At 40.2% G+C, this 118,841-nt stretch overlaps 6 protein-coding genes across 7 annotated transcripts; 2 read left to right on the plus strand and 4 right to left on the minus strand.

Moving 5' to 3' along the window:
- The first annotated feature begins 209 nt into the window (after nt 1-209).
- marchf7 (membrane-associated ring finger (C3HC4) 7) lies at nt 210-8,379 on the plus strand. 2 transcript variants are annotated; one of them, XM_029498932.1, is made up of 11 exons: nt 210-284; nt 2,330-2,529; nt 3,690-3,836; nt 3,984-4,155; nt 4,274-4,450; nt 4,542-5,703; nt 6,388-6,557; nt 6,636-6,739; nt 7,147-7,251; nt 7,446-7,494; nt 7,689-8,379. In XM_029498932.1, the coding sequence occupies exons 2-11, from the start codon at nt 2,344-2,346 to the stop codon at nt 7,778-7,780; spliced, it is 2,364 nt and encodes a 787-aa protein (XP_029354792.1). In that variant the 5' UTR covers nt 210-284; nt 2,330-2,343; the 3' UTR covers nt 7,781-8,379. The 2 variants fall into 2 exon arrangements, with proteins under 2 accessions (XP_029354792.1, XP_029354791.1); XM_029498931.1 differs by having other exon boundaries at nt 244-413.
- Nucleotides 8,380-9,043: 664 nt separating this feature from the next.
- ly75 (lymphocyte antigen 75) lies at nt 9,044-33,022 on the minus strand. Its single transcript, XM_029498929.1, has 35 exons — nt 32,757-33,022; nt 31,438-31,818; nt 30,006-30,179; nt 29,596-29,757; nt 28,207-28,326; nt 27,299-27,433; nt 26,030-26,233; nt 25,582-25,742; nt 25,276-25,383; nt 24,810-24,898; nt 24,410-24,579; nt 22,342-22,541; nt 21,868-22,010; nt 21,343-21,421; nt 20,945-21,016; nt 20,119-20,242; nt 19,774-19,809; nt 18,961-19,130; nt 17,159-17,223; nt 16,978-17,054; nt 16,303-16,439; nt 15,807-15,915; nt 15,452-15,612; nt 15,201-15,330; nt 14,871-15,091; nt 14,628-14,790; nt 13,894-14,058; nt 13,684-13,806; nt 12,959-13,144; nt 12,604-12,827; nt 12,275-12,482; nt 11,896-12,069; nt 11,691-11,807; nt 10,688-10,870; nt 9,044-10,372 (listed from the first exon to the last, which is right to left on the minus strand). Exons 1-35 carry the CDS (start codon nt 32,857-32,859, stop codon nt 10,197-10,199), a joined length of 5,250 nt encoding a protein of 1,749 aa, XP_029354789.1. The 5' UTR covers nt 32,860-33,022; the 3' UTR covers nt 9,044-10,196.
- Nucleotides 33,023-40,496: 7,474 nt separating this feature from the next.
- On the minus strand, nt 40,497-59,853 carry pla2r1 (phospholipase A2 receptor 1). The gene is made up of 30 exons (XM_029498930.1): nt 59,401-59,853; nt 58,100-58,480; nt 57,795-57,968; nt 57,139-57,303; nt 56,668-56,781; nt 55,528-55,677; nt 55,023-55,217; nt 54,736-54,899; nt 54,307-54,417; nt 52,200-52,312; nt 51,917-52,086; nt 51,627-51,835; nt 51,233-51,378; nt 50,755-50,839; nt 50,528-50,663; nt 50,407-50,442; nt 49,809-49,969; nt 49,048-49,112; nt 48,583-48,686; nt 48,362-48,498; nt 47,246-47,363; nt 46,939-47,072; nt 46,602-46,743; nt 45,593-45,828; nt 43,268-43,451; nt 43,028-43,162; nt 42,531-42,653; nt 42,276-42,452; nt 41,889-41,924; nt 40,497-41,588 (listed from the first exon to the last, which is right to left on the minus strand). Exons 1-30 carry the CDS (start codon nt 59,543-59,545, stop codon nt 41,374-41,376), a joined length of 4,461 nt encoding a protein of 1,486 aa, XP_029354790.1. The 5' UTR covers nt 59,546-59,853; the 3' UTR covers nt 40,497-41,373.
- A 1,104-nt stretch (nt 59,854-60,957) lies between these two features.
- Nucleotides 60,958-71,522, minus strand: itgb6 (integrin, beta 6). Its single transcript, XM_029497789.1, has 15 exons — nt 71,322-71,522; nt 70,947-71,026; nt 70,574-70,772; nt 70,223-70,469; nt 69,925-70,090; nt 69,694-69,855; nt 69,505-69,600; nt 69,128-69,217; nt 66,799-66,933; nt 65,141-65,558; nt 64,831-65,053; nt 64,267-64,355; nt 62,461-62,577; nt 62,198-62,364; nt 60,958-61,704 (listed from the first exon to the last, which is right to left on the minus strand). The coding sequence occupies exons 1-15, from the start codon at nt 71,374-71,376 to the stop codon at nt 61,606-61,608; spliced, it is 2,343 nt and encodes a 780-aa protein (XP_029353649.1). The 5' UTR covers nt 71,377-71,522; the 3' UTR covers nt 60,958-61,605.
- Nucleotides 71,523-76,340: 4,818 nt separating this feature from the next.
- On the minus strand, nt 76,341-89,905 carry LOC115040756 (RNA-binding motif, single-stranded-interacting protein 1-like). Its single transcript, XM_029497767.1, has 14 exons — nt 89,824-89,905; nt 87,346-87,488; nt 85,624-85,682; nt 84,542-84,633; nt 83,300-83,457; nt 82,779-82,858; nt 82,566-82,666; nt 82,169-82,218; nt 81,978-82,068; nt 80,740-80,790; nt 79,804-79,905; nt 78,837-78,905; nt 78,519-78,593; nt 76,341-78,382 (listed from the first exon to the last, which is right to left on the minus strand). The coding sequence occupies exons 1-13, from the start codon at nt 89,872-89,874 to the stop codon at nt 78,525-78,527; spliced, it is 1,116 nt and encodes a 371-aa protein (XP_029353627.1). The 5' UTR covers nt 89,875-89,905; the 3' UTR covers nt 76,341-78,382; nt 78,519-78,524.
- An 8,904-nt stretch (nt 89,906-98,809) lies between these two features.
- On the plus strand, nt 98,810-102,589 carry psmd14 (proteasome 26S subunit, non-ATPase 14). The gene is made up of 11 exons (XM_029498205.1): nt 98,810-98,943; nt 99,681-99,736; nt 99,987-100,058; nt 100,144-100,263; nt 100,462-100,532; nt 100,705-100,855; nt 100,978-101,085; nt 101,386-101,460; nt 101,539-101,664; nt 102,021-102,083; nt 102,386-102,589. The coding sequence occupies exons 2-11, from the start codon at nt 99,689-99,691 to the stop codon at nt 102,482-102,484; spliced, it is 933 nt and encodes a 310-aa protein (XP_029354065.1). The 5' UTR covers nt 98,810-98,943; nt 99,681-99,688; the 3' UTR covers nt 102,485-102,589.
- The last annotated feature ends 16,252 nt before the right edge of the window (nt 102,590-118,841 follow it).

The raw sequence follows: 118,841 nt of genomic DNA on the forward strand, positions 1-118,841 counted from the left end.
GGAAGCCAGTTGTTCATTCGTTAGGACGGTGTACTCAGGTTATTTCAGTTTCCCCCCTCATATACGTGTCCATTATTCTCAGGCTCAAAATTTACTCAAAAAAAGAGAGAAAGAAAAACGTGGATCGTCCACGTGCCCGGGCATGCCGTAGCACCTGAAAGCAATCTCCCAGCAAACCACTCCCACAGGCTGGGTGCAGATCAGCTGATCCTCGGTGTCAACAGCAGTCACCACAGCCGCCATAGTTCCTGTTGTGCTAAAAGCAAAGAGGACTCAAATCAAAGGTGAGGAAATGCACTGACAGCGCACGGATGTGCTGCGAGCTTAGATGTACCACTTGCCACAGAAAGAGCCTCAAACAAACAAACAAACAAAAAAAGCAGACGGCGTTTATTTCGGCGCTGCCGATGAAGGTAAGTTTTCAGGATTTCTCTACGTCGGCGTTTGGACGGCGAGCTAACCGCTAGTTAGCGTCGAGCTAGCTGGGTTGCCAGCTCTGCCCAGTTCAGTCGTCGGGAAACAGCAGCTAAACTATTTAATGTTTTACCAGGACAGCTTCTGGAAAAGCAGGTTTAATGACATCTATTAAACCCAACGTATTTGCTGTGCCAAAGCTTTGCGTTACTCTGTTAAATATTAAATGTCCTGCGCTGTTTAATTGGGAGCAGGAGACGTTCACGAACGCTGGGTTATAATCTGACATTTTAGCTTTCTGTGCAGCCTGGTTAAGACCGGGTAGTCTGCAACTGGTCAGCGATACGTGAAGAAGGTAATGTGGACTCATGCAGTAAACTTGAAACCAAGTTTTATTTTTTCCTTCCAAAGTCCGTGACTTCGCATTTCACTCGTAAATGCCCTTGCTGAGACAGTTTTACTGAGCCAAGGTGCTGATTTATCTTCATGGTTTCTTATAGTCGCTGGTGTCTGGCCATTTTCTGAGGTCAGTGAACGACGCGAAGTCACTTCCGCTAGTAAAGGGAAGTGAAAATAACTCTGTGTGTGTGTGTGTGTGTGTGTGTGTGTGTGTGTGTGTGTGTGTGTGTGTGTGGCAGGCATCAACTTTTCTGATTAGATCCATTTGTGGTGTTTGTGACATAACATAAATAAATACCAGTAATTACTAGATTTGACCTTTTTGTGGTTATTGACTATTTTTGGACTTCTTAATTTCCATCAGATATTTACACAGAGAAAGGACAGGGAAATTAATTGCGACTGTATCTACTGTGGATATTAAAATGCCTCACCAACACCACAACTGTTCAAATTTAACATGTGTTAACTTCTATTATAATCTTGATATTTTGATGACTGATAACTGACCTTTTTATAAACTGGGTATCAGGTGGCATGACGTGCAATTTTTTTGCATTGAACAAATAGCAAGTTAGTGTTTTGTTTTTTTTTTTGTTTATTTTGCGACAGAAACCCAGCAAAACAGTGCTTTTGCCATTATATGCAAACTTTATATTTTATCTTCTAAAGACTTTTTTCCATGTAGTGGTGTGCGTTTGTCATTCAGTAATAAGCCCTGTGTGTTAACATCTTGTGTTCTCTTGTGGTTGCTCTAAAGGTTTAAGTGCTATGTTGCAGGTTAGAACATTATTTATTTGTTTATTTTTGATAACTTGTCTTATATAATGCTGTTTGCACACTGACAAGCTGCTGGCTCACTGGGCTATCTCTGAGCACATGTGCTGCAGCTAATTTCCATGGATCCATTTCACTACCAGGGAGTAATTCAAACTGTACTGCCTTATGCCAGAATCTGACCTCTCCCTTTCAGATCGTCTGGCATATTTGATTTTCAGCTGATGCGTCAACAAGCACCTGTATTCACTTTAATGTTAGAAGCTTGGATCAAGTAACTTTACTTAATAGTTGGATGATCTTGATGTCTCATAAGTGGAAAAGTACATCGATGTTGCACATAGTTTTACTGTTTGCTATTTGACAGTGTCAAGTTCATAAGAGTTCATAGTCCCAAAGATAGGCACAGTAACGTGTGGGTTAGGTCCAGGAAGCAGCATGATGAAGATTTTAGTGTATGCAGACACGCTGTCACGTGTGCTCTATCTGTAAATCACAAGTGCAAACACACCAGCGCACCAAGCCTTATTATTTAAGAGAGGTTGCTCTTCATTTCAAATAGTCTGCTGGGCAGGACATGTCCTGTCATGTCATTGGATGTGGAAGAACAGCTGCATTTAAAAGCAAGTACACTTCCTTCACACCCGAACTACAATCAAGCTATGTGTTGCATGAGGCTGAAATCTCAGATAATGTTATATTTTGTTTTGAGATAAATCTTTTCAATTCATCTGTCTAGGTTCAAGGAAATCCATGATGGACTCAAGGTCTCGCAGACTTCCTTTTTGTTTGTCCAGCTCAAGGTCGTCCTACACATCCAGTCCAACAGTCTCCTCCACATCACTGGGCTCCAGTAGGTTGTATAGTCGTGAGACAGTGCTGAATAATGACCGATTCCCAAGGGCATCTCCCGTCTACAAAGCAGACCTAGAGCAACAGGTATGCTGATGGTACACCCTGCTGTTTGAGACACTGCACACTGTTTACACCACCCAACCCTTACACCATATTCATCAGCCCCAAATTCCCCATGGCCTGTTAGGGCGTTTTTTCTTTTCTTTTCCAGGAAGCAGTTATAGTCAGTAACTGCCATTCTGTCTTCTTTTTCTCTACTTCTCTCTTTCTCATTTACCTTTCTACTGTATTCCAGTGATGGCAAGTCAAGAAGGCTCTTTTCTGACAAGTTCCGCAAAGAACATGGCACAGTAGCTAACTATGTGTATCTGTGGTGCAGCAGCAGACACTTTAAAGGTCTTTTTTTAGGCTAGCCTAGATTCCTTGGCACACGTGTGCATTTCAGTCCTGCTGCTCTTCAAGGTCTGTCTGAAAAGATAGTATTACTGTTTGCCTGGGCCCTATTTGGTCTTTCCTGTTCTTTCCAGAAGAATCCAAGGTAGATGGAAAGACCAACCAAAGCATTCACCTTCCTTTATTTTATTTATTGTGGAAAAGATAACCTTCCATTTAAAATTCTGTCAGGGACAAATCTCATGAACAGTTTAAAACCACAAGATCACTTCCATCTTATATCAACAGCAGCTTTGAGGGTCCCACTTACAATGTTCTTAATCACCTCTTGATCAACCAATAATTTATTTGTTCTATGATTAATACTTTTGGCCAAAATCTAAATAATAATATTATAATCAAGGATGTTTGGTTACTATCACGTGTTTCAGGGAAAATCATCAAATAGTAATATTTGAAACAGAAACAGGAAAAATAAAAGGAAAATCAGCAAATTTTTGACATTTTGTTTGCTCAAATAACCTTCATTCATTTACATGTTTTAAGTAAATGCTGATGAATTATAAATACTCAATATACGAATAAATTCAGCTCCAATCAGCCTACAGTCGTCTTCTTCCTTTCCCACTGTTGTGTATTGCTGTATTACAGCTACCAAAGACGGCCAAGAACTATTGGCAGAACATGACGGCATTAACCACATTCTTGTCAGTGTTGGCAGCGCAGAATGGGGAATCACTTGTCAAAACACAGTTCCATAGCGCCACTTGCGAAAGTAAACTTGAACTGCATCTTTCTCCATCTGTATTGTGTATCACTACTGAAAAATCCTATGGTCTCTCTTTTTCAAGAACTCTCGTCTGCTGAGCTCATCCAGAGACTACAGCAGTTCTGACAGTCGCTCCGCCAGCTGGAAGTTACCCACTTCTCTGTCATCCTCTAGGAGATCTTATGATCGGCCGTGGGCTGAATCCTCTCTGAGCAGCAGGAGCAAACTGGTACTAAACCCTTACTCTCTAGGCCCGATGTAACCCAGTCAACAGTATTTTCTAAGGCGTAAAACATTATATCATTGAGGTTAATGGCTCATTCCAGGAACTATGTTATTAATATATATCTATTCAATGTCTGCCTACTTTTTCCAGACTGATACTGAGGGGAGGTTGGGAATGCGCTCAGGTCTGATGAACACCAGTGATGATGGTGATTCTAAAAGGGCCAAACTTTCATACAACAACAGAGGACTATATGCAAGAACAGCCAGCATGCCAGTTACAGGATCTACCTATTCCAGTAGCGGGCTTAGTAGTGGCAGAGGTACATTATATTGGACTAGTAGAGGTCACAAGGAAATCTGTTACTGTTAAAACATGTTTCCTATTAATAGAGCAAAAATTGGTACAGTTTGATCTTAATTATTTTTTCTTTTATACAGGTATAGGTGAAAAACAAAATGATTCGTTTGATTCATGGAAGTCATGCCATTTAGTGTCACCTTCATCATCATCTTCCTCGAAGCTGTTGTCAAGGAGGGAGCAGGAGGCAAAGAATGAGCCGGGTCTCTCAAATATTGGAGAAAGAATCAGGACTCCTGGAGTGGCTTCTTCATTCTGTATGAATATTTTGTGACATTGATACAGGCATAGAGTACATAACCTGACTTAATGTGAAATACCTAAATGCCTTCTTTCCCCTTATTTCAGATCAGACTGACAGGGTGACCTCCACATATGCTCAGGGTGCTCGGCCTAAAGAGACTGCCTACTCCTCCTCTTCCTCCTCCTCAACTGCCAGAGAAAGTTCCCACAATCGCCACCTCTCATCTTCCACCTCCCAACGGTCTTCTCCTTTGATTCATGACTTCAGCAACAGAACCGCAGCCCGTTACGGTTCATCCACCCTCCACTCATCTCAGGAACAAACCACCAACCCTGAATCTTCTTCAGATAGTCTCCCCTCTTACTCCTCTTACACCCCTTGGTACACAAGCTCCCTCATCAGACCACAAGCGAGGCCCCCTCCAAGGGCGGCTCCTGAAAGTGGAGAACCTGAGGGCCGTCGCTCCACACGCCGCCTTTTTTCTCGTCTGTTTTCACGGCGGTCTAGCCAAGACTCTTCTAGTGGATCTTCCAGCGTTCACTCACTTGATGACGATAGTCCATCAACTGGTGGGGAGTCTGTGGACAGTGACGAGGGAACCAGGATGTCTAGTCTGGACCACGATGCTGGAGGATCAGAGACAAACATAGGTAGCCTCAGGAATCGTAGAGCAGACCTCACCCCTATCCAGGAGAACAACAGTGATGGCTATCGTACTGGGCTGGCTCGGTCCAGGATGGCAACATGGAGAGAGCCTGGTATCGCCAATAGTAATGACACCAGTAGTGGCGGGGGAAGTGGCTCCTCCTGGCTTTCCTCCTCCCGTCGCTACCTGCCCCTACTCACTCGCCTCAGAAGACATGCGAGGGATGAGAGCACACAGTCAGGTACAGGCTTAGAGGAAGGTAACAGCCGTCCGCAGCATTTACTGAGACAGTGGGACAATCTTGAGCATAAAACATCACAGGAAGATGACGATGATGATGATGATGATGATGATGATGATAAGGATGAGGAGAATGAAGAAGAGGGAGCAGTTGGTTTAGAGGCCTTTGGAGGAGCTCATCCCTGCAGAATTGAAAATGAAACATTACCTGAACTTGAAGATGCCTCACTTGAATTTCCTTTACGCCGCCGAGTCACACTCTATGAAAACATTTCAGTTTCCAGGGGTCCGTTGAGCGGTGCTGAGAGCCAGCTGGATGGCCAAAGGGATAAACCCATTTCCAGCAGGGATCAAGAGAAACTGCGCAAGATCAAGGAGAGGTAATTAGATTTCTTGCACAATGTGCATTTTCTACCTCTGAACCATCCAGAAAACTAATAATTATTGAAGTTATTTCAGTAATATTTTGATTGCTTTTTAATGCTATCAAATAGAAAACAGGACATTATGGGGCTGCTCCGGTCCAGTTGACAGTAGACAGTATTACATTACCTACTAATTTGTAAAGGAGTCACAGTGAGTGATTAGGTGATTGGTCTTGCTTAAATTACAACAAAACCCCAAAACTGTCTTCATAATCTGTGGCTATTTATTTTTTTTTATATCAAATCTATTAGAATGCATAAAACCTTTTTTTTTTTTTTTTTGGAACTTAAAGAAGTTAAAAAGGGAGGCCAAAATGGATCATTTACATATCCTGCTATATGCCCATCTTGCAGCTGTGGAAATTAAAATCCTATAATCAGTGCTTTCTTAAGATGGACAAATTGCACATAGATGATATGGATGTTGTTTTCTTTGACTGAGGCAGAAAAGACTTTTTTTTTTTTTCTTCTGTAAATCCCTCAAAGCAAAAGTTCCTTTTTATTTTAAGATTTATATATGCAGTCATTAAATTATAATGCATGCACTCCAAGTTAAAGGCTATTTCTCATTGCTTAAACATGAGCAGTAAAAAATACAAGTACTTCAAACCAAAGTCAAACCAAATCTTCTGTCTGTAGACTGCTTCTGGAGGATTCTGACGAGGAAGAAGGTGACCTGTGTCGTATCTGTCAGATGGGTGAGGAGGTGGCTTCTAACCCGTTGATTCAGCCTTGCCGTTGCACTGGCAGTCTCCAATATGTCCACCAGGAATGTATCAAGAGGTGGCTTCGCTCCAAAATTGGTTCAGGTAAATGCATACCTTTGTATGGATTTTCCATCACACACCACCACATCTTTTATTTTTAATCACTGTTTTTCCCCTCAGGCACAAACCTTGAGGCCATCACAACGTGTGAACTCTGCAAGGAGAAGCTGCGCTTAAATATAGACAACTTTGACATTCAGGAGTTATATAGGACACATGTGCAAGTGAGTCATTTCACTTTCTGTTGATCAAGATTAGAAATCAACTTTTCTCTAAACATGCATAGTTAAAACAAAAAGAATGAATCACATACATTTTTGTATGGGGTGATTGTACAAATAACTAATTCAAGTGTGGTGTGTACTGGAGGAATTGGAATGGTGTCTAATTTTGACAGATTAAAACCTCAATCTGAATGTTGCTTTTACCGTATGCAATCGTGAGAGGTGTGAGCATGAACATGATGTGACTCCATGGTGGGTTTTTTTTTTTCTTTCTTTCCCCCTTCCCCTCCTTATTTGGTGAGGACCAGTCTTTTAAAATAAGTGAACCCTTTCCTATAAAGACCTTTAAACATCTTGCTTATCTGTATATCCTGCTGTAAGAGAACTGGGCTTTTCTTGCTCTGCAGTCAGAATACGATGAGTTCATCAGCAGTGGTCTCTATCTGGTGGTGCTGCTGCACTTCTGTGAGCAGAGGTTCTCTGATGTCCTGGGAGCTGTCGATGCAGCGGGGGTGAGGACGCAAACACACACTCACTCACAAGCGCATTCACAAGATCCCACTAGCCATAATGCAAATTCAGCTGTATGGCAAATACTCACAAATTACAAATGCTCAAGTCGGTAATAATTTACATTTTATTATTAACATTGAATTGTGGCAGACTTAACATCTTGAAAACAGACAATTCTTCCCTTTTCACCCAGTTATTCAACCTGGTGAGAATCCTTCATGAACACATGGACAATCTTGAAAGTATGTGGTTCAGCACTTCTCTCCAATTGTTTTGTATTTGTTGAAAAGCAGTCCTGATTTGCTACCAGCAGGCTGTTGTTTTTGAATTACCATGTATAAGGCTGCCACCATTGTGGTGCAGTGTATATTGTGTAGTCTCATAGTTGTATTTACTACCTGATTACAAAATTTTACTTGCCATATCTGGATTGCAGATCCCCATGGAGAAAGCGACGAGTATGGGCGAGACAACAGACCATCAATTGAGTTTTCGGACCTGGATGATGATCTTGAAGACGAATACTAACATTGTGAATGTGGTGGAAGGAAGGAGAGCAAAGTGGGTCAGATTATCTGGAGTTATGGGGCTACACTTCACCATATGGTAGTTCACCCGGTTTCCACACATGCTTTGACATCATCACGTTCATCTGAATTGTCAGTAAGATATACCAAGTGCACAGAACATGTCTTGCCTTTGTTGCAGGTGGTTTTTGCAGATATGCAAACTCGACCTAGTAAGTAAATCATTCTGTCTGACACCACTGTATTTTTGTTTCTATGAGAGTGCACTTTATTCAATTATAATTAAATGAAAATGCAAGTCTTTTTAACCCTTATGCCACAAGTGCTTTAATGTTGAAATAATGCAGAAAAAAATAGGAAGATAAAGCTGACGTATGAATTTATATTTAGTTCAGAGGGTAAGACGGAAGCTTTTGGGAGAGAACGGAAAGAGTGGTGATTATTTACTTTTGTCAGTTTTCCTCTGTTCCCACTGAGAATAAAAAAAGAACTTATCCATCAAAGTTTCTTCATCTATGTTAAAGTGTATGAACTGCTTTATGTATGTACAGATCTAGTTTAATGCTTTTAATTTTGGGAATAAAGATTGCTTGCACACTTTTTTCCTGTTAGTTGTATTCTTATTTAGATTGATACCACGATCTGTTTGATGCTTTAGCACGTACACCATCTGCTTTATTATGTGAGCTGGAAGTAACTTGATATGGACAGGGATCAAAACAACTTGTCATGGTTGGCCCTCTGATGTTACGTAATTATTAATTATCCTGTTTCACGATATGACTTCAGTGTGATTGTTGGGCTACGAAGCATTCAATAAGAATAATTTAAACTTGGAGAGAAAGGCCATTATAAGGCTGAGCGTTTTCTGAGACATCTGACATAATTCTCTACATTATGTTGTACAGCCACTGACCTGTCATGTAGACAGATTTTTGGTGAGCAGTGGAACGTAGCATCAGTCGAGTATTATAAATCCACGCTGTACTCTGTATAGTAATTTCCTGTAAGTTGTGTGTAAAACGGGCTCTACTGTTAAACCTTTGCTGCTTTGGTAGGTCAAGCCTAACTTTTCTATATCAATGAATTAACATTAAACAGCAGTGTAACTTGCGTGCCCAGTGGCTAAGTTTTACAAAGTTCAATGTTAAACAACTTTTGTTCAGGACATTGATTCTTGGTAAATGATGTGGCTCTGTGTGATGTGTAGGCAGACCAGAAATCAACTTGTGTGGAGGCAAGTAAACAAAATAAAGACATTTCTTGAACACAGCTAATTTTATTGGAAAGCTACTGTACCTGATTTGAGCAGAGATATCTGTATAGGAGAAGTGGGCATAAAAAACCCAAAACAAACCCACATCTGTTTAGTTTGCACCTTGGTATGAATGGGTTAATAAGCCCTATTGAGGCCTTTCCTTGTAAGGAAGACTAAGGCTTTTGATATTCAAACTAGTCAGAGCATCTTTGGTTCATTATTGTTATGAAACAATCATCAAATATTTACAGCCAAAAACAGTGCAACTCAAACATCTTCCAAAAAAAAATAAAGATTAAAAAAAAGACAAAAAACCCCTTCAAACCTCATTGTGCTTAAACATTCCAGGAACTGTAGCCCCATGACATTAAAGTGCATTCTTCCTCAGTAGTTAAGTGCATAGTTGAGTAAAATTTAAAGAAAAAAGAAACAGAATTTATACAAACAGTTGTCAGATTCATTTTGACACCAAGACTTCAAGAAATAATCAGGAGTTCTTTCGGCACTTATATATTGACAACTAAAACACATTGTATTGAAAAGTCAATTAATTAAAAAACCCAATTTAGTGGCAGCTTAAAGCCCAAAATGAATTAATGGTATTAATTAATAATAGTCAGCCATAAAAATCGTTCCTGCTTATTTTAAGGTGCAGTAAGCAGTGCATGAGTTTGGAATAGTTTGAATAAAAGCTATATATAGTACAAAATAACTACACAGTCTGCCTCTGATAGTTCGGAGTCATTCATACATCAGTGCAAGTTAACCTGCGAGGGCTGGCAGGGAGTGTAAGACTGATTTTGTCAGGTTGTATATTTATTTAAACCAACTCAAAACCTAAAAGGAAAAAAAAAAAAACCCCTCAACTTTATCCATTACCTGACATCTCATTAATGTCAATGATCAATATTTACCACACAGAATCAGCTTGATTATTTACATTAGTTATAACACAAACATCTATAATAACCAAAATTAAGAAACTCAACTGCCACATATTCACAATATTTACAGTTTCAAACACCATTATGGATTTGCTAGTTTGAGCAGGACAAATAAATTATTTTTAAAAAAGGGGATGGCTGTATCTGCTGCTCAAAAGCACTAAAATGCACACAAAGCAGGCACATACTCCCTGAGGCTGATTACTTAAGCAAGCTCAGTCAGCATCTGTTATAATACTGGTGGTGTCTGACTCATCAAAGGTCCTCTTGTAGCGGACGGTTGAAGAGAAGTGGGCTCTTTTCTTCCTGTAGATGATGAAGCCAATGACTGAGAGAAGAGCGAGGAGGATTATGATGAGGATACCCAGCGCCACGGGAGCCCCTGCTGACTCTGAGGACACAAAAGTAAAACTGACTTTTTAGAGGTTTTTTTTTTTCCCCTCACTACACACAGGATGTTACCATGTTTGACTTCATGCGGCTTTTATCCGAGTTCAGAGGTTCTGCATTAAATAACTGAATAATCATAAGAATAACACCCTTCTGAATCATTACTGGGACTTAAATACGCAAAACCATGGCAGTTTTCAGCTAAGTTGTGCAACATTGCTGGTGGTGAAGTTTTGCTGCTTTTGTATTCTACAGATACACGTTTTGCATCTCTCAGAATGTGAAACTATTCCTTTAAAGCATTTGCGTCACTTACTTGCTTCAGTTTTGCAGACAACACGACTCCGGGCCACCTTGCAGCTAACAAGGTTCCAGATTCCTCCATCCCCCGCCACCATGACAGGACAGTCGGATGCTGACTTCCTCCTGCCGGTCAAGGTCTCAGGCTTCCAGTTCGAGTAGGTCAGATCAGAGCCATCCTGCCAGGACATGGGCTTACCTGAGAGGAAGAATGAGGAGATGCCAAACAACATGTGACACTTCAGATATTCCCATGTTTCTACTTCTAAAATAGGGGAAGAGCATATTAATGAACATTTATAAATAAATATTCCAGATTATAATTATGGGCTAGTTTCCATGTGTCGTCCCATGGCAGGCTAATGTTGCACAATTATATAGAGATAACTAAAAGTGCATATCAATTACCAACTCAATACGACATTGTTTGTGTTTGGTGTTTATCTCGGCATGAGAAACATTAGGTCTCAGTATTTACACTGTTTTTGGTCTCTACCATCCCAGGCTCTTGGCCTGTTAGATCTTTGTTCTCGCTGTTTGTTTGTGCCACTAACTGTTTGCGGATGAAAAAGCCAAAACCAAAGCAATGAACTGAAAGACACGATTTTCTTCACAGAGCTGAGGGGACCAGAGAATCAGGTGATAAATGTGTATGGGTCATTATGAGCAGCATTTGGTCCTTTTCTAATGAAAGAAATATTAACTTGCATGGCTTTAATGTTCTCTGTCAAAGTGTGCAGGCTAATTTAACAAACAATTGATTCTGATGTTTGCAGTCATGAGTATCCTCATGTATAATAGAAAGGCAAAGTTCTGTGGTCTGTTTTTTGCCACAGGCTGAGGGGTAATCATGACTCCTTCCTTATTTTCACCCTATGTAAACAACCTCAGAATCTAAAAACTGACTGGAACTCCCACATTAATTGGCAGGTATGTTAACACCATGTTTTCTCTTTTTTCCAGAGTGCTCAGTGTAATCCAAGTTTTCATGTCATTCCACATAGAGTTACGGGCTTCACCTTGAGCATCAAAGTTGATGCTGAGCCATGTGCGTCCAGTAATGAGATGATCATCAGAAATGTGCTTTGACACAAAGTCATTTTCCTCTTTGGTTTTTATGGTCAGGAGTTGAGCATCTGTCAACAGGCAAAAAAATATGACAGCTGGTGGGCTGCAGTTGCTTCAGATGAATTGTGATTATAACCGTTCATATGCCAAACTCACCCATGTGCTGACAGATGGTCCTTGCTTCCTCTATGCTGTAGACACTGTAGTTATAGAGGCTCATGTCAAAGGCGTAACAGAGATCCCCGTGTTCCACCCACTTGGACATACCATTGGGAGTATCGCTGCTCTGTGGGCAGCGATTGGCCTCCGGGGCAATGTAATATTTGGCTTCTGATACATAACAACACAGAAATGTCTCAATATCACTCAAAAACAAATGTAGTTCAGAAGTTTACCTCAACACAATGTTCCAATTAGAAGGTTTCAGAGATGCTAATTTTCTTTCAATTCTGAATGATTGCAGTATTTTGACTTTTTCTTTCGTGATGAAAGAGGAACAATATGGCTCTCTATATAAAACAGATTGGTGTCGTACTCTGAGAAGAAGTGGAGAAGTTGGCAGTGTAGCAGATGGCTCCGTCTGCCACTGTATTGCAGCTGGTATTCATCCAGAGTCCAGTGGGGGTTACAAGAACACAGCTGGCCTCTTGTTTGCCTGAGCTGGGGCCCTCTTTGAAGTCCTGGATGGTGGCTTTGTAGTCAAACTTTGTTCCATCAGACCATTCGTAGGCCGAGCTGCTGACCTGCATGGATAGAGAGAAAAACTGTCATGATGGCATGGGTTGCCTGCAGCTTCAGTGAAATCATGAGCAGAATTAACGACCAAATATTTTTGCTCAGGTCACAGTTAAGCAAAATTCTTACATCCTGATTGGATAGGCCAATCCAGAGCGGGAAGCCATCTGTCTTGGCAATGAGCTTGATGTGTGCACCATGCTGGATGTCATGGACACTAGCCAGGTGGCCTCCATGCCGACTACACATTTCCAGGGCTTGGTGCCAATTCAACTTTTTGGTGACAACGTCGTAGGTTAAGTTGCCATAGTGTTGGAAATCAGTGGACGACTGATTGTATTCCACTTTTGGTTCTTAGTAAGAGAAGGATTTAAAAACATGCAAGATCATTTGAAACAATATTTCCAGTGAAAATTTGAAGCGATGATAATAACAGAGGTGGAGAGAGAAATCAAAGTTATGGTGTAAAGTGTCATTCACCAACCATTGTCCAGTTTGCAGGTCACAATGCTCCTTTGTTTGAACTCAGAGAAATATTTTTTATTGGAGATGACAATCCAGCTGCCGTCAGTTGTGAGACCAGCCAAGAACGGTCCATCTACAGTTGGTCTGCCTCCTGCCCAACTGGAGTACTGGACATTTGTGCCATCATACCACTTCATCAGATTAACTAAAGTAGAGCAAAGTTTCTATTAGGCCAGATATAATCACACAAACGCACACTCTCATGCTGAAGGACTAGCAGCAATGTTGATGTTCTGCACATGTAGTCGCATAAACATAGAGAACTACATAAGGCAACATTTTTCTTATACTCACATAATTAAAAATTTATAAAATACTTAACCGTTTCACAAACAAAATATTTTTAAATTTAAAAGAGAAACTGTTCACTGTCAATCATTTATTCACCAGTTCACCAACTGGACAAATTTCAAACTGAGAATATAAATTTTAATACAGCCTGGGACGAACCCACCAATTACTGGGCTTCAGGAGCTCGCAGCATCTATACAAATGAAGGTCAATGAGCTATTTGATACTACTGGTGACAGGTGCATTCAATGGCTCATAAACTGTCTAAGAGGCTTTATGGTGAATTAAAACAGAATAAAGATCTCTGACATGGGATCACTAAATGTAGCTAATGGCAACAACATGCAGTGACCACTAAAAAGAGATTTGTAGTCAAAGTAATAAGGTACAAACCGTTTTCATCTTTAAACAGCCCCAGCCATACAAACTGGACCAAGGACCGAAACTGTAGCAGCTGCTGCTTGATAAACTCATTCTCTTCTGCGTTTCGGATAGTTAAGATGTCTGCCTTTGGATCTGAAAAAGAAATGCATCAGCAGCTTTAGCAACATCAGCTTTTCCACCCCCCATGACAATCTGTGCCCCATGTTGTAACATTCTTACCAAGTTTTTTGCAGCTTTCATGAATCTGTCCTTGGTCAAACTGTTCCCATCTGGTGGAGACCAGCTGGAAGGTGTAGCAGTTGTTCTTGAAGGGGATCCAGTTCGGACCATTAATCTTATGTGGGCACTTCACCGCTACATCCTCTGGAGTGGTGATGATCTCATCTGTCATAAACGCATTTAAGTTTTTATCTATATGCTTTCAAAAGGATAATACTTTGAAGCCTAGTGATGCATAACAAAAACGTTAATGAAACCTGTAGTGATTGAACAGTTATTCCTGAATTTATATTTTACAGGCCTGTTTGGCCATCTGGGGTCTAAAGATTCTCTCCAACAGATGTATTTCCTATTAGCAATGAAAGCTAACGAGCAGGCTTATACTTATGAAAATAACAACATATTCTCGCTTATATTCTCTACAAGTCCAAGATAAAATATTTTTTATACACATTTTTTTTCCTATATACAGCTTTTCCTAAGAATTTGAAAAGAGGTTTTCATTGCCTGGAAAGCATTTGTCATGCAACAACTCCAGTGGTACAAGGAACTTGGCAGAGTAAGGAAATAATATTTCTGTATCTCTGTATTTAATCTTCCCACTCAATAGACTGGCAACCTGTCCAGTGTGTACCCCTCCGTCGCCCAGTGTCAGCTAGGATTGGCCCTAGCCCCCATGCCAACCTGACGGATAGCTGGTATAGACAATGAATGTATGGAATATTCCCACTCACTGTGTGGTGTGTGGCAGATTGCGCCTCCTAGCTCTTCCTCACACTCTGTGGTTTTCCAGAACCCATCAGTGTCCAGGTAAACACATGAGCCACTGGTGACCTCAGAAGACCACCTACTGAACACAGTGTGACTGTGGTCAGTCCAGCGGTAGTGAATCCCCTCCTGAACACAAAACAAAACACAGAAGATTATTGTATAACTTGCAGATTTAAATAAAGGTGCCCGTTCTTTGGTGCACTTACATCTTCGCTGAAGAGGCCGATCCACATGGGTGTGCGTGCACGGCTCACATACACAGTGAGGGAAGATTGGAGGAATGTGTCAGCCACACTTGCCAGATCCATATTATTATTTCTGCACTGCTCTAAGGCCTCAAACCAGGTAAGATTTTTGACAAGCAGCTGAAAAGTGTGGTTATTGATGTGGAGAAGCTCCGTGGGGACTTGAGGCTCCTCTACTTTATCTGAAATGAGTAAGAATATTGTGTTGTGATAGCCACACTCTCCTGTTCGGTTTTTTGTATTTATCTGGGCTTTATTAGGGGAAATCAGAAGCATTAAATAAATATTTACCTGCATAGTGTTGGCAAATGGCCAGATTTTGATATTCTGTGCAGGAAGAATAATCCCAGGTACCCAGCATAGCAGAGTTAGGGTTATTGATCAAGAACACACACAAATCCCTACTTTCTGGATCCAAATGCTAACAATAAAGGGAGAAAGTACAAATTAAAAATTACACTGTGACTCAAGTGAAATCATCAGATTTTTTAGTTTTTTCTTTTTTTTATCTTGAATGTGTAAAATGGGTAAGATGATCTTACATTGACATGGATAGCCTTGTGCATTCCCAGAAGCAGGGGGTTAAAGTTGAGGTAGTTAAGTGGGGACTGGTCCACCCACTGTGGGTCATTGTTTTTGATTTTTAGACCAATCCAGATTTTGTCCATGTTCCTCACTCTCGGCAAAAGTGAGGTGATAAAGTCTAAAACATAGTGAAAGATTTTTGTGCTTACTGAAGGCAACAATTTTAACCCTGAGAAACTTTAATAGGTTTTTTGTATTTTGGGTGGCAGAAAGAGCAACTTATTCATAAATTACAAGTGACTCTAGATTGTGTATGTTAACAACTCTTTTTGTGTTAACTCAACTCAGAACAAGAATAAAAACAGTCCTTACCTTGCTCCACCTGATCAGATATAGTGACCAGTGTTCCTTTAACAGACTGGCAATACTCATTTGCATAACTGAATGCCAAAGGTTTCCTGCTTGTCATCACAATGTAGCACTTAAAAAAACAAACAAACAAACAACAACAAAAAAAAAAAAATCATCATTATCACATCACACTGCACTCCACCACTTTGAAGAGGATAGTGTTACAATAGATTGTAATTGTTTCCTAAGTTTTAAGAGGCTTGAGGAAAAAAAATATAGATGCATTATGGGCAGATGTCACCCAAAAATATTTTGAACTTTGCATTTGCAAACTCTTGCAGATAATCCTAATTACTCAGGCAGCAAAAAATTGTTGGTATAAATTAAGAGTTTTTGAAAGGGAACAATAGATCTCAGGTTCTGCTGGGTTAGCACAGAAAATAATACCTCAATGCTTACTATCATACTTAATCACTGTTTTACAGTGTCATGCAGTGTCTTAAATGTAGATAAAGACCTTATTTCTGAAAAACAGAGAGCCATTTTCACACGGCAGTCCACTTGGCTGAGGCTCCAGAGGGTTTATCTCCACTGATGTGATGTTGTGTTTCTCACACACAAAGGATAACCGTTTCTGGCAACTGATTTCCACAGCTAGAAGTAAACAAATGTCAATCAATAAGCTTATTGTGAATCAAATGAAGTAATGTAAAGTAAAACACACCCTTTTTCCTTATTAAATTCATGAAAAGTCACATTGTTACTATTTCTATTTCCTGTTATAATTATGTAAAGAAATTACACAGTCATGTAAAATCCTCGTTATTATCAAGTATTTCTTCTCTATTCTACAGAATTTAATAGTTACGTCTAATGTCAAGTTTAAAAATCCAGAAACTGTTGTTAGGACTAAAACTGGTTTGCTGGCTGAACAAGATTTTATTTAGGTTTATCTTTAATCTTGGCCAAATACACAAGCACAATAAATAAATTAGTGAAGGTTACCTTTAGGGTGCAGAAAATGTCACACAACTGTGTATTAACAGATAACTCCATTTACCTGTTACCTTCTAATTCACATGGATGGTGTGGATGAGTTTACAAAACTAGAGGATATTTTCTGCCCCAATAACAAGTTAAATATATAAAAAAACATTCTTAAACAAATAGAAACATGATGATGCTTACTTACATGGCATGGGACTTTCAGGAGTGAGAGAGAGACATTTGCCAAAGAAAGCTGAATTATAGTAGTACCACTGGGTGTACCTAGAACATACATTATTTCAATCAATACCAAATTTTAAAGGTATAATTATCTGCTTGCATTTATGTTATGTTGTGAATACGTTTCTGAATGCACTGGCACTCACGACAAAGGGAACATCCGCTCAACGTCTTTCATATCGATCCACCAGTTGTGTCCAGGATTTGAGATCTGTTTAAAAAAAATAAATAAATAAATAGAAAAAAATGGTAAATTCAGTACCTTATCATTAAATAGATCATTTTCTGTTATGAGCATTATTACCATAATGCTTCAAATTTCTGAAGTACTTTAAAAAGAGAATAGGTTGTCAGAGAGAAACTCATTAGGCAGGCAAGGGACCGAAAAAAACTTGTATGTGGGATACATAGGATTAGAGATTTAAATAAATGATGCCAGACCTTTCAAAAATCTTTTTATGCAAAATGTTTGACAATACTTGATGCACATAAGAGCTGAATACCCATAAATTTGATGCAGCAGTGGCTGAGATGACCTGTGTTTTACTTTTTCTAAAATAATAATACATTTAATGGAGAGTTTTAATAAGTTGTTAAATCCACACTATTAAGTTTTCATGGCAGAGATGGCTGTACTGATGGTTATCTAGTGATAGGCGACTCAAAAACTATCTTACAATATGTAATACTGCATTTTCTTTTCTAAACTTTGCCTGGTTTCAGTTGTATTCTCAGGAACAAAAGGCTGCAAGCTTTCCATTACCAGAAGATTGTGGAAAGAATTTCCACTGTAATAATACTCCACAAATCAATTACAGATTCCCAAGGAGAAATAAAAATGTAAACAGGGCATAAACTGCATAAAGAGGGACAAACCCCCTTTTTTCTGTCCAAAATTATGTTGATCATTTAGCGATTTTAAAATGCATTCCTAATAATTTGGCATTGTTAAAAAGTAAGGAAAAAAATGTTTATTTCAATTTCTGTCAGCTAACTGGAAGGGCGTGTCAGTGTTTGACAGTGACTGGCAAACTGCTCTTATCCCACTCAGAGATAAACAAACTTCAGCACTATGGCTTCATGACAGATAAACAAGAGCCAGGAAACTGAGATAGGACCACAAGACACATTCAAGGTGCTCACATATTTGAGGGGCAGGACAAGACATGTACTGATGTCTGTAAGTTTGTAGTTTTAGTGCTAAAGCCTTCCTACCAAAATCAGTGGCTCATGTGTTGTGTGAGAGTGGCTGTCTGACTCACTGTCACCACTTGCCCTGCCCAACCCATGATATATCACTGAGATCACTTTATGCCAGAAATATCAAAGTACAGTCTCTTTCTGCTGAGTCAATGCTGGAATGATATTCTGTCCAATAAATGCAAAACTAGCAGTTGCTTCATGAAACAAAAAAAAAAAAAAACAAACAAAAAAAAGGAATCCACTTTTTTTTTTTACATCAATAAAAGCATCAGAGAAAAACTCCTATTGTATTTCAGTTTTATCTACATCTATTTTGACTGAAAATATTCACTAAAAATTCATCCCCAATTGGCAACTATCCAACTGCAGCACAGTAGTATAACTAGGCATAGCAGGCCTGTCGAGCATTGGATTTCTACACAAACGATGACTGAACCATATAGAACCCGACAGTTTTCAGACATCTTGTTGAATCTTTGCAATAAAATAAGCTTTTACTAGGCACTTAGGGCCAAGCAATGGTGTCATATTAGATCATTACAGTTCACAGTTGCAAGATAGAGATGAAAAATCTGTTTTTCTGAACCCATGCAAATTCTGAGTTATGAATCAGCCACTGTTATCAGTTAATTGTTCATTCAGGCTGTCCTTGGACTGAAAAGCTAAACAGGGACAAAGGGGTAGGGCTCATCTAATGGTTATCTGATCTCCAATGCATAGCCTCCTGTAGTCATTTATTACTTACAGTTTGTAGATACTGGTTGATCTTACTGGTAGCACGCGAGCTAGCTGGTGAAGCCAGTTTGCTGTCATTCGAACTGCAGAAGAGCTTTGCCTCCTCAAAAGTTAGCTTTGGCTCCTTGACAAACCAAAACTCTGCTCCATCCACGAAGATAGAGGTCTCGTGGTGCCCACCTAAAAGCACAGTTGCACAATATGCATTTTTGGGAAATATTTCACAGAGCTAGAGGCATGCACAGACAAAATTATACTAATACATGTCATAATAAATTAATGCCAAACTATAGACCTTTATAACAGGAATCCAATTCAACACCTTTTTCACTGGTACACTGGTTGCAGAATGGTAAGGCACTATGCAACAATAAAACCTACAATTATGATATCATTATTGTATTAACAATTATCAATTTATGTAGATATGTATTTATATTTCTAATTACTTTTCATATTTAATATTATATGGCTATTATATAATAGTAATAACTAAAACTAGCCTGCAAAGCACAGGCTCAGGGCCTTGAGCTTCTACATTAAAATGCATTTTTCTTGCTTGCTAGACACTGTATCAAGAGCCAAAAGTCATAATTATTGTTACTGTTAGCGACAGCCAAGAAAAATCTGTAAGACCATAGTAAATACTATGAGGAATCCCTTTTTAGATCTTTTTTGAGGGCATTGATCTCAATTTTTTAAGACTTCCACATATCCAGTGTAAATAGATTATTGTAGTTAAAAAAAAAATAAAAAATCTGCTACAGTTTAAACTCAGATTCAAAAGATAATCAGGAAAGATGTGGAAAGATTAGGTAATTACCGGGGTTGTACCATTCAGGGTTCTTTGGTGTCTTTCCTGTGGAAGTATCAATAAAGAATGAATTAGAGGCTGAATATATAAACACCACCACACAAACAACTAACGTTACATTGTGGTAAATTTATGCATGACAGCATGAGATTTTTAAATCAGATTTATCTTTACTTCATTACTGTGTTATAGAGAACTATAAAAATAACTCAGGTACTGGGTGGTCGCACAATTGCAGCCAAATTACAAAATGCCTAACTAAGCAAGATTAGATGACAGGTCCTCGCTTTTCAGAAACAAATATCAACCTCTGTGCACTCCTACACAACACAATAGATTTGTGTGTGGTCTTACCACGGGGTAGTTGGCAGACCCACTCCAACCTGGCATCACAGTGAAATGGGATGGCGTAGAAAGGTGTAGTTGGTATGTCAAAGTGCATAAACAGAAAATAGTACCTAGAGGGGAACCTTGGTATCTAATGGGGACAGACATTGTTGACACAAATATTGTCATAAACACTCATCATTCATGAAAACCAGTTTTAGAATACACTGCAGATCTTGTTCCTTACCAAAAGTAAGCAAAAGTTTCAAATGAGATTGTTTGTCTTATGGCACAATTACTAATCAAGACATTTGAAACAAGCGCAAACATCCTTTCTTGCAAGATACAAGCTAGTCAGCACTAGCCAATGTAATTTTGTTTCTCTGTGCCATTGTCAAAACAGTAGCACAAAAAACAAACAGCAGTAATGACATCATAATGAAAAAGGCAAAAGAGAAATTAACAGTAAGACCATTAGCTGTAACTATCTTCTTTTTGAAAGACAGGAATCAATTCAGTGAAAGGGAAATTAGCTTCATGGTCAGTTTGTTGAATATTAATTGACAATGTTATGTGGGAAAACAGTCTGTTCTGGCTGACCTTTGTGGTTTTATTACAGCATGAAATCATGCATGAATTAAATTGGATTGGATTTCAACTGTAGCTCTTATGATATATCCCATAAATAGCTTTTTATTAATTTCAGACATTCAGACATGACTGCAAAACTGAAAGATCTGAGACAAAAGTGCACAACCAAAACAAAGTATTTGAAAGATAAGACAGACAATGCAGAACAAAGTCTGATTGTTCTTTATTATTATTACAATGTTGTATAATGTATTCAGCATACCTTGAATGCAGTGCAGTCACGACTGTATGCATCATCCTCATGGAATCCGTTCTGTAAAATGTTCATAGGTACCTGTTGGGAACAGGCTGGATGAATCACACACAGTGAAACTATGCAGTAAGTTTATCTCGAGCAGATATGGTGTGTTTCAAACAAATAAGGATGATCTATCAGCTGCAGATTAATACACAAGGAATTAAAATAAATTAAAAGAATAACTTAACTGAGAAGCAACAGGTTTTTAAATGCACTTTGATTCATTATAAAAAAAAATGTACTGTCTTGAAATATACTAAATGATTTTATACTTAAAATTATACCACAGGATGTCAACTGTCAACAAAATGTGTTATAAGGTGGTTTTGGATTAAATTTACAATACACTACACCATACTCACAGGTCGGCCGTCACTCCACTGCCATGAACTATCTAATGGATTTCTCCTGTTCAGGCCAACCCAGAAGTATCGATTATTACTGCAAAAGGGAGAACACCAGAGCAAACGCACCATTAATGACATTCACCAGAACTGACTGAGATAACAAAAAATAAATAAATAAATCAATCATCTGAGAAACCACTGAGACATTAAAAATAGAGATGCTGCTATTTCATTCTGATATACAAAAGCTGAAAACTAATTATGTTCAACCCCTTAATGAAACTGGCGATGAAATGTGAGTCGGTGAGATGGTGGTATGTGTTTACTTCAACGTTGAAATGAAGTGCTGAATGTTTATGTGAAAAGGTGAGGATGAACTCTGAGGTATACACCAATGATGACAAATTTGCATGTTGAGCATTCATCTGTTAGTTAAATGACTGCTCCTCCCACTCAGTAATCAGTGTGCTCATGAGGAGTCGCTCGTTTTTTTTAATGTCAAGACTTTTACAAATGGTACTTTAGTGCATGTATGAATACCTGACGGTGTCTCTCATGATGCGGTGAAGGGCTCTCATCTCATCAACATCAGTGAAACTGGGCAAGTTGGCTCCAAGAGCCTGACAGAACCTCTGAGCTTCCTCCCAGGTGCGCTTCCTGCTCAGCCGCTCCTCATGAAAAAGCTGACAAGTTGAAACAATGAGTTAACACAGCAGCTAGTGAAACGATACCAGTAAAAAAAAAAAGAAACTGGAGTTGAAACAAAAAAAAAAATAAATAAATAAAAAGCTAGTTCTGCTGACAATTCATGAGATTTTAGTCCCCTGCAAAAAAAAAAAAAAAAAACTGTACCTGTATACGTACACACACACGTACACACACACGTACACACACACACACACACACACACACACACACACACACACACACACACACACACACACACACACACACACACACACACACACACACACACACACACACACACACACACACACACACACACACACACACCTTGTAGCAGTATTTGATGTTTGGTCTGGACGCCCATCCTTGCGGACATGTTGCATTGACATCCGGCTCTACTTCTGGGGGTGGAGGTGGACTGAGGTCTGTTCTACAAATAGTACCAGCCATAGAAGTTGTACAGTCATCCGCTATCCAAGATCCCAGGTGTCCCCTAGCAGTGATCATTGCACATCCTCCAGGGAAAGCTGAAATACACACAGATGAAAAAAAGTTGCATTTTAATGTACAATGCATTTGACTTGGGCAGCACTGTGGCATAGTGGTTAGCACTGTTGCCACACAATAAGAAGGTTGCAGGTTCAGTTCTTTCTCTGCGGAGTTTGCATGTTTTCCCTGTGCAGGTTTCCTCCCACCCTCCAAAGACATCATGTTTGGGTTAACTGGTGACTCTAAACTGTCTGTAGGTCTGAGTGTGACTGAGTGGTTGTTGGTCTCTGTCTGTCTCTGTGTGTTGGCCCTGTGATGGACTGGTGACCTGTCCAGGGTGTACCCCCGCCAGCACCCCGGCACTCCCTGACCCAGAAACGGATAAGAGGTTGAAGATGAATTAATGAATGCATTTGAATTCTTTAGCTCATTAAATGGTAAATAGACACAGGTGATGTAGATTCAGTCAAGACTGGAACTTAAAAATCATGAAGTCAATGGCCAGAAACATAACTTCATGACTTCTCTGATTATCTCTCGTTGAAGCAATTCTTCCCACAGAACTGCTGCTCACTGGATATTTTTTTTTGTGTTTTTCCACACAAGTCTAAACAAACTCTAGTGTGTGTTGAAAGAGAAAATCGCTGGAGATTTAGTTTCATAAATACTCCAATCAGGCTGTCTGCCATCAGATGTATCATGCAACTTTCAAAGAAACTGTCATCATATGTTTTCCCCTATTCTGATGTTAGACGTGAACATCCACTGTAGCGCCTGTTTCTTTATGTTTTCATGCATTACACTGCTGCTACATGACTGGAACATTGGATAACAAATGTTCCTAATCAGGCCTTTGGTGAGCGCATGGAAATTAGAAATGCTTATTTACAATTGTACATTTAATTTATTTTTTGAACAAATTCTGATCACTCTTGACCAGATACGCAAAGTCACATGTTCTAAATTTTTACTCACTATTAAAATGACAAATTACAGAGATGTTAAAGCAGAGTGTGTGGTTGAGTGCTTAACACGTTTGCCACATTCTTGGGGTGTTTCGGTTCTAGCCTGGGACCTTTGCTGCAAGGTCATTCCTCCCTCTCTCTCCTCTTTGCCTCTCAGCCTTGCAGCCACTTACTAGTCAAAATAAAGGCCAGAAAAGGGTCCCAAAAAAAAAAAAAAGTGTTATACTTGTTTTTACACGTGAACTCTCTACTGTAACTTCATTATTTATATGAGTAAAGTGACCATAAATTTTCAGAGTTTAATCAATTGACAAACACTGTGAAGTATACATTACTTCAATTACTTAATTATAACATTCAAGTGCCCAGCAGATATACAGTAATACCTTGACAATCGTGGATGTAACGTTCCAGAACCCCCCATGATAGATGAAAATCCACGAAGTAGAAACAGGATTGGCTAAAGTGATTCATCAGGGTATTGTAATGTATATTAAGATTTGTACTTATTAAAGCTCCGCACACTCTTAAAACACAAACATAAAGATGCTGAGCGATGTAGCAGACGTGTGCGAAAAAAAACTGATCGCTGGGGATGATGAAAGCTAGGATGCTGGGAACTGAGGCTGTGGTCACTAAGCCAATCAGCACCCAGGATACTGAACAGCATGCTCCCATTGGTCGTGCCTCCTCTATCGGCCAATAGTGCGGCATGTACAAAATCATCTGGGAAGATACAAAGTTTTGATAGGCCGCAGAAATCCACGATGTACAGAGGGAACCACAATATTAATTTACAATGAATATATTTGAAAGACTGCGACAGGTGTTGATTAATAGCATATTACAATGAGTCTGTAGTGATATCCCTAGTCCTCTAGTCTTTGCCAGTCCTGCATTAAGTGATGAGGGGACACACATGCCTTGTGGTATTTACTAACCTGGTTCACTTGAGGCCCAGTTGCTGTAACTAATTGGGTATGGGGAGCCGTCCTGGCTCAGCCACATGTATTTTCCTTTGTTGTTAATGTCCTGTAGGCTTATCCATACACCCTGGAATTTTTCAGTCATGCGCTCTAAAAGCAGACGGTTGATAAAGGCCTGCTCAAACCTGGAAAGAGTTAAAAGTGACGTCTTTTTTTTTTCCCCCAAACATCTCAAGAATAGCTACAAATGTGCTTACGAAGCACATGAGATTAATGTATACACTTTGCCTTAAAATGAAATTAATACATTTCTTTTGAAATGGTACCAAAGAATATTCATGTGGTCAGTAACTGATGAGTTTAAGTTTGTATTTCTGAGCACAAAGCACACAAGTATCAGCTGGAGAACTCCTACCCGTTTCTTATAGTGATGTTACATCGATCTTTGAAGAATACTTGTTTGGTGTTCACTTGATAACATGAGTTGCCATGTCTCCTCCAACCCTAGGGAATCGAAAACATTATAATTATCAGATACTTTTAGATTCCAAGACAACAATGACCCTGTTCATGCATAATTCTGACATCCATCCTAACCTCTGCAAAGGTACTGTAGTCAGTCACATCACTATGTTTTTTTCCCCACAAATCAGACTGAACTAAGTCAATTTCATTTTCACAATCCAGGGCTCTCTTCCTTCTCAACAGCTCCAGATTTAAACTCTTGATGACTCAAAGCTTCACCAAATGCCAGTTAAGGTCCAGAGCAAGCAAAAGGCACATAAATGACTTATTTTCATAACAATTGAAAATGTGCATGTGTTTAAGGCCAGAGGTCTCATTCCTTTTAAAAATTAGGTAATGCAAAAAAAACAACTTACATCTTCAAAGCGACATCTAGTCTCTGTCTCTGGTTTCTTGACCGTTCCTTTCATCTGACACATATAAGGTAGCCTCTGTGTGCAGTTCCCTACCCGCCAAGTGTGAAGCTATGAAAGGAGCACACAGGTTTGTTTTTTTCATACACAAACTAACATACAGAACATCATAAAAGCCAAAAAACAAGTCTTGGCACACAGCACACAGAGACATAAACCCATACACAACATGCAAAAGAAATTAATACAAAAGAGGAGTAATTACATAAAAAGGCATGGCTGCACAACCACATCAAAATACACACAGACCTCTCCAGAGTAGAAGACACAGCTGGGATCCTGAATGGGCTGGGCTGGTTCGTCTGGACCCCAGTATGTGAAGGTGACAGGTCCCTTGTCAATCCACTTGAAGACTGTTGGGTTTAGGTTGACGCCAAAAAGGCCAATCCACACATTCAAAAACTTCCCATCTGATGGACCATAACACAAATAAAAACATTCGTTTATAGATCCATGTAAAAATTAAAAAGCAATGGAATGTTAATCCACTTGTATCATGAAATCCACAGACTCAAGTGCTTACTTTATCTGTAGCACCTATCATGAGAAAAAACAATAAAATACCTTGAAGGCAGCTAAATCCAATTAAACAATTATGACATTTTCTCTAGCAGATGTTTTACTTATCCAAAGATAAATCACTACTTCAGGGCTCGCTAAAAACATAATGGTAGAAAAACAAAAACAAGTGATTCACCTGCATGGAAATTTGTGCTGATCATCTCTTTGCTCTCAAAGGAATGGAAGCTGGCCAGGAAGCCTTCCTTTCCACCCTGTGTTTCGTTACAGAGCTGCTGGGCGACTGCAAAAGGTTGAGGCTCATCCTTGACTAACTTGTAACACCAGCCATCCCATGGGACCCAACCATTCAGACACACTGTTTCTTTGTATATTAAAGATTCTGTAAAGACAGAGAAAGATTGATGGAGGTCATGAGGGGCCTTATTTACCAGCATATTCAAAAATAAGCAAAACCACACTGCCACTCTTTTGGTTCCCTGTTATGCTTATTCAGTTAAGTTTAAAGACCCCCTAACCCAAAAATTTAAAATGTTTAAAAATGCTCTGCTATGACTATTTTTTCACTGAAATTGCTTTCCCACAAAAAAAAAAAAATTGTTTAAAAAAGCTCACGAAGAAACTAAAAACACGTCCACTATTTCTCCCTCATTGAAAAATCCAGGTTTTATGAATATTCATCAGTGTGTGCCCACCGCCGCTGCTTGATCTGGGTTGCTCGGTAACAGCGGTGTGCTGCGTCAACCCCAGGAAAAATGCTCGGAAAAGCATCATGCTTCAAGATGTGCTTCGTGGCGAAACCCATCCATTTTTGTGCCAGGTTCAAGACGCAGCTGTCCTCAAAATGCTTGCTGCAGACCGCGTTTCAGCTGGAATATTTTCGGTGACATTATCATTCCAAATAAATTGCAACCATTTCTCCTGTGTGGTATGATCCTTTGGTAAAAGATGAAGGCTGGTATCATGATTAGCCTCTCCACACCCAAACACAGAGCAAGCGTTCGCCATCGGCGTCTGTTTTATGTTGCTCCCGCATTCCAGTCTATGTATATATTATGTAAATGAACTGGGAAAGAAAATCCACAGTATTGGTTGCTAGGATTTGTGACGTATGAAATCCAATTGAGGAGCTGAAAAACTGAATCCAACTTTTTCAGATCTGGCTTTGAAACTGCATTTTCAAATCTAAAATGCTCAGTTATGGCGGGCTCTAGAGACTTCACAGCTGAAAAGTCTTGTAGCAGAACCCAAACACTACATAGACATGTTAATAATTTGAAAAACTCAATTTTTTTTTTAAATAAATAATATTAGCTTTACTTTTGACATGTGGGGCTTCAAGGGTGAGAACAACCTTGCAGATTTGCTAGCATGCTACACAAGCTTAGACCTACTTAGGCATGATACAGAAGAAATTTTCATGCAGCGAAGGCAGCTGTTAACCTACCTGTGGTTGCTGTGTGAGAGGCATTGAAGCGCTTCTTGCAGATGTATGGCAGATGTTGGGTGCACACCTCAGTTTCAAAGTTTTGCTTGGAATTCAGGACACCACAGTCAAACTCATAAATGGAAGAACCCAGTCCTATAAAACACACAATGAATTGAAATAAAAATCGCATACTGACTGTGACCGCAGAGAATAAGAGTGGCATTTACAACCCAGTATCTTTCTCCATTAAATTGAATTAAGGCTTAATAAAAGAACCATTTAATACTGGTATGCTGGTTAGACAGGTAGCTAGCAGCAACAATGGCATGTTGTAAATTACTGTAAACACAAAGAACAGTAGAGGGCCAGAGGGCAGCAGTATCCTTCACACTGCAGTGTAAGAACAACACCTTGTCACTGACAAGAAAAAACAAACTAATAAACAAAAATAAAAAAAAAACATGTCACAACAGCTGGACGACCTCAGAGAAGCCTTCCATTCTGTACTATTAAGGGGTTATTTAGTACCACTAACAATCCCAATATCACACAGTGTCCAATAACCAGCACAATGAGCTTCTTTAGTTTTAACACTGGCCTCATTGTTTCTCTGACTGATACCAAGCCAGAGTTTATAAAAGGGTGGCAGCAACAGCTGATCACAACAGGATGCAGATTTTTGTGTGCTCAGAAAAAGCAGGTGTCTGAAGGAACTGCAATTGTTTATTGTGGTGCAAAGGGGTTACAAGATCCATTTCACTACATCTTCGGAACATTTATGTTTACTTTTTAGGGGTTTTTCTTTTTTTTTTTTTTTTATCCCAATCACTGCCATAGACTTAAATGGGCCTCGCACAGAACTGAAAAAATATTAAAAAGCAATGCAGGGCAAAGACAAAAGAGAAAACAGATGTGATGATCATTGCCTTTTTCCCAGCTTAGGATGGAGAGAGGCGCGCCATCTGACCACTGCCAGCCCTGATACAAATTCATTCTCTGAAGACCGATCCACATCCTCTCAGGCATCCTGCCAAGGCCATCCAGCACTGCACAATACAACATATCACAATACAAAGGCCAAACAATTAATCAAGGGAAATCATTAGTCTATGTTAATATGACTCATTGAGATCATATGTAAAATGGTACAAAACACAAACAAGAGAATATACAACAACTTGACAAGGTGAAGACAGAGAAGAAGACTGGGTAGAGGAGACAACTGTAAAACCCAAACTGTACAAAGAACGAATTGCAAGTGTATCCTGGCACAACACAGGTCAGAAAGGAGTGCCAACACGCATTTTTGAATGCAAGCCATGTGACATTCTCAAGACGGAAGGGGTTAAATAATGATCATGCACTCCAAGAACATTTAAACAAAAGGCTGTGTTGTTGTCAGGTCTTTGGTAATTGTGTGCTTGTGACCCCCAAAGCCATAGAGGACATCAAGGACAGCAATGCATCTTTGAGTATACAAGACAGTTTAGTTTACTTTTACAACAATTCTAGTATTTGGACTTGGCTGACTTGTTTTCAAATGATCTCTTCGTTATAATGTCTTGAAGCAGCCCAGCTTGATAAACAAAACTTTAGGAAAGACAAACAAGAAACATACAGTAAGAACATAAAGAAAAAAAGGGAACAAAGCTTTCTGTCTTAACATTAATATTGTGCAACAAATCAGTGGAAAATTAACAAAACCACAGACCCTACTGAAATTTAAAATTGGCAAATGATTTTCAGAACCTAGTAACACCCATGGAATGTGAGCAAAGTAAAATATTAGATGAAGTCATTTCAAGACAGATGCAGGAGCTGCATTGCTCATGAATAAAATACAGCTTTCATGTAATACACTTAGAAATGCACAGAACCCGGAGTTGCAGTTAAGTTAAGTTAAGTTGCAGTTAAGATTGTTTCCTTTTTGATCGGATTCAACTCAAGTTCTCAGACTGTGAGAGATTATATAGAGGTTATATTCACATGCATTATACTTTTAGATAAGGATATATTTTGGGTCTTTAGTTCTCATTCAAAATGGCCAACAATAATATAGTAAATGTTTTTCAAAAATGTAAATGGCAATATAATTACAATTAGTGAAGTTTTTGGTGTTGAATAGATAAATGACATAGCCCTATCTTATCTCACCATTTGATTCTATAGTTGATTTTTCATTTAGCAGAATCCAAAATGGTGCAATATAGATGATGACTTAAAATACTTTCCTTTTTTTTTTTAATCTTATAGGGAAAAAATAAAGAAGGAACATGAAAAGAGGAAAAGGAAGAATGAGTAGTAATAGGTCTTACACGTCTTGGAGTGGAGATCTTCAGGTGCAGACAGACTGAACAGATCTGCTCCCTGACTACGACAAGAAGCCAAAGCTGTACGCCAGGTCACTGCAGCATTGGAAACAAATTGGTAACAGAAGTCCCCTTCTGGCCCGGCAAACAGAGTCTGGCATCCCTCCTCTGCAAAGTCAATGAGATATACTTAGGTGTGCAAATGCTGGATGTAATTTCAAGTAATTATAGTATAAATTGCTGGCACAAACAAACAAACAAATAAATAAATAAAGATAGATAGATAGAGAGAAAATGTAGTGTTTTAAATAATTGCAGCTTTTTCAAAATGGGTAGCTGAATATCCCCATATTCAAGTAAAAGTGCCAAAAATTATGAAACTGACAATAATATTCTCAAAATGGAATGCAACATGCCAGGTATCAGACAGTGCCCCTTTTTTCTGTCTTGATCATAGTCCAAGGTAGTGGCACACCAGGACAGTCCAGGGAAATCTGTGTCAGGGAGGCATTCGTAGTGCCAGCTGCCGTTGTATTTGAAGGGGAACACACAGGGAGCCCCAGCAGAGTTCCCATTGGTGGTATGGACAGCTGCACAGAGAGGAGTAGAGAGCGCAGTCAGACCCACACAAGGCTTTGTACTTCAATATGAAGGAGAAAAAAAAAAGTTTAAATATGCGCAAAAACAAAAACACAACAATCACTAAAACAAGTCCAAAAAGCATAAAGTCTATGTTTGGACCAGTTAACTGGTGAGAAATGTGGCCTTTGGCCCACAAAGACAGACACAGTGAGATCACGGTTTCCTTTTTGGTCATGATAAAATGCTGAAGACGTGACCCGGAAAAGGATAAGCAGTTGAAGATGAAGATGCTGTAGATACACTGAATGTGGATTTCTACACAGGCAGAACTCCTTAAAATTACACCAGTTCCTGTATTTTGGTGTAAAATAAAAATAAATAATTAGAATAATAAATAAACAAAGTGACTTTAATGCTGAAAATCAAATGATACAATAGATTGGGTGGATTGAATGAAGATTGAAATATAGTTTATAGGGGGCACAATTTTCAATTCCAAAACTGAAGACGTGAAAGTCCAGATTTTCCTGTTGCATGTTTCCTGTTTTTAACAACAACAACAACAACTCCCGTTTTAAATATGAACAATTAGAACATTTGTTTTAAAGCATTACTTTCATTTTGTAAAATGAGAATAAACAGCCAACCAGTAAACCCATAGTTACAACAAAGTTGAGAGGACTACACTGGTAGGGTTGTTTAAAATGTAGCCTAACCTGTCTAGTCTTGTGACATACATGCCAACAGAGGTAATACCTGGCTATACACAGAGGTGACAAATCACATGGTTGTCTCTCTTTTGCTCGCTCTCATTTTCTACAGCTTATCTGTTTCCGGATCGTGGATTGAGATGGGGTGGGGGGCCTGGATCACATCCCAGCCAAGGTGAGGGTGGGGAACACCATGGACAGGCCAACAGACTATCACAGGACAGGGCCAATGCACAGAGACGAACTACTTACACTCACACTAAGACCTATGGAAAATTTAGAGTAACCAGTCAACCTAAACATGATATCTTTGGACGGCGGGAAGAAACCCATGCATGCACTAGGAGAAAATAGAAACTCCCCACAGCAAGGCCGTGGAAATCAAATTTGTGACCTGCTTGCTGTGAGGCAACACATTTAACACATTGACTTCTTAATTTGACTACCCCTTGGAGCACTGGGCCATCCTCAGAGCATCTTAGTCTTTTGAAATGGGCCGTTTGTTATACTGATATCTTTGTTTGCTCTCAGATAAAGCAAAGGAAACCATACTCACTTCGATACGGCGTTTCACAGATGTCAACTTGGGACCCTCCTCTTACCCAAGTGTCATTGGTATTTTCTTTGGCTGAAACTTTTCCTTCATTGACAGACAGGCCCATCTCATACCTCACACTGTTTGCTTTAACAACCCCATCCAGGCAAACCCACGACAGCAGGCTGCTGTTGCCACAGTCAACCAGGGATAACATGTTAGTGTGTCTGTCCATAGCCAAGCAGTAGGATGTAGCCAGATGGAAGAGACGGTGTCTTGAACCCCACATCCACAGCTGAGACTTGCTATTTGAGTCACAGGTAGTCATAATCAGGTCTGCGGAAGCCCCTGTACCCAAACACTGGCCTGTGCTTGAGTGCTGGATGGTGAAAGCATCTCCATCTGTGATGATGGGACATAGAGAGAATACATCAATTTGAGTTCATCTTATTTGCTCAATTATCTAGACTGGCCTTGGCTTATGTGATCTGTGAATACTGATCATATAGAGTTAAATGTATTTATTTCATTATTTTAATTTCATTCACTTTAGTTTCATTTTCACATGTCCTGGACTTGTCTGTCGATTTTGTATTGTGGACATGACGATGCAGAATTAATGAAATAAAAACTATACTTGGAAAAATCCCAAACAAGTAAATAAAACATGTAAAAACTGTGAAAGACAAACATTTCATCCATTAGCTCATGGCAAACGGTATTTTAGTATCTTTCTGTATTCCTAAAAGTACTGCCCATTCCAAACTGCTTTTTATAATTTAGACAAATCCTCTGTAAGTTTCACTTCTTTAATGCCATTAAACAAAAACAGAATAGAAGCATTTCAACCCCGGACTTCAACTCTACGTAGTAAAGCTTGAAGACTTTGAAAATGATGAAGAAAATAAGAGGCAGACAGGGATATGACTACGCCACACAGGCCTTCTAAAATAGAAAACAAGGTCACATTACAGTTTCACTTTGCTGAACATGCACAGCACTTAACCTGTATAACAGGAGAACTAAGCTGAATACAGATGTAACATATGTAACATGACAGAGATGGACAGACCGTCACTTTATTCATATCTCTTTTACATTCAAAGGTGTGCGATTTGATGGACTTTTGGTTTTGCTGTCAAACTACCAATAAACAACTGCGTTTGCGTCCGCCGACACTTGTTGTAGTTTCCCAGATTTGTGTAACTGCTGTCCGCGGACTCTGTGCGGTTCGGACGAAGTTGCAAACCGGGAAGCTGAAGGGGCAGAAACGGCTTAGTCACGGCCGAAAACACGGCAGTGATGAGAGCAAACTGTCCGAGTTTGAGGAGGCTACTTACAGAGAGCCTGGGCGTTAGCCGGCGAGCCAGTACCCGACAAAACTGTTGTCTCCAACAGAATCAACAAACAAAGGCAAAGTGTCGCTCCGGTCGCTCTCGGCATGTTCCCGCCGGAGTCTCTCAGCCCGCCTTCCCGCTGAGTGGAGCCGTGAGTCCGGACCTGCCGCTTGACTTGAGCCGCCGACAGAGAGAGTTCAATTATCAGAGCTCCCCGGGTGTCAGCCCAGCTGCGTCCTCCTGCCGAGTCCGCTCCGACTGGCTCCAGCCTGGGAGCACACTTCCGGTCCGACCCACGACAAACAGTCGTTATGACGTCATAATGTTACCGTTCTGCAACGAAAGGTAACATTTAAATGAATTCAAATGGACGTTAGGGTGCAACTGCTCAATCTCTAACCGAGTAAAAAATAAGAAATAGATATAAAGTCAGGATACCAAACTATGCCATCTTTTATCTTAAGCATAAACGCCATATTCACAGCTTAAACATAATACTTAGCATTAGAAAACAATGAAAGAGTATTAAAGTGTTGCTGTAACATAAAACCTGAAAGGAGGATTATCTGGAAGGCAGAGATCTTTCCTAACTGAGTTCATCCTTAAGTTACTGCATAACAGGTCACCAGGGAAAGTTACTGTTATATACTGCCATCATAATAAAACTTGTTTTAATGAAGTCATAAACAGAAAAACATTGTAAAGTCTGTAGCTACCCTCAGTTTGTCAAGAAAACTGTCCTAGGGCCTGCTTCAAGAAGGAGGTTTAACAAACCTGAACTTTGAGTCCAGCCTGCACCATGACTATAAAAATTCAACATCAATGGAGCTCTGACGCTACAATTCACCATGTGAACAGAGACAACGAGCTCTTTTAGTCTGACATTAGAAATCAGAAACCAGGGGATTTACAGCGGGTTTGAACAGACTTTACAGCTGCAGCGTCAAAGGAGAGAGAACTGAAGTGGCAGAATTAATAGATGTGTTTATTTAATATTTAATCACCTATGTAATATTATAAGTGAAAATGGTGGAACTGTATTGAATTTAACATTTGTTTTCATTTAGGTGCAGTCCCCTGGGATTTGGAAGCATCTTATTTTTATTTTATTTATTTATTTATTTATTTTTGATGGAACATTTTCCTTGCAGAGCTTCATGCCACAACAGAGCTCCTTGCAGCTGTAAGAAGACTACTCAAAACACGAGATTATGCCAAATAGTAGTTTAAAGTATACTGAAACAACGCTCATTCTCATAAGATGTTGAGGATATCTCCTGTCACAGAGAGGCCTCCAGATGTAACATCTTAGTATCATATGTTACTGATAGTTATCTCCCCATGGAATATAGTGTGACATGTAGCCTATGCTGAAGTATGAATGGACATTGTGTCCTTTTCAGCAGAGCATGGCTGTGCAGGGGGACAAGGCTCCGACAAATTCTCTAGCAGAGATTAACACTGTAAAAATTTCAGTTAAAGGCGGAGGTTGATTCTGTAAAGGAACTTTAGGATTTAATGCCATCTATGTATTTACAGTCAGTAAAAATGGGAAAAAACAAACAAACAAAACAGAACTGGAAATGGTGGACTTGGACCTCCCAGATTAAAAAATCAGATTTGGAAATAGAAGTGCTGAAACACAATATAGTGGTTTAGTAGTGGGTGCACGGTCACAGGAGAATTGTGTCAAAATTATCCAACAGTTGCGCTGTATTTCTAGGAAAGAGAAGAAAGAAAAAGAAGTTGGAAAAAAAATTAAATCCGTTTTTATTTGTGCAACAGTGTGATTTGGCTACTTACAGACTTATTTTATTTATTACTTCTTATTTTGTGTTTGTACCTGAATGTCAGCGTCTCCAGGGTTCATGTATTAATTGTATTGGGGTTTCCTTGACCAGTGAACAAGGGCTATTGTCCCTCCCTGTTGTATGGTCTTTGCCCATCGTATCATTCCTCCTGCCCCCTCTAACATGTCTTCCCAAATTCTGCTGTTGTAGAGAGAGATTGTGGGGCACACAGGAGAAGCACACTGTTAACCTAGCAATGTATACGTGTTTTTGTTTTGTTGATGTCACTAACAATGGAGATCAAATCCTCTGGAGGAGATCTTGGGTCACCGCCTCCATTATTCTACACAACGCAGAAGCACACTGGTTTCATTTGACTGCTCTAGATTTCGGGGGTGGTGATGGTTGCCCTAATCTGTAAAATGATTCCAGCATAATGTCACTGAATGCTCTTCCATCCTGGATGCCTGCAGAGCGGACTTCATTTGGGCTATTAGTAGGACAGGACACTGTGCTCCTCTAACAGAGCCAGTATTATAGAGGATAACGCATACATCAATTATGTCAGAGGCTTTCTCAGTGGTTACTCTGAGGTGACGTAAAACGGGCTTTTAGTCATCTCCACCTGGGATCTCATCCTACAATAAGCCACATCAAAGTGCTGTTGGGTCCTATTCACAGAAATCACCTTCACTGGGATGGGAATGTGAGTGCCATAGAGCGGGTAAAATAAGTATTGAACACATCACCATTTTTCTCACTAAATATATTTCTGAAGGTGCTGCCATATGTCAGTAACGACCCATACAAGCAAGGAAATCAAACCTTAGATGTCCATAAATTGTGTGTGATAAAATGGAATGACACAGGGAAAAGTATTGATGACACTTAAATTCATTTAATACTTGGTACAAAAGCCTTTGCTGGTAGTAACAGCCTCAAGATGCCTCCTGTATGGAGAAACTAGTTGTATGCATTTCTCAGGTGTGATTTTGGCTCATTCTGCCACACAAACAGTCTTCAAATCTTGAAGACTTGGAAGACTTTCTCTGAAACCACATGGGAGTTTCCTTGGCTATGTGTTTGGGATCATTGTCTTGCTGAAGTTTCCACCCTCGTTTCATCACCCTGGTAGATGGCAGCAGATTTTTAATCGAGAATGTCTCGGTACATTTGTCCAGTCATCCTTCCTTCATTTACATGAAGTTTCCACCTCCAAACTTCACTATTGGTATGGTGCTTTTATGGTTATGTGCTGCGCCATTTGGCCTCCCAACATGGTGTGTATTAAGACGTCTATAGAGTTCAGTTTTGGTCTCATCTGACCAGACTATATTCTCCCAGTATTTCACAGGCTCATCTAAATGTGCAGTCAACATGTTTTTCCTTCAGTGATGGAGTCTTGCGTGGTGAGCATGCATACAGGCCATGCCTGTTGAGTTCGTTACTTGTTGTGTTCTTTGAAACAATTGTACCTGCTAATTCCAGGTCTTTATGAAGCTCTCCACAATTGGTTCTTGGCTCTTGGAGAACTCTTCTGATAATTCTTTTGACTCCTCTGTCAGAAATCTTGTGAGGAGCACCTGGTCACAGCCAGTTTATGGTGAAATTATGCTGTTTCCACTTCTGGATTATGGCCCCAACAGCGCTCACTGGAACATTCAGAAATTTAGAAATCCTTCTGTAATCAATGCCATCAGTATGTTTTGCAACAATAAGGTTGCAAGGTCTTGAGAGAGTTCTTTGTTTTTACAGCTCAATAGATGTTTGTGTGACACCTTTTTACAGGCCATCAGTTGGGACTGAATCAGTTGATGTTAATTTGCACTGACAAGGTGCAGGATTGCTTTCTGATTACTTATAAGTTTCAGCTGGTGTCTTGGCTTTTGGTGCCTTTTTGCACCTCCATTTCATCATGTATTCAATACTTTTCCCTGTGTCATTCCATTTTGTCACACAAAACCTAATTCATGGACATCTAAGGTTGGATTTCCTTGCATGTATGGGTTGTTACCAACATATGGTGAAATTTTCATGTCAGTAGCACCTTTAGAAATATATTTACTGAGTAAAATGGTGATGTGTTAAATATGTTATAAACAGAATTGAATTTATAATCATTAATTTAAATGGATTTCAATTCAGTCACCCAAAATCCTATTGAGATGCAGAAATGATATATATCAGGTTTATTTAACTTTCCTATTTAATGTATATAAAACTTGCAGCCTCTTAATCTACGGGATCGTCGAACTAGAGGACATGCCATGTTTGGAAAAAAAAAAAACAACTACGTATATCTTCATAAATATATGTATATATTATATCTACAGGCCTCTGCAGCAGACCAACCTGGATGTGTATTCAGACAAACGGTACAAAATGTGCATGGGCGTAACTGAAAAGATCAAGGAAGTGAAATGCCATACATACATACAAACATAGTGTTTCCCTCAGATCAGACTTAACAAACTCAGCGTACTAAACCCACTTCCTGAAACAAGGTTTTGCGCCGCACACTAACCCTAACCCATCCTCTTGATTTACTGTACCTTTCTATCTTAGTGAAGCACTATCACTTCTGTGTCAGTGGCAACTGAATTTCATTCCACCATGGCCTGCAATGACTTTGCTGAATTCTTCACAGACAAAATCCAAAATATTAGACAAGCAGTTGGCACATCAGCAGCAGGTTCAGCACATGCACAGTGTCCACCGAAAACTGGTTTAAACACCATGACACAGTTTCAACTCATTAACAGCAAAGACCTGGACATCTTACATCAGCTGAACTCCTCCTCTTGCTGCTTAGACATCCTGCCAACAGGTTTTTTCAAAAAGGTCTCAAACATTTTGGAGTCAGACCTGCTACAGATTGTGAACTTGTCCTTAATGTCAGGTGTGTTTCCTGTAATTTCACCTCTGCTGAAAAATGACAATCTTGACAAGACATAAATGAACAACTACAGGCCCATCTCAAATCTCCCATTTTTAAGTAAGATAATTGAAAAAGCGATTTTTCAACAGCTTTTTAACACAAAATAACTACTATGATGCTTTCCAGTCAGGTTTTAGACAGCACCACAGCACTGAGACTGCTCTGACCAGAGTGTTTAATGACACATGTCTGAACACAGACGGTGGAAAAATGTCAGTCTTAGTTTTACTGAATCTGAGTGCTGCATTTGATACAGTTGACCACAATATATTACTCAAACAACTGGAGAACTGGGCGGGTCTTTCTGAAACTGCACTAAACTGGTTCAAAACATACCTAGAGAACAGGAAGTACTTTGTGTTGATAGGTAACTTTACATCTGAGCAGACAAGAATCACATGTGGAGTTCCCTGAAGTTCCATCCTAGGACCTCTTCTGTTTAACATTTACATGCTCCCACTGGCACAGATTATAAAGAACAGCAAAATAAACTACCATAGCTATGCAGATGACACGCAGATATATATTACAATGTCTCCAGGAGACCGAGGCCCTGTACAGGCTCTTGGTAAATGCATTGAGGAGATTGATGACTGCTGTGCCACAACTTTCTCCAGCTAAACAAAAACAAAACTGAGGTAATTGTCTTTGTAGCCAAAGAGAAACGATTACAGCTCACCACAGAGCTTCAATCTATACACCTAAAAACCACCAACCAGGCCAGAAATTTGGGTGTAGTGATGGACTCAGACCTAAATTTGGAAAAACACGTTAAGGCAATAACAAAATCAGCCTACTATCACCTTAAGAATATATCAAGGTTAAAAGATCTGATGTCCCAGCAGGACCTCGAAAAACTAGTCCATGCATTCCTCTTTAGTAGGCTTGACTATTGTATTGTATTGTATCTCTACAGGTTTACACTGGCTGCCCGTCCATCAGGCAGATGCTAGTCTATAAAGCTCTGAGTGGTCTACAACCAAAATACATAATGACCTCCTGACCCAGTATGAACCTTCCAGACCCCTCAGGTCATCTGGATCTGGTTTTTTATCAGTCTGCAGAGTCAGAACCAGACATGGAGAAGTTTCAGCTTCTACGCTCCACATGTCTGGAACAAACTCCCAGAAAGCCTCAGATCAGCTGAAACACTCAGTGTATTTTAATCCAGGTTGAAGACACCCCTATTTTCAGCTGCATTTGAATAAAGCTCCGAACCTTCTGGTACTTTTAAGCCTGAGTTTTAAAATCGAATCATATTTTAACTACTGATTTTATCAGATTTTATCTATTGTTCTTATTTCTTTCTTTCTTTTATTTCTTCTCTTCTTCTCAAACTAATCATGCTATCTTTAATGTCTCTGTAAAGCACTTTGAATCACCTTGTCGAATTGTGCTATACAAATAAACTTGCCTTGCCTATCACTTCTCATTCAAAAGAACCAAAAAAAAAAAAAAACAACCCAATTCTGCAGTTCCGCTTTGGCTGAGAGAGCCGGCGGTGATGGAAATGATGGGAACAGGCAGTTAAATTAGGTACTGAAAAAGTATTGCTGTTTATATATTCCCATCACTGCTTATTTTGAACTAAAACTTAATTTTAGGTTGTAAAAAGTCAACTTGTGACCGTATAGACAATGAAGAGTTCTCTCATATGCCCATAACAAAACATGAACAACCCTGAACACAGTATTAAGAAAACAACAGCCAGAGCATGGTTTAGTAAAGCACCCATAAGTCTTTGCTCGAAAAAGCAGTCAGTAGTCACAGTGGCCATGATATAACATCAATAGACATTTATCTCTGGATAACCTTTCCAGGCTCGCTGTTCATGGGGATTCAGCCCCTGGTCTGTGTGCACTCCGGTTGTGGGTTGTGTCCAGCTCACGACTTACTGCTTTGAACATCTTTTGGTAAAATGAAGTTTATTCTTTGTTGTTATAAGACCCTGTTAGGTTTGTCTTATGATACTTGTAGCTCTGGGGGTTTATACACTGTTTAGTGCTTTGGTATGGATTCAAACTTGGAGACTTTGGGGAAATGACTCTTATCATACATGAATGTACCGTGTCTCTCAACAGAGGCAATATTATAGTCATCTTGTTTTGGTTTCATGTCTCCTTTTGGTTCCAAACGTTTTTCCCCACTTCTTTCACTTGTAAGCAGTTTGACATTGAGTTCTGGCTTTTTGTGGGTACATGTGCTTTCAGCTTGTTGTTTAGTTAATGATGGGGGTTGGTTGCATTTCTGATTGATTGGTTAAGATAACTATAACATATACAAAGTCAAAACTATTCGTCAAATATAAATTAGTCATAGTTGAATTTAGATTAGAATTTGAACTGAAAGTTTGGAGGAATGATTCTTCTGGTTTTGGTTCTGTTCTTGCATCTTTCACACCCACTGGTTAGGTGCAATGGAAATTTCCTTTGCAGTACAAATGACAGCAGAGCGTATCTTGGGAAGTGAATATCTGACCTGGCTTTTAGGTCAGAAAGCTACTGCTAAGATAAATGGAAATTCTGAAAACTGGGGCAGAATACAAGTCTATTAAGGAAAGAGCACATTAGAGCTTTATGCAAAGACCAAAAGTGCAAGCTAATGACTCTGCAAAACTGTGTAGTATGCAGTAGGATGTGGATGGATAGATACTCTGCTGCAACCATACAAATTCTTCGGCTGGAGTGATTTTATAAAGAGGATCTGCAAAAAATAACGAATTATGGTAATGCTCAAGTCTCCTACTAAAATAGGGAGTTCAACAGTGAGACTGATGATTATATTTGGGATTTCCACTCTTTGAGACATCTCTGTTCTCACAGAAATACTCGCTGATGAAACCAGGACCCTTACCATATACAAAACTTCATTTGAATCCTATGTGTCAATCAAAATGAAATTGCCTTTTTGAATTTCTGGAACGTTACATTTTGTTACTTGTCCAGTGGATATCTTAGCTATGGTTGTTACTGAGTATCTATGATGCAGGGAAACTGAAAACAACGAATAGATCGATCAGTTTGGCTTATTTTCCGTTTATTACCAAACACAGTTGTGCAAAATGCATCTTATAATTTGCGTTGCATCTGCAAACAAAAGTGAAAAAGAGAAATTAAATCATCAGTAATGCCTCACACTTTTTCTGTTTTTTAGTTTTGAATATACACGATACTCTTATCAATATACACCATGTGGGTTTAGAACAATAAAATAAAAATGCAAAAGTAATACTGACAAAATTGCTCTACCACATATACAACTCCAACATCTTCCGGATTCTGAATGAAATGTACAAAATGACATCACAAATATAACCTGTGTAACGTCTTTTTCAGTCTGCCTTTTATTTTCGAGTTACTTTTAACCTTCATAGTTAGAGCTATTCCTCACCTGTCCTCAACTGAATAATATCAAGTCATTATTATTCAAATTATTGTCCTATTTGGCGTTTCCAGGTAATAATTGATTAAATCCTCATACTGCAGGATCATTTCAAAAATCTGTCAAATAAGTATGCAGTATGTCTTTTAACACATTAAAAGTTCATTAGCCTCCCTTCTTCAATATTCTCATTTATGTGAAATTAGTTAGTCTACTTTGAACAACAGAAATTCAAATGTGGGCTCTTCAGTGTAAACACAAGAAAAATCCTAACAAAAATGTGTCGTATTTCAATGGTTTGAATTGAAGGGGAAAACTGGAAACTTTCAGACACCTTCTCTTCATTTTGTCGAGAAAATATTACAGTAAACATCTCACCACTGTCCTGAGGAGTCAGTGTCACAGCTTTACAGTGTTGTGTGGCATTCGTACCTGATGGTGAAATGGTGACAGCTAGACAGAGAGCGCAAGAACAACAAGACTGTAAAATAAGACAGAGATTCACTGAGTGCTATTCTCCTGAGTGAACCTCCAGGTCTGTGATCAGCACATTTCCATCTGACTCTATAGCATGGGAGCTGGTTTGTCTGTAATAAGCTCTGCCCAGCATAGGGATCCCATGAAAATGCGAGTTCCTCTTGTAAACAAACCACATCGCACCTGCCAGCAGGGCAAAGATCAGCACAGCCACCAGCACTGCAGCAGCATTGACACCATGATGTAAACCTGAAATACACATAATGATAGCTTTTATGTTCTGATACTTTTGTGTGGATGGGCGGTACAATGGCCCCTAAATAAATTACAAATCTGAAAATATTAACACAGATAAATACATTTATTTGTAACATACACAACATTCTATCATAGACTGCGTAAATGAAGCATGCATTTTGAATTGTATATCATATCTGGACCAACTCACACTACTAACAACAATGCACTCGTGTTTATGACACTAATAAAACATTAACAACCCTGAAGTTGTTATGAATGAAGTGTCATTCTAATGAATGCACACATTACCATTTATTGGTTCCACTTCAACCTCAGCAACAGCATCTACAAAAGAGCAAATTGAGTGAACTTGGACATGGACATGTTTCAATGTTTGCAGATTCAAAAAAATTAGGTAAGAAAAAAAATACAGGCTGACATTATTTGAATACCTGCCAAGAAATGTGACCTTCAAAAATTCTGCAGCTATAAAGTATGTGAAAACCTTAAATTTACCAAATTGTATTCACTGGATATTGCAGCTTTTTTGTTCAAACCCTAAAAACAATACCCTTCACATGGGTAAAAAGTATTGTTTTGTTTTTTTGACTCATGGCTAAAAAAAAAATACTTCACCATGATACCGCATGTGGTGCATTGCAGGGAACCCCTTACAAGGCCCCTGATTCGACATACCTGAGATGGTTTTACAGACAAATCCAAGAATCTCGTTGCACTGAGACAGGTGCCACACTCCATCAACCACCCTGGTAGTAACACAGGTATCTGTAGTCAGCAGTTTGGAGTCCGGGGCTTTATTGGCCCAGTTGGTGTAGTCCATAGTTGAACCGTCAACCCAGGCCATAGAATCAGCTAAAAAGAAAGACGCCACAATTTGAAGTAGGAATGCACAGGCCATCCCATGGATATGAGAGACTGACATGTTCTTACTGTCAACATTGAAGTACATCCCCAACCACACAGAGTGGTGGAGAAACCCCGACAACCACAGCTGTTCAAGGACAAAGCGATTCTCTGTCTCGCTCTCAATGGTCAGGACATCTGAAGTGTTGACTTGAAAGTGAAAGAAAGCACAACAAACACAACCACTGTGCAGTTTAGTTTTGGGGAGGGTGTTCATTTCCTTTCTTTAGTAAGAATTTTAAAAGCAACCTCATGTTTTTACAGCCAGTATAAAACTGGAAGCAAACTGCAGCAATGTTAAAAGTTCTGTCAGTGCTATCTTTAAATAAGAAACTTTAAAAGCCTAGTGGTTTTCTGAGCAGCTACCACATTTGACCTGCAGGTGGAGTATTCAGTCCATGTGGCAGTTAGAAGTGAAAGAGAAAGCCATCCCTTAACTTCTGTGATATAATTGTCATCTATTCAAAAAACAGCACAGCGTGACATATAATGAATATCTAAAGCCGCATCTTAAGGACCCCTACCTTTCTGTCTGCAGTACTCCCTTGACTCCTCAAATGTCATCTTCTGTACCAAAGGTTCAAAGCTGTAACAGCCATGTCCAAATTTCACCCATGTGGAGGGACAAACCACCTCATACGAAATAAATGGTTTACTGCCTGTGAGAGACAGCAGGAGAGAGGATGACATCTGTGTGCATTTCATATTGTCATTATGAATAACAGAAAGCTCAGAATTTCACGTTTCACTGAAGCAGCACTGACTTGGTGGGGCAACATGACACAGCGCTCCTGGCAGAAGAGTTTCACAGTCAGCTCTCCGCCAGCCGCCATTTACGTCCATGTACACACATTCCCCTATCACAAAGTCTTCATCTTCTTCGTCGGCTGGGTCCCAGTGTGTGTACACGGTGTCACTGCCATCTGACCACTGATAATTGATGCCGCTCTGTAAGTAAGTGCAGTCATCAATGTGTCAGTCAAGGACTCCCAGTTGGAGTGGCACTCTACCAATAACAATCAATACTTATTCATGATGCCAGCTCTTACAGCAGCAGAGGTCACTGTGTGTATGTGCACCATTTTCATTATTAATCAGTCTGATGAGACCAAGTGTGGTTGTAACAACAGGTGATGACATAGTGTACTGTTTATGAAACTACAATGTTCTATATAGTTTCAGTGGTGCTGGCTTTCTGTAGTGTCTAAATTATGCACCCAATATATATATATATAGAGAGAGAGAGAATAATCACATAATTTGAACTCAAATGACAATACTTCTTTGTTTCTCAAAAAGGAAATAATAAACTTCATGCATTTGTCAAAGAGGCATGTGTTTCTGAGGGGGATTCCAGCCACTGACTCACCAGACATGAAACACAGTTTTCTATGGTATAACGAACAAGCAACATGATTCCAAGCTGTGATAATAGTTATACTATAACTAATTGCTGTGTGCATTTGTGACTATTGAACACTGAATCCTTGTCATATCAATGAATGTAAACAAAATTAGGGGCATAATTACTGTAGGTGACAGAATTTAAACAGTATCACACAAGAAAAAAAACAGAGGCACACAGAGACCTTAATTCTCTCAATGTGTTCGTTTCTCTAAATGACTAAAACATTCCTCTGGGGCTCAGCGATACTTGAATCCAAAGGTTAAAGCTCTGACTGTCTGCTGAGAACACCACATGCCTTTGGATAGAATACCTATGCATAGAGAGAAGGCCAGGAGAAAACTTCTGGAGACACTTGAGACAACTATAAGTAGCCATTGGTCAGAATGTCAATATAAAATTAGTTTTTTCTCCTGTCCACACCTGTTACTCAAAAACAATTAAAAATCGACCATTGTATAGCAGGCAACAAAGGCCCTTCGACCTTGCAACAACCTGCTCAGGGAGGTAAAGCTAACCAAATCAGTAACTTATCCTAAATCCCACAAAACTCTTCTCAAAATTCAACTAAGTATCTGTTAAGTTCTTTTATTGCATTTTATTATGCTTGAGTTTATGTGCGTGTGTCTGGGACATCTGGCCCCGGTGATAAAGAACTTTATTATTGGTCCTCCCTCTGGTTTAAGTTATTTCTGTTATGCATTTGAGGATCGGTGCTTTTATTTTGTCAAACACTTTCTAAAATTAATTATAAAAGCTAAATATAGTAAAGTTATTACTAATATAAAGTCCAGTCTTGTGGTCAAGTTGTGAATCATGCCACAACTGAGAAACGTAGGACAAAAACTAAGCTGTTCAATTAAATGTCAAGACTTTCCAAGACTGTGTTGTGTCAACAGGATAGTGTGGGAAAAAAGTGACTGCCACTGCTAGTTTTGAGATGAGATGCTGACGTGCACAAATTATGCTTGTGGTTAAAAAAAAACAAAAACAAAAACACCAAAAATGTTAAAGTATGAAGTATTTAACTACCAGTTTTAAATTAATCTCATGTGTGCAGATGTGTTTTATCTGCTTTTCATGCTCATTAAACAGTACTGAGGGAATCGTTTTGGGAAATATGTTTAGTCACTTTCTTGGTGAAAGTTAGACAAGAAAACTGCACTGATGTTCTGATGGTGACTTTAAGTTAACCTCAACACATAAGGGGTCAAAAAGCTAGCCGGGTTCTGGTTCATTGGTACAAAAGCAAGCAAACCACCCCTAACATGTTCTATATGGCTTTCTGGAGTCGCGTTCTTCCCCATGAACATGGACTTAGAAAGGTACTTCTTTTTTTTCTTTTTACGTTTTTCATAAGAACTAAACAAAAGAAGAACTGACATGTTAATTAGGTGACTGTATGCTGATTTTTCATAACCTTTGAACAGAGCCAGACCAGTTTCTCTGTTATCAGTGCTGTGGCCTCATATTAACCTTACAGATGTCACAGTGGTATCAACCTCCTAACTCTTGTTAAGAACGCTACATATTTACAGAATTACAGAACATATTTCCCAAAATGTCAAATTCTTTCTTTCAAGAGCTATTAAGCTATTAAAAGCAGACACAGATAATTCCACCTATCTGACACAAACATGCAATGCAGAATGATACAGTACATATTGCATGGGAGGATACATACGTCTTGACTATACAGTCCAATCCAGTGGGGGACTGCCAATCTATTGACAAGGACAGTAAGGAAAGCCTGGTGGTAGGCATCTGTAACGCTCACTAGGTCAGAATCATTCTCTATGCACAAATGCATCGCGTCGTACCAGCTCATGTTGCCAGACACAACCTTGTAGCTGCGGGTCCTGTACTCAATATTGTCAGGAAGAGGGTGGTGATAGGAGTGGGTGGGGGGTTTGGATATATCTGCAACAAGAGAAAAGGAGAAAAAAGAGGAGTGTGGAGAGGAGGTAAGATACTGTACAGAAGAATTTAATACCATCAGCCAGTTACAGGATGATTCATTAGTTAAAGGAGAACTTCAACATTTTTGATTTACTTGCTTTATTTTCATTTGAAAATAGACCCCACATAATGGCTAAGTTGAGTTGACAATTGGCTCTGGATACATCTTAACTGGCCGACTGATATGGTAGTGGCATCTATCTTCTCATCTAACTCTTTTCAAGAAAGTGCAAATTTAAGTGTATTTCGTGAAACACTAAATTATTCAGCAATGATACAACCAAAAACCAAAAACAGATCTATTAATTGTAAATAAATCGACCCACATAAAAGGAGGGGTTTGAAAATGTTTGTTTTCAGTGAGTGCTACAATTTCAACGTCAATACAAACTCAAACTGCCTCAATGTGTAATACACCAATAAAAATTTCCTTCAAAGACAAACTAAGTGACATTAGACATTATAACGCATGTGTTTAATGGCATGTATGCAGTTTTTTCAGGATTATTTTATTTCTTCAAGCACTATGTGGCTGTCAGGAATAAATCCACCAGTCAGCACTCGAAATTCCACTTCAAGGTTAATTGAGCTGGAGAGAATATGTTAAAGAGGAAAAATATGAGAGGCCAATCACCATCAGAAAACTAGAGGGGTGAGTGCAAAAGATAAAGACAGACATGCTGAAAAACCCTCAAGAGAGGCAATGAAAGAAAAAAACCCTGGAAGGATCTTACCTTGAGGTTTTTGACAAACAAATCCATACCCACTCTCACTGCACTTCTCATCATACCACTTCCCCGTTAGGTGGAAGTTGTGGTTATTAGACAGAACAGCACACAATGGCTCGTCAGCATATCCACTGAGCCACTCATCCTCCTGGGATCAACAAACAACAAATCAGTTGGCACAAACATTAAAAAAAAAGCACATTGTCACTATATGTTGTGTCTGAAGTTACACAAGAACGTCTCACTTGGACAGATTAAATTGTAGGTGCAACACCTACAGGTTCATACCTCTGACTAGCTGGCAGAGGGACAGTTACTGACTACATTTTCAACAGCAGCTTACAGTGAGGTAGCTCTTTGGTTCAATTGGAGACCAGTTGGTGTAGCTGACCGGTTTCCCATTGGTCCATTTCATGGTGTCCTCAAGACCAATCCACACACCTACAGAGCTGCCCTGGAGCAGCATGGTGATGTAGGCTGCAGACAGTATGGTGTAGCAAGAGGGGGACAAAAAAGAGAGTAAAGTAGAGCGTCATTCCTTTCTCATAAATACTAACACAGTTACAGAGAGGCAGAAACTCCTATCTGATAGTATTTGAACAATGAAATAGCACTCCTCCAACCAGCAGAGCAGTTCACTTTGCCTCTACCTTGTTCAATCTCATCCTCTATAGCAACCAGCGAGCCATCGAACGAGGAGCAGATGGACTGGGCATCTTTCCAACTCTTTCCCTCCTTCGGACTGCTGGGGAGGTGAAGTAGCAGGCACTGGCAATACACACATCAGAACATGAATACCACAATATAAAAGACAAATTATTACTTTACTATCAATGCCAATCTTTCATGGAGCGGGGGGGTAGGATTCAAAGTAAAAAGAAAAGAAGCAACATCTGCATGTCACACTTGTTAATTCTCGAGTACTACTCAATGACTACGTCTGACAGAAATTAGATGATGTCAGAGACATTAACTTTTTCGCTCTTCACATGTTGACAAGGTTCTCTAATGTCGGTGGGTTGTATTTGCTGCTATAGAGTAATCTGAATTTTGGAGAGTAAGCCATCTTGTTCTTTTTGCTTTAATACTCTTACAGAAAAAAAATATTTTATAGATTTAGACTTAATTTTTTTCAAAAGCCAATAATAATAATTGAAGAGAGACTGAATTTAGAAATTTGAACAGTACAGTTTTTTAAGAAACCGACATTTTAAATGGAACATAAATTAAACCATTTCAGAGAAGATCAGTTGGTTTTGGTTTGCACTGTAGCTGACTCAGCTTAGCTCAGTTGGGGGTTCTACATTCATGAACTGTGAATAAAAATACAAACATCCTGCTCTAATCCCAGGAGAGCTCGAACATGAGAGAAGCCCTGATTTGTGGGCGAGAACAGCGTAAAATATAAATAAATAATACTTCACAGTTTGCACCATTATGCCCCCACACTTTGAATTTAAAAGCAACATTTTACATTAGTTTATCAGACACGATTATAAAATGGGAGTTGTACTACTTCACATAAGGTCTTTCTTAAATTCTTGTGAATACTCACTACCATATTGAGATTCACACTTTGATTGTCAATAAGACTACATTTATGGGTGCTCATGGAAGGCCTTGTATTTGTTGATATATATTTATTCAACCTAAAAGCGCCGATAATGATGCTTGTTTATGTGTCTCAGATGGCTACTCCTGAGCAGCTCTGTCTATGAAATTGAAGGTGTGTGTGTGCATGTTCATGGACGACTATATGACTGAACCTTGTGTCCGAAATACAGCCATTTCTCTGGACATCCTCCAATGTAGTGCGGCTCTCTGGGAGTCTCCACCACAGACACAGTCTTTCTCTTGCACACATAGCCGTGGACATCATTGCATTTATTTGTCGACCACTTGCCTGCAAATTACCATGAAAACATTTACGTTTTTTGGCATCTGAAAGTTGAAAATAATCTAGGTTTATGTAGGTGCATGTGTGTACCTGTTGAAGAGGACATGACCACACACAGCCGGGTTTTCCTTGGGCCACCACCTGTGTGCCTGTCTGCCCAGTTCTGAAAATCTAGATCTGTCTTATCGCTCCATCTGAAAAACAGATACACAATTACTTACTGATTTCTTCATTTTAAAGATGTAGTTTCTAATTTAGTTACCATTTGACATGTAAAGAATACCGTCCCTGTCTGGGACCTAATTTCTCCACAATTGTAATATGGGATCATTCGCTCTTGCTCATATTGACTTGAGTCACTTGAACTACAGAACCCTACAAAGCCCTGTAAAAGTCAGATATTTATCTGCAGTTAGCAACTTTTCAAGTCACCATCATCACCAATGAAAAAAATTGAAATATATTTCAAATATAATGGTGAGAAATGTGCAGATTGTTGTAATAGATCCAGCGCCAGCAAAAGCAAATAACTGACAAGCTGCCAAACATACACACCTGACCTCCTCTCCAGGCTGACCCACGGACAAGCCAATCCACCAGTCAGTCGGACCCAAAGACAGCTGAGTGAAAGGAAGAGATTAAAGAGGCCTTTACTTTGCTTTTACCCTCCTCCTTTGTGACCTTGTCTTCACTGGTATGGAATGAGGACTTGAGCCTCCCCGACATGAGTAGCTATTCACACTCTATTTGGCCTTTGCTTTGCCTCTTTCATCTCCTAGCTTTGTTCCTTTTAATCTCTCGCAAGCTCCTTTTTCACTCCCCATGTACAGGAGCACTCAAGCATGACTGTGTCCATATGAGCTGCATTTTAGCTTTTCAGGTTGTCTGTAAACACTTGACTTGTATGAGGAGTAAAGTGTGTCTACAGAGTTGTTGGGGGGGAGGGGCACACTTTGCTTGTTCATGCATGTGTAAATTTTCTTCTATAAACAAGAAAAGATGGGGGGTTTTTTTACATAAATTTGTTAAATCTATGTAAAAAATGCTTTGCCAGTTTTTTTTGAGGGGTGGGATATACTACAGTGCTTACAGTAAGAGATCAATGATTTATTCCCTTTTCATTATTTTTGTCTGGTCTATTTTTTTTTGTTTTGTTTTCAATTCTGTTTTGATGAGTACATAATTTCAAACTCTGTGCACTCATGTATTTTAATTGTTATAGTTTTAAAATCAGCTTTTCAATCATTTAATTCACCCGTGTGAAACTGTACTGAGCTTAGATAACAGTCTGGCATTAGTGCACTTCTGTAACAGACCCGACGAAGGCGTTCCTTCACAAAGTGCAGCTCCTCTTTGGAATGAATGGACAGCAGGTAAGCTCCCATCATCTGACAGGCCAAAGACACAGTGTCCCAGTTGAAGGGCTGCTTCACCAGCAGGTACTCAGCTCCACGGTAAAACACCCATGGCTCAATCTCTGCGGTGGATTCGGTAAGAAAATTATAATACATGACACAGTTTCAAGTAATAAAATGGGTAGAATTCATTTATTTACTGGTCAAATTGCTGAGAGACAACATCTGTGCCACATGGAGCAGATAAACAAAAAACTCACAAAAATATAAAGCACTGTGTTGTTTGTAGCGGAGAAAAAGAAATAAAATACTAGGAAAAACAAAGAGCTATGTATAATATCAAATTATGATTAAATGTAATTACTTGTTTATTTGAAAACTTGCAAATTGTTTTAGCTTTTATGTGAATTCAGTGGCCAGTAAACATATTCTGCCAAATGATAAATGCTTTTTAGTCCAGTCTTGTTTTACCCAGCACAGGCATATTTTTCTTCGGTTACTTTATTTTAAATGCATAACAGAATGTGTAAGAAACAATGAATTCAACCTTTTTACTTACGCTCAGTGTACCAGTAGGGCTTTTTCAGCTTATCACCTGCAAATAAGACAGTAGTATGGTGAAATTAAATAAATGAATTTAGCTATAAGTCTGTATGAAGAGTGGTGACGTGAAGGTTTACCTCTGGACAGCTTGCAGATCCACTCGTGTTTGGTATCACAAGGCTGTGGCATGAGAGCGTTGGTCAGGTCACTGTACATGGCACAGTCCCTCCTGTCATCCTCCTCATTCTTATCCTCTATAAAGGACGTCACCACCTGCACAAAACCAGATACCAGATATAAGCTCCTAATAGATAAACGGTCTCATCTTAAGTCAAATGAGGAAGGCAGATGTTCGCATTCTTACAGGAGAGCCATCGGACCACTCCCAAACTCCAGGGTGTTCTGGGTCTCTCTTGTTCAAACCCACCCAGAACCAGCGACCCTCTGTTCTAAAGGCGAGGAGCAGAACAAAAAGTCTGAGAAAATAACCTTTTGCGCTTTGAATTTTGACATCATAGTTATATTTTTCATCAGCACCCAGAGGAAGAGAGCAGCACAATGTACATCTCTTGATATTATATAGGTGAGAATATCTGGTGACATATTGACCAGATACATATCGATAACTTGACAAAGAAAATAATATTTTTGTTTTTTTAGGTTTAGCAAGTTGGTATTTTCATTGTATTTTTGAGAGATAACAAAATAACAAAATGTCTCTTTAAGACATGGTCATTGAATTCTCACTTTTCCAATCATGTGCAATAAAAACATCTCAATTGATGCATTAAGCAGTTCTCAGAACATTCCTGCATTGATGAGGCCCAGAGGGCTGTACCAACCCTTCAAACATGCTACTGAGGAGCTGCTTAACAAACACCTGCTCCTCATAATGGTGAAAGCTGGCGAGCTGAGCCCCGAGGGCCTGACAGAAGAAGTCGGCCTCCACCCAGGAACGTTTCATTAGGACCTTCTCATCATGGAACACCTAGAGGAGCAAAATTTACCATCAGCCCATCGTCACGGGATCAATTTATAACAGAAACTGCTGCCATGGTTGGCAAGGGTCTACTTATGAAAACCTGGTCAATGTTTAACCGAGCACAATTCCCCTCACATAAGCTGCTGCACCTTGACCAAAGAAGGTAGTTAAAGAGAGAAAAGAAAAACCAAAAGGACCAATCAGAAACACGAGTTAGGGCAGAGGAGCAAATACAAAGACAAAGATACTCCAACCTTAAAACAGTGAAGGAGTCCAAAGTTTGATTCCCACCCTGGAGGACAGAGGGCATAAGCATTGATGTGGTGCTCTGGTAGTTGGACATCGTGGTAACTACTGACACCCTGTTTGCACACTGACAAGGCCTTGTGGGACTTGCAGTCTTTCACCTCCCAGTGACCCAGAGCAGGTCCACCTGACATAGCAACACAACCGCCGGTACTAACTGAGGAAAGGAACAGAAAAGGTGATGTAGTTCATCACATTACGCCGATTTGTGATTAACACACACACACAAAATGTCTACCTGGCTGGTGTTTGTTCCAGTTGGTGAAGGTTAGAGGTGGAGAGGAGCCATTGTGAGGAAGCCAGCTGTACTCTCCATGATCCCCCTGATCCATGAGGTCTATCCAGTATGAAAAGCTGCTGTTGGCCCCTCTCTCACTCAGCAGACTGTTGATGAATGCTTGTTCAAACCTGCCAGTTCGAAGAGGAGAGGTGGAAAAATACAGTCAAATCCCACTACACCCTAAAAGATTTGCTTTATTTCTTTCAACACAACACACAAAATCATTTTCTCAACTAACTACCTATTTTCCACAGTAAGAAGAGGAGCCTTGCAGTAATATCCCTTCTGCGCATCTTCATAGCTCTGTTCATGGCTAGTCACCATGTAGCAGGAATGGCCATGTCGCTTCCAGCCCTAAAAAAAACCCATATACATAAAATAAAACAAGTAAATAACACGAATCAAAGGCTGTTCATGTATTTCAAACTTCACTGAACTAAATTGCACAAAACAAAATTAACATCATCATATCATCATATCAGACATCACTATGTTCATAACAAACAGCACAGGAAGTAGAAGAACTAAATAAACTTAAATAGAGGCATAGTGCTCATTCAGGTTCTTGTATGAGCATGTTTGTACAACGTGTTTTATGTTGTCAAATTAAAATAAAAGTTGTGCTAACCTGGTGCTAACCCTTACCCTGGACTGGTATAAACCATTTTCACCATTTTAGCTAACAAGCATGTTAGGTTGCTAATATTTGCCAGTAGCACTTAATACAAAGTACAGTGGCTGAATGGGAAAGTAGTTCATTTTTATGAACTACTATTTTGTCATGAATCATAGGGTTGGGCAAATTTGACCTGAGGATGGCGCTATGTGAAATGTTACTACACTGTCACTCAGAGGTGTTGGTGTCCATGGTAGCAGAAAGGGCATTTTCACTAAGAAAAAAACAAAATGTCAACCTCATCATGGGTTAACTGTGACTGCTACCAATGTTCAACCTAAGAAAAACAGGCATTGTAAGAGTAGCAGGATCACCAGATTAATCTTCTGACTATAATGAATGTCACGGGAATCTTTCCTACAGCTATCGAGAATTTAAAACTGAGGCCAATTGGTAGCCCAGCAGCTGCTGGTGACACCTATAGATCCACAACAGCAAAGCGGCTAAAAATAAAATGTACTGTATGTTACATTTCTCATAGTGTCATATCTTAAATATTTCCTCTTGGCATCAGGTGCAGAGCTCAGATATCCTATTTGGACTACTGTGTCACTTAAAAACATACCCAGCCAAGATCTGGTGTAAACACACATGCAAATGTGTGTCTGTGTTATGGAGTGTGGTGAGGGTGTTTCAGCAAGTGGCGTCGCTTTGCTCTCTCTCCATATTGCATCTGCCCCTAATCCTTTCTGTACTTGTGGGAGGAGCAGCAACAGTAACATTTAAATGGAGACAGAGTTTAAGGATTTAATCAAAACAGATTTTGTACTGCTGACTGAGTTATTTTAAGGCCAAGTCAAACATTTGAACTTGTCACCTGTACTGGGTGATTGTGCAAAACAATGATTTGACTTCTCTGGATAATATACTTCTGCTCTACAAAAGCAGGAATTACAAGTGTATGCTTGTGAATGCCGACGCATACTGTGCCTTCAAGGCCAAATTTTGATTCATGTTCCAGGGAATGAAGGAGCCAAGATGACTCAGGAGAAGGATATTCTTGTAAACAGAGACAGGGAGCAACATGAATGCCAGACAATACGTCAGTATTGAGTGAATCAGCTCATTGTGCTTGTGATGTGGGCAACTCGCTCAGAAGTTTCACTGCAGTAGGCGCGTGGCTCCGCCTGGTGCACGTCCTGGTCTGTATGGTGCTATTGTTACTCAGAACAGCACATCATCTGTTCATTTTACCCTGACCAAAATGTGCTTGAAGCATAAAAATGAAATTTTAGAACGTCTAAAATTCATATTTTACTGAAAATCACTTATATACTAAAAAAAATATCTAAATTTTCTTGCGTATCATTTGGTCATGTGAGAAACTATGAGGTGATTTTCATTGTATGGATGCAATGTTTTTCACATTATTTAAGATCAGTGTTTTTGCTGCTGGCAGTCTCTTATGTATGTAAAAATTAGGAAACCAGAAATCCCGTGCTTGTGGATATTACCCTTGTTATTTGAGTTGTCCTATCATTCCTATCAGGGATAGGTCTCTCAAGAAGACTAAGTGTTATGTAACCATGTAGAAGTTTATTACGCCCGTCTGCATAGGCTGAGTTACTATACAAAATAGTGTCTGTAGATGTCGGACCTCTCGGTCTTGCTGTGAGCTGATTACATGTTGACATGGATGTATGTGTTTAGGCGTGTGCGTACATGTTGTTACCTCAGAACAACCCTCATCCAAGGATTCAAGGTGATGAACAGGATTCTTGCTCTCTCTTCTGCACACCGCAGGCAGTTGCTCGTCACATGATGCTAAAAGCCAGTTGCCCTCCTGTGAAAGAAATATTTCACTCTAACAAAGACAGCACCTGGTGAATTCTTACAATTAAATCATTAAAGGATGAGTGGTTGACATAGTTAATTCAACTGTCAAGGACCAAAAAATTCTTTACATTTCATTCATCACCATTAAATAAAGCAGCGTGCTCCTTTTCCTATTAACGAATAGACAAGTATATTTAATTTTTGAACTGTCACACTCAGAAAAAGAAATTGCACTGTTTTATGATGTTTTTTTATTTGTCTAATCTGTTCATCTTGTTCTTGAGCTGAGAGCTGGGAGTTTCTCCATAGAAAAAGCACCACTCACCTTCCTGTTTACTTTAGCACAGTTTGTTGAATCAGTCAGATTGTGAGGTGGCTGATGATGATGCCACAGAGTGAGTGTTACGGGTGTCCCGTCTGACCATTCTATGGTTGGCGATGATGCTTGTTTCCAGAGGCCGATCCACACCTCCGTACTCACCCCAGAGACTGAAGTAGACATGAAATTCACACAGACAAAATAGTCTTTAATATCCCCCTGGTATATCCCCAGAATGTCAAATAAATAAAAAAATTCAATATTATGTATATGTGTTGGATGATACAGCTTACAGTTAGCCAGGAGGTTGAGCAGCATTTCCACCTCAGACAATGAATGCAGGCTTGTGAGGTTTGCCCCCTGAGAGCCACAGGCCCGGGCCGACTCCTGCCAGCTGCCTGCCTCGGTTTCTGACAGAACCCGGTAGCAGAAACCATTATGAGGCCACCATCCATTAGCACACTCTGTACGGACATACTGCCAATTCTCTGTCAGACAAATGAGAATCAGGAAAGTAGTCACAAAATGTCAGAACAGCTCAGCACACATTTTACTAGATAAAATTAGATCAGGCATTGCTTTGGTGAAGCCACCAACGGTGCTGTAGGGAGAAGGTCAAAAGTTCAAAAGTGCTGCTGCTGAGGCCAAGAGCAACAGGACCAAAAAGAATTAAAAATTAAAAATTAAAAAATTCTTGTGAATTTTACACTCTGACTCCTAAATCATCCCCACACACAGCCAGGACACACCTCTGATGATGCAGGGAAGCAGTTTGCATGTCAGGTGTGTGTGTGTCACCTAGCGGCTCTGCTCTCCTGGTGTTGTTGGGTGTCTTCTTACAGATGTAGGGTAGAGCAGACTCACAGGACAGGCTCTGCCACTGGCCCTCAAAGGCTGAGTTGAATACTCCACACTGTCTGTTGTCCTGTAGCGGGTTGGCAGGCAGTGCTGATGGGAACACAATAATAGAAGCATTTCAGTTTGTACAGTTCTCCAGCAAAATCAACCAATTTCCTTCCTCCACATTTCTTTTTTTATCTTGCGGTGGTTTTAAACAACATGCAGAGAAGCACTGACGTGGGAAAAACCTGCCTCAAGCTAGAGATTATGCATTGAACTAGATGAAGACGACAAAATGAAGAAATGACAATGAAACGTAATTTAGAAACAACAAACATAAGCGATAACTTTTTTCGCTTTCATTCAAATTTGATAACTTTTTTATACTTTTTCTTTGAAAAAGTCTGGGAAACAAGTTTAATATCTTTTATAATAATTTGATTAAAGAAACTGCTAACTCTTGGATCATACATCTACTTTAATTCGATGTAATTTTATAACAGGACTAACCATCTACAGCCATTGTAACAGCTTTGCAAGGGTGTGCTCGAGTTTAATACTCACATATCCAGAGGAACAAAACCTGCTAAGCATATTATTTACTATGTTCAGTGTGCTGATGTTTAAGCATGCTTATATTTGCCAAATAGGAAATGCTGATGAGATTAGTTTTGCACGTATGTGATAATAAAGCAGGGTATTGTTCAATCTATAAATTTGACTTAGTAAAAATAAATGATAAGTCAGGGAACCCCAAAGTTATTCCAATTCATCCTCTGTTCACAATTAATGTCTGCGTATGAAAATCCATCTCACAGCTGCTAAGATGTTTGAGGTGGGCCAACACTGGTTTTGTACATTGGATAAAACGTCTTCATGTAAGTAACAAAAAAAAAAAAAAAACCCAACATAAAAACAATTTGTTGGTTGCCGCTTTTGTTGCGGCAACTATGTCTCAGTGACTTCGATAGATTCTGGTCCTTAGTGCTTTGCACTGTCAATGACTGTAATGTTTGTGTATCCAATCATTGCGTTTCATACAGTATAAGGTCATAATGAAGTCGAGCGAATGCCCCTGGAACAAACAAATATCTGTACCTGTCGTCATATTAACCAGGGACACTGGTGCTCCATCAGACCACTGCCAGCCCCGACCATCCTTCAGGTGGTTCAGTCCGATCCATACCATTGTTCCAACACTTGCCAGTCGATCTACCATAATACATGAAAACATTTATGTGAAACTATTGACTGCCCTCATGCCGCTGTGGCATTTTTGGAAAATTTTGAAAAAGATAGTGATAAGCTAAATTAGGCGCCACCAAAGAAGACAAAACAATGAAAAAGGAGGGAAGGGAAGATAAACACTTACTCTAGAGCAGCACAAATGAAAAGTATCTGCTAAACTGGTGGCCCATGATGCAAAAAAAAATATCAACATCAGATTCTAGGAGAAGCGTAATGCAGTTCTACTATTCTGTTTGCAGATGTAATACAGATACAGAACAATGGAGGTGCTTCAGACGGAGGCTTTAATGTCCGTTAGCGTGTTTCCTATCAGATGCCAACCTCTGATATACTTGTGTTCTGCCAAGCTGGTGATGCTCAGCAGGTTTCCACCCTGAGCTTGGCAGGTTGACAGTGCTTGGCTCCAGGTCAGGATGGTATACAGGTTGAACTGGTAACATGCACCCAGCTCCTGGTTTGACTCCCAGAAATGCTCACAACTGGAATCTATGAAAAAACGATAACATATTAATCAATCTATCTTTATAGTATAAAACTTTTTTTTTTGTTTTTTTTAAATCTATTAAGTAAACTAAGGCACCAGTGAAAATTTAAAAACATTGAAAAAGGTACATTTATTCTGTGTTTTTATTAAACAAACCTCAAATTGAATCTTTATACAGCAAAACTTAAGTGGCAAGCCAACCGGTGTAATGGTTGTGATGCTTCACTCCTAAAACCGTCAGCATTAATGTGGCACTTTGGATTTAGCTGCATGCATTTCCTCTTAGGCAGCTGCAGGAGGGCTGTCAAAGCTGAGGATTGATGTTGGGTTATTGTCTCACAGCTGGGATCTCTGTGCATCCAAAGGTTGTTGGATTCAAATTCAGAGCTGTTTATGTCTATCGAGTTCTTCAACAGGGATGAACATTTCATTCTGCATCTCGCTGCAGACATGGGTGCACTATAATGTTGACACAGCAAATGTTTACTTTTACCTTGCACTGGACAGAAGCCCCATCTTTCAGCTTCATCGTAGCGAGTTGTGGTAGCACACCATGGAAGATGGTCCTCACGGCCCTCCGTTGTGCATTCGAAGTACCATTTGTTGTTGTATTTAAAGGGAAAAGCACAGGGCATACCGTGTGCATTCCCCAACAAAGTGTGTATATCTGAAAGAACAACACAACCAGCAGAGATTAAAAACACAATTGTCAAAGACAGATGAGTCGGGTGTAAATAAAACGACTGTTGTGTCGTAGAATGCCACCAATGAGTGACGCAGGATATATTAGTTGTTTACCTTCATACGGATACGAACAGGGCCCTTCCCTAGGGGTGTTGTGCCTTTTCCACACATGATAAGAGTTTTTTTTTACCACCAACAAACGTCCAGCCACGGCCACCCTCCACTGCGATGCCCCGTACAGCATGCTTCCACTGCAGCGCCACCACAGCACAGGGTGGGCCATGTCACACTCGAACGTGCCGAGAGGCTGCGTCGTGTCTGAAATGTTGAGGCCCAGACACGTGCTGGTGCCCAAATTAAAGAGGCGATGTCGGGAGACCCACTTCCACAGCATGCGGCGTGTTGGTTTCTCGCAGTCCTCCAGCACCAGGTTGGAGCGATCCACTGTGATGCAGCGTTTCAGTGGCTCACTCTCCAGGATGAAGATACCTTTCTCTGGAAAGAGGTGGGTGAGGGACCAGGAGAAGAGGTTAAGTTCAGCCAAAGAGAGATGGCATGTGACAAAGGCTGAGCTGAATTTAGTTGAAATCTTTTTAATCAAATTAAAGAACATTGATGCTGCTTTGAAAGTCTGAGGGAACCTTTTATCATTCACAACAATTGCGCTTTTGCATGGGGATTCACTATTACATGTAGAGGTCCGACACAGAGTAGTGTTACTATTCATCAAATATTAACATTGCCTGTTCAACAATTTCCACAGTTGAAGATTTGTTTTAAAAAATTTGGGATGCAATTTGAGTTTAACAGTTACTCTATTCTTTTTTTAGAACAATTCCTACAATTTCTCATTTCAAGATGAGGCTCAACTTGCTTGTTTTGTCCAGATGTTACACTGAACAGACAAAAAAAAAAAAAAAAAAAAGTGGAGCTAGGGAAAGTCAGCTGAACATACATTTTTATAATACAAACAAAACCAGCAGCACATCCTCACATGCCAAGACATCTGTAATATCACTGATTTTCAAAACTGTCACTGATATTCACCTAATCCTCCAGAAAGAAAAGTCTTCTCTACAGTTCCTGAGCTGTCTCTCTTTCCCTTTTAAGATAATTGTTGGTTAGTAATGTGAGCCTGCTGCAGCACTGAGGCTCAGTCTGTGGTCCAGAGGCCAACTACTGTACAGTATAGACCTGAGGAAGACTTCAATACTCTAAAACTGCAGAATTAATTCTAAAAAAACAAACAAACAAACTCCAGCCTTAAGCCTAGCACCATAAAACATGTAGCACGTCTTTTTCCTCCAGTCGCTATTCAGTAGTTATATAACTTCTGCCCTGTTAAAAACACAACATCCTTCTTTTGGATGTATATCGGTCTTATTCTGCAGCAGCTCGTTTGGAGCTGAACTTACTGTAAAGCTCCATGAGCTGCTTTTTCTCCAGGACCTCATCGTCCTCCTCGCTGACACACATGCAACTTTTCGCCAGCAACACTGTTACACAAATAGTTGCAACAGCAGCCACGACGTCGATGCAACGAGACGACTGCTTTAACATTTCGACGGCGGGATGCAGCGTTGGCGTGCAAATGTCCGCACATTCCGAGGCTCCCGGTCAGAGAAAGGGTCCGGGACTCGCACTTTTTCCCTCATACAAGAAAACTTTAGGCCAAGTGAAAGTTTTTCAGCGGGGGACCAGCGACGTCACGTCTGACGGAAGAGCTGCTGCTGCGGCTGCCGCCCGGACCGGAGGCTGCATTCCTGCTGCTGGGCTCTGTTTTCACTGGGACACAGCCACGGCAAATATAATACACACAAAACTGCTGTCAGACAACACACACAGACAGAGAGACAGACAGACAGAGAGAGACAGACAGACAGAGAAACACTGACAGACAGACAGACAGAGAGAGAGAGAGACAGAGACAGAGAAACACACACAGACAGAGGGAGAGACAGAGAGACAGACAGGGAGACAGAGAGAGAAACACAGACAGAGAGAGAGACAGACAGACAGACAGACAGAGAGAGAGAGAGACAGAGACAGAGAAACACACACAGACAGAGGGAGAGACAGAGAGACAGACAGGGAGACAGAGAGAGAAACACAGACAGAGAGAGAGACAGACAGACAGACAGACAGACAGACAGAGAGAGAGAGAGAGAGACAGAGAAACACACACAGACAGAGACAGACAGAGGGAGAGACAGAGAGACAGACAGGGAGACAGAGAGAGAGACAGACAGACAGACAGACAGAGAGAGAGAGAGAAACACAGACAGACAGAGAGAGAGAGACAGACAGATAGATCGATAGATAGACAGATCAATAGATCAATGTATGCATAAGGTTTGGATAGACCTAATAAACAAACAGATAGACAACTGTAAAATGGATTATTTGTGGTATTAAAAGTCCCCAGTGCAGACAAACTTGTTGTGTTAACAGGACTTTATTATTATCCCTTCAACCTCATTGCACATTGCTGACTTGAGTTTACCTGTTTCAGGATCCTGGGCCAAACCTTCGCCTCTGTTCCCTGCACTGAAATATTGGCTGACCCTCAGGAAACAGATTTTTTTAAGGGAAAATGAACCATGTGATCACAAAGTAAAACAGAATTAGACACATTGCTGTCCTACAAAACAAGGCCAAAATAATAAATATTAATTCAGGATCCTGGTGCAATTTCAATTTTGCGCTCCAGCCTTGAGTGGAGTAGGCGGAAATGGAAACAGAAAGGTGATAGTGCTTTAACACAGTTAATGAGTAATTGCTTCAGTTATTTTTCTAGAAAAAGAGAAGAACAGGATGAATTTCTTCAAATTAAGCTTCCTCTCCTGCTGTAAACAAAATACACTTCAAATTGAGTTTCTCAGTGGCTAATCTCACAAATTTAATCAGTGTTAATCAAGGGATTTAAGAGCAGCATTAACATAATATATCATTAATCCTGAATGCTGAAAGTATCTTTTCACAATAAGTCAAAATGCTTTATTAATGTGCCATGCCACTAAAAAAAAATCAATACCAACATTGCAGGCTCAGCCTTGCTTTACAACAAAACAACACACACAATATATAAAAAAGATTCAAAATCATCCACCTCTATATTTACATTCATTAGAATAAATGATTTTTTTCAGTAGTAGACCACTCATAGTGTAGATTCGTCCATGTTACAGTAGACAAACATTTGTGTACCCTGTATACTACCTTGAATAGTTTATTCCGGTAAATATGGTGTACAGTGTATTTTTGTTTGTTCGTTTTTTGTCTGATAACTTGCTGTTGTGCCATTACAATTTCCCAGTTTGGGATTAATAAAGCCTATCTATCTATCTATCTATCTATCCATCAAAGTTTGCAAGTTCATGCATAGGAAAGTGCGGCGTATAACAATTAAATGGCAGTGCACTTTTACAGCAGCAAATTCATCATATAGTGTATGTCAGGTCACAGTGTGTCTGTTGCACTCTAACATCTCTGAAACTGATTAAAAAAAACACATTTCCCCCCTCTCTCTCCGTCACACATACACCCACACGCACACACACACACACAGATGCACACTTAAGTGCACTCAGATTGTGGTTTGTATTGTCTCCAGTTTTTCATCAGTATTGATCCACCCTAATCATCTTTTCTCTCTCTGTGTTCTTATAAGTGATATTTTTGAATGTAGATGTTGAGCTTCTGAACAGAGGGTTGGTGCCCTGAGGAAAAACAAACACAAAAAGATTATTAAAATATTGCCACTAACACAAGGCAGTGTTTTTATGCTTTGCTGTAAACTATTCCATTTCACTCTAACATCGCAAACTTGCCTCGTCCTCAAGCTCATTTGTTACTAATCAAAATCAATCACCAATACACACTTTGACCTTTACTTCTTTTAAACATTAGCGAAACAGATGTGAGCAGTGCATTTGATGGGGATTCCTTTTAACTGCAGATTTTCTTGCTCTTCTAAATAAACGTGGCTGCCAAATGGCCCATATGTGGAATTGACTCAAAATGTGCCACAATGCCCACATTTAACTTCAGAACTTTTTGAAGTATTCTTCAGTAGTAATCTTAAAACGCACACATTTAGCATTCACGGGGACATGGCTAACTTGACCTCATTAAACAGACAATTTTTCTTGATTGGTTGACATTAGGAAAAATGGTATCAAGTGCATCCCTTTAACAATTTCAAGGACTTACTGACTGCCATTTTGCCTTTGCCCTTTCAGCCTCAAACTTGGCCACCTCTTTACGGTCGTGGACTGAGACCAGCACCTTCCACACGGCCAGCAGGATCAGGCCAATACACACGATGGAGAGGGAGACTCCCAGAATAATCATGGGGATGTTAGGAAGCTCTGGGCAACCTAGGACAGGAAAAAGGATGTCATCAGAATTAAGTATGAGATGAATTTTAGGGTGCCTTTTGTCCTAAAAGTGTTCTGTGTTGCTGTGAGGCTCACCATACTTCTGGAGATTGTAGGCAATGGTCCCTGTCTCGCCACCCACCACGTTAAAGGAAATCCAGCACTCATTCTCCATCAACAGTGTGCATGGCATAGAAGGGTTTTTGTTCAAATCTGAGAGGAAATTTGAACATACATATCCATAAGCAAGGGATAAAACCATCGTATATCATCTTCCCTTTAGACATTGTGCTGAGGATGTAAAAGGATATACTCCATTCTGTTGTGCTGTCGGCATGATTTCCATATCAAAGACTACAATTTGGGGTGTGTCTTTGAGTGTCTGTGTGTGTGCATGCGTGTGTGGACTTCACCATTGTATTTTACATCTGAAGCCTGAAAATCCTATGTGATGATCAGATATACCTCTCAGTTTACAAAAGTATAGCAGGTTTAAAATAATCTTGTCTATAAAGGTGGACAAGGTCCTTCGGCTATTCACATCCATTACAATAGCTCCGCCTGTACGACAAGGTAAATAATATGTTCCCCATTGTCCACTGCTGACTGAATGGACATGGATGGCGTTGTGTTAGTAAGGGGGACTCAGGCTTCAAAGAAACAAGCAAGTCAATAGCGGTCAGCATTCCTTCCTCTAGCCCATAGGGATACTCAGCATGGCAAAGCCTAGCAACAGCAAACACTTACACCAAAGGTAAATGATCTTCAAAAAAATTGCATATGATAATATGGAGAATAAATTATGAAGTCTCTCTAATCTCCAGGAGAAAGTTTCCCACAAATTTAAAGTTTTGATTTAAACTGCTGGATGGAACCCTGAATACTTGTCTTCATTTTGAGGGACTCATAAATGTGTATTTCAGCCCATTAAAATCAAACCAAAATGACCTTTTTCCAGATTTTTGTCACATTACACCCCGCCCATTTTTTTTCTTTCTCAGTATGCACTGATTTAGGCCATTGATATTAGAGCCAACGTGCACAGGCTTGAAACCTGCTACAGATTCTGTTGGTGCCTTTCAAAAAAGACTGACAGACCAATGCTGTCAGTCTTGTATCATTGTCACTTGGTGCAAGCATTGACTAGTTTGTAAATTCTTCTTTGGTAATTAGTTCCATGTACTTTAACTGTGACACTCAAGTTTGATGGTGACAACGCCCTTCAATTCTCAGTCACTGGATGTTATCAAAAATTGAAGGGGAGTGACAAGAAGCAACCAAAATTGGGCGTTGTAATAAAGATTAAATGCATTTGGTCTGATTTCTCTCCCCTCCAGAAGTTGCATTTGGTGAATGTTTTGGCTACTAGGAGCTTTTTGGAGGAGCTTTAATTACTAGGCCAGGGGGGATGCCTTAAAGCAAAAGAGATTTTCCAACAGACTGCCAATAACTGCTCTGTAAAAAGGCAAAATATTAATCCCTATGGCATATGGAGTAACAATGGGCACCTGCCATGTACCGGTGTGACCTTTGAGATCAGTCTAAAAAATATTTAACAGCATAGCCTGAGTTATGCTGGCTTTTTGGAGGCTGAGACTGATACTGAGAGTTTATATTTATAATTCATAGTTACGTATGCAATTGTTTCAGCAAAAATAACTCCAAACTTCATTGAAAAAATGTAACTTGTGAGTTGATGAAACCTTTTCAGAAACAACTAGCACAAGGCGATCCATGATCCATTATTTCTACCTTTTATCCACCCGTCATGAGGGGGCGGGAGCCAATCCCAACTGACACAGGGAAAGGGCTCTGTACATGCCTAACAGGTTGCTGGTCTATTACGATATTCAGTCATTTCTAAGTATATGTTTGGCACTTAAGGTAGAAGTGATGATTTACCCGCTGTTGTGTTGATGGAAATTTTTGGAATGCTGCACTTTTGATCACAAAACTCATCAGCGTCTAGGAGATGGCACTCTACACAGGTCCTGGTGTTAAAACACATGGAAAAGGAAAAAGTCAGGTTCCCCTCCTTCGTGGGAGGTTCCAGTTTAATGGCTTCAATCACAGACACAGTGAACACAGAGGAATCACAGTGTTAGTCACTTATCAGAGTTTTCCCAAGGCCTCACTCACTCTGTATCACCTCTCTCCTCCATAACAGTGGTATCAAATAGCAATCGCCCTGACAGCTGCTTTACAATGGAGAAAGGAAATCTCTTAGCCCTGCGTTGGGGACATTAGTTGTCTTTTAATGCCTCATGGAAGGTGTAGACACATGTGAACAAGAGGACCAGAACCTGATATGGCTGAACTGAAAAGATCAGACAGATCATGTGGTACAAGGAGGCAACATTTTGTATCTTCTGGGTGAAAAAAGAAAAATCCAATATAATCGACACAAAGATGTACATTATGTCCTTGTTCCCCTTTTAATAGCTGATGGTATGAATGTGCTCTCACCTCGCAAAGCTACAGGCATCGCTACATGTTGGGCACTTTTCACACTTGTCCCCAGAAGCTCCAGGTACTGAGCAGGCACAGTGGCCGCACTCACAGATCCCCCGGCCGTTGCAGAGAGTGCCATCCTCTGACATGCACGCTTCGGTGCTGGTGCTGCAGTTGCAGTACTCCCCTGTCCAACCACTTTGACACTTACAGTCACCGCAATCACACACTCCATGCCCTAAAAACAGAAACAACCTCACCTCAAATTGCAGGCTCGCCACAAAAATTTGTGATCAATTCATAAAATTCATATGTGATTGTTCACCTCCACAGAGCTCCCCACGGTAGCGAACACAAGAGTAATTGTCACACTCGCAGTGAGGCCCGTAGATACGGCCAAAGCTGGATGCATGACACACACACTGTCCACAGTAGCACTGCCCTTGGCCACTGCATACGTCAGATGCATTGTTCGCCACACAGTCACTCAACAAAGCGCTCTCCTCATTGCATTCGCACTGTGTTCCCAGGAACCCTGGCTGACACACGCACACGCCACACTGGAAAGCCCCTTGACCTTCAGTGCACTGGCTGCTGTTTCTTTCAGGCGGCTGCTGGCAGTCACACGAGCAAAGAGACTCCAGTTCCAGCTCCAAAATGTCCTGCAATCCCACCGGTTTGAGGGAGAAGTGCCGAACTCCTGGCAGGCATCCTGGAAGCTCCACAGATACATTGAACAGCACCTGAGGAGCAAAGGAGCTCAGGTCATTTACTCTGACATATGTCTGTTCCGTCAGAAAAACTGTATTCCCACACATCTACTTGACAATTAGCTTACGTAACTCCTTAATGAAAATGTGAGGGTATATTCATTCACTCATCTTCAACCGCTTATCCATTTCCAGGTTGCAGGGGCTGCTAGAGCCAATCCCAGCTCCCTCTGGGTGAGGACGGGGTTCATGCTGGACAGGTCACCAGTTTTTGCTGTGGGTTAATAGTGCTAACCACTATGCTGTGCTGCAAAATGGGATAGTTATGTATCTAATATCTACAAGATTTTCCAAGAGTTAACATGTCCCTCAATGGATGTGATCAAGATCAGGGATATTAATGGTATTAATGGATATTGAATAATTTGAAATAACTCCAAAATATAAATTTTCAATTTAGAAAATTCAATTGTATACATAAATTTGTTTCAACCTCGACAAAATGCTTCCAATTACATTTCTGCCTCCACCTATTTCCCTACTATGTAATAATGACATGGGATCCTATTTATATTTAATAAGGGACTTCTCCAATGTGAAGTATTTTTGCCTAGAGTTGCACACATGCTATCTGTAAAAATCTTATTAAAAAAATGTCTCTATTTGTCTTGAAGTGGGCAGCACGACAGCATAGTGGTTAGCACTGTTGCCTCACAACAAGAAGGTCATGGGTTCAGTTCCTGGGGCCTTTCCATGTGGTTTGCATGTTCTCCCCGTGTCTGTGTGGGTTTCCTCCCACCATCCAAAGACATCATGTTTGGGTTAACTGGTGATTCTAAATTGTCTTTAGGTCTGAGTGTGAGTGGTTGCTGGCCCTGTGATGGACTGGGGACCTGTCCAGGGTGACCCCACCCTCACCCAGAGTCAGCTGGAACTGGCTCCAGCACTCACTGTGACCCGGAAACGGAGACGCAGTAAAAGATGAATGTCTCCAAGGGGGAACCAGCTCCAGGACCAGCACAGCACAAACAATACACTGATATAATGGGAGTTTGTCAAGTGATCATGCTCTACTTGCCATCAATTAAATATTTTGTCTACATCACAAACAAAATTTTCATCAAAACTCCATAGATATTCAGCTGGCTGTCACAATAAGCAGCAAATCCTCACACTTACAAAGTTAAAGAATGACTGGTATAATTTGCAAACACACCTGTGAGCATTATATACTGTACACAAATACAGAAAAAGAGGAAAAGCAACAACTAACCGTCTCTCCTGGTTTGACTTTGGAGCACTTTTTCAGGTCAGGGAGGACAGTCCCATTTGGACAAATGGCTGTGAAGGACATCTGCAGGTCCTCTGTGTCTCCGAGGACCTCAAGTTCAATCTCTGAACGCAGTTCCTGTAAAACATTCCATGTTAATTGAAGCTCCCTGTATGGAAACGCACAAACGCAGCACAACCTTGTGTTGAACAGCTTTTCAATTCTAAGATAACAAAACTCTTAACAAAAGCCAACTTTAAGATCAATCTACTGACTTTTGTTATCCTGCGGTGGGATTTCCTGAGCTTTAGGTAGAATTAGACTTTCACTGTGTGCTGATTTGTGACATGTCAAGACAGTTTGAAACTTCTCATCTAATGCTCTAGTTCTGGCTGAGTCATCATCCCAGGTGTGCTGGGCTGTACGAAACACCTCAGGAAAGAATGACAGATAACCTCAGCTGGAGGCAACACTGTGTTTGACTAATGAACTCTGTGACGGACTGTCTGGGTCCTCACAGAAGGGTTATTTGTGTGTGTCCTGTAGGCCTGTGATTGTGTCTTTGGTGTTGCTAAGAAGGAAAAAACAATGTTGCAGTGGGATGCAGTTAACTAATGATGCATTAAGGTAAAGCAGGCAAAAAATATTCAATAGGTTTAACAGTTATTCAATAAATTTGTAGTAGGGTTGTAAATTGGGGGGTGGCTAAGATACATATCCACAGAGCAACGGACATTAATACAAACTCACAGGTGATTGTAAACACCAATCATCTGTTCACAGTTTTCTTTTTCATTTCCCTCAAGAACCACAGGAATCTACAGTCAGTATTATGACAGGCTCCGTGGTAAACGTGGCAGAGACTAAAAGTGGGAGTTAACGACATAACTGATGAAGTAATTAGAGGGCCGTAGAAGTGCCACTCTTCACTGCTGCCAGGCAGGATTTTCATTAAAGGTAGACAGGTAGAGAGAGGCAGAGAGAGCCAGTGAGGAGGAAAGGCCAGGAAGAAGAAGTCAGAGGGGGTAGTAGATCAAACAGCAGGGACGAGAAGAGACTTGCTGTTAAACATGCTGCAGCATGTGGTGAACTAAAAAAAATGGAACAGAGAAAGAATGAAAGAGGAAAAATGAGAGAATGACAGAGAATTGAGAAGGCAGACATACTTTCTGTTGGCTTTGATTACAAACTTCAATATTCAGAGGATTAATTGATGCATGCCTTGTTACAGCTTTCCTCAGTGGACAAAACACAATTTGTTTTTCTTAAAACTATAAACAGAAAAGTCAATCATCAAACTACTTTCACAAAATGGAAAAGATGGTTATCTGAGCCTGTGGTCCCAGAAATGATTCCTCTTTGATACAGAGTAAAAGTATTTTGTGTTTTTGAAGAGAATAGTCACAACTTAGTGACAGTAACAGTATTGCATGTCCTGATTCAGCACTTACGAACAGCAAGGAAAAGAGAAAACATTCTAAATAAGCAGCATCTCACCATGAACTGTTCTATAATGTGTCTATATGTAAATATAATGATGTGACATAACCAGTATAGGTCAGTTCAGGGTAAAAATGCAGGTAGGGGTTGAAATTTGAAAAAGAAACAAAGCAGTAAATTAATGTGAGCAATACAGAGGGAGGAAGAACAACATGAACAACAATTTAAGGTAAAATCTGAACAGCCATAATAGACTGTGATCTTGGTGAATATCTTCTTTTTCATGGGATACTGGTTTTCCTCTCTGAACCCCCTGATTATGGTTCTGTGGGTTGGAGTCTGTCCTGCTTCCTTCACTTTCACTCCGTGAACAAAAACATATTCTATAAATGTTCACATTTCATCTGAAATGACAGCTATTGGCCTCGGTCTTGCTCTTTTCCCTCTGCCTCTTCGATTATTTTCCCACACTGTTTTTTCAAAACTCCAATCTTCATCAGCTTGTTCACGCTGAAATTTCACATCACTAGAAAAATGGTTGCGTTAACCTGTGGTTGCCATGATGAATCACAATGGGTTAGGAATTTAGATAAGGAACTCTGACCTAATTGCATTAAAGACATTTATGATTTTGCCTAAGGAGTTATCCATTCAATAAATATTTTCAGACCATGGAGCTTCTGGTTCATAGACATTGTCAGAGTTTTAGAAATTCAGGAAAACTGTACATGTATAGTCTTTGGTTTAATCTCTAGCTGAAGCCTCAAACATTTTGCTAACAAACAGCTTTAACACTCATTTACGGCTTCTGTGAAGCCAGGTGCTCTCTGTCTTATTTTGTGTGAAAACATGAGTTGCCCGTGAGCCCAGATGAACAAGAGTGTTTATTTACTTTGTACGCTGTTACAATGAGTTCCAGGACGTTCCGTGAATCTGTCGCCAAGACTCCAACTGTGGCGCCGGGTATGAGATTTGCATATTTCTGTGACATAACAACAAAACAAAAACACACACACACACAAACACACTGATAAAGCACTCAAGTCATGGTTGCAAGTGTGGGCAGACCTGCCTCACAGGCCTGAAATAGTGAAGAAAAGAGTGGGAGAAAAAGAGGGCTAGTTCAAACAGGTTGAATGAGAATGTAGTTCAATGCCAAAAATATGCAAACCCCAATATAAACACTGTATGTTTGACTTCTCTATTTTAAAACACTCCCACTCAAAAAAAGGAACGACTTTATATGATTTTATAAGATGGAGCTGTTACCTTATATTTGTGTTTCTGCTCTTCTGTCACAGCAAATACCAGTAAGATATTGTTTTCCACCACTTTATCGATCAGTTGACCAAGAGTCGGATACTCCTGAACAAAAAAGACGGGGAAGTCGAGTGTGAATGTGCACAATGAGGCAGTTATGACTCATCACAGCTGAAGAGACTTCTTCAGTGGCTTTACCTGCACTGTGGACATGGAGTACTCGTTGTTGACGTCCAGGTGACACTGCCCGTCGTTGGGAATCACAATGCCGGCCATCTTACTGTCCATCCCAAAGTGTGAGTCAGCATCACTGACAAACACCAGCAAACGCATCGAATCGTTCCTCCAGCCTATTTTGTCCTATCAAGGGACACATCATGTTGCTCATCCTCCTTGTGTGAAATGTCTAAACAGAAAACAAAGTCATACCCCACAAACAGCCGCCTGCATGACTGCGTCGAAGCCACACTCTGGCACGTCAATATTTGCAGATACACGCTGCGTTGCAATGATCTCGTTGAACTTGCCAGTGTTGCTCGTCAGAGACAAGACGTGTTTGTAGCCAAAGGCTGGTTGGCAATTTGAGCCTACACTACTGTAATAAGACAAGTCAAAAATAAACAGTTGAAAATTTTGATTATTTCAGACGCACTGCTTGTATTGAACTAATCTCAGAACAGAGGATGTTGTTGAAGCCTCCAGGTTTGTTTTAATATTTACTATATACCTGCAGGGGTTCGCCAGCTCTTCTTCTGTGATTCTGATGAAAGGCAAGATGGGTTTCTCAACAAAAGAGCCAAAGCCCATGTAAAATTTGCTAGTTAGGTTAGCCATCTCTTTAGAGAGGGAGGTGCCCAAGTCTTTGATCATCTCCAGATCATCGATCATGGATGCTGACAAGTCCATCAGGTAGTACATGTCCACAGGGTAGTCCTCTGTGTGTTGGATCTTGACCTGGAAAGTCAGCTGATCCCCTGGACCAAGCAAAAGAAAATCAGCAAAAGAAAAAAAAAAAAAATAAAAAATCAAACATTTCTTGAGGCAAATTGTCAATTCAAAAACGCCTTTCACTGCATACCAGCTCGCAGCTTGAGGGACATTTTTTGTGGGGAGATCTGAGTGCTGTTTGTGTTGCCTGTCTTCTTTCCAAGTGGGCGATCCTGGAGGACTTGACCTTTGGAAACAGGGAACTCCTGCTGGTCCCTGGCACATCCCTTTTCTAGCAAGATATCCAGCGTGTCACATCTTTCACTGACTGAAAACCAGTCAGTGAAATTCTGCAAGATGAAGGAAAACCACAGACATAGTGCTGTTTACGGGCTGAAGGCTCAGTTTGTTTTACAGCATGCCATAAAACTGACGTTTTATTATGATCAGAAGGTGCAACCTCACAAACATGCAACGAGCTCTGCCTAAAATGTGCAATACAGTGAATACACACAACCACTTACCTCCTGCGTACACCAGGCGCAGAGGGGACTGAGCTGTAGACACTGGTCACAAGTCACAGCGGTGCCAGCTGAACATGACCCTGCAGAAAGCAACAACAGAGTCAGCAACTACAACAGCTTCATGTGTCATGATAAAATATCTAGGTTGAGTGTAAAACTTAGGATATAAGCACTTTATTGATTTACACATTATTTATGAAAGGTACCAAATTTCATATAGTGTACGAAAGATAACAGAATTAGCCTCACAAAAATAAGAACCTTTAAGCTGGTTGTTAGACAAAATAAATGACTTTTTCGTGACAAAGCTTTAGTTTGCACATTATAAACGTGTTGCCCTTGATTTTTTTTTTTTTTTTTTTAATGTCAGCTCACCTTCGACAGTGTTGACCCAGTACTGGAGAATCAGGCTCAGCAGTATAAGCCCCATTAGTCCGTGAGGTTACTGCTTGATAGGAAACACAAGAAGATTATTTTAAGTTGTCTCATATTTACGGGAGTTACACACACTCGGCGCCGACAGTCGAGCTGGGAGGAGAGAGCAGCCGCTCGGACTACCTGCGCTCCGGTCGGAGAGGAAGAGGAGGAGGCGGGGGAGGGGGCGGAGTCTGCCTCCACCTGAGCTGCCTTTTATGTCCACTTCCGTTCAGGTGAGAGAACAAGGCGGGCGTGAGGAGACGTCAGACCTTTTAATGTTAACAGATCCGCTCTCTGGAAGTGAACAGGTCTGTTCAACACTTACACTTCAAAACTAACATATAAGGGGGGAAATTGTAGCTCTCTTGGTTTGAGACCAAAAGAATGATAATCATCCAATATTCATTCATTCATTCATTCATTCATCTTCATTCAGCGTATCCGTTTCTGGGCCGTGGTGGTGGTGAGGGGGGGGTCGTAAAATACAGACAGGCCACGCCGTGAGCAAATAGCCAATACACCCTTTTACCCAAACAATACACCAGAAATGTTAATATTTAACAATACACAAACATGACTCATTGTTATCATCACACCAAAATGTTTTAGCTTGAAGAAAGAAACCTCACAGGTCTATCAAAAGATACTAGCTCTGACCCTTAATGTGTGCGTGTGTGTGTGTGTGTGTGTGTGTGTGTGTGTGTCGTGTGTACAGGCTAATTCACAGGGGAGGAGGGTGCAGTTGGGTAGGTGTTGTACCACTGACAGCTGCAGTGTGAATATCTTGTAGCTTTTCCCATCTTAGAAGAATCTCACAATTCACCACCACACCCCTCTGGGTCTGGGTGAGTCCCATCTGTTACCCCAAACCAAACCCATTCCTCTCATATATACCCCCCTCACCCCTCTCTCTCAGTGTCACCCTGCTCAGCCAGCACCCTTCTTCAGAGGTCACTTTCATTCATACCTCCTTTTGTAGAATGTCTATACGATAATCTGTCTTTTTTCCTCTCCTCTTTCTTGCTTGTCATGATTTTCTGACTTTCTCAGGACATGACACTGGACACCATCTTGTTTTTGGTGATTTTATATCCTGGATGAGAATGTCATCAAGTGGAGTAGATGCTCTTGGTGCCACATTCGGACCATAGTACTTCTAATGTTTCTTCCTGTCTTCATTCCAGTCCTGGAACTGGTTTTTTAGTCTGTTACCAGGAAGAATTAGGATTTTGTTCTAAATAAATCTGGTTGCAGTATTTAAAACATCCCGGTAATATTTTCCAGCACCATCAATCTAATCAAAATCAGCAATTCATAAATTATTCTCTCTCAAATCTCTCCCTCTCTCACTCTCTTTCCTTCAGCACGACACATTTACTATGCATAGTAACAAACGTATATGTTAATCCTACAGTGAGTCAGCTCACCTTCAGGGGCGTCCTCTGATAACATGCTGTCCCGTCTCAGTCTGTCTTCCGTGTCATCAAGTGGTAAACTGGAGAGAACTAGAGATGCATCAGGCCGTACATTCAGTCCTATTGTGTGCAGGCAGTTGTCAGAGTAACAGAAAACCTATTGTAACAGCGCCCTCTCTGAAGCATGGTGCTAGGGTGACCCTGCTGTCCATGCTCCTTAACTCATGTGAGCTTTGTGTGTGTGCCTGAAAGTGGGTGAGTGTGCACGCATGCATACTGGGATTGTGTGTGGGTGTTTGGACAAACTCCAACTTGCCCATATGTGTCTGAATGGGTGTGCAGGGGGAGGTTGTGATGATAATGAGTGACAGTAACAACTGCTGGCTGTGAGACCCCCAGAGGGGCTGACTTCTGTAGTGAGAAGAAACCTGACTGATGTGCTGGTGTTGCGCTCTAGAGGCTAAAGCTGGTGTGATCTGCAGCCTCTGACTCAAGCACCCCTGACTTTTTGATTAGTGTTGATTGTGTGTGTGTGTGTGTCTGTCTGTGTGTTTTTGTGGGGGCATATTTGCTCAGGTTTTGTTACTTTCTGCAGTGAGGTGGAGGAGGAGGAAGCTGCAATAAGGAGTGGCAGTGCTGTAATACACCCTCCTTCGTACAGTGGTATGGCTGGAATGCAGGTATACAGATACATGGATGTGTGAGAGGAACTAAATAAAATGGCATAGACCTGCACTGTAAAAGTGCCAAAGATTGCATAGCCCAAAATCACAATGTCGGCTTCAGAGTACTTCACAGTATGTACAACACTAACCTCACAGCCATGGCTCAGACGCAAGACCAAACCTCCACGCGAGTGACTCTGTGTGGCTTAACGAGAAGAATGCTGCTCTTTGCTACAAACCAGTATGGTTATCATTTCTGACAGTTTTGCTAAGTTACAAACTTGATATCTTGGTACATTCATATCTGAATTCTTACAACCACAATAGCATCTCTTGAGACAGTTAGATTTTTCAGATTTTAGTTTAAGACAAATTGCTCGTAAAATAATAATAATTTTATTTCTGAGATTAAGAGGAATGCACCAATGCACCAGTGCACTTCACTATACTGTCTGGGTTGACCATATGACATCCATGTCTAGATGTATGATGTGAGTTGATGTAAATATGTGGCAATTAAAAAATTATCTTTATTATTTTATAATAATTTGGGTCTTTCTGATCTTTGAAGGAAACATGTAAGCCTGCAACCCAAAATGTTATTCATAACATTATTGAAGGCAATATCTCATTCCATTGTTATTTGGAAGTTGACATATCCACATCCCTAAAAGTATTAATATGACCCCTTAATAAAAGGATTAGATCGTATTATTCTTTCAATTAACCTGCCTCTGGTTTAAGGTATTTAAAAGCATCTCTTCACTGATCAAAATTCTTGCATGTTTTGCATACAAAAATCTTTGTTTGCAAAATAATTTAAAACTACAGCTGTCAGATTTAGTGGAGTACAAAGTAAAAAATTTCCCTTTGAAATGCACCCTAAATGGAGTTTAAGTATGAAAAAATGGATAAGGAAAACAAATGCTAAATAACTTAAAATGCAAAAAAAATCACGGTACTTGACAAAGTGTCCCTTTTCACCTGTGGTATTTGGCCAGGCAGGGAGAGAACCGGAAATTATTGCTCAAGCTTATTGGCAGAGCAGCTGCAGAATACTACAGCCTGTTTCATTCATTCATCACTCTGAAGACGCTACCATGTGCTTGAAATAGTTTTTATCATCAACTCATCAACTATTCATCGTTCTGACTTCATCGTCAGTATGCTACATTAAATTGTGATGATGATCGAACCTACAGAAAACTGTAGGTCTGATCATATCCATCTTAATCCTAAAATAGACCCCGTTGGATCAATTTGGATTGTATTGAGAATCTAAATCTACAGTTTATATATTTAGAAAGCATTTAACGTGCTGCTTGATGCTGTGTATCACACTAAATGAATGATACAGGATACTGCAGTGCCCCCCCCTCTCTGAATGTCTGTGCCCTGAGTCTGACCTTGGGCTTAGTCAGGGGACGAGTGGCATGTGTCCCCTCAGCTGTGGATCATTAAGAGAGCGAGAGACAGAGAGCAGAGGAGAGAGAAGAGAGAGACTAACTTAGCATGCATCTAAAGTCCAAAGGGTTGATGCCTTCACAAAAGGCACTTGATGGATGTGTGTGTGTGTGTGTGTGGTGTGCATATATTTCTGGAGTGGGAGGATAGATGGGTGGCATGCTGGTGGGTGACCGTGGGTGTGATGGCTACTCTTGCTTTTGATCCCCCTGACTGGGAAGAGATGGGGGCATGGTGCCTTTATGTCTCTGGGATCAGCTGCAGTAAGACTGAGCTTAAGAAGGCATATCCGGTCGAAGAGTAGAACTTCAAAGGCCGTGTGCCTAAAATAGGACAGGAAAGAGCTGTGGCAAGAGCACTTGTTGCTAATCTGATCCGTCGTATGTTACATACAGAAGATCAGACGTAATCTCTCAAAAAGCTTGAGTCCAAGCCTGAAAATTTGTTCTGGCAGTTGGAAAATGAAGGGCAGCTGTGGTTCACAGCGCCCTCTCCTGCTACACAGCAACACTGCTCAGTTAATTGTAGCTGTAATTGAACAGGAGAACTTCATAACTGTTGTTTGATGGTTTTTATTGCTTTTATTGTGATCAGAGAAAGTGTTGGGCTGGTACACCAGATAACTCAGGCAGGATTTTCTAGTTTATTTGTTAGGTTTTGTTTTTTTTTACTGCACTGTGATTTTAAACAAGACAGATGTGGTTATGTTTTGTTTGTTTAGAGTGTTGACAGTGGTTGTTTGTCTCTGTGTGTCTCTGTGTGCTGGCACTGTGATGGACTGGTGACCTGTCCAGGGTGTACCCCGCCCCTCGTCCTGAACGTTGGCTGGGATTGAATCCAGCATCCCCCACGACCTGGAAACGGAAAAGCGGTAGAAGATGGATGGATACAGTGTTGACAGGGAAGTATTTCACCAATAATGTACATCAAGGTTCAGCAAGTGAACGCAGCTCTATCGTGTTATTTGGGTGTTTAGATTGGCTTACATTCCCCCTCTGCTTTAGTGATCTTGGACTGTACTTTTCATTTAGACAATATGAGTGTTCACTGGAGCAGCAAATGCATATTAATACACAGCTGTGAATGCTCCCTCCCCAAAATGCGGCTACCCCAGACTGAGTGACATGTGTTAAAAAAAATCCAGTAGCCAGGTATTTCAAGCCAGGAGGAACGAGAAACAACACGATTTGTGATCAGTTTTTAAAGCACAACATTTCAAGTAGGAATTAAGGAACTGGCCAGAGTGGCACAGACAGGGTAGGGAAGCTGGAAAGGATTGAGAGACGAACATTATCGGTATTTCCATGGGACTTGTGAACAATATATACAATACAGAATAATATCAGATTTATAGTATAAAACGTACAGTTAAATATATGCAATTGGAAGAAAAGAGATAATTAAGAGACCAGTCACTCAGAGGCATGTCTGAGAAAGAGAAGAGCCTTTTATTCAGCACTGATTTTATTCCATTCTTTTCAAAGGAGAGAGCAAGGATTGTTTTAAGATACAGCTGAGGGTGACGGGGAAGCAATTAGGAAAACGTAAATTTTTCTCCCCAGTTTTTCACTAACAAATGTTCAGAATGGGAAAATACACTCAATTCAAGCCTAGTTGCCTTTGTATTTTCCTACTGTGGGCATTTACAGCTATATGACTACTGATTGAGGAGAAGTGCCACGACCATACATCTCTGACCATATTGTTTCTTCCTCCTTCTTGTTTCTTGTTCACTTTTTCCTCAATAGTTTAGATTTTTCTACATATATATAAAAAAAAAAAATCCAGGAAACAGCAAAACACATTTTTTTTTTTACTTTTGGCCCTGAATGTATGTAATTTATCGCTCCTACTCTTAAGAAACCTTTGAAGTGTGAACTGTCATGTGACTTCAGCTTCCAATTAAATTCACATACAGCTGCTTTTGAAGTAATTCATACATGATTGCTGCACTTAATATTTGGGTTACTTTTTCCACTTGTCCAAATCTTTTGGCATTAACTCCTGCTTTAAAACCAAATAACTAGAATTCTGTTAAATCCTAGTATTATATCTGGTGAGCTTTACAAGTAGTAGTGTAACCCAAGATGGAGACTTTTTTTAAAGGAAAAAAAAATAAAAGGGAAGGGAAAGTGGAGAGTCAACACTTTACAAAGGCAGAAGAAGACACCAAATGAATGCCTGCAGGCAGCAATCATTTGGTTCAAACACACCATAAATCAACTTTAAGGAGAGGCTAGTAGTTGTCTCATACTGTATCTCTTAAAAAGGAGGATCTCAACTCAACAATCCAAACACCAGAACATAAAAATGACAAAAGAAGTTGAGGCAAAGTACAATGTTTCTTTGAAAACTAGGAAGTGAAATGCTAGGAAGAGAAAGTCCTATTTTTGCCAGCTCCTGAGCTTGGCTTTTGTTCTACTTCATCCACTCCGGTGAAAAGGAGCTTTGCCTGCAAACCCCACACCACCAGCAGAATCCAGCAGAACCATGAGGTAGATCACCGGTCAAAATGACCACAAGAGCAAAAAAAAAAAAGAAAACAAAACATAAAAACGGCAAAAAACAAACAAAAACCTTTTAAAAGATGTGATTTCAGAAAGGTACAGCTAGTTTCATGTCATGTCTTGAAATTTGGAAAAAGAGAAAAAAAAAACAAAACATAAAAATTACCTTGCTCTGAGTTTGTTTGTTTTTTTTTTTTTTACTCAGTACTGCCGTGGGACTCTCTTTGTCTTTATTGCTACCTAGATAGCGAAACACTCTGGAAATCTCCATGATTTCACACACTCACTCATACACATACACACACACATTTGATAAAAATATAACACCTGATCAAGTTCAATGATAAATGTTGGAGAGTGTTTGATGTGACGTAAGGAAGGCACCTTTTCCAATAATAAATTCATTAATTTGCTAATGAAATGGTTACCTGTGTCAGCTGTTGAGTGCAGGTGAATGTTAAATTGATTTTGCAAGCTTTTCTGGGGCCACTTTGAAAACTGATGTGAAAATTTTAACTTCAGTGCAAACAACTTTTTGCAAGGTTTTCCATATATCACAAATAAAGGAAACTATAAAATCTTAGAAACCTTGGGGGGGAGGGGGTCTCAATCACATGCATTTTAACATCTCAATAAAATGAAAATGGGAAGGACTAAGGTGGAGAGAAGGGGTGGAATCGATGGGGGTTCCTCTGGTATTGGCTTGAGAATCAATGAAAAGAAAGAAAGACAGAAGAGCATGTTGTTTCTTATCAAAATAAATCTTGGTTGTTGTTGTGTTTTTTTTTCTCGGTGATTAGCCAACTGCTTCAGTCCATTTACACTGTCCTCAATTTCCACCATGAATGTTGGGGCTGTGCAAAAAGTTCATGTGTCTGGTCCAATCAGAGAAGGCGGTGAGTATTTTTACTGTGATGTCATCAGCAATTTCCCACCTGCCCTCTGGCTCACAGAGCGGGTGAAACAGCCTAGAAATAAAGACAGAAACAAAACCAACAGTTGGCTCTTTGTATTATATAGCTCCTTTGTGTCTTACTAGAAATAGTTGATATCACTTGTCAGTCATGTTAACATCAGATGGTCCATTCACAGAGTCAAGTGTACCTGTGATTACTTGCTGAGCTGACTGTAAGGAGATGAGTTGTTAGATGAATCCACTTGTTGCGGCGTGCCATTTTCCTGAAAAGCCAAACAGCATCACTCATTCAAAACACGATAATAACTATCATCACCATGTTTGCACTGAGATAATTGATAGTTTTCAAGGATGAACACTTCAAAAACAACCCAAGGCCCCGTGAATGGAAGGAGAACTGGACTGAAGAGGGTTGTTTTAATTTAAAACAATTATTGTTTTAAGATATGGAGTTAAATGGACGCTGCTTAGAAAATTTAAATGAGATTAAGACACAAGAAACTTACAGGAGGTGCCTGCAAGGGAGGGTACTGAGGCATGTAGGCTCCCTGGACTCCAGGGTTGGCAGCAATATACTGAAAAAGATAAAAATAAAGTCAAAGTATTGAGTGGTATAAAACACATATCATGGTGGCTGAAATACTACACAGGTATCTTTTGTTATATTTACACAGCACTTCAAATGTAACACAGCTAATCCCAAAAAATGTACAGCACAGTGAGACCAAAACCACACGAACGACAAAAAATAAAACACAAAGACTCGTGTTTAAATTATACAGTTGAAGATAGTAAACCTAAGGGGAAAAAAAGAAAACCCATGTAATAAACCCAAGTTTATAGTTATTGAGGAAACCCTGGGGCTCCAGCAGTTCGTCAGCGATCGAGGATTTCGCTGGTGGTATGAAGATGGAACTTTATTTATTTGTTCAGTCGTGCCCAGTGCACGTGGACCTCAAATAATTTCTAAATACATTAAGAATAAAAAAAGTGCCCGTGCTTTATCCGACATTTACATATTTAGTATATGTTCAGTCTTTGGTCTCATCATTATCACAGCTGAGCGAAGGCCACTCAACATGCAGCTGATGATGAACATGATTGAGCCGAAGGAGTTCTCCGTCCTTAGGCTAAATTATGCTTCACATAAAGCTTCATGCTGTTTTTCATCAGTAATTTAGGTTTGTTCTAAATATCACATGAAAATCTTTCTTTAGAAATAATGTCTGTTCTAAAAAAATAAGAAGTGAATCTGACATAATCTCACCGTTCCAGGGAATCAAATGTGCAAATAAATGAAATCCCCACTGAACCACTGTTCATACTCACAAGTCAACATGCATCATTACATCAGCTGAAATGGACATTTAGCTACCATCTAAACCACCAGTATTTCCATGTTTAATTACATCACGCAGGTTCAACTTTGCTGGCTCTTTTTGAGGCTGTAAGATACTGAATCGTTCCACTCACCGCTCCAGTGTTTCCCAGTGACAGCTGACCCATCTGCTGAGTAATCATGGCTGTGGAGTGCAGTGACATGGAGGGATCCACAGAGGGAGACATTATAGCAGCCTGTGGCATAAGACAGTTCAGTTTGTTTTTGTGTTAAAAACACACGCACACACATCACATGATACATTTCCAGAAACTGAATCTACTAACTTTCATGAAATAGATACATCAGATAAAGGGCGCAAGAACAGTTTTGCTTGTGAGTTTATGTGTTTGAGGTTTGACATGATGTAAACTAATATATTATATAATACATATATATATGTAATAATTCAGGGATAACGCAGTTTTCTGAGGTAAACATGAATATACTACACTCCCAGGTTATGTTACAGGATGAAAATGGAAAAGGTATGGCACCGCCAGGTCTAGTTTGTTCTGAGATGGCATATATTCCGTTAAACATGACGCCTGTAGGGAATAGACCATTTCCTAGCAAAAAGTGGGGGGAGGGGGCAGATCTGCAGAGACACTTGTTCTACTGGAAACCATCTGTTGGAAGAGTCAAAGAGTCACAAGACTGTCTCTGCTTCAGGCATTTCCTGTTGGATCCACAGAGAGGAGGAGGAGGGGGGGGACTTTTTCATTGGTCCATTTCTCTTTCATTTGCACGCTAACATGCATACATATGCTTACAATATAGACAAACACGGTGGGTATATTTCTCAGATGTTGTCTAAGGTCTTCTCTTCTACAATAGTTTCGGACGTTGTTGGTTTTTTTTTTGACTGTGTCAGCAGAACTGGCTGTCGAAGCTGCACTTTCGCAGTTGCAGTGCGCTCAGTGCGTTAGCTTTGGTGGTTCTACACACACCCATTTCCTGAGTACAGAATAGGAGGCATTGCATGAGTGTTTAAAAAAAGAACGGAAAAGCAAATGCTGTCATTCCCTTACCGGGTGTTGCATGATATATGGTTGATGTGCCACCCAAGAATGACTCTGTACCTGACGGGGATGAGACGGGGGTGGGGGGGGGCAGAACCAGAGAGATATGAAAAAAGAAAGTTATTGGTGAGTCTTGAAACTAAGATGATATAAATTATCTTTATGGTAAGATTAAGCAATATTTTGGAATAAAATGCATTGAGTTTAACAGTTTAAATCGCAAATTAGGGAATATACTCCAAAGCTGAAATATAAAATCCTCAGGTATGCATTGGGAGGATGCAGGTGCTCTTCATATTGGCAGCACAATCAGGAATCGGTAGGGACAACTGGGTGCAGCCTAACCACTGTTTGCATGTGTGTACATAAATCATATCTTACTTGCACACTTGCAGTGCTTGTACTACCTATGAATGAGTCACCTGGAGAGGTACACCTGGAAGGAAAGGCCTCCATCTGAGTGAACAGTTAAGCCTTTGTCAAGAGTAGTTATTAGGACAGAAAACAATGTTGAAACACAGGAGAGCTCATAGTAAATGTCTGTAAATGTCTGTAATACCAGAGCCAGGCTAATAATTGACTTAGCAGTGGTTTTAACAAAGAAAAGGCAAGAAAATGCCCGAACCTATTTAAAGCATCAATGGAAATGTCTACTCCACAAGCCTGGATGACCTGTGTTGATTTATATGTGGCCCATTCGGTAAAGGACAGGTTTTGCTGGATAAGCTCCCACACATTCATTCTCTGCTGTGTAAATGAATTTTGAATGGATGTTGTCAATAGTGGGAAGCATCTGTGGTCCACAGAAACTAAGAATGAATCAAAAGTAATGTGTGAAACATTAAGCAATGATGAGCATGGACCTAATAGAGATGAAGAACTGACGCAGAGAAGATGACTGTGCTTGCAGACTTCTTTTTTTTTTTTTCTTGAATGACAGTTTCCCTTCCGCAAACCACTAAGCTTGCTTTTACATCACAGAATTTTTACGTGGCCAAGTTCTTTCAATATTCAAACATTCAAACACAAAATCCCCTGCCACGTGGAGCAGCCAAAGTGTGATGCGGTTAAGAATAGGCTTAACCCCTGTTGTTGTATCTACGGCACCTGGACAACCCACACATAATCCAAAAGACAGTTTAACCCACATAAACGCACCATAACCTGTGCGCAGTGAGAGATGATTTAAATTCAGTTCGGGCTGTTGGACACATTTATGTTCAGCTGTACAGGGTTTTCTACAGTACCTGGTAAGCAGAGATTGGTGACATGTAGGGGGACATAGCAGGCTGCACAGTCATTATCCTGTTGGTCACTGGATATGGAGAAGGATAGTACCTGGGAGACAGATGATGTTTCAAAAATGAAGCTGACGATTTACGAGGCAAGTGAAAATCAAAGCAACTGCATGGACTGTTACAGCCTGAGTGCTGCTTACCCATTCTGAATAGCTGCGGAGGAGGGGTCATAGGTGAGCGTCATTGCACCCTGATGTGAGGAAAGAGACAATGATTACTTGTTTGAATAGTTTTACTGAATTAAACACAATTTGGAGAAATGATTATGAGGGGAATAAAAGCATTAAAACGTTTGTTTTTCTTATCTCATTTTCTTCTGTGTTTCATCAATAGTCACGCCTATGATCATAATTTAGGTTTCATTGTCTGTGACATGACTCTACAAAAACCAAGAATATTCTGGTGTGTAAATGACCAAAAGCAGGATTGAGTGTTTCACTTGGAAAAGGGTTACTTTCCTAATTTTGATCTCATTCATTAGTGTTGCAGAGGGGGCAAAAGGCTGCAGTACATGTAAGGTAAAAGGAGGATGCGTACTAATCTGAGATCCCCCGTCTGTCCATTGGGAACAAATCCACTGTGAGAATGTCGCTTCCTTTGACTGTCTGCAAACTTGCACAGCAAGGGCTGAGGAGGAGCTGTGGGCAAACCATAAAAACAGTCAGTTATTCATTACTCAATAATCAATTATCACTGCCTCCCCAGTTTTCATGGAAATGAGAGCGTGCGAGGGGGGAAAACATTTCCTACCCAGAGCACCAGAAGCCATCTTGATAAACTTTCCATTGAAGTGGGAAATGACTGCATTACACTGCTCTGTCGTGTCCATCCTGATGGAGAGGGAGGGGAGATGTGAAGCAACAACCATGACTATGATAAGTCACACAGCCTAGATCTACAGCAAAAAATTTCCCCCAACACAAAGTGGTATTGTTAGGAATGACGCAAATTGGGAAATCTCTTGGCACGCTTCAAACAAAACGTGAACATGACTGTGTTCTTAATTTTAATGCTGGTTTTGTTAAATCTGTGTAGTCATCCAGTTGTACAGTTGCCTGCAGCACACTGTAGCTCAGTGGCATCTCCGCTTGTCTTCATTTGGCTCCCCTTCAAATCAATAGCAGGTTTGATGGATTCCGTGATTTTTATTAATTATTTTAAACATCATGAGTAGGAATCATAATTTTGATAAATGTCTTGCAAAGGGTTGATTATGTATGACCACGGAGGTTGAAGTGAACGCTCCTCTCTATCAGTCTTCTCTGACTAACCTGGCGAAGCCGACACCTCGGCTGTTGCCGCTGTAGTCCCGGAGGATTCGCGTGGAGACAACTTGGCCAAAGGGCTGCAGCATATTCTCCAACTCTTTTTCATCCACAGAGAAAGGCAAGTTGGAAATGTACAGATTTGTAGGATCCTGCTCTTGTTGCTATGGGCATAAAAGAAGCCAGAAAAAAGGAAGCCTGTTTAATGTTTTTTACAAATTAATTTTCAGGTGACATCTGAGAAAAAGATCCATCTGCCAAAGCGCAGCAATATCTCTTCATGAACAGGTCAAAGTTTGGGTTCACTTACAGGCAAAGGCAATGTTTAACTGATATTTCAGTGGCAAATGAGAGTGTAGCTGAATATATTTTTCTCTGGTGAAATTTGTCTGTGTGGCATAGCGTTTGAGACAGATTTAATTAAGGGTCAGAGGAAGGCATTTTTTCAACAAACGTTAATAACCTCTCCCCCACACACACAAAGACATCCATGCATTGACTTCATCTGTACTGTGTGGCAACCCAGCCACTCTTTGGTCTTTCCTGGAGACAGCAGGAGAACAGCGTAGCCTAGCTACCTCAACACACAAAGTGTGATCTGCTGTGTTTGTTCCAAGCAGAGCGGCTACATGCAGGTCTCCAGAGAGCAATTATTCATCAATGAACTGGGAAGTGTGCTGGGAAAGGGAGGGGGCTGGAATTTGATGATGCAGACTGTTTCCGCTGCCCACTGTGAAACAAATCACAGATGCGATGAAGAAATATCCTATTTGTTGTCTAAAAATGTTATCGAAATAATTAAAAACTGCTGTGCTTTGCTTTAAATGAGTCACAGAGGATCAACAATGGTTCAAAGCCGTAGTGCTGTTGCTGTAATGTTTTGGTGCAGAAATGCCTGCGTCAATATGCAGGAATGATATTGGTTAATACCCAATGTAATGTAGTAATGATAGAACCAATATTTTCTGTACAGTCTTACTAACAAAGATGGTGTGTGAGTGTGTGTATAGGCCTTTGTGTAACTTGTCACACTGACTGACAGGCTATTTGGCAGAGGGGGAACATGACATGTGGTTTCTACAGTGAAAGTAAATGGGGTCACGGAAAGAACAGCTTGTTAGCTCAAGTCATGTGACCTAGTCAAGTCATGTCTAATGTCATTCTCCAACACACATCGGACACATGCACACATATTTGTCTCCCTTGCATATTTCCACACACACATGCACATGCCTGTGCCAAACTCACCTTGGCCATCTGGGCTTGTATACCACTGGTTTTCAGAGCATGTACAGCCTTTAAAGCAGCCGCTGGGCTGTCAAAGTCCACAAAACCGTAACCTGGTGTTGGTAGAACAATATTTACATTAACCGTTACAAATTAATGAGGGACAAACGCATTGTACAAAATTTTTACGGTAACTGAGGGATGAGTCATATATGTTAACGTTATTGATGTTGTTTGTTCACATATCAAGATATCTTTTGTATTATCAATTACAATACTGAATATTTCTGTCTCATTTAACACCAAAAGTATTATATATAGTATTTTGAATGTGGGTTGTCTGTGCAGCTGGAGTCAGCAGCCAGTTAGCTTAGCATAGAGACTGAAAACAGGGCAAACAGTTAGCCTAGCCCTGTCTAACAGTGGAAGAATCCACCAACCAGCATTGATAAGCCCCAAGCATTAACAGGTTATTTGGTGTTATCTATACCTTACTGAAATTGCTAAATCCCAAATTCAAGTTTGCCTGGGAATTATTTCTTGAGTGGATCATCACCCCTGTGGGGTCTAGACCTAAAAACCAGTCCAGCATGTGTCTAACCAAACCTATGACAAAATGCACATCCCATTTAAAAAAAAACCAAAACAAAACAAAACAGTCAAACGAGAAAAATAAATGTTCATATTTTATAATATATTTTCTCATCGTTCATTCCTTCACCGGTTTATATTTATTTCCAGAAGGTGTAAATCTGAGGCTCTAAGCCTTCTTAAATTAGTTGATCCATCTTAATCTGCTTTTGCTTTCCATCAAATTTTAGTTATCATTGCATTATAGCGCAGTTTAGGCTTGGCAAACCAGATGTGATGCCGTACAAACTCATAACAAGCTAGACAGAAATAAAAGCAGACACCTTTAGTTGTTGTGTTCAGAGTGATGGATTACTCAGTTTAATAAAATATTAGTCATAGCGGGTTGATTTTTATAGCCTATGCAAATTAAAGAAATAAGGGGAAGACAATTTCAGTTAATATTATCAAATACACCTTTTTCTGATAAGCAGTGTTGGTTGGTACAATGATTGATAAATGACCTTACTGACCTTTACATTTGTTGGTTGTCTTGTCCAGGATTGCCTTTGCTGACTGAATCTTGCCATACCTGGGTACAAATCATCATTTAGACTGTTAAAGAACACTATACAGCAATGGAGCAATTGGTTATTGTCTTGCGGAGGGGGAAAAAAAAAAGAAGGTATTTTAAGTATCTTAGACTTCATAATTGAATTTTTTATGTTATTTAAATTTCTGTCCATGCTTTTGTGGACCACAATACTTTCACTCATAATGACAATGTACAGAGATCAAAAACAAAAAACACCACAAGCAGAAAATAATTTCTGGTAAAAACTCACAATATTCATTGAGATTCATGGAGTTTTCGGAGACATATTCCCGAAATTACTATTTTCCTCTATGTATTCTAGACAGCATGAATCTAATTTCTGGCTTTCCTGGCTGTCTGACCTTGCACTAAAGTTTAACTGTGGCACTAGTTGTTAGCTGCTATCTAATTGCTCACGCTATACACACTGAATGCCGAGCTTACATCTCCATTCAGACCTTGTTGCTATGAAAAGCACTTTCATTTCTGCTTTGTGCAGGCAAACACCAGTGGGAACATGAACAAAACACAAGCAAACAGGACACAAATAGCTGCTGCTTCTGCTGGTTACATGGGTGAATGCCTCGCTCCATATGTTTGTGATTCAGAGGAAAAGAGAGGAGACTCAACTAAAACTCCACTAATTGCGGCATCCACCACACTGACTACTCAGACTTGGATTTAAATATTTTAAATATTGGGCATATTCACTGAGCTGCTTGCCATTACCTTTTTTTTCCTTAGTACTATTCTTCACCTATCACAGTTGAGTGATGACTTCTCTGTGTGTTGAATTATAGAGTTAACGCTACAGTGTAGTGCGATTTATGTATCACTGTGTTTAAACCAGTCCATTTTGAGTGTCAAGTTTCATGTCTTTGCCTCTACACAGTTAAAAGTCATTTGTCAAATTTCACCGTAATTTGTTTTTCTGAAACCATTTCAATGCTATTTATTTTAAATAGGTTAACTTGAGAAACAACTGTAGAACTGTGAACTGCTTAAACACCAGTAGCATGACATTGTGTAAAAGATAAAAAACTATCTTTGGAAATACTCACACCCACAGCTGGTTAGCTTATCCCAGAGACCAGAAATTTAGAAACCGCTATCCTGACTTTGTCCAAATATAAAATGCTATTGCTCCACCATTTACATTACAAAAACTTGAGACTGAAAATAATTCATTGTGGTTTAATGAGGGTTAGCCGTTTCTGCTTATTCCAAGACGTTGTGTTACATAAAGTTAACAATCTCCAGTCTGTGGCTTCAGATATATTAATAGATACAAGTGTGTTGCCAATTGTAACCATTTAAAGGAAGCCAAATGGTTTGAATTCATTTCCAAGATGGTGAAAATATTCCTTAAAATTATGTGAGTTCATTTATCATTGAATTATTTTGCTAAAATCTTACTAAATAGTTACATTTAATCATGTGCAACTAAACTATCAAGTTCCATACTGAGTTTTCTGTACAATGTGTATTTTCGGTCTGGGAGGGCGCATTGTCAAATCAGACATGAATGGCATTGGTATTTGATATCTCACGCCTGGTACTAACCTTGCTTTTTTGATCAAACAAGCTTATCAGCGCCAAAACACAAGTGTGCACACATACACATGCCTGTATTGTTCAAACTGTATGTGTATGTACTCACTGGTGACAGAGTTTGACGAGGTCCAAGTCTGTCGTAGCAGGAGGCAGGCCCCGGATGTACAGGTTAGTTTTGCTGAGCTGCTCCAGGCCTGTGCTGCTGCTGTTGCTGCTGCTGCTGGGGCTGGACGGAGTCATGGGGTAGGACTGCACACAGGAAACCCAGTATTAGTGATGTGTTTGGGTGTTTGGGAGCCGGATAATCTAATTTGAACCCAGGTCAACAGCGATCAGAAGAACAATTCATCTGTGTTTAACACAAAGTAACAAGAATCAGGCTGATTTAACGTGCAGGCTACGGTTAAAATCGTTCTTGAACTCTTTGTCCTCTGAAGGTCAGTTATCCACATCGCAGTTGCTTTTCCACATTGTAGCCAAGTCAGGCTCCTGTGATGGAGCTTGTAAATTCAGATTTTACATGAAGAAAATATTACAAGCTTTTAAAACATGTCATGCATGCACAAACATGCATTTAAAACAGTGGTTTACTGTCAACTACATTTAATGTATGGAGCACCTGAAATAAGCTGCATGTTGACAAAATTATAACATAAAGTAAATAAACATTATGAATATGTTAGATTCCAATGCAATGACTATTGTAATTTTTTACAAAAGGTAAAATTTGGATAAGGGCAGCATGGCGGTTAGTGGTTAGCGCTCTTGCCCCACAATAAGAAGGTCACGGGTTCGGTTCCCAGCCTGGGGCCTTTCTGTGGGGATGGTGTTGGAGACTATGGGGTGTCTTACTGGTATCATAGCCATACTTGATAGGATATTGTAATTTCACTTAGCACAATTTGCTTTGTTGCCCCACGACAAGATGGTCGTGGGTTCGGTTCCTGGGCCTGGGACCGTTCTGTGCATGTTCGAGTTTGCATGTTCTCCTGCCTGTGTGGATTTCCTCCGGGTACTCCGGTTTCCTCCCACTGTCCAAAGACATGTTTGTTTGGGATAACTGGTGACTGCAAATTGTCTGTAGGTCTGAGTGTGAGTGTGAGTGGTTGTTGGTCTCTGTCTGTCTCTGTGTGTTGGTCCTGTGAAGTACCAACCAATAAGTGGTTGAAGATGAACAAATGAATGAAAAATTTGAACACACTCGTTCTGCCACTGTCAGGTTCTCAGTGGTAGTTAGATTTGACCTTTAAAATAATTCTGTCCACTAATGAATCACAGAGAACATTTCAGGATATTTATTTCCATAAATGTGGACATTTATGAGTCATAATAGGATCGAATCTGTGTCCATGACTTACATCCTGTTGTTGTGGCTACAAGAATCCAACACTTTTCTTCATATTTGCGGGGCCAAACCAGACTGTGCTGCCCTGCCAAGCAATTCCTTCCCCTTACTCATTCATTTCAAATTGCTATAGCAATAGCAAATAGGCAAAGCATGGCAGAATCACACCATCTGTCCATAACCAAAGGACAATCCACTCTAAATGCCAAAGCCATGGGTATGACTGTAGCAATGCCAACAAGACTCAATGACGGCGTCTTCCACAGAGCAGAGCAGTTCAATTCATTGGAGCTGGGTTTTTTGTTTTTGTTTTTTTAAACACGAGACATTTATTCTTGTAGTGGGAACATCTGTTGGGGCTGTTGTGTGTTCAAGTATAGGCCCTTTCATTTTTGTTGGTATGCAATCCTCATGCTAACTTTCTTTGAGACATCAGGCCTCTGAGAGAGCGTGACTACACTTTTAGATGGCAGCTCTGGTGGTACATTTCACAGAGGCAGCATCATGTCTTACAGCAGACTAAACTTGGATTCATTCACTGCTCCCCTGCAGGGATTTTGATGTGGTTGGTTTCAGATGCAAGGTGTGTTATTTGAGGTTTCATGGAGCTGCAATCCACTTCATCTTTAAAACGGATTATATTTCTACCTATTCTCATCTCCCATTGAAAATCAATGGTGTAATGGGAAAGCAGAGGGGCACGGCTTTCATTTCCCTCTGTTGCTCACCTGAGAGGTCAAAATGAAGGATGCACACTAACATACATTACACTGATCCATCTCTCTCCCTCTCCCCTCTCTGGATTCCCCCAGAATGCATTAACCTATAAAACAGACTCCAGTAACCGTCGTGCATATTGACCAGAGTGAACGAGTGGCTGGGCAAACAAGGTTATATAGACACAATAATTAAAGTCTGCTTGTAGAGCTATAGATCGGATCAGCAGCTGGTTTATATGCCCGTGTAGCCTATCAGGGGATCAGCTTCCCGTTTGACAAGTCGACAGAGAGCAGTGGCTCTGTATTTTACACAATCACATCCATTTGTCGTTAAAAAGATTTGAATTAAATACAATAAATATCATTTGAATGCACCAAAAAAGCCAGAGAGGGCTCTCCAATGTCATCTGTGCTTGCTATTACCCAGGCTGATTATTCAAAGCTGCCCCAAGTATAGGCAGAAAAATAATGTGTGTATATATCTATATATATTTAATAAAACTGTGTGTTTCTGGCCTACCTGCTTACGATTGGCCGTCTTCAGCGGGTTGCCCGTATTTGCAAAGATCATCCTGGAGGTGAAGGATAAATTTTATTTGCCCTCCAAAAAAAAAAAAAAAAAAAAAAAAAAAAAAACAGAAAAAAAAAATGCAACGAGCAGCCAGCAGAGACGGAATCCAAAGCGTGTGAGGAGCCTCCTATAACGCCGCCAGCCGCCCTAACACATCGGCATACTGATCGGCAGTACGGTAGTGTTAAAACCTCGGTCCTGCACAAGTCTACTGACACATCTATGGAGTCAGAGGCGACGGACCAGCCCTCCGGTCCGCTTCATTGATCTACGGCGTCCTGCAGCAGACCTCTCGGCAGTCCCACCTACTACAGACCGAACCATCTCCGCCTCTGCAGGGTGACACCAAATAAACTCCGTGTCCGCCTCGGAAAGGCTCGTTTCGACGGTGCCCTTTTTTTTTTAGCAAAGGCGCTTTTGGGACGTCAGCTTGCCCGTTGTTCCAATTTATCACGGGATACGTTGTCCCTTTTTTTGGTTTTGATTCGTTTTGCGCACAATCAGTTGGCCTGGACACTCAACGCCTTTCATGTTGCAGTCGTCCGCACATACCAAACATTCTTCAGCCCCACATCCTCCAACCACACACACACACTTCCTCTTTCTACCCTTCCCCCATCTGACACACTACATGTCAGAAAATCAGGATGCAATTAAGTATAAGCAGGGACTGGCCTTAGCTGGAGGTCACAGTCTCCCTGTGCAACCCAGCAATGTATCAGAGTGTATTAATAGACTAAAACAGGGAACAGATACATTCTGTGTAGTTATACAAATAGCTAATAAATATATAATTTACATTTAAAAATTATAACATCACATCAGGCATAGAAACTCCTTTATGGCTAAGCACTGTTTCCTGAAATGCAGATGTGCCCTATATGTGCTGGATGTGGATCATGTGGTTTCATTTTGAAAACACAAACAGAATATCAACAAATTTCAAAAACTTGTAAATCGGGAAAACCTGTATTTTTATTAATGAGTGCCTTCACAAAATTGATTCCCTTCTACGCACGCTGTAAATGTGCAAACTAGACATTTTCATATTTGCTACACTGTTTGAGAAGATAGGACCCAGAAGCAGACAATGAGAGTCAATAAAGGGAGGGCTCCATGTTCTCTAATGGGAAAAGAGGGTCTTCAGGGGTCTGGATGTGTTGAGGCTTTGAGGTGATTGGGAAGCCAGAGACCAGAGCTGGATGTGGCAGGCAGGGTGAAAATGGCAGGCACAGGATCCAGGGGAAGGGGGGGGTGTTTGATAACCCAGAGAGGAAGCCATAAATGGAACCATCCCTGTCACTGATCAGGTGAGAGAATTGTGGGCATATTCAATCCAAGATGCTCCAAGGTGGTCCAGGAGGAAGGATGGCGAGCTCTGACACAGCAGAGGGCTGCCTCCAGGTCTTGATTAGCCTGTTCTGTTTGCCCCCTAGTCTGAGGGTGGTACCTGAACGAGAGATTGGCAGTGGCCCCCAGAGCCTGACAAAAGGCTCTCCAGACCCAAGAAGTAAGCTGAGGGCCCCTGTCTGACACAATGTCCTGAGGTATGCCATGGAGTTTGAACACATTAAGGACCAACTGATCTGCTGTCTCAATAGCTGAGGGCAAATTACAGAGGACAAACCCTAATCGGGATGGTATGTTAATTTTGATGCATACCCCCCCGCTGTTAAACTTGATACCTGATAGAGTCCACAACAAGTGGGCTGTTAGTGGGGCCATTATCTGAGTCAGGGTTAGAGTGCTGCACCTCCCAAACCAAAGTCTCTAGCTCTTATGTAGCTGTAACAACCACACAGGAAGAAGGTAGAATGGTCTCTGGTTCTTAGTCGGGTCTCTTGAGAATGGCCTGCCGGGATAGGGCATCGGGATCAGTGTTACGGGAGCCAAGTCGATAGGGAAGAGTGAAGTTAAATCGCACTATAAACTAGGCCCACCGTGCCTGTCGAGCTTTTAATCGTTTAGCAGAACGAAGGTAGGAGAGTTTTTGCCATCAAACTAACAGAACCTCTGCCAACATCATAGTTGCATTATGTTGGGAAAAGACCCAAAAAGAAAGGGGGGGAAAAAAAAAAAAAAAAAAAAAGGCACAGGGGTGCAGCTTATTGTCCCTAGATCACTGTGACAAGACAGCCCCCACCCCCAGGTCAGAGGCATCCACCCCCACAATAAACTGCAGGGAGTGGTCAGGATGAACCAATTGAAGAGTTGATAAGCTGTTTTGACACCTGGAATACTTACTGCCTCAGGAGACGACTGGAAAGGAGAGGCAAGAGAGGTGACTTGTTTTGGAGGCACTGCTACCTTGCTGTAGTCCCAGATAAACTCAAAAAAAAAAAAAAAAAAAAAAAAAACCAACTGCTTCCATGTGGTGGGCACAGACCACTCTGCCACTACCTGAACCTGTCCTTACCTGGCCCTGATCAGTGAGAAAGCCCAGATTTCAGCCTCACATTTCTCAGCTTTCATGTACAACTTGTTCTCCAATAACCAGCGTAGCACCACCATGACATTCTGAACATGCTCTTCCATTTTGTGGGAAAATGGAATATAGGATATATAGTCCTCCAAACATACAAATATGAAACGGTTCAGCACGTCCCAAGGAGCATCATTAACTAGTGCCTGAAAAACAAGCCTGGGCGTTTGTGAGGCCGAAAGGGTGAGGTGTATTGAAGGCTGTTTTCCACTCGTCTCCTTCTCTGATTCGGGTGAGATGGATCAGAACTGGGGTGAGTGCTGAAGCCCGGCTGTGTTGAGGCTTTGAGGTGGTGGTGATGAGGTGTGGCAGGCAGAGACGAGGAGACGTGGTCAGGGGCAGGTAGAGTCAACACCAGGAGGTCAGCCTGGAAAAGAGCGCTGGACAGTCGTGCATGAGATGATGACAATCTGACGATGAGTGGATAGAGAACCAGGGCTTTGTACTGCAGGCTGATGAGATGATGAGAACCAGGTGAGGCGCCAGGCTGGAAACTAAGGCAACGAGACAACGCCCACGCCTTACCCACACATACGCTCAGGACAGGGGAGGGGAAGGCAGGGAGAACAAACAAGGAAATCCACAGACATGGCTGAAGCCATGACATACACAAAGAGCTCACATCATGAATTGAAATAAAAAGATGTAGTAGTTTGTTAGTTGTATTATTACTATTATTATTTACAACAATTTGGCTGCTTTCTACACTTTTTGCCCGGTACACTAAAACTCAGACCTTTTAGGCGCATTTGACACATTGCACATTGGTTATTGCACCCTGTCTGAGGAGCAGTTTTCCTCATTACATCTGATCTACAAGAGTAGTTTTGTCCCAATTTTATGCTTTATCCATGTTATGCGTTTTGTTGTATTATTTTATATATATATATATATATATATATATATATATATATGAAGGAAGCATTGGAGGCTCTTGATGCGTGGTAACATTGTGGTTAGCGCTGTTGGCCCACAATAGGAAGGTCATGGGTTTGGTGTGTACATATTATTTATATATATATATATATATATATATATATATATATAAATAATTAAATAATATGTACACACCAAACACACCAAACCCATGACCTTCCTATTGCGGGCCAACAGCGCTAACCACAATGTTACCACGCATCAAGAGCCTCCAATGCTTCCTTTCTAATCTCTCATCTTGGCATTGTAGTTAGTGCTGTTGCCCCACAATTAGAAAATCACGGGTTCGGTTCCCAGCTCGGGGCTTTTCTAGGCAGTGTGTCTATGTTCTCCCTGTGCTTGCTTGGGTTTCCTTGGGGAACTCCAGTTTCCTCCCACCGTCAAGACATGCATGTTTACATTAATTGGTGACTTTTAATTTGCCTGTAGGTGGAGTGCGTCTGTCTATATATCTATATGGGTGGGATGATGGGACTTTGCTGCTCAGTCACGCAGACCTCCATTTGCATCATGCGCCGCCACTCTCTTGGGTCAGTTTTGTTCCAGCTTGCTCTGGTTGAGCAACCCAGTCCAAGCCTGCCCTGGGCTACCAACCCAACATTATCAAAATGCTACAGCCGATTCTCTGCCTCCATCAGAGCTCTGTGGGCTGCCCACTTGCTGGTAGCCCCAGGTCTTGTACTTACCAGGTAAGCCACTCCTCTCCAGAGGCTTCATCCAAGTGTCTATTTGTACCAGCATCTACTTCACACTGTGCCTATCGTTGAGATCTGAGCCGTACAACTTCCCAGATTTTAAACCAGCCTCTCCTGAACTGTTGGGATGATGGTATCCTTAATCCCAAAGCAAAACCGGTCTTGGACCCGCCCCTTCTTCTCTGTATGTTGACCCTGCAAAGGACTGCTGACCTATCCAGGGTGTACCCCACCCTCACCCATTGTGAGCTGGGATTGGCTAAAGCAACCCCCCTCGTGACCCAGAACTGAATAAGCAGTAGTAGATAAATGAATTAATTAATAATACCATCCCACAGTTCCTTGCAGCAGCAACATTTAAAGCAATGCACCCATCTGACTACAAGTGAAGTCAGATTATCCTTGTGGATTGCCCTTAACATCTTCAGTCTGGACATCAGTCGGAGTGCAGATAGTAGATGAGATGAGATCATACAACATATGTTGTCTGTCAGTTGGCAGGCAAAGACTCAGAATCAATAACACGAGGACTACTCAGATACAATAATGCTGGACTCTGCTCATTGAGACAAAGACAAGCTGGCACTAACACACAGGGGAGCACGGGCTATATACACACAGGAGGGAAGGGCTAATGAGACACAGGTGAAACACATCAGGGCGGGGAGTGGTGATCACACAGGGGCAGGAAGTAAACACAAAGACTATCAAAATAAAACAGGAAACTGAAAACGCACACAAAGATGAGTTACACAAATAAGCTTGACAAATGATGGGCCCTGACACGCCTGGGTTTTCAGTGAAAGCCAGTCTGAATATATACATATATATCTGGGCAGATTCCAGTTGTTATCCTCTGTTGTTGGCTGAGAACTGTGAGATGTTCTGTGTGTGTGCCAGAGTCGGCCGAGATGTGGAAGTAGCATTTGATAATCAGGCAGAATTTGGGCCAGGGTCAGGCCCTGGAACCGTGTACTCAGCTAGAAGAAACATGAGGATGTAGCCCAAGTCTGAGCTGGATTGATTCGGTTATTAGGGGCTGCCATGCTGACCTGCGGCACACAGCTGTTAATGGTGAATGCTCGGGAAATGGTGAAATGCTGGGGAATTTCTTCTCAATGGACTTAATAATAATAATAAATTTTATTTATGGGCACATTTTTGGACACTCAAGGATATCTTACAAAACAGGACAATAAAATCAAACAATAGATAAAATACAATCAAGAGGTGAATACAAATAGAAAAGGGAAACAGAGAAGTAAATTAGTAAAAAGTAAAAGTGAAAGTGAAGTCATTCCCATATACACACATAAACTGATTAAAGGGAGTAGGCTTGTCTGAAAATGTAAATTTAGAAGTGGAATTTGAAGGTGATGCAGGGAGTTGCACAGATGGTATGCTATTCTTCCTGGGATCAGTCAGGTACTGAGGAGCAAGGTTGCTGATGGCTTTGAAGGTGAGAAACAGAATCTTATAAAAAATGTGGTATTTGACTGAAGGCCAGTGGAGTTGCTACAGGACTGGCGTAATGTGAACTGGTGAATAGGTAGAAGGGCCCAAGGACAGAGCCTTGGGGTACAAGATTAAGTAAGTAACTGCTCACCTAAGATCCTCCAACAAAAGCTTTTGCATGGATTCTGTGGCCACCTCCTTCTGCTCCGCTAGTGTGTCCTTTAGTTTGTTAGTCTTTGGTAGTGTTTGCTGACCTCCTTCTTGGTTTCAAATTCTGAATGTTAGTTGAGGTCAGTTTCACTAAACTGCGCCTTCAGGCTCTCCACTTCCTGACAGAGTGCATCCTGCTTATTCCACATTCAGCACGTTATCCCACAGCAGTTGCTGCGAACGGGTATGTCTTTGTTCCAGCACTTTTCACTCAATTTCTTCTGGACTCTGATGATAAGCTTACTTGCATGTTTTGAAGACAACTTGATCTGATTAGCTTCACACTTCAGTCTGGTGGAGATCTCACTGACCTTCTCCTGCTGACAGCTAATACATTGCTCTGCCCCCCTGGAGGCGAGCCTTCAATATCTCAAACTGTGTGCCTGAATATTTAATTGTTTTGGTTCCTTAGTTCCTTGGCCCACTTTTTGGTCATAAAGGCCAAAAGAATCAGTCTAAAGGCCATTGCTGATATTATCAGTGGGTTTTTTTTTTGTTGTTGTTGTTGTTGTTGTTGTTTTTTTGTCATGCATGTGCAATGATTTCTAGCTCTCTGATTGGGTAGTCACATGTTGAAAAATCTCGAATGAGGATCTGAGTTTAAAATTTCCTCAGTTCTGCTGCTTTCTGTACAGGGTTACTGTGGTAACTTGCTTGCTATTAGAGTGTCCATGTCAGCCTGCATCTTTCTGTCTGTCTGTCATTTCTTCATTAAAATTGGGTATTTTATTCACCATACGCACTTTATAGGTTTATCCAGTGTAATACAATGGAAATACAGTATTGATAGAGATGCAACATTACAACATCTGGCAACACATAGTTATATCTGATAAAGGTGCAGGTAGTGATGTAGAGCTTAACTGTTTGGGCCCACATTGTCTTTTGCTTTTATCTAATTAGACTCATTTTATATGCACATACAAACACTTAAGAGTTCAAAGCAGTTCTTGCCATTAGCAGCCATCCTGCTGCAAGTCCTGCTGGAGATTTATAGAGCAAAGCTAAATCCAAATCCCATCAGGGTGCAGGGAAGCTCTTAAAGCATCAAATTTCTCCCCCTTATTTCCTTTGCTGTTAGGATTAAGGTTTCATGTTGGTGTCATGTTACAAGCCACTTCTGATCTTCCTTGAAAAGTCATTCATAGCTAAATAATCAGTAGCAATATCATTTGTGCAAGTTGTAGCCCAGTTTAGCCATTAGGGCACCAAATGTAAATGTAAGCCAGCTAAGTGACAGATGAGAGTTTAAAGTTTAAAAAAGGATTATGTTTCACAAATAAGAGCAGTGTATAGCTGTTTGAATCTGTTTGAATTGTACTTTTAACCTGCTCTTCTTTAAATGACTCAACTTTGCCAATAAATCAGTTTATCTATAGGTTTTGGCTCATTTATTCATGTATCCATTGTTTGTCTGGGTAATTTATCAAAGGGCTTTAGAAAAGCTTCTCTTAAGTCAACTATATAAATGCGTTGGGAATTGAACTACTTAAAAGCTGTCAACTGATCACAAACAGTACTGAATTATGTTAGATAATTCAGTCAGCAATAATGATTTGGCAACAGTAAACCATCCACTAAGAAGGAAAAATAATGACATTCTGCTTCCTACACCATCTCAACTCAGATCAAGTTATTGCTTACATAAGATCCTTCAATGGTAGACTGGCTGATAAAGTGTCTCTATTGGACAATGTATTCAAACCACAATTCCAACAGCCCTGCAGAAATTTGATAAACACCAAAGCCACAAAATTGGGATACAACAGTAATAATATTAACCTTACTCATGTAGATTGATTCAAGGACCATGAGAGCCAGTATAACTCATCATGAGGAAACACATCCTGGTTCAGACTGCAGAATTTAGTGAATTGTGTTGAGGTAGCATGAGGTCTTGGGGTGTAGACAGGAAGGGACTGAGGAATGTGAATGATTGTGTGCACCGTCAACCAAGAATTAGGGAATTTAAAGTTCCTGTTGATGACCTCAGCATGCTGGCTGACTTGTCATGCAGTAACAATGACGGAGGGAAGAGTTGTCCTGCAGAAATGGTAACTGCCTAACTGGAGTATATGAAACAGAGTTTGTCTACAACCCCACTGATGGCATGACTTGGGTCAGAGTTTGCACCTCCTTGGGGAATAAAGAAATGCTTGAATGTTGGAATATGAGAAACCACCCAAACATCCGAGCAGTTTCAATTCTTGTTCTTAAAAAAAAAAAAAAAAATAGTATGCTATATATTATGGCATTGATGACGAGTACTCTAAGTACTGGAGGTTTTACATTCAGTCCAGTGTAGATATATACAACTAGTTGCCTTGAATATGGTAAATGTTCACGATTTAATGTTACCCATCTCCTCAAAACATTTAATAAGCCCCATCAGTTATTGAACATCGAGAAACTATGTGGTCACACTATACTACTACTATTTGTACTAATGATAACAGTAATAAATTTTTAATATCTAAGTGCCTTTCAAGACATCCAATGACACACAAGACAATAAACTATTATGTATAGAAAGATCTTTATCGATCTTATTATAAATGTACATTTATCTATATCATCTTATTCATTACGATAAAGATTCTAGACTGTTAGACATATTATATGAATGAATATACAAATAAATTGATAGAATTACTCTTGAAAGCTGTGTATGAAATAATCATACACAGATGATTATTTCATCTGTGCATTAACAACCACACAAAGCAGGCAACTAGGCAGTTGCTGACAAGGCCCCCTTGAAAGACTTCGTTCATTCATTCATCTTCTACTACTTATCCATTCCAGGTCACAGGGGATGCTGGAGCCAATCCCAGCTCACATAGTGTGAGGGTGGGGTTCACTCTGGACAGGTCAGCAGTCCATCGCAGAGCCAACACACAGAGACAGACAGAGACCAACAACCACTCACATTCACATGCAGACCTACAGACAATTTGCAATTCACCAGTTCACCCAAACATGATGTCTTTGGACGGTGGGAGGAAACCCATGGAGGAACGTGGAGAAGATGCAGACTCCCCACAGAAAGGAAACGAACCCGCGACCTTCTTCTTGTGGGGCAACAGCGATAACCACTATGCCATCGTGCTGACTGTTGCGCCCCCTTGTGCCTTTATTTTGAAATTGTTGTTGGTGACGTCATTCAACGCGACGGAAGCAGTTTTTCTAATGAGGAGCATTCTGGCTGATTCATTGTAGTAAATCGCGTTGTAATCTGCTACTCACAGAAAAACAGCCTTCTTAACACCTGATTTTTCCCCTTCAAGACAGGTGAGTGCAGTTCTAATTTAAAACAGCCACCACTTTCACAAAGTACGGAGCAGTGAAGTCGGTGTCAGTAACTTATTTCTGTTTTTCTACTGCGAGAAGACAGACGACTTTAGCCTGAGTCAGCTAACGGCAGGCTAACGGCCACAGCTAACACCAGTTATTAAACCGACCGATTTAATGTCAGCATAATGGTGTATGCGTCATATAGAAATGTTTGTCACGCAGTAAAGAAACAATACACAGTGATAAATAACCAGTACGCAATAATTTGTATCAGTGGACGAGTGCTGGTACCTCGACAGGTAAGGCAGCTAACTGAAGCTAACTAGCTAATGTTGACTTAACTTCGGCTTCACATAATGACAGTGTTGTAGTTTTTTAAGAGCGAGGTTTTCAATGTTCGAAACATTAACTATGATTAGATTTCCTGCTTTTCGTAGTAATGCAGGAAACATCATAATTTGTTACATTAGCAGAAATAGCGATAGTTTACAAAGACAAAATAAAAGTAAATACTACTGCTGCACGACAGGACTTTCATGGTCGTTTACTTAGTTTGCTCCTAATAGCGTAAACAGGGCATATTGCCATATATTAAAGAGAAGTGAAATCTTGAATTGAATAAGTTTTGTCAAATGTCTGTGATATGAGTATTATAAAGGTTGCCAAACAGCCATTTGGTTGTAAGCATAAGACTTTCTTTGTGTGTGGGTTTTTATTTATTTATTTTTGGACAGATATTGACATGGACCGGCTGCTGAGGCTTGGAGGTGGAATGCCAGGGCTTGGCCAGGTAATACAACCATCAAGTTTCCCATTGTTGAAAGAGTGTGTGTAATGCTTTTTCAGCAAAAAATAAAAAATTTATATAGCTGTGTGTAGGGTAGCTAACTACAACAGTAAAGGAGAAAACATTATAACTCATTTGAAAATCCACGCATCCAAATTCAAAGTGATAATTGCTTTGCAATGATTAATCTGTGCAACTACTTTTTTTGAGTGGAGTGGATAACTGGTTAATAAATTCTGCTTTGACTCCTCAGGGGCCTCCAACAGATGCACCTGCAGTGGATACAGCAGAGCAGGTGTACATCTCCTCGTTGGCCCTGCTCAAGGTAATCAAACATATTCAGAAAAAATCATTCTCTTTCAAAGACGTTATAATCATTTGTGCATTTTAAATAACATCTCATTTCTCAGATGTTGAAACATGGGCGTGCAGGTGTACCAATGGAAGTCATGGGATTGATGCTGGGAGAGTTTGTTGATGACTACACAGTGCGAGTGATTGATGTGTTTGCCATGCCTCAATCAGGAACGGTATGTATTCTCCATAATGTCAAGATTATGCATAATGCATGACCTGCTGTAAAAAAAAAAAAATATGTAACATCAAGAATCCAAGATCTATGTTTGGATACTAAGCTTTTTTTTGTGCTGATGTTAATACATGAAAGTCTGTGATGCTACATTTTGACTATGCACTTTGTCAGAAAATTATGATTTTGATTTTCATAGGGTGTCAGTGTTGAAGCAGTGGATCCTGTGTTCCAAGCAAAGATGTTGGACATGCTAAAGCAGACTGGGAGGTATAGTTTCACAGAATACCTTTCATTTCTTTCCAAATCTGCCAAAATTTGCTTTGGCCGGAACTTAACAGCCTAGTTTTTCCTTTCTTCTTTTTTTTTTTCCATAAAAATAACAAACAAACCCAACAACCTTCAAACATGTTTGCTGTCTTCCCCTCATATTGCTCATCAGACCAGAGATGGTGGTGGGATGGTACCACAGTCACCCTGGATTTGGCTGTTGGTTGTCTGGTGTGGACATCAACACACAGCAGAGCTTTGAGGCGCTGTCAGAGCGAGCCGTTGCAGTGGTGGTGGACCCCATTCAGAGTGTCAAAGGAAAGGTAAAGATATAAAGCTGCTCTAAAAGACCCTTAGAAATAGCTACTGTTAATTTGAATCCATCACAGAAGACCCAACTATTGATTCTAATACTGGTGTTGTGTGCAACCCCTTTGTTCTTCAGGTTGTTATCGATGCCTTCAGATTGATCAATGCCAATATGATGGTTCTGGGTCATGAACCAAGACAAACAACATCTAACCTGGGCCATCTGAACAAGCCTTCAATCCAGGTAACGTAGTGTACATGGCACCATCACCACGGCTCAAGATGAATTTCAATATTAAGATTTGACACACAAACATTTTTTTATCAATCAGAATGAAACAGATTTTGTCTTTGTGAACAGAAAAGTGCACCGAAGACTGCTTTGCTACTTATGCACTAGTTTTAATGTGACTCAGTCCTGTTCCTTGCAATAAGCCAAACAGAATTTAATTAAAGTTATTTATTCAGTGTTAATTCTAATGTCTCTGTGAACATTCTTATATTGGAGTATTTCACGCTAACTCCATGTTTTTCTTGTTTGCAGGCTTTGATTCATGGTCTTAACAGACACTACTACTCCATCACCATCAATTACAGGAAAAATGAGCTGGAACAGAAGGTCTTGATTTTTAAAAATATGTGTGTATTAATTGTTTTTAAAAATAACATTAGAAACATAACTTAAATTTTTGTTTAGATGCTGCTGAACCTGCATAAGAAGAGCTGGATGGAGGGCCTGACCCTGCAGGACTACAGTGAGCACTGCAAGCTCAATGAGACAATTGTCAAGGAAATGCTGGAACTGGCTAAGAACTATAATAAGGTACACCTTTTAGACTGGACCCAAGAGCTGCTTTTCAATTCACCGCTTCTACAACGCTTCTAGTGTGAAATACTTTTATGATTGGATTAAGAAATGAATCAAGAAATCTTAATCTCCATTTAAACATGTTCGGTTTATACAGGGATCCTCTCCCAATGTTGTAACAAAGAAAATCACTCCTCTATCATGTAATTGAACTGTTAAGCAGAATCAGTAAGATGCTTTGTGGGTCTAAGGATTTAACCCACAAGTTTGTTGATGCTTGTTGATTCTAGTCAAAGAAACTCATGTATCAAAAAGTACTGCATTTGTACAAAGAGGCAATTCTTTGAGACACTGCCATGCTTCCACCTCAGGCTGTTGAAGAAGAGGACAAAATGACCCCGGAGCAGCTGGCAATAAAAAATGTTGGAAAACAGGTAACAAAAACAATCATGTTTGTTGATTTGGTTATTTTTGTGCTTACCAAGAGTTTATTTTTTAATGATGATAATGATAGTTTACCACATTAAAGGCTGTGATTGCAATTATTGTTCATTTAAGGTAAAATTCAATTGAATTAGTCTGATGGTGTAAATATATCAGCACAAGCAAAGGTCAACAGTTTCTTTTTACCTCAAATATGTTTTAAACAGAAGATTTACTAAAACAGAATGTGTATTCTTTTAAAACATCATCTTCACAAATCATATCTCACTGTTTTTGTCTTTTTCCTTCTTAGGATCCCAAGAGGCACCTGGAGGAGCACGTAGATGTTTTAATGACATCCAACATTGTTCAGTGCCTAGCTGCCATGTTGGATACTGTAGTTTTCCAGTGATAGCCCTGTATGTATGACTGTTAATATTACAATTCTTTTCTTCTTTTATATAAAATAAATGTATGTATAAAATAAAGTCTTGGCTGGTGTCTGGTGTAAATTGGACAGAATGGTATTATACTTTAGTTTTTCCACCAAAGCAGCAACTTTTAGTCCATACTGGTTTGTTCATTTCTGCATTTTAAATATGATTTTTTTTTTTTTCTCTAATTATAAACTTTTAATGATGCTATTGTTTCCAGCTTTTATGTGTCTGGGTGGATTCTTAACAAGGGAGAAACTTCCCTATTTTTTTTGGTAAAATGTAACAAAATATAATTGAAAGAAATAGGAACCTACTGTTGTGGACCCCTTTGGTTATGTCATGTAATTTTCACAGTAGTCACTGGATGGTGCACGAGTTACAAGTTATATGGAAAAAAGTTCCCGGAGTCCTTTAAGGCAGTGATGTTTCAGCATACTTGATACATGATTTTTAATAATTACAATTTTTTTTTTTTGGGCCCTTTTTCTAAGTTGTAAGCAACGTTTGGAACGGTACAGAGCAATTGTCAGCTAACAACATTGATTTTCAACAAAATATAAAAAACGTTCTTTATTGCTCCACTGTAAAACCACTGCATTAATGTAGTGCATGCTGCTTCGGCCTGGCTTTGTCTGAACGTCAAAATGGGACTCTTCCCTGTTTTTGTTTCAAGGAAAAGGTATCAAGGGTTGCCAACTTTTCCCTCATTAAAAAAATCTAATGAGCAAAAGTGCACTGTCCTTTTTCTGCCGATGTTCAGTAGAAAGACATAAATGAGTAAACAGCGATGCAAATTTTCAAACTGTTGGCCTTCTCAAACTGACAGAGGAAGCCGAAGTCTGTAACCTGATACTTGCATGTAGGCAGGGCTGAATGAGATGCAAAAAAATTTAATTCACATTTCTCTTTCATAACAATTGATTTTCGTATTGGGATTACAACTATAGTTTGAATTGTGCAGTCCTTGATGTTATATTGTCTGAACTGGATAATGAAAAAGGTCACCTTTCATTTGGTACCAATAAAAGCCTTTGCAGGGTGTTTTCTTGTCTCATAGTTGAAGCTTGGCCTAAATGCCAATATCCCTCTTTAGTTTATTACGATTTGAAGAAAAGGTCTAAATAATGGGCTCGCAGGATCTCAGCCAGTTATGCAGTTTGTATTGCAGTAACTCCGCTGACAACATGAACCATATGGTCCTCCTCCATCCTGTCTAGTATATACTAACTTGACAGAGAGTTAGAACACATGTGGCTTTCCTCCAATATACTGACGTCAGGCGGCTTCAGGTTACGTCATTTTTTTTTTCTGACTGGAATTTTTACAACATCAAAATTGCTTTCTCTCTTTCTCTCATTTGGAGAATGTGAGCCTGTGCCCTGCCGCATTCCCTGTGATAAAGGTGAGGTTTTATTCAGGGTATATTGGTTTAGCACCAAAACTTGAAAATTGAATTGAAAATGTGAGTAAAGAGCCTGAGAAAGTGTCGGAGCCTTTCATTTGCAGTAAATGCAGTAAATATTGTTGTATCTGCGTTGCAACAAGAAGCTGAGGTCATAGTACAGCTGGGAAACATACCATAAAACACACAAAACATAATTCTCAAAGATTTGTTTCAAGGTTTCTAAATTTGTAATTAACTACAAAAGATTAGTTTGTCCAAAGTAGACAAATAAGTCTTACATTTGGATCCTAATCTTTGAAAAACTGCACCTGGTGACGATGATTTTGCCTTGAAGTCAAAATTATAATTCACTCTGAGATTTAAATGTGGAGTCAAGAGAAAATTGTGGTTGGCTGATCATTGATGTTGCAGCGATGATGTTCTGACGGTAAAAGTAGATGTAAATGAGCAAATATTGTCAGTGATTGCACTTTCAGAAATCAGCATCTCTACATATATGACAGTCATTCCACTCCACCCAGGGTTATTCCACCAAATGTTGATTTCTGACCACTTCCAAAGTTAAAACATTAGTAATGTGGTGTTAAAAAATGAATATGAACTTGTTTTTTGGGGGGGGAATTTGGGAGTAATGTCACTAGTTTATAGAATAAAACAAATGTTCATTTGTCTCAAATGTATACTTATAAATGGCAAAATCAGAGAAACTGATCATTTTGCCATGGTCTCAACTGTTTTTCTGAACTGTATTGTACATCTTGCCTCTAAATCTGCCTGTTACTCTTAAATCTCTCTGAAAACATGAAAACTATTGAAAGTTGTCTGCATTAGCTTGTGCGCTCCTGTGTTGCCTCCATTGTGTTTAAAGTGTTGAATCACTGCCCATAATTTTCATTCCAGCATGCTGCAATCATGGAGACGAGATTTCCAGACATGGCCCATCCTGCCTGAAGTGTGAGGAGATGTCTCAATGAGATAAGACAAAGGAAATCTGTGTGTGTGTGTGTATAGACAACTTGTGACACAGCAACAATTATATCAGTATTATTGTTTGGGTGATAATTGTGTGATAAGAAATGTTCCCTCAAAATCTCCACTTTAGCTTATCTTTTCTTTGTCTCTGACTGTGCAAATTTACTTCTGCTGAGTTTTTGCTGCGTGTGATTGTTTCAGGTTTGACTGGATGTGGACTAGTAATTCAGTCATGGTCGAACATCTCACCTCCACCTATCCAAATGTCTTTTCTCCTGCTCAAAGCATATAGAAAACAGCTCTGCCCTGCGTGGATGGATGGGAGCCAGAGGATGGGTGGGAGGGGAGGACTTGTGCTCCAACGCCAATATTTAAGTGTTGTAAAAAAATGTGTGCAATCACAGCATGAAAAATGCAGACAAATCTTTTTTTATTTTTGTCAACTACTTACTTCATATATTGCTACTGAGTCATAGAAATGAGAAAAGAGACAAGGAGGTGCCGTTTGTGGTGAAATCCAGACTTCTTGTGAGCCATCTCTGATTCAGTGTCAGAGGTTATTCTTGACATAGAAGACAGTTGACAAAAACACTCCTTCCTCACAGTCCATTAATTTGGTGTTGCGGGGCATTACTCTTGGGATGCTACTTTGAGGGTCCACCACTTATGTCCATATTGATATAGCTCAAGTGAATCCATTGATTTTCAATTTCATGCACATAATCATGATGATGTGAGGACGAATAGAACAAAAGACTGAAGCAAGAGTGGTCCTCAGATGATGAATTCTAGTGATGAAATTTGTCATTTGGACTCAACTGTCTGAGCTGTTGAATGGGCTTCTGTCAACGTTCAGACGCTTTCCCTGCTGAGGAAAACCTAAACTTTGTTGATCCTCTGAAGCTTCATTTAGCACCACCATAAGGATAAACTTGATCTTCAGTTCAGTACTCCTCTAGTTAGTCATCCAGGACAGCTAATAAATGGATCTTTGAACATGTTTTGTGACCTATTATCTTTGTCCATACACCATTTTGGCATATGTAGGGTTCTAAAGTGAGAGTGTGAGTATTTGTATGCTTGTTCATTAGTGAATATGTGTGAATTTTTGCACATGTTCATGATGTAGCCTGTTCTGCACATCTGGATGGCCATCTCTGCGGGACGATAAACACTCACCCGTCAACCACAGTCTGCTTTCAGAAGGCCCCCACAGAGCACCATTTCCATCCCCACTGAAATTCATCTCTTTTCACTGCCCGTTAAATGTGACTAAGCAAATTTAACGTGGGCCATTTTGGCATTTTACTGGAATGCAATCTGTCAGGCACCTGTTTTGTATCAGCGCCGACTGACTCCCTTCTCGTCAACCCTAACCCTGTCAGAGTGGCCGTAACCTGCACAGATCCTCACTCTCTCAGCACATCACTTCAGTCAAGAAATAAACAGATCTGGAAGGAAGTTTGTGCTGCTGAAGTTCGTGTTGAGTCTTACAGCAAATGCTAATGTATACAACATGAGAAATGGTGCCTGGGGGACGTAACATCTGGGATGTTTCAAATGTAGGTTTTATTTGCATTAAGCTGCGAATCAAACGCAAAGACAGACAAAGGACTTGGATTGTCGTTTGCACAATCAGTAATTGTTTCACATCAGAGCTAGTCGGGCTCACACAACAAAAATAAGTGAATAGCAGAGATGGCAATAGTCATGCTGTTGGTAGCATGCCAGCTCAACTACATTTCACATTAGGAATACTTGCGGGATGACTTAATTTGTTCCATAAAAGGGATAAATGAAAGCCAGTTGATTTACTGGAGCTCTGTTACCAGGTAGAATGTTTTATGGGGTACAATAAATGGCAAAAGAGGGACAAAGTGAGAGGGTGTGGCTGTGATGATGATGATATAAAAAGCCAGCAAGCACACAAAGAAAACATAAGATGCCACGAAAATATTGTCTGCTGTAGGGTTGAAACTTTCCTATGAGCTGAAATCTTCTCCTCATTCCTCTTCTTCAAGACAAATATGTTGTGGGTGCCTCTGACCTATATTTAGTCAGGTGCTGTGACAATAGAACATTTCCTTGACCAGAGTGTGTTAAAGTCACAACTCAGGGAGAGAGTTTTTTTTGGACTGGCCTGATCTGATCCCACTGCTGAAATGATTCCTAGATCAAAAATTTAAACATGACATAGGCAGCATTACTTAACTATGTTGACAAAAGCACCTAGTGCAATACGCAGTAGTTACTGAGCTAGTGGTTGATTGATTCATTATGTCTTTTTTCCCAAGTGCCTTTATATTTAATTTTATTTTTTTGCAATTTTCATGAGACAATTTCACCATTAATCCCGCCTGACAGTTGGTGAGGGTGGGTGTCACCCTGGACAGACCTGTTTCCTGTGTGTCACAAGGCCGATGCTGGCCTGAGAACATGGGAACTCCTGGTCAACTCCTCAAAAAATGACCAAACAAGAAAGTTAGCAAAAAGGGCTCGAATTGTGAGGAGAGAATATAAAGAGAAGAGCAGTTTTCTATATGTTTCAGGACAGTGGATCTAATGCGCCTCAATCTTGTCGCTGGTTTTATAATTTTTTTGTTAGATTATTATTTTTACATTACTTTGTTAAATAATGTTAAAGGAGTGGAAAGCGTTGCAGTGCAGCCATGGGCAAAGAGAGAGGAGCTGAGCACGCAGCCACACAGTGCGGCTGTCTTCGGAGTGAGGGTTGGCAATAAGTGGTTGCCCATTCTGACGATTTTATGGTCCATTGGTAAAGTAATCCAACATCCATGGCCATGATTGTTAATCATGTCCACTTGTTTATGGGGACATGGAGTTAAATAACCTAATAGCACAGTGACATTTGTGGTTAAAAACTCCTGATGAAACAGGGGTGCATATGGTGTAACTGAAACTTAATCCCATGCAGATTTGATCTTGTGGCTGCATAAATCAGCAGGGGTGATAGTCTTGATTGTGATCTAGTACAAGCCTTCTGAGGTCAGGGAAACTAGGCAATAAGGCTTTTTACTGGTGTTTTTATGGGCACAGGGTGATGGTGGATTCAACGGCCTGTTGTTGGATGAGGTTAAAGAGCCCTTTACTATGAAAAGCTGTTGGTGAGCACAGACACAGTCCCTGTGTTTTCACTTTTAGTTCATATTAAAATCAAAGTTATATCTCTCAGAGTTGGCATTATATTATTTAAATTTAGGAGTGCTGCTGGAGTTATTAATGCAAAAATAATGAAGGAGCCTTATAGGTGTGTATTTGAGCAGAAATGCTGCAAATATAAATGCATAAATAGATGCTATGGTGAAATTAAGACTGTTACTAATTTGTTTATTTTTCTTAAATTTTGTATTCTAATTCATACTTAACTGGACAAGAGCAGACTTTGTGTTGCTATAGCTCAGCGCAACAGTTTTTGGAAAACACAGTGCACCATTACATTTAGAGTGGATTCTCAAATGGTCAGATTATGCATGTTCAACAGTAATGATGCATTCAGGGGGAGTGGTATTAAGAAAGACAGCTTGAGCTTTCAGTTCACATTACATATGTGAACTTGCACATTTTAATTATTCATTATTCATTTCATCTTGTGTTATGTTTTCTCTTTCTTCTAAGTCTTCTCTGTGCCCTGTTGTCAGACTAGTGTCTTGATAATCTGAACTGAATTGTTGTGCAAATGAGTTTAATGCAGAAGTTTGGATGGGAGACTCTTTTCCTTTGTGCTGTTTTAATTCTGCTGATTGCTGGGAAAAGGAAACACTGACTAAGAGTCCTTTTTTTTTCTTCACAGATATGCAAAAGAGTGCAGGTTGTGTTGGGGAGGCCAGCAGCCAAAGTTAAAACCAGTAGTCACACAGAGACTCAACTGAAAAACAATCTCTAATAATCATGTGATGTCATTTCCCCAAATGTTAGCCTTCTTTGTCCGTGTTATGTAAGGCAGCCATAAGCTTCCAAACCACAGGAGAGTCAGGAGAAAACGCGAGCACAGGAATTCACCATTAACTCTAATCTTGTGAAGCACACATAAACATATCAGGGAGTAGCTCAACCCCCTCAGAGTGTTTGTTTAGAAGTAGCTCTTCACATATTGCATGGACAAATGATGGGAGAGAAGGGATTTGATAGGGAACAAGTACACAACAGCCTTTGGTGCTTTCTAGAACATACAACTTAAGCCCCAGTGATGATTCATTCCTTCATGTTTTTATCACGATGCAAGAATGTTTGGAAGCAAAAAAGATTTAAGACCATTCATGAGCTCACTTCCTTCTTCCAGGGGGATGTTTTTGCTCTTCTTGGTTTTTGTGTATGTGTCTGTGTGTTATTTTGTGGGTTTCCATGATTGTTGTGCCAGCCTTTGCTTCGGTAGGAGTGGTACTTTAATAACAGTGACATGGTGCCCTGGTGTTGTGATGTTACTCGTTGCCCCGGACTACATTTCCACTCTTGCATGGTGATGTCACTGTCCGCAGTTTCCACCACAGCAAAGGGCTTGCAGAGATGGAGCAAATGGGCGTGCGAGTTTGTAACGTGCAGTCAAACCAGCTGTGTTTGCACCGAGAAGAGGGTCGTGTTGAACAGAGCCACAAAGAAGAGGTGCTGTGTTTTCATTGGTCTCGTCTTCAGGGACTCACCGTCTGGGTCAATGTTATTTAAGTCAACAAGGAACTCTGTAAGACACACATACATCCGCTAGAGTATAAGCAGCTCTCCATTTACTATTTACCCTTCCTCCATTAATTTAGGGTTCCATAAGTTATTCTTTCCCTCAAAGGGGCAGTGAGGAGATAGAAATAAGAACATGGGAATTTATATATACAGTAGAGGCATCTTATGGCATGCATGGAAATAAAACTAGACTTTCCTTTAGTGGAACGGAACACTATGAACTCCATACTGTGAGTATGACATTATCAGGGACATAAAACATTAATATACCATAATTCAGATCGGATTATTCGTGACTCCAGTTAATCTGAAAATTCACGAAAAAAAAATGCAGTTTGGAAATGAAGTCAGACAGTCCTTTTGGTTTCCCTCCACCTCCTTCCTGTGATGCAGACAGTTGGAAAACAGTGCCAAGTGACTCTGGAAATGTCGACAGAGGACAATTTATCTGCCTAATATTTCTTCCAAATATGAATCGGAATCTCTTAGTATTATTATATATACTTATAATATATTATATGTAATAATGATGGCGCAATTTCATGCAGTTTTAATTTGATAGCACGTTGGGTTACCAGTAAAATTGTTTAAAGACATAGCTGAACCTCCAAATCTCATCAGTTTGAAACATTCCTTCTGCTGAGGATAAAACACCAAGCAGATGTTAACTGTTCCTGTGTAAATATATCAGAATCATGATGATTGTCATGATTTTATTCTTTTGACACATTGTTTTTATTTTTAATCTTAATTCAATAATTAATGTATTTGGTTATAGTAATTAAATACACTGTAAAGGTACGCTTTGACTGTTTCATACTCTGTTTCCCAGAACTGTACCCTGCCAGTCCCCCATAATTACAATAATACTGAAAGAATAACTTTTTCTCTGAACCGTCTCAGGAATGACATTTTTGTTTCCCCGATGATAAATCTAACTTTGATGATTCCCCGATCTTTCAACTAAAACCAACTCAGGTCACTTTTTTTGTGTAATACAAACTTCTCACTGCTGTCTGGTAAAACATGTTGGAGGACAGTCCTTTAAGATGAATATACTAAACTCATAGAATCAGGTTAGGCCAAATTTGGCTGCATAACAGGTTGCATTTTTCAACAAAACTGCAGATTTAGATATTTAGGATTTGAAATCTTGAAACATTTTGTGAGTTTCTAAAGTTTAACTTCCCATTTTCATACATTTTCACAAACTTTCCTAAATGACCCCGGAGACCTTTAGGCTTCCTCTTTGGCCATAAGACAGGAACCACATACCAAAGCATCTCCACAACAAACATTATAGTGTCATTGCTACGTTTGCAACAGCCCAAATTTAATTTGGTTTGTTCTGTACGTTATAGAAATACTTTTGTGTCTCAAGGTGTTTTATTTCATTTCCACAATGTTAAGTTAAACTATAGTTCCATCTGATGTACTCCTTAAATATAATGAAAAAAGTTTTTTCTAACATACAGCCAGGTAATGAAATGTGAGTCACGGATATGTTATGTCCTTTACTTGTGCATGCGTCTTCCCGTCTCCTGTTGAGTCTCCAGTGAGTCAAATGAAGAGCAGCAGATCAGAGGTCTCTTTAATGTGTGAACACATGAAGATGTTTTAGCTTTACACCTCAGATAAATAAGTGGCTTGTGGCATGTCTGGTGTCATCTGCTGGATTCCTCCAGGGGAGGGTGAGCTGTGTAATTATAGGACATTAGAAAAGAGGAGCGCTATCAAACACATACAGTTCCACACACATGCATGCACATTACACACTGCCATGATGTCATGCTTGTCACACAGCACCTCCTGTCTTACTCTATTTAATGGTCTTCAAAGCTGCAGGACAAGACAGATTACCCTGAGCTGACGGTTGGTGTTTTGTCTGGCAAATAATGACTCAGCCAAAGTGGATGTGAATGTGAAGCATTAAGAAGCTGTGATCGTGTTTTTGGCCCTCAGGTCCTCTGTGATTTTTGAAGATTTTGAAGTTGTCCTACTGCTTGTTACTTTTGCTGGTAAATACAGAGCAGTTCAGAAATGTTATCGGCACAACTGAGTAGTGTTTTGGTGTTATTACACAATGATCTTTTTTCCAAGAGTGTGACGGCGTTGCTGACAAGCTTGTAACTGTACTTGCAGGGGTGTAATGGTACGCCTGCTCTGCAACTTAACATGGAAAATGATGGGAATCTTCTTTAATTTCGCTCTCAATGTTTTCTCCATGCAGAAGAATATTCTGCTCGGAAATAATGTAATACAGTCCCCAGTGCGCCCATCCGCAGACTTTGAGTCATTCCTCCAGAGCTTTTCTTTTTTTTTTTTATGCTAATACATATACGGCACAACAAACCTGTATCATAATAGCTAAATCAGACATTTAGGTTATTTATATAGCAACTTCTCTTTATTCAGTTGTCATTCTGAGAAGTCAAAAATGAACTCCACTGAACTGCAAACAGTCACATTAGAGTGTTAAACACACTGTAGGCTTCAAGTGATGTTATTATAGTGTTTGGCTCTTTTTGTGGTGCATTCTGGCATTTCCCACAGAACACAGCGATGTGGTGAATGGTCTAAGGAAGGGCTGCAGTCTCACACGGAGCCAAATGGAAAGAAGCTCTCAGACTGAGACCTTAAAAGGTAGTGGAGAGGAGTGCGGGGGATGGTGAAATAAGAATAACAAAAATGAAAGAAAGGAACTATAATACAAGACAAGGTGGAATGATATCTTCACAACATAAAATAATTATTTGATGGTGCTGCTCTGATTTCACTGCCTTCTCTCTTGGTTTGCCTTGAAACTACAGACCGTACTCTGGTTTTTGTTTTAGCCAATGAGCTACAAATAATTTTTTATTTTATATGAATGCCATATCTACATTTAAATTTCCTCTTCGGTGACAGCATGGGTTAGAGTATTCACAGTGCAACTCAACTAAAAACAATACATTTGATAACGGATACCTCAGAGTGCAGATATAGGAGCTTAGACGAGAATCATACTTTACAGCCTAATCATCACCTTACCAATACCTAAGAATGTCATTATGTCATGTCAGCCACTGGGATGGACGTTCACATGCACAGCTAAGTCGTGATATGGTTATAGCTCGATAAAGCCATCTCATCGGACTTCTGTCTTTTTCCCAGTATACATGCACAGGAGTGAAATCGATTTATTTGTTGAAATCATGTCGCCTCCGCTACGATAGGTGGCGATGTGCACTCTTTCAGCTTGCGGTTAATGGGCCACTACCGATTGATCTATGACGTCACCGACCACAACAGAGGTGGAAAGAAAATAAGACCAGTGAGCTAGCAAGTTAGCCTTTGTATCTGTCCAAAAATGAGCTTTTGCTGCAGACATTGTCACGTTCGACACGTTAACAGCTAGCCGGCTTCTTTTGTCTGACCTCCTACGTTTGTGTTTACGTTTTAAATGCCCTTCGACTTCCGGGTCATAGCTTGGCGCAAAACGTAAGCGCATGCGCAGATCACCTCCTCCAGCTCCAGTCCGACTGTCCGTATACATACGTATGCAGCAGTAGCTCGACTTTCAGTCGCATTATCTGTGTGTGTTAGTCCGACAATTTTAAATTCGATTTCTGTCACGCTAACGTGTTTGCATGTACTTTAAAAGCAAGGCAATCATTTGGTAAACGTGTGAACTGTGATCTAAAACTCCCTCGTCAGTTAAAGCAGACTCCTCATCCACAACTTCTCTGCTCCCAGCATCAGACCCTCTGAATCAACCCTGCCTGTCAGACTGCGGCCTGCTCATGTTGGCACGCCTCACATGGAGGACAGTGTATCATTTCTAGCAGTGGTGTCAAAATAGAGTCCTAACAGAAGTGTGTCTGAAAAACCCATGCCAGGGAATGAAGATTTTTCTGTGGTAAGGATTACGCCGAAGTACATGCAACACACAAATGTGGCAGGGGCTGAGAACAAACATTGCTGCTCCTTGCAGACTGTGTTTGTTGAGGTGTCTGTGTATTTCTGTACATGTGCATGTTTGTGGAGGTGTCTGACGGTGCGTGTCGAGGGGGCGGCGGGGGTCTGTACACGGGCACTTACGTTACTGACCCCCCTGGCTGTGGGCAGAGCAGAGCTTTTCCAGGAACGACTCACAATGTGGTTCGTTTGACTTGCACCTTAAATGACAGGGGTTTATTCTCTGTGGATGGTTTATTCCCTCTATGTTGTGCAATGCTATGTCAATAAAATCAGCCGGGCTTGTAATGTCTCTTCCAAAACAGACAAACTTCCCCTGCTATGGAGCAGGTGGAGCTGCCCCTCTGCATGGCCTAAGGTGAGCTGGCACGACCATGTCATCTAGCCGGGAATGAGTGAGTAATAGCGACAGTCATAGCAAAGTACACAGTTAATGATATTTCCCATCACTTGTTTGAAAGGTGGGTGGACATTACTAGTGCTCAGATGCAGGAAAAAATTAGAGGTGGTTGTGGGTGAGTTTGACAAGGTGACAAAGAAATTATGCTATGACCAGGAAATCATTTTGTTTTTATTAAATTCAAGTACAGATTGGCAGAGAGGGAAAGTGCCAACAATGAGAAAAACACAACAGAGAGAGGGTGAGATTCATTTTTTTTTCACTTTCTTGAGTCTCATAAACTTTCATTCTGCTTCCCTCAGGGGTTAGTGCTGTGAAAGTCTGCTTTACATCATTTGTGCCATCAGGATATTTTAGGAGGAAGGCAGGCAGGGCTGCTGGAATATACCCTGACCTGCTGGATACAATGGAGCAGCCAGCTTATTGTGATCCAGAAAGAACAACCTATTGTCTCATAAAACATAGTGAAGCAGACCATAATAGATGCTTACTCATTAAGGCAAAATGTTTTAAAAGATTGTGGAAACTGCCACAGGTAAAACAACTTGGACGAGTATCCAGATTACTCAGTGTTTGAGGCACAAACAGCTTTTTAATGCAGCTGTATTTACTCATAAACAACATATTTATTTTTTCTTGTATATGTTTTGTCGGCTGAAGTTGTGTTGGGCTGTTGCAGACAGTTTCCTGAAGGCCAGCAAACGGTTGGGCCACTCAAAGCCCCTCTTTGTCTGCTTCCCCCAGGAGCCTTTTGAGGACAATCTCCTCAGTGAGAGATGACGAAGCAGGCTGGTTGTGGCGAGGCGGGAGGGGGGGCGCACAAACGAACGTCGCAGACACACACCAAAAGTGTGAGTAACAAAGTTTACCAAGGTCAGGGCAGAATAATCTTCTACCCTGCTGCCTTTGGAGCTTACTGTGACTTCTTTGGAAATGTGCCCTGTCTATGTGAATATCATCACCTTCCTATTGGAGTTGATTCATTAATGAGATGATTTGCAGGCTCTGTTTTATCTGACAATCACTCACAGTTGGTCTGACAACAGGAAAAGAAGCAGACGTTTTCACGTGGGTCCGAAATTCTGTGCAACTCCACGAAGCTCATTTTGCAGCACTGAGAAAGTGATTATTTTTCATGACAGTGGGTAAACAAGATGCAGACTTGTTTCCTCAACTTAACCATTGACTTTATTCTAACCAGAGTGCAGTCTGGGGATTAACCCTACAGGAAAAGGACAGCTTCCTCTTTTCAAGTTCAGTGACCACAGTACAGTAAAACTGTGAAGTGTGTGGGGGCACAGGTCTAAGAAGCTCTGCCACTGTCTCACATAAACACACCAACACACTGTAGAAAAGGAAATACACACGTCCCCTTCCTAAGGCCGTGGATATTTATACATCATGTCATGGTGTGAAATCCCAGATGAGATTTCCACATCCCTGACTAGGTGAAAAGTGTCCTGAAAGACTTTCATCCAGGAAATGGCAGCGCAGCTCAGGTCAGGTTTGACTGGTGGAGCTAGAAACAATGACTGAACTGAAGGTACACAGCTGGCTGCAGAGGGGGAGGGCATAGGTCAGAACTGACAGAGGGCTGCATTGGGCATGCCATTCTTGGATCTAAATGAAACCTCAAAAAGATCACAGAGGTGAAAAAGATGGAACACGTCCTTCTACTACCACGATGAACCAAATGCATTTTGAATTTAAGATTGCTCCTCAGCACTTAATGTCAAACTTTAAGTCGCAATAATTTTTATTTTTTCCCATAATGACTTCATTTATTTGATTTATCTGATACTTGCTGATTTACAGTTTTTAGTTCATTCTTTTGGTTTTATGATTCATAACTTCACTGCTCTGAAAACGGATTGGAGGTAGGCGGTTGAGTTCCACTTTCAGACATGCAGTACACAGCCAAGGAGACAGATTTTTAACCTGTTGAAAATATTCTGTTTGTTGAAGTGAGGGCTGGCGCTTGTGTAGAGTTTGCCAGAGAGATGGTGGAAACTTAATCAGCACACCTCCTGCTTGTTACACTACTTCCTGAGAATGCCCTTCTCTATTCACACACTGGTTCAATCACAGACTTTATGTCAGGGACTTGCTAAGGTAAAGTCAAGCATGCATAGAGAAAAATTAATGTTGCTGTGTGTGTGTGTGTATAAGTAATGTGAGTGGAGCCACTCGTGGCTGAGACACCACCCTGAGGGAGAAGTAAACGCCAAGGCAGACAGGGCCATGGGTGGGCAGAAATATGACGCCAAAGAAATGATAATGTTGCTTTACATCTGATGAATATGTAATAGCCAACTGTGAACCATGTAGACCACTTCAGCTGAAAATGTGCTCAGATCTTGTTTTCATTTTCCTCAAATTGCCAAAAAAGTGTTTCCTTGAGAAAAATGGAAGACTCAAATCTTGACTTGGATTTTTGCAATGAACTGGCTTGTGTCTCTATAAATCACGGTTGATTTAAAAAAAAAAGAGGCCAAGACCTGCAAAACATCTTGTCAGATGCTTCAGCTCCTTTGCTGGGCTGTGGACAGAGGTTAACTCAACTCCAGGGTGTGGAATTTTCTTGTGCGACTTAACATATAATTCAGGCGACGATGGGCCACAATCATGGACAACCCTTATTTGTCAAGTCAAACACTTGCTGTCACTCTCCAAGTGGTCACACCCGATCTGGTTTCCCTGGTAACTCTGTATTGTAGCGCTGTGTTGTGGAATCTTGTGCTTCGTCAGGGTGTTTGTCTCCTCAAGGGCCGTCTGCTCTCTGCAACCTCTCAGTGGCCTTTTTCATCAGCTTAGCAGCAGATCCTCTTCACATCCTGTGCAGAAAATTCAGACTGATTTAGACTCGATGACGATGATGAGGATCACTGAAAATGCTGACAACCTCAAATACTGTTGCTCAACCATTTCATATTTTCCCAGTAGCTGTCTGGAGTATGAACTTCTGCATGAATGCATGTTGTTTTCACGCAGTGCATTGTTCTGCCCACAGTTACTTTACTGCAGGCTGAGAGGAAGATGGGGAGGGCAGCGATATGGGTGTGACAGTCATGGTCCCACTGCTGCTCATCCTCCAATCTTTTGGATCATAAACAATTCATCAATCGTTCATTTGATCTTCTTAAAAACATCTCAACTTTTTTTTGGCCTATCACTTCTCTTTGGACATCTCTTGCTCCTCCACTCCCACACCCAATTATTCCATCCAGCTGCAGCCCTCTGGCTCTCACTAACTAAACTACCCATCCACAGTTTGATGAAGCCAGGGTGGAGAACCAGATGTTAGAAAACAAGTGCTCCCATGGATCTACATGAGCTAAAGTTTGGTATATAATTCAAAAGCTTTTTTTTTTTTTTGGATTTGGAGATTGATGGAGACCTCAGCGCAACACAGCTGCTTTTCACAGTTTTATCTCGTTCAATAAATTCGAGCTCAAACACATTGCTCATATGGCTTGGCTTTTTTTACACATCAAAGGCTGTTTGCAGATTTTTAGAGACAGCATCATACGTCTCAAAAATAAGTATAAAAAAATGTTATGTATATAAATTATGTAACTCCAGCTGCGTGAATTAAGATAAATCACTACTATCAGTAATATGTAATATCAGTAGAAACAGTGTCATTCATTCATTTATTCATCTTCTGCCAGTTTTCTAGGTCGCAGATGTGCTGGAGGCAATCCCAGCTCACATGGTCTGAGGGTGGGCTACACCCTGGAGAGGTCGCCAGTCCATCACAGGAAACAGTGTCAGTGAGGACTGAATACTACGAGTACCCGTATAAACACGTGAGGGTGTGAGATCTTATCAGACCACTCTAGCCTCTTGTTAATCTCTACTTGAAGCTTGTAGCTCAGAAACCAACACAAAATGTTTTTATCCAACGTAAGGCAGGATATTGTGAAATGAACCAGAGAAGTAGGAAAACCATACATAAAAGATAAGTCACGCTTTAGATAGCACTGTGCAGTGATGTGAGCTCAGGTTCTCAGAGATTCTCAGATAAGAAGGCACTGTAGATCAACAAAAACAAAACCACTGAGAAAAAAAACTTGATTGAAAATATATTGTTGTTGAAATATGAGACAATTTGAATCACTCTGACATAAACAAGGCAGCCAGCCAGAACCTTTGATGGAGACACCCCATAAATCTGGGAATTAGACCTAACAGCCCAGGAAATTCCATCATATACTGATCCTAATGCACAATTCCATTAAAAACTAAACGTCTCTTTTGTTCACCAATATTTAGACTTTCTTTTGCACTTAGCTGAGCTCTGTGCATTTCAGGAGCCATCTGTGAATATAGAAATTACATTTTTAAATGTAACAGTCTCAAGATGCTCCTGCATGTCCAGGGTTTTGATCATCCGCATTTTGGTGCTGTTTCACAATTGGAAAGTATGTGAGTGCTTTTTCCACACAGAAATCCCTCTGCTCCTCACTTCTTCACCTCTCAGACACGACCTGCTGCACATGTCCTGTGACAGGAATAACTCAACCACCGTCTCACACACAGTAGCTGCTCTCCAGACCAGACCCATGAGTAAGTTTAACAGATCTGGCAACTTCTCTTCAGCAGCATTACCGGATCCAATGACCAAGACAGTCTGCTTTACTATTTTTCCTCCCTTTCGTACACTGTTTTTAAAAAAATACAATTTCTCGGCAGAGACATTGACTTCCCACTAGTTTACTCCACAGTCCCTTTGTGAGCCTTTTACAGTAAATTGGTTTTTATTACTACACAAATCATATGCAAATTAACTGAATGAGTACGAAATCCATCTAAGGGTAAGTGCTATAAATGTTAAACTGTGATGGAGCAAATACTTTTATATGTGATGTATGATTGGTGTTATCAAACTTTGAGGTCACTTAAG

The sequence above is a fragment of the Echeneis naucrates genome, chromosome 3 (genome assembly GCF_900963305.1).
Source record: "Echeneis naucrates chromosome 3, fEcheNa1.1, whole genome shotgun sequence".
In the NCBI taxonomy this organism is placed as follows: domain Eukaryota; kingdom Metazoa; phylum Chordata; class Actinopteri; order Carangiformes; family Echeneidae; genus Echeneis; species Echeneis naucrates.

Bases quoted from the DNA above. Each gene is read 5' to 3' on its own strand.
- ly75 (XM_029498929.1), bottom strand. From the start codon at position 32,859: ATGCCGAGAGCGACCGGAGCGACACTTTGCCTTTGTTTGTTGATTCTG. The intron at 15,331-15,451 runs GTAAGATCATCT...CTTTATTGTTAG, and splicing joins ACAAGGCTATCCATGTCAAT to CATTTGGATCCAGAAAGTAG. The intron at 14,791-14,870 runs GTAAGTGCACCA...TTTTGTGTTCAG, and splicing joins TCGGCCTCTTCAGCGAAGAT to GAGGGGATTCACTACCGCTG.
- marchf7 (XM_029498931.1), top strand. From the start codon at position 329: ATGTACCACTTGCCACAGAAAGAGCCTCAAACAAACAAACAAACAAAA. The intron at 6,740-7,146 runs GTGAGTCATTTC...CTTGCTCTGCAG, and splicing joins TATATAGGACACATGTGCAA to TCAGAATACGATGAGTTCAT. The intron at 7,495-7,688 runs GTATGTGGTTCA...TCTGGATTGCAG, and splicing joins ACACATGGACAATCTTGAAA to ATCCCCATGGAGAAAGCGAC.
- LOC115040756 (XM_029497767.1), bottom strand. From the start codon at position 89,874: ATGATCTTTGCAAATACGGGCAACCCGCTGAAGACGGCCAATCGTAAG. The intron at 82,859-83,299 runs GTTAGTCAGAGA...CCTCTCCATCAG, and splicing joins CGAGGTGTCGGCTTCGCCAG to GATGGACACGACAGAGCAGT. The intron at 78,594-78,836 runs GTAAGTTTCTTG...TTGGCTTTTCAG, and splicing joins CTCCCTTGCAGGCACCTCCT to GAAAATGGCACGCCGCAACA.
- itgb6 (XM_029497789.1), bottom strand. From the start codon at position 71,376: ATGGGGCTTATACTGCTGAGCCTGATTCTCCAGTACTGGGTCAACACT. The intron at 70,091-70,222 runs GTATATAGTAAA...GTCTTATTACAG, and splicing joins GAGCTGGCGAACCCCTGCAG to TAGTGTAGGCTCAAATTGCC. The intron at 64,356-64,830 runs GTGAGAGCACAT...TTTTAACACCAG, and splicing joins GATGCCTGTAGCTTTGCGAG to GACCTGTGTAGAGTGCCATC.
- psmd14 (XM_029498205.1), top strand. From the start codon at position 99,689: ATGGACCGGCTGCTGAGGCTTGGAGGTGGAATGCCAGGGCTTGGCCAG. The intron at 99,737-99,986 runs GTAATACAACCA...TTGACTCCTCAG, and splicing joins GAATGCCAGGGCTTGGCCAG to GGGCCTCCAACAGATGCACC. The intron at 100,856-100,977 runs GTAAAGATATAA...TTTGTTCTTCAG, and splicing joins TTCAGAGTGTCAAAGGAAAG to GTTGTTATCGATGCCTTCAG.
- pla2r1 (XM_029498930.1), bottom strand. From the start codon at position 59,545: ATGTTAAAGCAGTCGTCTCGTTGCATCGACGTCGTGGCTGCTGTTGCA. The intron at 57,969-58,099 runs GTAAACAACTAA...TTGTTCTTTCAG, and splicing joins CTGTTCGTATCCGTATGAAG to ATATACACACTTTGTTGGGG. The intron at 43,452-45,592 runs GTATGTATCCTC...ACTTACTTACAG, and splicing joins TTGGACTGTATAGTCAAGAC to AGCGGCATCAATTATCAGTG.